Source organism: Scardinius erythrophthalmus, assembly GCF_964197995.2.
Source record: "Scardinius erythrophthalmus genome assembly, chromosome: 20".
In the NCBI taxonomy this organism is placed as follows: domain Eukaryota; kingdom Metazoa; phylum Chordata; class Actinopteri; order Cypriniformes; family Leuciscidae; genus Scardinius; species Scardinius erythrophthalmus.
This window is the reverse complement of record NC_138240.1, coordinates 32,318,890-32,429,932: the sequence shown is the minus strand read 5'-3', so window position 1 is coordinate 32,429,932 and position 111,043 is coordinate 32,318,890. Positions and strand designations below refer to the sequence as shown.

The following is a 111,043-nucleotide window of genomic DNA, read 5'->3' as shown; positions in this document are numbered from 1 at the left end:
CGTGGCACCGAGGATGAAGAAATTTTTATGGTATGTTGGTCTACTAGACTTTTACGGAAAAATTTCGTTTGGTCCCCGGGGGCCACTCCCCCCCCCCCCCGCGCTGGGGCCCCCGTAAATTTTTCGTCAACGATACCAGGGACACCGAAGCACCGGGGAACATGAAATTTGGTGGGCATGTAGCCCCACTAGACTTCTAAGGAAAAATTTCGTTTGGTCCCCGGGGGCCACTCCCCCCCCGCGCTGGGCCCCCCCAAACCCCAAAAAATGCAGTTTTTCCTAAATAACTACCTGAACCGTGGCACCGAGGATGAAGAAATTTTTATGGTATGTTGGTCTACTAGACTTTTAGGGAAAAATTTCGTTTGGTCCCCGGGGGCCACTCCCCCCCCCCCCCCCCCCCGCGCTGGGGCCCCCGTAAATTTTTCGTCAACGATACCAGGGACACCGAAGCACCGGGGAACATGAAATTTGGTGGGCATGTAGCCCCACTAGACTTCTAAGGAAAAATTTCGTTTGGTCCCCGGGGGCCACTCCCCCCCCGCGCTGGGCCCCCCCAAACCCCCAAAAATGCAGTTTTTCCTAAATAACTACCTGAACCGTGGCACCGAGGATGAAGAAATTTTTATGGTATGTTGGTCTACTAGACTTTTACGGAAAAATTTCGTTTGGTCCCTGGGGGCCACTTCCCCCCCCGCGCTGGGGCCCCCGTAAATTTTTCGTCAACGATACCAGGGACACCGAAGCACCGGGGAACATGAAATTTGGTGGGCATGTAGCCCCACTAGACTTCTAAGGAAAAATTTCGTTTGGTCCCCGGGGGCCACTTCCCCCCCCCGCGCTGGGCCCCCCCAAACCCAAAAAAATGCAGTTTTTCCTAAATAACTACCTGAACCGTGGCACCGAGGATGAAGAAATTTTTATGGTATGTTGGTCTACTAGACTTTTACAGAAAAATTTCGTTTGGTCCCCGGGGGCCACTCCCCCCCCCCCCCCCCCCCCCCGCGCTGGGGCCCCCGTAAATTTTTCGTCAACGATACCAGGGACACCGAAGCACCGGGGAACATGAAATTTGGTGGGCATGTAGCCCCACTAGACTTCTAAGGAAAATTTAGTTTGGTCCCCGGGGGCCACTCCCCCCCCCCGCGCTGGGCCCCCCCAAACCCCCAAAAATGCAGTTTTTCTTAAATAACTACCTGAACCGTGGCACCGAGGATGAAGAAATTTTTATGGTATGTTGGTCTACTAGACTTTTACGGAAAAATTTCATTTGGTCCCCGGGGGCCACTTCCCCCCCCCGCGCTGGGGCCCCCGTAAATTTTTCGTCAACGATACCAGGGACACCGAAGCACCGGGGAACATGAAATTTGGTGGGCATGTAGCCCCACTAGACTTCTAAGGAAAAATTTCGTTTGGTCCCCGGGGGCCACTCCCCCCCCCCCGCGCTGGGCCCCCCCAAACCCAAAACAATGCAGTTTTTCCTAAATAACTACCTGAACCGTGGCACCGAGGATGAAGAAATTTTTATGGTATGTTGGTCTACTAGACTTTTAGGGAAAAATTTCGTTTGGTCCCCGGGGGCCACTTCCCCCCCCGCGCTGGGGCCCCCGTAAATGTTTCGTCAACGATACCAGGGACACCGAAGAACCGGGGAACATGAAATTTGGTGGGCATGTAGCCCCACTAGACTTCTAAGGAAAAATTTCGTTTGGTCCCTGGGGGCCACTCCCCCCCCCGCGCTGGGCCCCCCCAAACCCAAAAAAAATGCAGTTTTTCCTAAATAACTACCTGAACCGTGGCACCGAGGATGAAGAAATTTTTATGGTATGTTGGTCTACTAGACTTTTAGGGAAAAATTTCGTTTGGTCCCCGGGGGCCACTCCCCCCCCCCCCCCCCCCCCGCGCTGGGGCCCCCGTAAATTTTTCGCCAACGATACCAGGGACACCGAAGCACCGGGGAACATGAAATTTGGTGGGCATGTAGCCCCACTAGACTTCTAAGGAAAAATTTCGTTTGGTCCCCGGGGGCCACTCCCCCCCCGCGCTGGGCCCCCCCAAACCCCAAAAAATGCAGTTTTTCCTAAATAACTACCTGAACCGTGGCACCGAGGATGAAGAAATTTTTATGGTATGTTGGTCTACTAGACTTTTACGGAAAAATTTCGTTTGGTCCCTGGGGGCCACTTCCCCCCCCGCGCTGGGGCCCCCGTAAATTTTTCGTCAACGATACCAGGGACACCGAAGCACCGGGGAACATGAAATTTGGTGGGCATTTAGCCCCACTAGACTTCTAAGGAAAAATTTCGTTTGGTACCCGGGGGCCACTCCCCCCCCGGGCTGGGCCCCCCAAACCCAGAAAAATGCAGTTTTTCCTAAATAACTACCTGAACCGTGGCACCGAGGATGAAGAAATTTTTATGGTATGTTGGTCTACTAGACTTTTAGGGAAAAATTTCGTTTGGTCCCCGGGGCCACTACCCCCCCCCCCCCCCCCCGCGCTGGGGCCCCCGTAAATTTTTTGTCAACGATACCAGGGACACTGAAGCACCGGGGAACATGAAATTTGGTGGGCATGTAGCCCCACTAGACTTCTAAGGAAAATTTAGTTTGGTCCCCGGGGGCCACTCCCCCCCCCGCGCTGGGCCCCCCCAAACCCCCAAAAATGCAGTTTTTCCTAAATAACTACCTGAACCGTGGCACCGAGGATGAAGAAATTTTTATGGTATGTTGGTCTACTAGACTTTTACGGAAAAATTTCGTTTGGTCCCCGGGGGCCACTCCCCCCCTGAGCTGGGGCCCCCGTAAATTTTTCGTCAACGATACCAGGGACACCGAAGCACCGGGGAACATGAAATTTGGTGGGCATGTAGCCCCACTAGACTTCTACGGAAAAATTTCGTTTGGTCCCCGGGGGCCACTCCCCCCCCCGCGCTGGGCCCCCCCAAACCCAAAAAAATGCAGTTTTTCCTAAATAACTACCTGAACCGTGGCAACACGGATGAAGAAATTTTTAAGGTATGTTGCTCTTAAGGGCCCACATCAACCTAGCCCATAATCACTCATTTGTGATTTGCGCCCCTCCCATAAAAAATGAAAATGCAATATTATTCTGCTTTAATCGCCCCTATCTTCATTGGAGATGTTCAGAACTGCACCATATTTCATGTGTATGATTAACTTGACATCCTCTGGGGGTATCCTCTGCTAAGTTTTGTAGAATTTCATCCATGGGGGGGTATAAAATAAATTCATTTATGTGCACATTTAGTGACTGTACACTCATCGGCCTGTAGATGGTGCTGTTGAGCGAAGGGTTGCTGGTTTAGGATGATACTGTCACACACACACATGCAGGAATACAAAGAAACGCAAGCATGCACACACACTGACATCCACACGCACAGACACACACCCATACACACACATACAAATCCACATGCACAGACACACACACACAAACACACACACACGTGCACACCAGTGGCGTAGCCACGAGGGGGCCTGGGTGGGCCTAGGCCCCCTCATTTATATGTCCGGCCCCCTCAGATTTCTGATGGCTTAAAATAAATTAATAAAAATAAGAAATTATTGAACTAACTAATAGATTGACCAATCAAAATACTGCGCGGTAAAATGCGGCTGTTTTCAAACTTGATTTGACTTGTTGTGCATAACCTACGCTGTCATCTTCGCGTGAGAGTTCATGCGGTGAATGGCAGCGTTGTGCAAAGTACAATATTACGCACGAAAAGATGAGCGAGAAGGAGAAAAGCCATCTACATCTGAGTTTGCTTCAGCTTACTACAAGACGACAGCGAGTGAAGCGGCTAGGAGACAGAAACGTATATTTCATCACAGGAATAGCGGTGAGACTTCGACTCAGATCGGCACAATAATGCGCAATGACTTGTTTGCAATTGATGAACCGCCTTCACAACCAGTGATGACCACATTTCCTGTATAGCCTATATCTGTTGTATATGAAGAGTTTGGTTTTAAAACGCGATAAATTCATTATGATTAATTTTGAGTAATAGCCTAATGTGTTTTCTTTACCAAGAGAGTGGAAAGATTAAAACCACTATTTTTTGTTTCAAACTTTCACATAGCATATTTAGGTTATAATAACATAATTTCAAATCCATATTTTGATTTTCAAATATTTATTATAAAAAAGGATTAGTTTCCCCCCAAAATGCAATAAATTCATGACACTTTTTCCCCAAAATGCAATTAATCCATTGAATCAATATAAAAGTTATTTTTCATATTTTAACTGTTGAAATACACAACAAAGTAAGTTGATCCACATATGACAGCCTCTGAACTTGGTCAATACTAATTATATAACTTACAGGCACTGGACTAAAAATAGCCGACATTAAAATCACCATCGCTAAGAAATACCTCCTGAACTTTTTTTTACGGCGATCAGCTGTAAAATGGCTTGGTCCTGCTCGGTTTTCGTTGACTTTGAGTAAAACAATTGAAAGTTTTTCAAAAGATCCCCTGGGGTTAAAGTGTCAGCGTGACAGAAGTTTGACGCTGTCGTGTGAGAACAAGCAACAGTCGAGATTTTTCCTCCTCCCTCAGTCATCTTCTTAATCTCCTCAAATAGCCTAAATGATTAGATTTCAATGGCTCACGTTTCTTCCCCACCACAGGGTCACCAATGCCGTCAAAATGATTATTATTAATATTTTTAATTTTTTTTTGTGGATCACAAAGTAGAAGGAAAACTAGGATGCCGGGTTTATTCAAAGCGCCGCCGTTGCGGTTTACAAAGCGTGGAATGGTGCGCTGACTGCGCGGATATCGCATTTTACGTAAAATTAAAAATGGACTTTTCAACACCGACCAGATAGCCTACAATACAGATTTTTGGGGGAACTAAAAAAAATATATATAGCCTACATATTTAACGTTTATCGCGTTTTGGAACCAAACTCTTATTTGCGGAGTAAGATGACATCATTGACACTTTTTATAATCGCCCTTGTAGGCCTACTTCATGTAAAAGATAATAATCGCCGAGCTATGTCGTAGGCTGCTATAGCCTAGGCTATATATATATATATATAGGCTATAATGTGTATATATATAGCCTACTGTAGGCTATATTAGTTGCCCCCTCATTTTAAGTTGGGCCCCCCCAAAAATAAAATTCTGGCTACGCCCCTGGTGCACACATGTACGCACACATACATACACGCACAGACACACACACACACACACACACACACACAGACACACACATACACAAACACACACACACACACACACACACACACACACACACACACACACAGACACACAGACAGACATGCACATACTATTACTTTTTTTAGGTATATACATAAACACGCAATACAGCCAAAGTTTTAATATCAGTTTTGACAACCAGACAAGTCTTCTGCTCAGACCACTATGGCCAGCTTCATCTCCTCCTCCCACCAAATGCTGGCATTATATATCCCGATCTTCAAGCAGAAAGTGCTGGATGAAATATTTTGAATGAAATAAATCCACAAACTAACTAAACACATCATGTTGGTTCGTTTGGCCTGAGGAGAACTGGCCCCCGACTGAGCCTGGATTCTCCCAAGTTTTTTTTTCTGCATTTCTGTCACCTGATGGAGTTTGGGTTCCTTGCCACTGTTGCGTCTGGCTTGCTTAGTCGGGGACACTTAGGGCCTTTCCAAATACCCACACTTCCGTTCTTGGCCACTTGAGGAGGTAAAGAAGCAACGGGAAGTAAGTCCGCAAAACTGTCCCATGTCTAAAAATGGCAAAGCGAAAAGCTAAATCACGAGATAGCGAGAAAAACATTCCACTGCAAGTTAAATTAATTAGATATTACATATAATTTGGTAGTATAACAAGGACTTCAGGTTATGGTGACGCGTTGACGAGACGCACAAGTTGACTCCGCTGTAATTTGTAAAGATATTTCCTAAATTTTACCCCTGCTTTCTTCAAACTTCGACCACGATTTGTTTTCCAAGTGAATGCTGTCTGAGATGACGCCTAAACCAGAAAAACAGAAGCCGGAAAAAGTAAAAGTAAGATATTGCCTCCGACTCCGAGGGCCTGGAAGAATTGTCGCGTGTTGCTTATGGCGAAGAAAATTCACCACCGAGTTTTGGAGACCATGCTAGCGGCTTCCACTATGGCACAAGTGACATCCTTCAAGCAATACAATCAGTTAGAGTCAATATGGCTTCTCAGTTTGAGACTGTACTTTCAGCTGTACAAGATGTTAAATATCAAGTTGCAGAGTGTTTCAGAAGATTGACGCAGACGGAGGAACGCATCTCACAGACCGAAGATTCGATTTCTACACTTCAATCGACGACCAGTGCTCTCGAAAAGAAATTTGCCACACTTACCTGGAAAATAGATGACCTGGAGAATCAAAGTTGATGCTCCAACCTGAGACTCTTAGGTTTACCAGAAAAATCAGAGGGCAGTGACGCATGTGCGTTCCTAGAAAGTTGGCTACCTGAGGCGCTGGACATGGAGCCACTGCAAAAACCTCTGCCATAGAGAGGGCGCACAGGATTGGCAGTACTCGAAGGTCTGATACGGACACAAATTCACCGAGAGTGATGATCCTGAAGTTCCTGGATTACAGAGACAAGGAGCGCGTAATGCATGCGGCTAGACTGAAGAAGGGCGTGTTGTTCCAAAATCATCGAGTCATGTTCTTTCCAGACCTTTCTGCTGAAGTAAACAAGCAAAAGAGACAATTCGACGAAGTCAAGAGAAAGCTACGAGCCTACTGTATGGATTCATCTTCCCAGCATGTCTTCAGGTGACTGTTAATAGCCAATCTCACCTCTTTCAAACACCATCCGAAGTTGATGACTTCCTAACGAATTTAATTTGGTGACATTATTTCAACAACTTGTTCACACTTGGGAATATGTGAATAACGGACGATCAATCAAGAGGACATTCTTTATAAGGGGACAAGGTTAAATCAGCGGAGCTCAGGTGGGAAGCGACTCATCGCACAGGTGCTTTCTTTGTTTTTTTTTGGTAGACTCAGTTAGATGGGGGAAGTAAGAAGCAAAGTAGTGTGTGGTTTTGCTGGTGGTTCTCGGCAATGCACAGTTGTGGCGTTAAAGTGTTTCTATTTGATGTTTCGAATTGTGTTGGTTTTTAATTTTATTTTTTATTGCTGTAAGGTACAGGTGATTTTCTGTTTCAAAACGAGGGAGAGTATTGGATTATCTCATAATGTAAGATATGGCAGAGATTAGAGTGGTGAAGTTTATTTAATGGAACTGTAGGGGGCTGCATACTCTTACTAAAATCAAAAAAGTGATGACTAGGATAAAGCAGCTACAGTCTAAAATAATTTTTCTTCAGGAAACACATTTAATGTCAAAAGATGTATGTTGAATACATAATAGATGGCCTGGTCAAGTGTTTTCAGCTTCATTTAGCTCTCAAGTAAAAGGGGTTATTACAATGATCCATAAATCAATTCCTTTTCACACAGCTAAGACAATACAGGATCTTTCAAGTAGATATTTAATTGTTCAAGGGACTTTACTATCTAAAACATTTATTCTTGTCAATATCTATGGCCCAAATGAAGACATCCCAAAATTCTATAGTAAACTCTTTCTGACTTTATCCAGCCTTTCTGGCTCTTATGTAATTGGTGGGGATTTCAATTGTACACTGGATCCAATTAGAGATCGCTCCTCTGGCTGTGATCAGTCACATATACAGACTAGAAAGACCCTTCATTATTTTATAAAGGACTTAATCTATCAGAAATTTGGAGACAATTACATCCTAAGGATATTCAGTATTCTTGCTTCTCTAGAACACATCAGTCCTATTCCAGAATGGACTATTTTTCTAATTTCAGCAACACTTATGTCATATATTACTGATTGCTTTTATGATTCAATAGTAATTTCAGACCACGCCCCTATAATATTGACTTACTCTGACCCTAGGCTATTAAGTAACCGTCCAAAATGGAGATTTCACCCTAAATGGCTCCTAGATGAAAAACTTTGTGACTATATCACACGACAGATAGAAATGTATTTTGATATTAATACAACACAAACCTCAGCTTGTATCAGATGGGAAGCTTTTAAAGTTTTCATTAGAGGTGTTCTTTTAAGCGTCACAAGCAATAAATCAAAAAACTACAAAAAAGAATTGACTTTACTTGACACAAAAATTAAACTTCTTGAAAAAAAATCCATCATATACAGACGATTTAAACATTCATCAAGAATTGTTAACTCTCAGAACTAGTATATGCCAAAAAAGCTGCTGCCAGTCTTATAATGTTAAGGCAAAATTATAATGACCAAGGTAAAAAAGCTGGAAAATTGCTAGCTTGGAGAATTAAACAAAATCAATCTGAAAGAACAATAAATTCTATTGAAGATAATAAATGGCAATATCACAAGTGACTCGGTTAAAATAAACAATGCTTTTGCGAGACTTTTTACACCTCTGAATATTCAAACAATGGTGCACAAACAGCCTTTCTGGATAGTTTATCCATACCTATCCTTCATGAAGAGGCAAGAATGTCTCTGGACAAGGATATAACGGAAGAAGAAATTATGGAGGCCATTGATAGTTTAACAGCGGGTCGATCGCCGGGGCCAGACGGTCTTAATGTAGATTTTTACAAAAAAATTAACGAAAATTGGTTCCACCAATTTTAGACACATTTAAAGAATCTTTTGAAAATGGTGTGCTCCCAGACTTCTTAAGAAATGCTCTCATTATGTTATTTCCTAAACCGAATAAAATAAATACAAAATGCGAATCATTCCGGCCGATTTCATTGCTTAATACAGATGTTAAGATATTGAGTAAAATTCTGGCACTTTTACCCGATATAATATATCGAGACCAAAATGGATTTATTAAGGGTAGGCAAGGTCTTCACAATGTTAGAACTTTGTTTAACATTTTAATATCTTAAAAAGGGAGCTTCTGATACGGCCATTCTATCCCTGGATGCTGAAAAGGCCTTCGATAGGGTGGAATGGCCCTGTAAATTTGAGGTCCTGAAAAGATTTGGAAAATATTGTTTTTGTAAATGGATTGAGATACTTTACATGCATCCTATGGCTGAAGTACTTACTAATAGTCCAGGACATTTAATATTCAAAGGGGCACTCGTCAAGGGTGCCCCCTATCACTACCCCCTACCCCTATCTTCTTTTTGTCTTAGCAATCGAGCCACTTGCCATAGCAGTAAGGTCTCATGGTAACATACGGGGCATCAGATTAAATACCACAGATATAAGTATTTCTTTATATGCAGACGATGTCATATTATACCTAACAGATTTGGCTCACTCCATCCCCTCCCTAATAAAATTTCTTTCAACTTTTGGTATCTTCTCTGGCTATAAAGTCAATCAATCTAAAGCTTGTATTCTTTTATCGAATAAGGTTGATAGTCAACTGTCAGCTCTTGCTCATTTTAATGTCGTAGACTCCTTCACTTATTCAGGAATTAAAATCACAGCTAATATGGATATTAACCTTCTGTAAATTACCAACCCCTTTTAAACAACATCTCCAAATTCATAGACAGATGGAGAAGTCTACCCATATCGTTAATTGGACGCATTAATGCAATAAAAATGACCGTATTACCTACAATACTGTACCTCTTTCAAAATATTCCTCTGTGTCCTCCATCCTTCTTTTTTACGTCACTTCGGAAACTATTCACTGATTTCATCTGGAATAATAAACGAGCGCGTGTTCGTCTGTCATTGTTATATTTACCATACAATAAAATGTGGTCTCCAATTTCCTAACTTAGAGTGGTATTATTGGGCAGCACAATTGTGTTCTACTTCATACTATTTTTCTTCTGAAGCCATATATGGTATGTATCCTGTTGTGACATTGTTGGTCCTGGTTTGCGGGCAGTTGTGACAGCATTCAGCAGAGAGAGTGAGAATCCAAACGCAGTTTATTGACAATCATAACCTAAGGTCATAATCCATACCAGGCAGAGGGTCAAGCACAAGTAATCAGTCTGAACACACATACGATGCCACACAACAAAAATCAACATTCATCAAAAATACTAGTTATTCACCACTAAAAGTCTCTAAATCTATTTTATATTCTGTATAAAATCATCTTACTGACTACAACAATCCTGAGGGCCAATGAAAGGTTACTTTTTGGTTTGTTCTACTCCAGTTAATTTTTTAGGCCAAGGAGGTCCAGATCCAAAAGCTTTGCCAGAATACGCCACTCTGCATCTTTAGTGGAAACCATTTCACAAATGAAAATTGTCATGATTAACTTACCCTAATTCCTCCCATGGATCACAGAAGAGAAATGTTGCAGAATGTACCAAGATCTCAGGGTTACACTGAACTGGTGTATTTCCCTTTGTTAGGTATGGACACTTTCCTAACATTATCTCTGTATTCATCGTTTTGCTTTCATATATTGAGCATTAAAAATACTAACTTGGACTGGCTTGGTTGGGCAAGCTTGTGTTTAAGGTCATAATGTTGGCTATTGAATATGCAAAGGGCAAAACAAGTTCAGCATAAAATACACAGTGAGGAAATCACATGGGGTTGATACAATCATAATACAATTGAGAAATATGTAAGAAGTACTAAGTTAACATCTGGTGTTGTGAAAGAGATTGTGAAACTGCTTATGATAAGTTACTGTTGATACAATGAAAACGATTTCACAATGAACTACAAATTCAGCAACCAATAACCATACCATACAATAACACTACAAATATTCACAAAAATACATTTCACATACTCTGTAGCCAATCCGTAAAGCAACTTAGAGGCCCATCACGCTTATATTGAAGACTTGAAACATATTATGCTGCATTAAAGTGGTCTTTTTAAAGTCGATAATCATAGAAGCTGATCATCAGTGATCATGTGATTTGGCCAGATGCTCCGCCCCTCTTCTGCTTTGTTTAAAAAGGCCCAATGTGCTACGACTGCATTTCATCAGACCATCATCTGCTAAACTTGCAAAAATGGTGAGTTTAATGCTACTGAATTTCAATATAGTAAAAATCAATATACCTATATCTATATTTCAAGTACTGATATGAAAATCGATATAGAATTTCAATCTACACATAAACATTTACCGTTGTATACCATTGTTTTTATAATAAGTTCCTAGTTTTCTCTTTACAGGCATATTTGGCTCTGGTTTTGGTATTTTGTGCCTTTGTCTCTTTAAGCGAACCTGCCTGTTTCCAAGAACTTCTAAAACCTGGTAAATGAAAATACACATACTGTAATACCATATTTTGCCCTCACATTTTGGGAAAAAATAATAATTGCACTACTGAGACTTTTAAAAGTCTTTTAATATCAACACGAAGTTAACATTTTTAATACAAGTGCATGATTCATTAGAGCATCATGAGTTACTCATCACTCTGTTGTTTTGCAGCAAAACAAATATTTAGGTAAAATATCAAAATTGATAAATGTTTAAAGGGAAATATATCTATAATGTCCTAACTATTAACACAATTTCTTTCATTTTTTTTTTTTTTTTTTTTTACAATTTTAATAATCTTTTTGGTTCCCCTATTTTATTTTTCAGTCTTGTCCTGTAACAAATCAGTATTCTGATTTGTATTTGTATTCAGTATTCTAATGTGCACTGGCTCGTTTAGTTTCACTCGAAGTAGGTTGGCCTCTCTAGCGAGATTCCTATTCGTCGGCCCCCGACGTGGCGTCGAGAGACCGACTGAAGAGGAGCTATGGTTATAAAAGTTTCATATGAAGTATACCATGTCACACTGCAGGACATATCAGCTCCCCAAAGAATATTTCATGTAAACTAGCCAACACTTGCATCTATATAAAAAAAACACTCTTTTAGAATAACTTTTAGAATTTTGTCAAATAGAATTGGACAAATAAATTAGATAAACACAGTAAATGAGGTTTATTACAGAAGTTTCTTTATTATTCAGCTGATTACAATTAAAAAGATTTACAGTGAAGAATAGAAAATATTCAGCTATAACAAGGTTGTAATAAACAATGTTTGTAATTCACTCACCTACAGCTACTTAACATTTAAATGATGGTGTATGTACACTATTAGGTAAATAAACACTGTATTTCTTATTAACAGCTCTTAATTTGTTTGAATTCATATAGGGGCAACATACTGTGTGGATAGCTATGATAAATCCGAGTATGCACTTGGAAGTACTTGGACAAACGACAGATGTCTCAGATGCGTGTGCAACTCCAATGCAATGAGCTGCTGTGACATGTAAAATATTTAACATGTTAATTATTGTGAAAACTTAACAAAACCAAATATGTTGTTCTTTAAAACTAAATAAAATTTAGACATGTCCCTCAGTTTCAGCCACAGAGGAAACTTTAGACTGTAACAAAAAACAATAATAATAACAATACAATTCATGAAAGTTATCTATCTCAAACATTAATTAAAAAAATCCAAGGTTTAATTCATTAACATAAGGTAATGCATTTGGTATCACAATCTAACAGCATTTAGTAGTCATGGATATGTTAATGTATTAATTTAATATACTAATATTTATTGTTTATTCATAATTGTTCATATTACATTATCTGGTAATTTATAAATAACTTGAAATGTTTAAAATATGTTAGTATATGTAAAAAAGTAACAATAGCCAAGATTAAAAAATGCGGCAGAGTATTTTTTTTTGTTGAATATAAGTGTGCTTAAGTATATTGAATGTGCACTTGTAGTTTACATCAAACCTGAAAAGTATATTGTTACAAATCTGTACTGTACTAAATCTGTATATACTGTATATAATATTAATGAAATAATAGACAACTTAAGTGTTGTCTTAAGTACACACTTAAGTAAACTTTTAAAAAGTGCACTTTGTAATAATGTCATATTAGAATCTTTCCTTAAAGTACATTTTAAAACAATCTTTCAATAATCTTTTGATATGTAGAAGTACACTTTGATGTACTAACATACTAAAACAAATGTAAAGTACTTGATTATAATATTTATTGTAGTGTGCTATTTGATATTACATTTAAAGTTAATATAAATTGCAACTTCATCATTACAAATGTGGAATTACAAATATCATTGATATTTGATATTTGATACAAAGATCATGTTGCATTCACCTTTTTGTATTTAAAACAGCTTCATATCACAGTTTTCAGGTGCTGAATTTGAACATAATTTTCATTTATGTGTTTGCAAACTGAGGGATGGGCTTAAATTTCATTTCTGTGATTATGGATAGTATTTTGAATGTTTTATATGCCAAGAAATTTCCCATACAGTAATATGTGCTTTTTGTTACAGGATGTTCAGAGCGATTATCAAGACTGAAGGCTGCGTTGTGAAGTATGATTACAGCACATGCACTTTTAAAGTGTTTCATCCAAAGGATCCCAATATTCAGTGTGACTATGGTGCTGTTGGAAAATAATTTCCAATGATTGAAAATTCTAATCAGTGATGTGTACTTATTTAGACTAATATGAACATCAACTGCTTTTGGATCCAACCCGGTTTACGCTGCCAACTGAAATTAATAAACAACTAAAAAAGGTTAAATCTTGATAACCAAAAGGTCTGGCATTCAAGGCTTTCCTTCATATTTTTATCGCTTAAAAGTTTAGTAAAGCTAATAAGAGAACATCTTATATCTGTAGAAATAGTTTATAGCATTTGTCCATAGAGGCCAATGCATGCTGGAAAACAATTTTACTGTAAAATTTATGATTTAATTGTATTGTTTATTAACTAGCTGTTAATAAAAGAGTTGTTCAATTGCTTTTTTTCTAATGATTAAATAAAATTTTCTTATTACACATCACAATAAATTTGAGTGAAAGGAATATTTATAACCCGACTTTTGAAAAACAAAAAGAAATTTGAAAAAAATACGTACTTTAAAGGGGTCATATAATGCCATTTTTGTACAAGCTAATATGATTCTTTAGGGTCTAAATTAAAAGTTTGTAATATACTTTAATTAAAAATTCTCATTAGTATTGTAAGAAAACACTAATTTTACCTGGTCAAAAACAGCTCTGTTTTCAGCACGCCGTTTCAGTGCATGTCTTTAAATGATAATGAGCTTTGCTCAACCCGCCCCTCTGTTCTGTGGGTACACCGTATTAGACATTCTCTGACCGTATCTAACACAATAACCACGTGTTATTCGTTATAAACGTGGGATTATGAATTATATTGAGAACGTCGTACATAGAAAACATGCCGTAATGTACCCTGAGTGTAAACCTTAGACGCATTCATCATGAAGCCTGCAGCAAGGTTTGCAAATTTCGCAAAGATTAATATAAATACTAATATAAAGGTTAATAAAACATTACACTCACATCTTCTGGAGGTTCAGCAGGAACACGTTGGTACCGATCCGTTTTTTCTCGTTTGTGAAGCTGTCTGGTGTGAAATGATTCGCGCAAACATGAAAGCACAGACGATCGTGGGGAATCCCCGTGAGGGAATCCCCGCGTCAATCCTTTGGGCATATCGCTTCAAAAACAAAACTCAGCCACTGCTTCTTCAACGGCTCGGATTTAGGAACATCCAAATGACTGATGTGTTCCTTATTACATCTAAGAACAGAACACCACAATCGCTTAGACGCCATTCTACTCCAGCATATCAACAATGGCGGACTGCTATGACGACGGCTGTCACAGCTTGCTCAGGGCGGGTCTTGTGTTGAAACACGGCTGTCAATCACAATAGCGGGAGTGGCGTACGATCTTATGACGTCACAATATCGAACGGCTTGATTTCAGAGAGGGTCAAACATATAAGGAGATTAAAACAAAACCACTGGATGGATTTTTATCATGATAGGATGGTTGTGTACAGGCACTGCCAACAGACATTTCAGTGCAATCAACTTGTAAAAGTGCATGTACCATTATATGACCCCTTTAAGAAATGAAGTACAATTAGATATTTTACATGCTTGTAATGGAAACTTACACACACATGCACAGATATATTAATTTATGAATGAGAACAGAAGCAAACACAAAGTTTGTGAATTGCATTTTGAAAGAAAGTTACTTTATATGAATAGTACAGTATGTGAACTAGATTAGGTGTGAAGTTACTATGGTAATTTTATGAACATTTGCAATCAAAATTATTCAACTGTATATTGGGATAGTTGGATGGGGATTGTAATGATTTACAAATGTATACGTTTTCCTAAAGATACAGTTTAAAAAAAATGTTTGCATCTATAATAGTTTATTGTCAAATTAAAAGTGATAATGTCAATATATAATGTAATGCTTTTGGATTTGTTTTGTAATACAGCTATATGTCATAATTATTCAGCCCTGCTGATTTTAAGTCACTTACTTGTATGGTATAGCACAAAATTGAGTTAAAATACAATTAAGCCTTTGTAAACTATATAACAAAACTGTATGTTCTGTCACACATACTGTACATACATTTAGCCCATGGCATGCATGTGCTAAAGTTGAGTAGCAAAAATATGGCCAAGTCAAAAGAGCTCTCACTAATTGTTTTATTACATTAGTAAGTCTATGGCTACAAGAAGATTTCCAAAACACTAAAAGGCTGCATTATTCACAAGTTTAAAATGTTTTGACTGTATGAAGGACAACATGAATTCTTTTGAAGGATCAAGCCATTTTGCAAAGATGGTTATGCCTTCAGTGCATATTATACAGTAGGTAAGTCAGTAGAAAAAAATACTAAACAACTTGGTGATCTGTTTGGAAGAATTTTTTCTTCTTAGTACTTATAGTGAAATTGTGAAAATAGCACCAAAACGTACGTACTTAAAGTCCCCGTTAATAATTTTATTCCTTAAAACTTATCTTTGATCACCAAAATGACATATTTAAATGTTTTTTCTTGAATAAAAGATGTCTTCAAGCCTTCAAATAGCTTGATTGTAACTACACCATTGTAGATTTGTACATCATTTAGTATACGCAGATCTCTAAATATGCATATTAGCCCCGCCTCCACTCACTCACACCAGCTCAGAGATCCACTGGTTGACAATCACACGTTGACCTGATTGGTTACAAGGTAGTTTGTGATGTCAGAAACACCAGCGATTTCAAACCATGTTTTTGAGACCGTCTTTGGTGTTGACTTACTTTGCTTATAGCTTGTCTTAAAGCACATTAAAAACACCACATAGACATATAAACAACATAAAAAGCTTGATTTTCACCACAGGGGGACTTTAACTTACAGTTTTCTAAATGCAAATCCTATTCATTTATTTTTTTCATAAATCTTAGTGATTTAAATTAGGCATGTAGAAAACATGTGAGGTTGTGTTGTTTCATGTAAAACATTAACCTCCAAAACAGTGATGCTGGTTTTAGCAAACACAAAATATTTACTTAAGCCCTCACCTTCAGGTCTGGTCAAAGGGACTTCAAACATGTTAACACATATTGGCTACACTGTAATAAAAAAATATGTATGCATTTCTTTGGATTAAATAAAAATATTGACAGTCACATACTAGGCTCTGGTGGTCCCCATTACCAGTAACTGGTTCATTAATAATAATGAATCAAATCACACTGAACAGAATGAAACAATTCTAATGTCAAATTAAGAAAATATATGAACTATGTTACTTTATCTGTATGTAACTGATAATAATAATAATATATTTATATGTGTCAGGGATCAGGCGCCATCACCACTCAATCACAAAGATCGTTGTCACCTGAGTATTAATCACCCGTACCTGCAACTCATCTGCACATCATCACAGACACATATAAGCACACACTTCACTCTGGCACTTTATCTGGTCTTGTTCATGAGTAAGGACTCACTTACCCGTCTGCACTTCTCTCTTATGGCGTGTATGCTATGTCTGTTCGTCTCCCGTCCTGTTTCTAGTCTCCATCGTCTTCCTGGTTTCCTTCGTCTGTTTCCTCGTCCAGCTACTAGTCACCTACAAGAACTTTCAGTATCTCCATCTACAATTTCTCAAACACATTCTCATTTATCTGCACCCGCTTATGCTTGCAACCATCTGACAATAATAAATCTGTTTCTCACCTTAACCCATCTTATTGTGAGTCTCTGTTCTGTAACAATATGATTATATAATCTAATAAGTTAACTTTAATTTTTACTATGTGGGCTAAAATTGTATGTGTTTGTGTCTCTGTGTGTACTTTGGCATTCAAGGCAACTGAACCACACTAATCTAAAACATTATGATGCACTTTCCTTACTTAGATATGGGGTTTTGATTTTGGCTTGATAATGCCATTCAAATTTGTTAAATGAAAAAGTATCCTTTTACCATTTCCTATTATAATTCAATTGAATTATTGTAACTTATAATAAAGCTATTTCGTTGGTTCTGTTTATTTATCTGCAAGTATTTGTTCACCTTGGAGAGGTCTGTGGTTTTGTCAGGACGTTTTTATTTTTTTATTTTTATTGAACTCTCATGTGGTGTTTGGGGATCAGTCTGACCCCAGTTGACTTTTCCTTGGATAATCAGTTGCTCATTTTTTTTTTACATTTTCTACACACACACACACACACACACACACACACACACACACACACACACACACACACACACACACACACACACACACACACACACACACACACAAAACCTGGGCTTGTTTCAGTTGGTCTAAAGGTATGTAAAAAAAAAATTAACATTGAAAAAGAATGGGATAAGCGAAGAAAAAAAGAGTTTATTTTTCATTTGTCAAAAAAATGACAAATGCTTCAGCACCAAGGAGAGCAGGGGCCCGTTCTTTGTACGTCGCTAACTCATTTAGCTGGATTTGATTGTTGGCGATTTGGCATGATCTTGGATTGTTTGGTTCTTCAACGCTAATCCTGGACTTGCTGTCATAGCAACATGTGCACAAACTTATACCTGCTCGTGAGCAGGCTTATTTCATGTTAACAGGATTAGATCCCGGCTTCATAAGCGGAGCTGATACGGGAAGTCCAGCGCAGCGCAATAGTGCACTTTCTGAGATAGGCCTATATATTTTTTTTCTTGTGATTCGTGAGATTGTCTGTTTTTGTTGCTTTTAGGTTTAAAAAAACAGTTTTAGTTTTTTTTGTGGCATTTCCAAGCAATTTTTATTTTATTTTTTTTAGGCTATCATAATTTTTTATGAAGATCATGCAATCATGACCATGCCGATTACAGATATGTCACTCAGGCTTCACTAACGTGATTGGTACCATAGAATAGACTGCCATCAAGGCCTCAATGAAGGGGATTATGTGAACAGAAAGGGGGTTCACAATGTAAATGTGCAGCCCAGTTACTATTGTGATTCTTAATATTCCAGATTATATCAAATAAAAAAAAGGCAGTTGACTAAAATCTTCCATATCACAAATGTGAAAGCAAAATGGCCAGGATCTGTGCATGACTTAAGCATTTTCAGAGATTCACATTTATGCACATTATTTGAAAGTGGTAAGGAAAGTTCCACAATTAAATATCAAGCTCACTGTATTACATACACTTATGCTGATCCCAACAGAACTGCATTTTTTCATAGGTGATTATGACATGTTCCTGCCTGCAGACAGGTGTTTTATGACCCCATTCCCTGACCCAAACCAGTTACAGTGCAGCTCTAGCCAGGACAAGGGCACACAATGAAATGAACTTTGGCTAACTAAAGGGAAGATTTCAGTGTCTGAAAAGTATGAGGGTTGCACACCTTACAGGGCCTGTGACATTGTTGCATGTGCCATATTACACAACATTGCCAAAAAAAAAAAAAAAAAAAAAAAACACTTTTCATTAAATGTTTAATAAAAGACAAATATGCTTAGTTCCTTGAGTTTTATTTCAATTGTTCTTTGTAAAGAAAAGCCAGTGGTCAAGTGCCTGCATCAAGAGGAAAAGTTGGCTATACACTGCCCAACTGTAGGCCTATGTCTCCTCTGTCTGTGCAGACTCTTCTGTAGGCCTTTCTGTAGATGTGGAATCCTGCAACTTATATTGCAGCCATAAAGCATACAAGTATAAATTAAGTAAAGTTATTTATGCACTTGCTGGTAGGCTAGTTCCTCCATATGACAGTTATCTGAGAGGCTTTATTCACTGTCCAGTGCAATGGAAACAAATGGACATTACAAAGTCTTATACTTTCTTTCCTTTGGAAAGTTAGAAAATGTCCACTTACTGCACATATTTCAGCCACCACTTTCTTGGGAACAGATACAAGTGTTGGTGTATTGTGTAAAAGTGCACAAAAGAGGAAAACACAATGTCATTACAATGAACTACACTGGGGAAAAATCTGATCAATAACTCATGGCAAAATATTTTTACATTAACATAAGTTTATCAGTTTTCACTTTCACGAGTCAAAGCAATTCATCATTACTCAAGATTTAACAGTTGAAATGACTATACGGCCTTAATTTAATGCAGCAACAATTATTTTACAGTGTAGGCTACTAAGATCTTTTCTATTTTTTTCTCAGCCTTTTTCTTGGTTGCTTTTATAAACAGAACACCATTTATTTAACAGTGCCTTTTATAAAAGAGACGATAATATAACAAAAAATTACCATTATGTAGAATATTTTTGTACTTCACTTTTATTTGTTCCCATGTTGTGGTGACTGACATTACAATGAACAAAGTAATTATGCAATTATTAAAATACAAAAATATAGGCTAATAAGTGATAAAAACATCTAACATGGCCACTTCTAACGGATTTAAATTGTCTGCTACTTTTTGCCAGCCCTCTCTCCTGGCTTTTGCAGACTTTGAGGTGTTCCCTGGCGTTTTAATTGAACATTAAAATTCTGAATAAAATTCGACTATTAGTTCTTGCTCTGCTGAAGAGAAAAACTGTGCGCGCTCTTTGGCCACGCTGAGCAGCCAATAGCAGCGTTGCTGATCAATGTTTCTACTATCGATACATATCCCCTTTTAACCAGCGCATGAACGCGCAATTATCTCAGATAACTCAATCCAGCGATACTAATCATATCCGGCAAGTGTGTTCGAAGAACCGAGTTAGCCAGATCATGATTCGCACGATGATATCATCTTGGATGTGTCACTTGATCTCGGATGTAATAAGCAACGTACGAAGAACGGACCCCAGTTCACTGAAAGAGCATACACAAGTAATGCTGCGTCTTTTTAAAGATGTCATTCTACTTGTGTGTTTCTGGATGGTGTCACCTGGGATTGCGTGTTGGTCACAATCGCTGCCTCACGTGTCTGGGCATTGAACACACTAAGGCTGAGTTTGTGGATGAGTCATGTACTCATTGTGGGAGGATGACCATCTTGGAGCTACGCTTGAGACTCTCGTTCCTGCAAAGGGGCGGAGTCCCTGCGCCTCTGCCGTGATCTAACCCTCCACAGAGGGTTACTTTAGGCAGTAGAGCGGGTGACCTGAGGATCACGATGAGTGTGCTTCCTTCAGGGAACCAACCTCCTTGGAACCCTCATCCCTCCAGCGCTCCACAGCCAGCTGAGCTGCTGAGAGAGCATGCTGGATCATCCACATCCAGGTGTGTACCAGCCGTATCTTTCGGCACTCCCCCCCGATGACCGGATGTCGATCGCTGTATTGGTGGGTGAATCAGACTTCTCCAGGGATGATGATTCGGCTGCATTGCCTCCTTCAGGAACGACAGGTTCTCAGACACCCACCCCGGTTCCTTTCTTCCCGGAGGTGCAGGAGGAGCTCACTGGTTCATGGACGGCACCTTTCACTGACAAAAACTAATCCATAGTTGCTATGCAACTGTGCCCTAACTCCAACTGGCTGGGGGGCTTTGTCTCTCTTCCCAGGCCTGTGAGCACTCGTCAGACTTAACCGGCAAGGCGTACCAGGCCTGTGGGGAAGCCGCCTCTTCCTTACACACCATGGCATTGTTGCAGGTCCATCAGGCCAAGCCACTGAAGGACCTGCATGAGGGTGGTCATGATCCCCAAGTTCTCCAAGAACTTTGTGCCGCGACGGACCACGCACTTTGAGCAACGAAGGTGACCGCACGGTCGGTGGGGCATGCAATCTGCACGATGGTGGTCCAGGAACACCATCTCTGGCTGTGTTTGTGGACATGAGGGAGACTGACAAAGTCAGGTTCCTTAACTCCCCTGTGTCCCAGACCGGCCTCTTGGCGACACGGTCGAGAACTTTGCCCAGCAGTTATCGGCTGTACAGAAGCAGACTGAGGCCATCAAACACATCCTCCCTCTATGGTCAGCTGCTGCCTCCACCCATCCGCTGCCCGCAGCACCTCAGTCTGCTAGTCGCCAAGGGTGTCCTCCTGCATCTGCCCTTACTCCCGCGCCACAGCAGCAGCCTCCACCCAAGCGGCACCAAGGAGCCAGCCGAAGGCAGGCTGCCCAACCTGTCCAGGCCCCCGCCAAAAGGGGGGGGCAAAGGCAAGAGCAAAAGGTGTGCCCTGCCCGCTCAGGTTGCGTGCTCACTCTATGAAAGGCATTGCATCTTCCTGGGCATTGGCACATGGCACCTCGCTTACAGATATCTGTAGAGCTGCGGGCTGGGCTAGCCTATAGGTTCTATAGCCTATAACGTGTAGAGCCGTGTTCCCACCTTAAACAGGTAGAAGCAATGGGAGGCCCGGCTCTGTCGGCTTGCTGCACCCTACTGTGTGCTTTTATTGCTTCAGAGTGAAAAACCTGTCGAGTTCTCCACCACCCTCGGAGCCGGACGTGGCAGAGCGTCCGGCGCCAAGCCTTTATCTGTTGAATCCTTGAGAACCAGGTCTAGGCTGGGTTCCATATGTGCAACCCTGCAGGTATCCCATATGTGTATTCTTCCATGGTTGCTCCTAAATGGAAGCCTGTGTCTTTCCTAAGTCACCCAGTATATCATATGCAGTACAACCTTCGGGTTAGTCCATATGTATATCTCCATATAATTCCTTTGGGGAAGAATGTGGCTTCTGCAGTGTTCTCTTAATGGAAAGGGCACGCATTCCCAGTGTTATCCAAATAGTCTCGCTGTATGGGTTACCACAGAACAGCAGTGACAGACACTCTCTGTGTAAGCCCTTGTGGTAGATTTTTCCCTAAACCTAACTATCTGGGGCGTCTCCAATCGACACCCAATTGATCTCACCTGGGGCATCTAAAAATCGACACCCAATACCTTTATCTGGGGTGTCTAAAAATCGACACCCAATACCTTTATACTCTAGCTCTTGCGTCTTCAGTCGACAACTGGCCGAGTGTTCTTACGCTAACTAAATTGCTTCCCTAAACTAGCTCACTTCCTGCGCAGGAATAATCGACAAACAGACTTCAGCAAATGTCCTTCAAATGCTTTAATCACGGCCAGAGGATCTCTCGAGCAGTTCTCAGAGAATCTCCCCCAAGAAGAAGCAAGGCCGGAGGATCTCAGACAAATTCCATTGAGAATCCCACCAGCTAACACGAATACAACAGTTTTATAGAATAAGGAGGTATGGCAAAAATGTCATGCTTCATTACATAATTTCCCCACAATTTGATTGGTTTTCATAGTCAAAACCTTCTGTTACCAGGTAAAGCAAACTTTGCTTTAATGATTACTTCATTGTTAATCACAAGGTTCAAATTTAGTCATCTGTCTAGTTTCAATTCCCATATTTGTTATTTTTACACTCAAACAACTAAAGTCAAAGGGGTATGGCAACACAACATACAACATTCAAAAACACAGGACAGAACGTTTTAGTACATTGTATTTCAAAGTGTTATCATGTTAGGCCTGAAAAAGGAAGTAAGGTCAGATGTTAGAGACATGGTTAGTTTAATATACAGTTTACTATTTTATCTATTAAAAATCCACCACACCCTCTACTATCGTCCTTCCAGGCAAGAAGGGGTAGGAGGCTTGCATAGGGCACTGGAAGTTGGCAGCAGCTGTGGCACTTTGGCAGGGACTCTGGCGTTGCGTTGAACGTGACCGACTGAAAGGGAACTTCTCGATTATGAATGGTAACGCTGGTTTCCTGAAGGAGGGAACGGAGATGCCACGATTCGTAGCCACAGCTCCTGTACCCCGCTGTTGGCCGGGCCAACTGCTCGGCTCTTCAGCGAAAAACTGAAGTGCAACCACACCTGCTGCTCATTATATACCCACGCTGCATGGCGGAGCAGCTGCTTCAAATGATTGCACACCAATGTGCATTGGCTCGTTTATTTACACTCGAAGTAGATTTGCTCTCTAGCGAGATTCCTATCAGCCGGATCACTCTGACGTGGCGTCTCTGTTCTCTACGCAAGGGAACGAGGGTTACCATACCAAGACGTTTTCCTCAGGCCCAAATAGAATTATTTTAATTTTATTTTCATTTAAAAAAAATTACTTGAAAGCCAAAGCTTGAGTTCTTTTAAACAGACCAACAGTAGTTGTAAAGCAATTTTATCGTTATGTTTTTAAGGAAAAATAGACACCACAATCAAGAGGTATACTAGAGGAGAACTGATGACCAATACGAACACTGGACCAACTGTTGGTCAGATAAGAACGGAACCACTGTAAGACTTCGCCACAGAGGCCCAAAGATATCTCCAGGCATCTCAACAGGACCTCATGGTCGACCAAATCAAATGCAGCACTCAGATCTAATAAAACTAAAGCTATGGATTTTCCAGATACAGTTTCTGTAAAAAATTTCGAAACTCTTAAAAGAGCAGATTCACTACTGTGAAAAACATTAAAACCAGATCGAAACGTTTGAGGAGAATTTATAGCCAAATAAGACTGTAATTGAGTCAGTACAACCCTCTCAATGATCTTTTAGATAAAAGGTAGATTATAATTAGAATGAAAGTTAGAAAGAGAGGGAAGATCCAGGTTTTGTTTTTTAAGATATGGCATGATCACAGCCAATTTAAGACTGTTAGGGAGCAGTAGACAAGCATTTGTTAATAATCAATAACAGGCCAGAGCCAACTGTGTCCATGATTTCTCTCAGGAAAAGAGGTAAAATAATATCCTGAGGACAAATAGTAGGTTTTAGGTGACCAACCATTTCATTACATGAAACCAGGAGGTTTCCATGATGGTAGTTGAACAAACTCAGGGTTACAGGATTTCGAGGTTTCGAGTTCATAAAACCAAACCGATGCAATCGGTTGTTGGCACCATGAAGCTGATCATCAGCTTTCTCTGTCAACTCAGGCTTTGATCCTGAGTTTAGGTGTGATATCAGTGCCGAACAGCCAATCACATGCTGTGGAGCAGGGATACTGCGATTCAATTCTCGCAAGAGAAGCGCGTTGCGGATTTTAAATACGTAGCAGGGCCGATCTGACAGCGATACCCCCGCACTTGCAGTGCCTTCTCCGGCGAGGTAAATCCACTTGAAACCGACACAGGTATGTGGGGGGAAGAGATGAACAAGATGAACAAGATGGAAGCCTGAGACGCTGTCCACAATCATCGCAAGCACCTAAGCTGGGTAGTGACCGCACTACGAATGTTAAGTAGTGTTAAACGGTCATACACCAATGTAGCGTTGCAATTTAAAACTAAATGAGACATATATAAAAGCATAGCAAGTGCGTGAGATAACAACTGGGAAGACCACAGACGGCATGCCACAGACATCGGCACCATCTTCAAATCATACATCTAGATGTCTCTAACTGGCAGATGGCACAATTCTGCCTCTAACACCTAGATCAATATCCAGAAACATTTGTTCATTAAATATTTTTAATTTGGAGTGTTTTCTGCTTGACTGTATGTGACGTGTGTCGATATTCAGCAGCCGGAAAATCTCATAAAGATAATCTGCGGGAAGAGGACCATTTACATCCAAATGATATTTAATTTACACAGAACAAAACAGATTTTAAAACGGATTAATCTGTCATTTTCAGTCAAATTTATTCAAAATGAAGTGTTTGTGTGCCTGCTATTATGCGATTAACTTTAATCATGCCCAAAAGATATCTGTTTTAAAGGAGTAGGTGAGTTATTCACTCCTTGATTTACTTAATAAAAGCCTACTTTGAGATTCTGTTGTCATCTCGGGATGCTAGTCCCGAGGTAAATAGAGTTCGTAAGCTCCAGTTTGGTGGACCAGAGGTGGTTGATCATTTTAAATATTTGGGTGTGTACCTCGATAACAGACTGGATTGGAAACGCAACTCTGAGGCCATCTTCAAGAAGGGCCAGAGCAGACTCTATTTCTTGAGGAAGCTCAAGTCTTTTAATGTATGCAACAAGATGTTGTATATGTTTTATCAGTCTGTCGTCGAAAATGCAATATTCTTTGCAGTCATCTGCTGGGGCAGCTGCATCAGAGGCAGTGACAGTAAGAGACTAAATAAACTAATAAAGAAGGCTGGCTCTGTGCTGGTGTTTGCTCTGGAACCTATGGAGTTGGTTGTGGAGGAAAAGATGTTGAAGAAACTATTTAACATCATGGACAACACATCACATCCGCTGCACAACTTGGTGGTTGGGCAGAAGAGTGTTTTCAGCTGGAGACTACGGCAACTCTGCTGTAGCAAGGACCGGTACAGAAAGTCATTCCTACCCACTGCAATAACAATATATAACAGATCTTCTCTGGGTAGATAAGAGATTATGGACATTAATGACAGAATAGAGAATAAAACATGAATATATGGTATATGATATTTAAACTGCACATCTTGTGTAACTATTTTATTTTATTTATTTATTATTATTCTTAAGGATTTTTATACAGTATAGGTCAATGTATGTTATGTAATATGTCTGGTATGTATTGTAATTTGCTGCTGTGACATCACAATTTCCCCTTGGGGATTATTAAAGTCTTTCTATTCTATTCTATTCTATTGTATCCAGCCTCTCATGGAGACTTCAGATGCCCCAACACCCGTGAAGAGACGACTCGACGCCAGTGATGGTATGCCCTAAATTAATACATGATTAACTAACTTTATTTTTATATGTACATTTCTCAAAATGCACTTTCTGTAAAGCTGCTTTGAAACAATATGTATTGTGAAAAAAGCTATACAAATAAATTTGAATTGAAATGTGTTTTTAGTGCATTATTTTCAACATTTATTGCTAGGCCTGCAAAAATAGAAGTTAGCAGCTTGCTGCTGCTCTATACAGAAACTAATACCTCCATCCTTCTTGGGCACTAGCACTACTGGAGCCTGCCTATGGGGATGTAGTATACCTTTATTCAGCATGGTCAATGAAGTTTTGCTTATTGACTGGAATAAGCAGTGTACAGTGTATGTTGACTGAGGGTGGTTGGTCATAGCAAGAAAAAGGGTGAAAGGTTTCCTTTTCAATGTGTCCGATTCAACGTTTTTCAAAAAATGCTTACTGCACCTTTAATTGATATACAGAGATTTTATTAAGGTAGCATAGCTATTCATTGTTGTGACATTACAAAGCCACTGAATATTTTTTAGAGTGTAATACTGTAATATTATTACAATTTTAAATAACTGCTTTTTGTTTTAATATATTTAAAAATTTCATTTATTCCTGTGATCAAAGCTGAATTTTCAGCAGCCATTTCTCCAGTCTTCAGTATCAATCTTTCAGAAATCATTCTAATATGCTGATTTGGTGCTCAAAATACATTTCTGAAAGTTAATTTATTTGAAATAGAAATCTTATTTATTTTCTTAATTTTTAAGAAAAATTAAGTATTATTGAAAAAAAAAAAAAAAAATGAATAAAAACTTACTGACCCAACATTTTTTTGAACAGTAGTGTATATTGGGAACACTGTAATGCTGCTGAGCTGTTGTTTGTTTCAAACAGGACTTTATTTGGCAGATAAGTCTGTTTTTCTACTCGAGAATAATGAGTACATCTTTTCAATAAAACATGGCGATTAGCTATTTGCTATTTGTGTAAAGTTTCCTTAATGCAATAGCAATATGAAAGATATCTTTGTGAACATGTCATAATTTACTGTAATTAAAAATGATTATTACCAAAGCATAAAAATTAGTACTTATTTATATTAATAATAATAATGTAATGAAACAATTCCCTGGTTTCACAGACAATGCTTAAACTAGTCCCAGACTAAAATGCATGTTTGAGTTGTTTTAACTGAAAGCAACTTGCACTGACAATCTTAAAATATGTCAGTGGCAATGTTTTGTCTCAAGATGCACACCAGTAATGCCTTTTTTTATGGCACTTTTATAAAAGCTATTTAAATGCCCTAATTGAACTAAGGCCTAATCCTGGGTTAATCTAACCCATCTATGAAACCAGGCCTATATGTATTTGTATCAGTTTTTCAAAATAATTTGTGAAATGAATCATTAACATATTGCTCCACCCTCCTCTGTTCACTTAAATACATGCAGCCATAGTGATTTTGGTCTCATATAATCGGATCGCTGTCTGAAGAAACATGGTAAACTCCCATTATAATATTGCTTATGTTTATAGTTTAATAAATAGATTTTAGGATTTTCAATAGATATTTTTCACAATTAATTACAGGATTCATTAAATGTGTCAGTTGCATGTGATATTTTATACTTTTTTATACCTGTCGATGATAAATTTCACCATACAATTCCTAAATTACTTAACTTTTGTAAAGCAAACATGCTTTTATTATACTTTGTTGTAAAATTAAATTCAACCCAATCCTGCAGCTTCAGTTAAAACTATTAAAAGTTTAACATTGGATCAATTGCTTTATTTGCTTGTGTTTGTTGACTGTGAAGAGGTCTGTGGTTTTGGGTTTGTTTCTGTGCACTGTCCTTCCTCTGGTCAATGCTCAATGCTTCAACATGGAACACAAAACACCAGGTACACATAAACTTTCCTTTGCTTTTAATGCATAACTAAAGAGTATGACACAATTCTCTTATCCTTTATAGTTAAGTTTTGCCAGGACTCAACAGATAAGACATGGCATCCTATTGGATCCACTTGGAGAAACAGTAAATGTATGGACTGTGATTGTTCTGCTAAATCCATGAGTTGCTGTAATCAGTAAGTATATTAAATTTAGTAACTAGTGACATTACCTATTGATTTCCTCCATCAGTACAACAGAATTGAGTTACTAAGGCCCTGTCCACACGAACACGGGTATTTTCAAAACCAGTTAGGCAGTTCGTCCACACGCAAACGCAGTATTCGGTCACTGAAACCAAACTTTTTTGAAAACTCCTGCCAGGGTGAAGATTATTAGAAATTCTGGTTGCAGTGTTGTCATGTAGACGGTGAAACCGGAGATTTTGGCTTGTGACATTGGAGTGTGTGCAATCTCCTTTGTTTGACGTCAGATTGTGCGCCGCTATCTCCTTTGTTTACATGAGGCGAGTCTGTGCTAACAGGGCTTATAACATGTACTGCATACAAATACATGCACAGTTCTCCCATTATATTGTGGAACAGAGGCTTCAGAATGCAATACTATGCAGGTCTCTGCTTATGGCAACATGTTGTTAACTACCCGAACCAGTAATAACCTTTTTTTCTGGCTTCTGATTGGCCAACATGGCTTTACGGTTAGGGTTATATCGCCATCTGTTGGTTTTGCATGCTCTTGACAGCGCTTCATAACTTGTTTTTGTGTTTTCATGTAGACAGAGATTTTTTTTAAACTGTGCTTGAGTGGACATGTTTTTTTTTTTTTTACGAAGGTTTATAAAAATACCCATGTACGTGTGGACTAGGACTAAAGTAAATGAGACCATTTTAGAAAGCTTGAAGCTTGTTTTTATAAAAAAGCACTTATAACAAATTTGTTAAAATTGTGTATTACTTTAGCTGTAAAGTTCATGGTTCAGTTTACGGATGATTTTGAGTTTTAGGTGTTACATTGTCATGGCAAGAAATATATATTTTTTTAATCCATGTGCAGAAATTTTATTGAAAAACACTTTAAGACCCAAAGCCACAGTGGGGGATCACTGTTGCCCTCTATTATAAAAGCATTAGGTTAACTAATTCATTTTGGTTCCCTTTTGAGGAAACGTTGCGTCTGTTGCTGACACTATGGGAATGCCTTCAGTGTGTGTCACACGTGTCTGAAGCACGTGTGTAATCACGTCAATTCTATTGCCAGAGGAAATCATGACGTCTCTCAACGCGCTGGCATGCCACCTCCTGAGCTTTCTGTTTCTTCCTAATCTCCATGACGATTTGTCGCCTCGCATAGTCACTGGTTCACCATTGAATTATTCTAATGTGCAAGGGCTACGCAAGCACAGATATATGAAGATGCCTCAAATAGAAGAGCTTGTGAGCTACCTCTCACCTAGTGTGGCATCTTTCGCTGAAAGCTCCAATCTTGCCACCCAAGCCGTGTCAGACCACCTTGCGGCTGGTGGGCAAGGCCTACGCAGCGGTGGGTAAGGCTGGTGCAGCCCTAAACACCATGGCACTGTTGCAGGCATACTAGGCCAACCTTCTCAAAGACCTGGGGCCTCATTTATAACCGTTGCGTACGCACAAAACAGGCCTTGAAAGAGGCGTACGCCACTTCCGACGCATAAGTTGTGATTTATAAAAACAAACTTGACGGGAAAATTTGCGCACCTGCTCGCAAACTCTGACCCATGCATACAAACGTTTTGGAGATGGAGCAGTTTGGCAAAACCGATGGTGAGCTGGAGTTAAGTGTCTTTTTGGTCACTTTTAGACAGAAAATTAAGAAAATTAAACATATACAGAAAGATAATACAAATATACTTTTACTCACCAAGCCTATCACTTGAAGCAAATATCCATCCCATCTTAAATGTCCGCGCCAGCGAGCGCGTTGGCCGTTTAGTGAAACTGACGCAAATACCAGTTTAAATAAATAAAATAATGATTTAAACTATGTTTTACTTCTGATATAAACATTTAGATTAAATATGCCATTCAAATAAATGGAGTTAAACACTTAAACATGAAATCATTACTGAGAAGTTACAACATTTTTTATATTCAAATTCAATCAATAGAAATATTTGTTGTGGATGCAATGTTTTTGAACACTTTTCCTGTGGCGTGCTGTGTTTTAATGTTTTAACCACAGAGATAATTGCTTATCATGATAATACCAGATTGTCTGAGAAAATAGTTTCGTGTAAATAATGCCCAAGGCCTATCTTGCTTCAATTAAAAATACAATTCGGCCAGTTGGAAAGGACGGTGACCGGGAGGGGACATGTTCGGTTCTCTTATTTTTGTCGTGGCCACAACATATAAACTCGTGGGAACGTGATATTAAGTCGTGGGAACGTCATAATATCTCGTGGGAACATCATATTAAGTCGTGGCCATGAGATCATTTTGTTGAGGTAACGACATCATGTCGTGGCCACGCGATGCAAAGTCGTAGCCTCGAGATCATATGTTGAGGGAACGATATATTTTTCTCGTGGCCACGACTTCACATTTTGAGAGAACGACATCTATTTGTCGTGGCCACGAGTTGAGGGAGCCACAGCGGCCAATACTGTAACCATACCATAGCATAGACTGGGCTACAGCAGAGATGGAGATGACAGAAGAAATAACATTTTACTTTAAATTAGGAATGTCATATAGCCTAAAGATATAGTGCGGTCTTTGGCATTCTTAAATTGGATGGGCTTTTTTGTCGCAGTTTTGCACTGGCATGAAGTTGGTTTGACGTTGGACGTTCGATAGTCGCATATTTAGGGACCGTCTCAAAATTACATGCGAAGTTGGCATAAATGTTTCTAACTTCAATATATTTGAAGACAATGATTTACAGTCATAAAACCAACTGTACATTGTTCACCCAGGTCTCATGTATGATGCACACCTTTTAGTTCTCTTACGAGAGTCCTCTCGTACTGCGTTTTATCAAAACGCTACGGGAAAAGTCTCTTTTCACAAAACACTGAAGCAAAAAATTATCCTTTAATTTTCATATATGTAAAACGCGTTGCGGCAGCAGCAGACAGCTATGGCGAGACGGCTTGCTCGCTCATTGGCTGCTCTGCGGCAACTGCTTAAGCCTATCGAGCGAGGCCTGAGATGACATCAGGCCAATGAGGGCGCTTCGCGCCCTCCTCGCCACTTCCCGCCGAAACGGGCGTGGCTTACCTCTATAAAAGGAGCTCGAGAAGGCTGACTCACTTGATTTTAATCTCTTCAGCGAAGCGCACGCATCGCTGGATCACGGAAGCAGCGTCGTTTGAAGCAAGCACCTCAGCGGGACGAGCCCTCGAAGCCGCTGGCCAACGCCGCCTTCTATAGCCGTACCTGCTGCGCTTTCCGACGCCTATATCCTTTTACTACTATTGCTTTTCTGTGTGTGTGTGTGTGTTCGCTGCAACACTCACCCCTAAAAGAGCTGCGTCTTTTTAAAGATGCCTTCCTGCGGCTCGTGCCGAGCCCCACTCACCGAGGGAGACAAGCACGTCATCTGTGTTTCCTGCCTGGGTGAGGACCATGCAGCGCTCGCGCTCGCTGACGGCGGCTGCCCTCACTGCGAGCTTTTGCCGATGGTGACTCTGAGGACTCGCCTGGCATCCTTCTCCAAGCCTGCATTCACCGCCGCGATGCCGCGCCGTAAGAAGCGCCGCTCGCAGCGGGTCCCGGAACCCGCTCCAGCCCGACCAAGCTCGCCGGTTCGCCCGCCAGCTTCACCGGCCTCTCTCGAATCACTTCCTGATGCTCAGCGCCCGCAGTCTGCCGCCGCTTCATCAGAGGAAGTCGGTTCAGAGGCCGCGTCGGGGGAGAAGGATTCCTGCTCTCTGCTAGCTTCAGGCAGCGAGGATTGGGCGAGCTCTGAGGATCTCGCGCCTCCTGCCCGCAAGCCCTCAACGAGAGCCAACATCGAGACGGAGCTCATGCGAGTACTCGCGCTGGCCGCGGCGAGCCTCGGCCTCGAGTGGTCTGCACCGGAGCCCCCCTCTCGAACCCGGCTGGATGGTAGCTTCCTCCCTGGTGAGCGCACTTCTCCGGAATCTAAGCCCGCTCCTTTTCTTCCTGAGTTACATGAAGAAGTTGCGAAGAATTGGAACGCGCCCTACTCTGCGCGGACGCGCTCATCTGTGTCACCTGCATTTTCCTCTCTGGATAATGCCAAAGACCGAGGCTACCTCTCTCTTCCGCCGGTGGAACAGGCGATAGCGACCCACCTTTGCCCGCCCTCTGCTGGACGGCGGACTAAACCGGTGTTCCCTTCTAAAGCCTGCTGCATGACGTCGACGCTGCTCGCGCGAATCTTCTCCGCCGCTGGGCAGGCCGCGTCATCGCTACACACCATGGCTACGCTGCAGATTTACCAGGGTGATCTCCTCCGTAAGCTGGACGAGAAGGGACCTGACGCTATCTGCATCGCGGATTTAAGGAGCGCTTCAGATCTCACGCTCCGAGCTACTAAAGCCGCCGCACAAGCCATGGGACGGTGTATGGCTTCCACCACTGTCGCTGAGAGGCACTTATGGCTGACGCTCACGGAGATGGCCGATTCCGAGCGCACTGCGTTTCTCGATGCCCCGCTGTCTTCCACCGGCCTTTTTGGTTCTTCTCTCTCCGAGTTCGTGGAGAGATTTACCGAGGCCCAGAAAGCGTCTCAAGCCTTCAAGCACTTCCTGCCGAAGCGCTCCGGTTCTGCAGCGGTTCGTGACAAACGGACTCCGCGGAGCTCTCAGCCTCAGCCCCCGCCTTCGGCCGCCTCTTCGCAGCAGCCACAACAGCGCAGCTCGAGGCCCCGTTCTCGGTCCAGCGCCCGGCGCCCCTCTTCGCGCGGGCCGCGATCGAGGATTGTGGTAAAACTGGAAGTGCCGAAGAAGTCCTAGCAAGCCTAGGAAAGCGCAGGTGTGTGAGTCCCGTTGCGGCCGGCCTCTCACCCAAGCGCCCCGCTGTTTCAGTCCCAAGATCTGCGACTGTTCCAGCGTTTTCTGCAGAGAGCAAGTCCGCACTGCTGCCCGCTTGCCTGCACACAAAAGCCGTTCTCACGGCTACTTAGAGAAATCTCAAAAAGAGTGTATTTTCTGGTGTCCCGGCCACGGCCGATGGTGCTATAAATGTAGTCTCGATGCCCACTCCTCAGTGCCCATCACTACACATAAGCACAGCCCTACACTTAGGGCCCGCGCACATAAAATCGACTCAGGTCGGTTGCGCTTCCAGCATAGTGAGAGTGCCCACTTCCCAGTGCCCACGAACACTATGTCTAACACATCACAGGCTCTCTGTAAAAACGAGAACTGTGAGCGCGCGCTCTGCTCAGGCAGACGCCGCGCCCAATGCAGTAAATGTGCCCGCTCCCAGCCCACATCTACTCGCTCACACGGGTCCTATGAGACTTTCTCAGTCCTCCCTCACTCAGCTAAGCACTGTAGTAAGGTCGAGGACGAGCGTTTCGCCCGCTGTATTGAGCGCGCGCCCCGCCTCAAATGCCACAGGCATAACGCCTATGTTTGTATCCCCCGAAGCGCCTCTGTCGCACGGCGATCAGAGCGCGCTCCGTATCCAGCCCCAAGCCAGGCATGCAGAAGCATGGGCAGCGCTCCCAGGGGTTTCGGACTGGGTGCTAGGCATTATAAAGAGAGGCTTCTCGCTACAGTTTTGTCGACGCCCTCCCCGCTTCATAGCGCGCGTCGAAACTACGGTTTCGTTGGAAGTAGCTCACCTACTTCGAGCCGAAATATCAAAACTGATAAGCAAAGGGGCGATAGAGCGCGTTCCCCCAGCTCTAAGCGAAGGGGGACTATACAGCAGATACTTTCTAGTCCCCAAAAAGGACGGCGGTATCAGACCCATACTGGATCTAAGACGGCTGAACAGAGTATTAGTGAAACGCAGTTTCAAAATGCTCACAACCAGCAAAATTCTCGCGCATGTTCGCCGAGAAGACTGGTTCATGTCGATAGATCTGAAGGACGCGTATTTTCAAATACAGATAGCGTCACACCACAGGCGATACTTGAGATTCGCCTTCGAGGGTCAGACATACCAGTATACAGACCTGCCATTCGGCTTGTCCCTAGCACCTCGTACATTTACGAAATGCATGGACGCAGCGCTCGCTCCTCTCAGACTCAGAGGCATGCGAGTGCTGAACTATTTGGACGACTGGTTGATCCTAGCTCAATCACGATCACAGCTCGTGGAGCACAGAACCATTTTACTCGATCACCTCGAGAATCTTGGTATCACAGTCAACTGGACAAAGAGTTCATTGAACCCCAGTCAAACGATTTTGTTTCTGGGCGTCGTTCTGGACTCACAGTCTATGACAGCGCGGCTGTCACCACAGCGCGTGTTGATCATTCAGCGCGCGGCGAGGTCTTTCCGCCGCGACGCTGTCACCCCGCTCAGGAAGTTTCAAAAGATGCTGGGTCTCATGGCTTCAGCATCGTCAGTTCTCCGGCTGGGCTTGCTCCGCATGCGCCCGCTGCAGTTCTGGTTGAAAGCGCGGGTACCGCGCGGAGCGTGGACGACCGGTCGATTACGCCTCAAGGTCGATCAGAGCTGTGTTTCAGCCCTGGCACCTTGGACGGCGGACGACTGGTACCAATCAGGTGTAAGCCTGGGGACTTCCTCGAGAGTGAGGATGGTGTCGACAGACGCATCCACCTCGGGATGGGGAGCTCTGCTCGAGGGCAGACCGTTCTTCGGCCTGTGGTCGGAACGAGAAAGGCTCCAACACATAAACTGCCTAGAAATGCTGGCAGTGCACAACGCGATGGCGCGTTTTTGTCCCCACATCAAGGACGAACACGTCATAGTCCGTTCGGACAACATGGCTGTGGTGTCCTACATAAATCGCCAGGGCGGTCTGAAATCCATATCCCTGTACAGGCTGGCGAAACGCCTCCTATTATGGGCTCAGCACAACTTACGCTCGCTGAGAGCAGTGCATGTACCTGGGCTTCAGAATGTGGGCCCAGACAGACTGTCCAGGAACAATGTTCCCCCGGGCGAATGGTCTCTACACCCACAAACAGTCCGGCTGTTGTGGGAGAGATTCGGCAGAGCGGAGGTGGACCTTTTCGCGTCCCGCGAAAACGCGCACTGCCCCGCGAAAACGCGCACTGCCCCGCGTTCTTTTCAAAGACCGACAGCGCGTTGTCCCGAAGGTGGCCGCGCTGCCCGTTATATGCTTTTCCCCCCGTCTCCCTCCTGCCACAGGTGTTGGAACGGGTCAGGAAAACGAAATGCCCAGTCCTGCTTGTAGCTCCGTTCTGGGAGAACCAGATATGGTTCCCAGTTCTGATGCAGTTGGCAGATATCGCTCCATGGCCACTGCCGTTGAGGAGAGATCTCCTCTCGCAGGCCGGGGGCTCGATTTGGCACCCACACCCGGAACTGTGGTCCCTTCATGTGTGGGCGCTCAACGGATACCCGTTGGTCTCGCAGAGGGAGTCGTGAATACCATCACTCAGGCTAGAGCGCCGTCGACTCGGCGGCTTTATGCTTCGAAGTGGTCGGTTTTCTCCGGCTGGTGTACAGCTCGGAGCATTTCACCCCTCGAATGTGAGGTAACGGAGGTTCTCTCCTTCCTACAAGAGCTGTTGGATAAGGGCAGATCCCCTTCCACGCTCAAAGTGTATGTGGCGGCTATTTCAGCGTTCTTTGGTTCAACGCTGGGTCAGTCGTTGGGAAGGAATGATTTAGTCACCCGCTTCCTCAGGGGAGCTAGGAGACTGAATCCGCCCAGACCTCCTTCAGTCCCTTTGTGGGACCTTTCTACGGTCCTGGCGGCCATGAAAGGTCCCCCTTTCGAGCCTATCCAGTCTATTAGCCTCAAACATTTGTCTTTCAAAACAGTGTTTTTGATGGCTCTTGCTTCAGTGAAGCGCATAGGCGACCTGCACGCGCTCTCTGTGAGCCCGGCGTGCTTGGAGTTTGGTCCTAATGACTCTAAAGTCATACTCAAACCTAAGCACGGCTATGTGCCGAAATCCCTCAACACGCCTTTTCGGGCTCAGGTCATTTCCCTGGCTGCCCTGCCGGCATCGAGTGAGGAAGGGGACTCGAGTTTTCTTTGCCCTGTTAGGGCTTTAAGAGCTTATATGTCCCGCTCTGCTGTCTTCAGACAGACAGAGCAGCTCTTTGTATCGTTCAGCGGACGTTCCAAAGGAATGGCTGTTTCGAAACAAAGTCTATCCAGATGGATAGTTGACGCCATAGCGCTGGCTTATACTGCCAAGGGCATTCCATGCCCGTTGGGAGTCAGAGCGCACTCTACGAGAAGCGTTGCTTCTTCGTGGGCTTGGTCCAGCGGGATTTCCCTACAGGATATATGTACGGCGGCAGGCTGGGCCTCGCCGTCTACATTTATCAGGTTTTATAACCTAGAGGTTCCCGCCTTGCAGGCTAAGCTTTTGTCGGTGTAATCTGTTCAGCCGTCTAGTCAGACCGCTGAAACTCATGCGCAATGCGCTACCGACTATCTTGGGCAGAACTGTGTAAGACCCACATTTTCCGCATTAGTTCAGGTTCCCTACCCTGTCTATGTGATGTTATACTTGCGTCTGTGGACATGTCTATTCTACGACGCTACAGTTTAGGGAATTAAGGCTCCCACCCTTATTCCCTGACTCTGTGTGAGTCAATCTGGTGATTATGCACTGTATGCCTGAAATAGCTTCCGGTGATCAGTGTTTTTATCCCAGCACGCACGGCGTTTTGCAAGGGGTTCCCGTAGCGTTTTGATAAAACGCAGTACGAGAGGACTCTCGTAAGAGAACGTACTCGGTTACTAACGTAACCTTGGTTCTCTCTAGAAGAGGGAACGAGTACTGCGTTCTCTGCCGTGCGTACGGTTCACTCTGGTTCGCTTCGGCGATCAAAATCAAGTGAGTCAGCCTTCTCGAGCTTCTTTTATAGAGGTAAGCCACGCCCGTTTCGGCGGGAAGTGGCGAGGAGGGTGCGAAGCGCCCTCGTTGGCCTGATGTCATCTCAGGCCTCGCTCGATAGGCTTAAGCAGTTGCCGCAGAGCAGCCAATGAGCGAGCAAGCCGTCTCGCCATAGCTGTCTGCTGCTGCCGCAACGCGTTTTACATATATGAAAATTAAAGGATAATTTTTTGCTTCAGTGTTTCGTGAAAAGAGACTTTTCCCGTAGCGTTTTGATAAAACGCAGTACTCGTTCCCTCTTCTAGAGAGAACCGAGGTTACGTTAGTAACCGAGTACGATTTTTGACAAGGTGTTTCTAACACCTAGATGAACAATGTACAGTTGGTTTTATCACTGTAAGTCATTGTCTTCAAATGCTATTGAGCTTTAAATATTGTCATATTTTGTATATGATCCCACACAGTAGTGAAATACATAGCATTATTTGCATATGATTTAGCAGTTTATTGTCATAAATATAAAAAATCTAAAAGGTGTGCATCATACTTGACACCTAGATGAACAATGTACAGTTGGTTTTATGACTGTAAGTCACTGTCTTCAAATGCTATTGAGCTTTAAATATTGTCATATTTTGTATATGATCCCACACAGTAGTGAAATACATAGCATTATTTGCATATGATTTAGCAGTTTACTGTCATAAATATCACAAATATTAAAGGTGTGCATCATACATGAGACCTATATGAACAATGTACAGTTGGTTTTATGACTGTAAGTCATTGTCTTCAAATGCTTTTGAAGTTAGAAACGTTTATGCCAATGTCGCATGTAATTTTGAGAAGGTACCTAAATATGGGTGCGACAAAAAATGCGCTTCATGTGTCTTTCACTTATAACGTACCCATGTCTTAATGCCAAAGACCGCACTATATCTTTATATGACATTCCTAATTTAAAGTAAAATGTTATTTCTTCTGTCATCTCCATCTCTGCTGTAGCCCAGTCTATGCTATGGTACGGTTACAGTATTGGCCGCTGTGGCTCCCTCAACTCGTGGCCACGACAAATAGATGTCGTTCTCTCAAAATATGAAGTCGTGGCCACGAGAAAAATGTATCGTTCCCTCAACATATGATCTCGAGGCTACGACTTTGCATCGCGTGGCCACGACATGATGTCGTTACCTCAACAAAATGATCTCGTGGCCACGACTTAATATGACGTTCCCACGAGATATTATGACGTTCCCACGACTTAATATCACGTTCCCACGAGTTTATATGTTGTGGCCACGACAAAAATAAGTGAACCGAACATGTCCCCTCCCGGTCACCGTAGGAAAGAGTAAGAAAAACTTTCTCTGAAATGTATTTTATACACTATTTGATTTATGTATTCAAAAACAAGGCAAGGATAGGCAAATACATGATTTTTATTAATGTAATGTGTCTTGTACCGTTAAACGTTATCACGTGGATGAATAATCATATGCAAATGATATGCAGATGAGGATCTGCATAGTAAAACTAGGCGTTGTAAGCTCCATATATGGTTATTTCGGGGAGGAGACGCATGTGCGCACAATCTTCCGCTGACTGGGATTTACAAAGTGAATTCTGTGCAGGTTCTGGCGTACGAACGGTTTTATAAGTCTCAATATTTTTTTTACGTACGCCTTTTTTGGCTTTCGGGCGCACGTACACTTTTAGTAAGGTTCCTACGCACAGTTTTATAAATGAGACCCCTGGATCAGGTGAGGGATTGGCACCTGAAGCAGTCCTGGAACTCTGTGTCACGAAGAAGATGGCCCATGCAATCACCATATCCAGGGTCCATCTGCCCCCGTAGCTCCCTCTTTCCTGCTACCTGAGACTAATGGCCGTGGCTGATGCTATGTCTACAGCTTTCCTTGCTACCTCTGTTCCCATGGGTTCTAGAAGTTCTATTAGAAGGGACATTGAGTAGAGGTGAGTGGTCTTGCCTCTGATATCTGTGCTGCAGACACCAGAGCATGCTAAAGCCGTTCCCATAGCATCAGCAACTGACACAACGTCTTGTTCCCTTTCCAGGGAACCGGGTTACATGCGTAATCCAGAGACATTTTAACATAACACACATACATTTTGTGGCACAGTGTTGTACTAATATGATACATAATAATTTCTTTTATTTTGTTTAATTTCTGTAGAATGGCGAGGCCCACTGGTTATGCTGACAAGTGCACAGTGGAGTACGATTACACTACATGCACATTTGAAGTTTTTGAGAAAGTTCCATGTGCTCATGGTGCTGTTGGTAAATGACGGCCATGAATTAGGGAAAGAAATCAATCATCATTTTTCAGTTTTATCTGCTGATTTAAAGTGCAATTACAGAAATGTCCAAATGAACATGAAATTTGTATTACCGGTCAAAGGTTTGGAATATTTTAGATTTAATGTTTTTGAAAGAAGTCTCTTGCTCACGAAGTGCATCTATATAAAATGTATAATAATTGAGGATTAAATCCGCATGTTTGAATGATTTCTGAAGGATCGTGTGACACTGAAGACTGGAGTAAGGATGCTGAAAATTTAGCTTTGCCTTCAAAGTAATAGATTTCATTTAAAAATATATTCAGATAGAAAACAGTAATTTTAAATTGAAATAATATTTCACAATATTGCTGTTTTCACTGTATTTTGGGCTGGTAGTGTAAGTTAACATGATTTGAGGTATTTAGGCAACCTTATTAACTGCATTTAACAATAAAACTGTAACTGAAATTAAAGGCGTACAGACACAGAAATTTAAATAATGAATGATATAAATTAAAAGATGTAAATTCTAGTTTACATTTTTAAATGTACACCTGTGTTTATATAAATAAAGCTGAATCAATACAATGTGTTTGTTAGCATTCTTTTTTTTTTTTTTTTTTTTTTTACAGCAGCACAGACCAGTCGGCCTACTATTTTGACACTTTTTCAACTCCATGCCTAAACTGTTAAGGGTTTAAATTTGGTGGATAATATGGTTAATGTAATGCGCTCAATGAACATCAACATTTTCACTAACATTTCTTACCACTAGATGGCAAAATAACAACCTTAATCACGCCTTGGCTTTCTTTATTGCTTTAAAAAAAAGGATGGAAAGTTGTTTTGGAGTCAAGGGGCTGAGAGAGACAATGATTTTGCACTGTCTGGCAAAATAACGCTCACACACACACGCACGCACGCACGCACGCACGCACGCACGCACGCACGCACACACACACACACACACACACACACACAAATTCTCAAACATAAACACACAACCACACTCCCTCCCTCACTCCATCAATCTAGCAGCAACTGGGGCAGCGAGCAGAAGTGTGTCAGACTTTTGGGTACATGTACACATTTACATGTGTGCATTTGGGCTCTAGAAACTTTTTTCTATCCAGAGACATTTTCTTATTTTTTCTGTAAAACATTCACACTGCCACCACAGGACCCTAGAAGAACAAAGAAGACAAATTCAGTCTTTTGGAGAATGCTTTCTCCAAATTAGGTCTCCACATAAGGATTACGGATTGTTAAGGACCCTGTGAAACCTTATTTTTCGCTCATGGTCACTTTTATATTTTTCCAGTAGTCCTGACATTTCCTTGACTCAAACAGTGCCTTACAACATGTGCAGACTTTGGAGGATAGCAGTTTTGCTCTGTGTCAAATTGGTGGGCACTGCGAATGGAAATACAGGACTTGTGCCGGAAAGAGGGACTGCAGCTTCCTCCTGCTATGGGGGTTTTGACCTCTATTTTGTTCTTGACAAGTAAGTTATCCTGTTATTTACCACATCTCCTTACCATGCATGGTTAAGCATGACAACACTCCATAAATGCGGTGTTGGCGTCTGCATACCATTTAAGACTTACGATGAGTGAACCGATTAACCTGACAGTGGAATACATATAAATTTTAAATGCACATGTAGAATAAGGCTTATTTAAATGCAATGCATATCTTCAAGCTCTTCAGGTTCTGTTACAGTGAGGAATGCTAAATTAAGTGATGCTTTCATGTTGTAACCCATTGTTTTAATGGAAACTACTCCAAGAGTCACGTCCGTCTCTTTAGGATACTTTGAAGATCATTTTAACTGACTGACTGAACTTCATTACATTAGATGCAAAATAAGTGGCATCTGCTGACAAATGCTGCACATTCTTTTCTGAGAAATACTTCACTTTTCCTCATAATTTTTGCTAAGTGACTTTTATTAAAGTCAGTTCTCCTCAAGTTCACACAGGTGTCCTATCAGAGGATCCACAGATGTAGATCATCAATATTATCCACTAACGTTCAGCAACAGCAAAGTGCCAAAATAGCCTATATTTTGTCTTCACTATATCTATTGTTTTATACTTATTATATTGTTGATTTTTTTTTGTGAAATATTTTGCTTTATTTTTATATTTTATAAGTTAGTGCAGAATGGCATTGATAAGAGTTAATGAGAGAGAGAGAGAGAGAGAGAGAGAGAGAGAGAGAGAGAGAGAGAGAGAGAGAGAGAGAGAGAGAGAGAGAGAGAGAGAGAGAGAGAGAGAGAGAGAGAGAGAGAGAGAGAGAATGATGATAAAGATAATTGTTTTCCTCTGTAACATATGTCTCATCTAACATGAGGTGAGAAAATTGCATGTTTGGGGTCAATGCGGACACATTGGCTGGATGCAAGTAGTGCCCTCTGAGGGCAGTTTACAAATATGCAGCTCTGAGCCAAAAGCCTGCAAGGGAATGATAGATTAAACAGCTGGTTTAAGAGGCTATTTGCCATATTAGTTCCACATAGGCAGTTGAATAGAAAAGTAATGTTCTTTTATGCATTTTGACTACAAATTAAGGTTGTTTTAGTTTTGTTTGAATGTATGCATGGCAAACCACAAGCTATCTTGACCTAATTTTGGCATGTATTGTGGCGAAAGCCCTAGGACCTATAAGAACACATGGAAAATCAATTACATACGGCTCTGAACTCAATCATCATGTTTGCCTGCGTGCTGTACACAATATAAATACACACACATGGACATACATTAGATTGGATGTGGGTCACAGTTTCCAACTATTTTGATTCTACCAGTCTAAACTTTGGCTCTACTTGGCAACTTTTCCCCAGAGTGTTATGTTCATGTTCGACGAATGTGTTTTAAGTAAAAAATAACACAGCTGTGTTTCCTAATACGTGTAAATCATTCGTCATGGATAGCCTGGCAGTTCAGCTGTGAATGTGATGTATTTGTTGGACAGATTCATATTGTTTTACAGTGACATACAGCTGTATCTCAACTCATTTCCCCTTTACACCACTGCCTTGGATCCTGTGTGTAAATCGAATTGTGTCGGATCTAATTCATTTTCGCTTCGTTCGTTTACTTTTTTCTATTCAGAAATAACATTTTCATGAATATAACAATGTTTATTGATGATTATGGCATTGCATATTGGTGCAAAGAACATGTCGTCATTTTCAGCACCCAATGGCCAAGACGCTCACTCTGTCTTTCATCATCTACAAGACTTGTGAAGTCAAAATATTATTGTTCTATTACAGACACAAAATTAATTCTAGAAATGCTATGAGAGAATAAGTTAATGAATGCAATGATGACAGAACATGCCACCAAAGCAAACAGCTAATTTACATTCATTTCAGGATTTGATTTGCTATGTATACTTTCACTTTAATAACAGCAGCACTCAAGGTGACTTAAAAGAAAAACGGATGTTCTTCAGAATGATTTGAAATGTGCATCTTGTGCTTCATTTGAATCAAGGACATCTGTAACTAATTTATTTAACATCATAACTTTTCTTTGAAATAAATTGTTCAAAATTTCTAAACGTTTCTATTTATTTCATAATAATGTTAATAACACCCCCCTTTTATTATGGCATTAAAGGTAGGGTAGGCATTAGCAATCTGAGTGGCTAACATTAGCAAGCTAGCTTTGAAAGCATGCTCTCAAAAGCCACGCCTCCTACAAAACACATGAACGCAGTCTGCAAAGTGTAATGAGAGATGGCGTTAAATTACCACATAACATTCCAATCGTAATGAACGTAAACAACTTACAGAGCTCTAGTTGCACCACCTGACTGCTGCAGATTCATTCGTCTGCGTGAGGAGGTATGGAAAATGCTGACAGGCAGGTAGGACATTCTATTGGAGCGAATGCAATTGATTGGACGAAAATATTTGGTCCTGTGACTTCCACAGAAGATATTTCTTTAATATATAGACCACTCCTGTTGATTGCTATCAGGATGTGTAGAGTTTTTAACAGTAGCCTATAACAAAAAGTGTTTATAAAAAAAAGATTGCACAAAATTCAGTGTAAAGATGCAATTACACATAAAAGCCAGACTAAATCATGCATGATCTGACCCACTTCAGCCCCAGTATCAAAATAGACAGTTGTAATTTGATTGTAAATACATGTAGCCTACTGTATGCCACCTCTGAGCAGCATTAAATGGTCGATGTAAAGACACCTGTGGCACTTTTGTAGTATAAATTTGGCAAGATACAATCAAATCTGACTATTGCAATAGTTTCAGCATTATTTTGTAAATCAGATTCATGTATTTTAAATATACATTACAAACACAACTTGTCATTATCAGTCATGCGGTGTTACAGTCTATTTATAATGCAATGGAATTAATTTAGCATATAAAACATGAGCCTTGAAGCTATCATGGGACAATGCCTACCATTAAGTTCTGGTTATGTTTACACGGGTTAATTTATCAACACAAATCAATCAGCTTTGCCTTGTATCTGAGTTATGGGAAAGTCAGGGTTTGGTTGTTCTACTTATGGGCCATCTCTGTGGCTCCACTTTATAGCTGTGGGCTTGATGGTTTGGCTCCTGTGCTCAGGAGGGTCTGTGAAGGACATTTACTGTTCTCCTCCTTTCATTCAGCTCAATCACTTCTGCAGAGAGTGCAACAAGAGAACAGTTTAGAAGCAGTGTTGGGAATAAAGGCGCATGTGTTATGAAACTAATAATATAACTCATAACACTAATGAGTAGGAAGGACTGTTATTGTCTTTGGAATAGTTCTGGAACTTCTGGTCAGTCACATCATTCTTTCAACTAAATATTTGTCCACTGTCCCAAATTTTCAGCATACCGGTCCTTTTTTGTGTCTCCACGGACAAGTTATTATAACTAATTGATACCGTTTTGGTACATGTGACACCTGTGAACTCTGACCTGTGAATTGGATCATTGAGGGTCACCAGCAAAGGCATTGGTTAATAAAGTGAGATTAAATGCATAAAGTAGGCTGTATTGGTGTAATTTAATATATTTAATAATTGCAGGTTTGTGTTATATACTGAATTTGCATTTTATTGTTTTATTCATTTTGCAGAATACTGAATCTGTTTTTGTGCAAGTAAATGCCTGCTCACATTTAGTCTAGATAGAACTACAATAACCATCATTCACACAGCACACACACAACGCCTCTGCACTTACTCCTGATTTTTCTCAACATGAATGAAAATGGGTCAGTCGATAAGTGTCATTCGGTAAGTGGGAAAACAGTAAATTGTGTTACTTATTTAAAGATATCTTGTTGTAAATTTAAAAGTAATGCATTACTTTACTAGTTACTTGAAAAAAGTAATCTGATTACGTAACTTGCGTTACTTGATTTGCGTTACCCTCACAACTGGCCATGACACAACAAAAGTATTTCTTGTGTTTGTGACAATTATATTGCAAACAATTATAAAATAATAGAATAAAATGGCATTCAATTTGAAAATAGGTGACGTGATGCAAAAATTAAGGTATCATTATATAAACTTAATGTTTAATGTTAAAGTTTGGTTTTACGTTTGATAGCTCCATGCTATGCTCGTTGGAAGCAGGACTTGCCTCTATATTGGAACTGACGTCAAATGACGCGTCTCGCTGATGTTGGGGTTGATAGATCTACCTCGAGTTCTCAGGTCGGATGTCCGACTTTGAGCGGCGTTCCAGATGTTATTTCCTAGTAGAGGGTTGAGTGATCTGGAACGCAAAATTCTTCGCACAAGCTTGCTTTTGTAAAGAAAAGTTTAGTAAACATCCGAGCTTCCTCGCGAGAAATGTTTCTGCAATCCATTTTTAATCTTCACTCGACTGTCAAAGTTGGGTGAGTGTTTAGCAGGGGGCACCCTAGATCATTTCCAAAAAAAGATGCACCTACACTCTTTACACTTCAGATTTTACATGTCTCATATGACAAAGTACCAAAATGTACCACAGTTTTACCATGGTGTTTTGGACATGATCCAGAGGACCATTTTTGTAAGAGGTATTATATTCATTATGTAATTGTATGTAATGTGTGTTTTTCTTTGATTTAGTGCATTTGTGTGATGCCAAAGCTCTATATATCTTCAGAGACATGATCATGAAGTGAATAATCATTATTCTGGCCGTGGACTGAATTTTGTCATAAGCTGATTATTATTATTATGGTAGGCATTGTCCCATAATTATTAGTTACTCTAGTAATAATATTATACTTTTACTTTCTCATGCAAAGAATGCATTTTACGTTAAAGCTACACTGTGTAATTTTTTAAGTTGATTCTTAGCAAAAAACACTTGGGACATACCTGGAAATTCAAGCTTCGCCTTTCGCGTTTTTACACTCAGTGGCACCGTGACGAATGCAAGGGGGAGATTACTCACGACTGCCGGCAGATTTGAAATAATACGGCCACCGTAGGAGTTAAAACGCCCTCGGAATGGGAGGGGCTAGAAAGTAATATTCAGTTGGTAGTCATAAACAATTTCACCGCTAGATGGGAGAAAATCCTACACAGTGTAGCTTTAATAAAAGACACATTAATTTATGTTTAATATCAGTATTGTAGATTAGGAGTTTATGACTGTATGAATACTTTTAACTCTTATGTATCCTATAATAGGCATGATTAATACCATGCCATAGATATTTATAAACATTTAATGTACTTTTTTGATACTTCAGTATTTTTTTATATAATTTACTTTAGTATTTTAATATTCTAATAAAATTAAGGATCTTTTTAATTAGCTACTTTAACATTATTTGAGTCAGTTTATGGTGTTTTTAATTAAACAAGTATTGGATACTTTATGATTTTTTGTGACTGGCTGCCTATACATTATCCATGGCTTACTTTTGCAGTAAGACCTTTAATACTTCTATTACAGTTTATGACCAAGAATTAATCTAATGATATCTGAGCACATTTACTGATTTTGAAATAATATTCTATGTTTTCTTTTCTAGTTATCTGGCTCTGAACACCAAATTATTCTTGAGCAAAGGTTAAACATAATACAAAACATAATTTACCTAATGGTTGCTAGGCTAACTGCTATTGTTTTGAGCCAATAGAAGTGAATTGTCCTCGTTGACCTGTTCTAGGACTGAAATAAAAGCTCAGAGATGTGGTTTGGGGTGGGTTTTGCGCTCTCATCCATTCCCAGAGATTATCTAAACCTTTGTGTTAGGGAGGAACTGAATAATGTGACAATCCAGTCCAATTTCAGTGAAAATGAATAGGCAATATTGGGCCGCTGTAGAAGGCTAGTTCATTAGGAGTTATAGCTATTTAAATAAATCCTTCTCTTTTACACACTCACACACACATACCATTTGCCTCTTGTTAAACCATTTCACCATCAGCTCCAGATGTTCCGAACCCTGCCTGCTTTGGCTGCTTTAGAGCCCTGGATCCCACTAACAATGGAAAAATAATGAGAGAGGGATAAAGACAAGCATAGAGGAGAGCGAGAGGAGGACAGAGGCAGTGCCTAATATCTCACATCATTTCACTGCAATTAATAATTCTAAACATATACAGTAATGAGGTACAGTAGTTGGAGTTGCACCTTTAAAGGGATAGTTCAACCAAAAATGAAAATTTTGTCATCATTTACTCACCCTTCTGTTGCTCCAAACTTGTATGAGTTTCTTTCAACACAAAAGAAGATATTTTGAATAATGTTGGTAACCAAACATCTCGGTCACATATGGTAACCCTCGTTCCCTGAAGAAGGGAACGGGGACGCCACATCGAGACAGACGAATAGGAATCTCACTAGAGAGGCCAATCTACTTCGAGTGAAACTAAAACAAGCCAATACACATGGGCGTGCAGTAGGGCTGAACGATATGGACAAAATTTCATATCTCGATTTTCATGCCAGATATCTCGATATCGATACAATACGATATGACTACGTAAGTACTAAAAAAACAATACATTTAGAGTTTGTAAAATACACACTGATTTCTATGGAAGAGGTAATAATCCTTTCCATTATAACTCGACACGTTTTATTCATATCAGATACACATTGTGTAAGTAACTTCAATGTTTACTCTATTCTATTCCCAGTTCACCAGCCACTTACTTTTCAGTATTTCGGGAGAAGTGGATGAATTCACGTGTTGTAAACATAGAGGTTGTAAATCCAACAGATCCGATTCTCTGAACTGCGTCTGCGGCACAAACTAACACGGCGGCGCCCATCGCGCATACAGCTCAACTAACGCGATCGTTATAAAGGTGTTTAAACAACAATATACTTCCCCTTGCATGTATTTGACAATCGGAATATCAGATATTTCATGCCATAGCTAACACATTTGTGAATATTCTGAATAAAAAAGGAAAAATGACATAAAAGCAGATCATCATTCATTCAGCGCTGTTGCTGCTGCGGTGTGTCACGTGACAAGCAATGACGCGTCACCATGGAAACGCCGCCCTCCCTCTCACAATATAGTTCCCACGTCCCTGGTAGTGTGCGCGCGCTGGCTTTAGCGGTGCATTCAAGGGCACTCGTAAAACTGATGTTTGTTGTGACTGCCAGAGTTGTATGCAGGGCGAGCGCGGAGAGGGAAAATCTATATCGTCTATATCGTTGCTTTTTTCGATATTAATATCTTGAAAGTTCATATCTCGATATAGATACGATAACGATATATCGTTCAGCCCTAGCGTGCAGTCATTTGCATCAGCTGTTTAGCCTCGCAGCGCGAGTATATAATGAGCAGAATTTGCGATTGCACTTCAGTTTTTTGCTGAGGAGCCAAGCCTGAAAAGCTGGCCGCACCGGCAGGCAGCAGCATATGTGGCGACGGGACGTGGCGTCTCCGTTCCCTCCTTTAGGGAACGAGGGTTACCATATGTCACCGAGACGTTCCTCCTCAGTCGGTCAGTCGACGCCACATCGAGACAGTGACGCTATTGGATAACTCTGGGAAAGCGTGTCCTTTCCTTTCTGGAAGGAGAACGCTGCGGAAGCCACTTCTTCAAAGAGTTGTGTGGGAAATACATATGGACTAGCCTGAAGGTTGTACTACATATGAATAGTGGGTGACTTAGCCCAAGGGAAAGACACGGGCTTCCGTTAAGAGCAGCCGTGGAGAATATACACATATGGAATCCCCGTGGGGTCACACATATGGGACCCAGCCTAGATTCGGCTCTCAAGGAATCAGCAGATAAAGGCCTGGCTCCAGACGCTCTGTCATGTCCGGGCCGAGGGTGTTGGAGGTTTTTCACTCTGGAGCAATAAGGGTGCACAGTAGGGTGCAGCAAGCCGACAGAGTCGGGCCTCTCAGTGCTTCTAACCGTTTAGGGTGAGAACACGGGAGGCGACCGGCTCTACACGTAGGCTATAGTATCTAGCGAACGTGTTAGGTGTTGCCTAGCCCGCAGCTCTACAGATATCTGTTAGCGAGGAGCCACATGCCAATGCCCAGGAGGATGCAACGCCTCTCGTGGAGTGTGCATGCAACCTGAGCGGGCAGGGCACGCCTTGTGCTTGGTAAGCCAAGGCGATGGCATCCACTTTCCAGTGGGCCATATTTTGCTTGGAGACAGCCTTTCCCTTCTTCTGGCCTTCGTAACAGACAAAGAGCTGGTCTGTGGTCCTGAGACTTTGAGTTCTGTCCACGTACAAACGCAGAGCGCGAACGGGACTGAGCAAAGCCTGGGCTGGGTCTGCCTCCTCCAGGGGCAGCGCTTGCAGGTTCACTCCTGGTCCCTGAAGGGAGTGGTAGGAACCTTGGGCACATAGCCAGGCCGGGGTCTCAGTAAAATTTGGTTGTCACCCGGCATGAACCCTAGGCATGATTCGTCGACCGAAAATGCGTGCAGGTCCCCTACCCTCTTGACAGAGGCCAGTGCAACCAGCAGCAAAGTCTTCATGGAAAGAAGCTTTAAGCCTGCTGATTGCAAAGGCTCAAAGGGAGCATCCTAAAGTGCTCGAGGCACCAGGGGAAGGTCCCAAGAGGGTATGGAGGGGGGACCAAGAGGATTTAATCGTCTCGCCCCCCTAAGGAACCTGACAACCAGGTCCTGCTTTCCTACTGTTTTGCCATCTATGTGGTCGTGATAAGCTGAAATAGAAGCAGCATGTACTTTGAGGGTGGAGGGAGACAGTCTACGCTCCAACCCTTGCTGCAAGAAGGAAAGTATGGACCCTATCGAACATCTTCGGGGGTCTTCTCGGCGAGAAGAACACCACTCGATGAACAGGTTCCACTTCAGGGCGTACACATGTCTCTTGGACGGCGCCCGTGCAGAAGTGATGGTGTTAAGTACCAGACATGGAGTTTCCAGAGGTCCGGACACCGGTGCCATAGGGTGCCCCTCTCTGAGTCAGAAGGTCATTCCTCAGAGGAATGGGCCAGGGAGGGACTGTCACGAGGAGCATGAGTTCTGGGAACCAAGTCCAGGTGGGCCAATAGGGAGTCACCAGAAGGTCCTGCTCTTCGTCCTCCCTGACTTTTTTTGGGGGGAAATGCATATTTGCGGAGGCCCTGGGGCCAGCTGTGTGCCAGTGCGTCCGTGCCGAGTGTTCCCTCGGTCAGGGAGTGAAACAGCTGGCAGTGGGAGGTCTCTGAGGAGGCAAACATGTCTACCAGGTCTACCAGGTACCAGGACTCTCTCCAGGTCAGCTGAACCGCCTGGGGGTGGAGTCGCCATTCTCCCGGGAGCACAGCTCGTGACAGCTCATGGGCCACACAGTTGGGCACCCCGCGGACATACATGGCTCGAAGCGACCTCAGACTGCTAGCAACTCGAAGCAGTTGATGTGCCAATGCAGTTGGGGACCTGTCCACACCCCTCACACTACATGCCCGTTGTACATGGCACCCCAGCCGGTGGCAGAGGCATCTGTGAATACCACAACATGCCTGGACACCTGTTCCAAGGGGACACCTGCCCACAGGAACGAGGGGTCTGACCACGGACTGAAGGTCTGGCGGCACGCCGGTGTGATTGCCACCCGGTGAGTGTCATGATGCCACGCCCATCTCAGGACTTGGCCGTGAAGCCAGTGCTGAAGCAGTCTCATATGGAGCAGTCCAAGCGGGTTAACCGCTGCTGCCATTGCCATATGCTTCAGGAGCCGCTGAAAGAATTTCCTTTAAACGTGTTCAAGCAGTTCAGCACCAACTGAGCGCGCTCCTCTGTGAGGTGGACTGTCTGTGCGACCGAATCCAACTCCATACCGAGAAAAGAGATCCTCTGCACGGGGGTGAGTTTGCTCTTTTCCTAGTTGACCTGAATGCCCAGCTGGCTGAGGTGCCTGAGCACAAGGTCCCTGTGTTCGCATAACTGATCTCGAGAGTGTGCTAGTATGAGCCAGTCGTCGAGATAGTTGAGGATGCGAACGCCCTGTTCTCTCATGGGAACAAGTCTTGACTTTTGTGAAGACATGGGGAGACAGGGACAGCCCGAAGGGCTCGACCCTCGAATGCAAAGCGCAGAAATGGCCTGTGTCGAGGAAGAATCAAGACATGAAAGTACGCGTCCTTCACCAATCTCCGGGACGGATGCATTCGAAAATGCGTTTCTGCGTGAGCATTTTGAACGGTAGCTTCTGAAGGCTTCGATTCAAAACTCGCAGGTCCAAGGTCGGTCGTAACCCACCACCTTTCTTGGGTACAATGAAGTAGGGACTGTAGTGCCCTGACCTCATATCGGCTCTATCGCGTCCTTCGCCAGTAGGGGCCGTAGGCATACCCCGAGTGGGGCAGCGAGGTGCAGCACAGGGACTCGGCTCAGGAGGCTCTCTCTGGAAGGTGGCCCGTAGCGGAGTCTGAGTGTGCTGTGTAACACTTACCTGGTTCCACGGGGCAGGAGGCGGCTTGTTTGCATTCTCGAACCGCACACTTCTGCCCACTGGCGATAGAAGAGGCGGATGAGAGTGGTGAGGATTCTCTTCCCCCACTGCTCTCTGGGCCCTCTTTGGACCCAGAGATGAAGTAACTGCTCTTTTATTGAAAATTTGGGTACACAAATAAAAGGGAACAGAAGATTTTCCACCGGCCCTCTTCCGGGGGAGGGAGCGGTGCAGTCTCCTGGAGAACAGTCCCATTCATCTCTGGGTCGCCCGTCCTAGGGCCGCTTACACCCGTGCACACCTACCAGCTGTGAAAACAGCTTTTGTTTGCTCTTAGACAAAACAAAAAATACAGAAAACAAAGATAGACAAAAAAGCTGCTGTCCTGTAATGCCCGCACCAAAATGGAGAGGTCCTGAAGAGGCTTGAAGTTTCACAAAGCTGATTTGTCAGGTTTGAAGAGAGCATCGAAGTGCTTGGCTCCAAAGCAAAAAGCTGAAGTGCAATCGCACCTTCTGCTCATTATATACCCGTGCTGCGAGGCTGAACAGCTGACATCAAACTGTGTTGAAAAAATGTACTGTACTATCCCATCACCAATTATTTTGTTGCTTTTCAAATGCCTTTTATGTGTAGATGTATTATTTTACACTTGTTCCAAAGCAATACCTAGTCAGTAGAAAGACACAGTGCTATAACAAAATATTGCTATGCAACAATAATATCCATATGCTATGAGTACTACTGTGTAAGTGTTCCCTTTCAGTCGAGAACGTCAGACATAGTCGACGTCGACTGAATGGGATCACGCTAGGGAGTCTGTCATCTTCGAGCATGTTAGAACGAGCCAATGCAATTCCGCGGCGCGGGTATAAATACGGAAGTGGATGCACGCACTAGTTGCTTTACGCTGAGGAGCCGAGAGTAACTCGGAGTCAGCGGTGGTCCAGCTATAGTGGCTAAGGGACTACGTCCTCCGTTCCCTGTGGGTTGCATTCGCAACTAGGACGTTTTACACTGTGAATATATTGTGGATTTTATAGCACAAATAAAAATTAAAATAATATAATAATAATACAGTTACAAAATGTAACAAAGTTAATTTGGTTTTAAATAGTACAAAAATCTTATACACTTCATACATTTACTAAAATCCCATTGCAGATGCTACTTAATTTGATATTTTATTATCCATGAAATTTACACATTTCAAACACTTTTAAAGTGTAGCAAAACACATTTCTCCAATGTACTTGACATACATGTACTCTAACAAATAAGTAAAACATGGCAACAATGATGACGTCTATTTAATAACTAATATAATGTGCACATCTGAGTAAACCACTATCACTTTGAGATAGGTTTGTGGGCAGGGCCTGGATTTTTAAACATCATTACTATGCAAAAACATGATCATCTGGAAGCAATTTAATCTTTGGCAGAGTTACACATTATAACAACATGTACATCATTTGAATGAATCAATGGTCGTAGCTCTGCACTAGACATGGCATCATTGAAATAACATCTGGCACATTGACAATCTGGGGTCTGAGCTGTTTTCTGGGCCCTGGAGGTGTTCTGACATGCTCTGACATTTGTGGTTATTTCTGTTACTTGTGACATTTTCATGGCTAAAGTCTAATTACACTGTATTCAGCACAAACTCTGCTACAATAATATATCAGCAGCATGTATGTAAAAGTTTGTAGTTTTGAGATAATGACATTTATGCGTGGTTTGTGAAAATACAAAAATAAATTCTCACTGAAATAAGGTCATGAAACCCATACTGATTATTTCTTCACAAGACTTTTGAAAATTGTATCACGTAGCCTAGAATATTTGCTCTAAAACTATGTGAGAATCACCCTGACTGCTCATTCAGAGAAGACAATATATTGATTTAAAAATTTTACGACGTGTTTTGTGTTAGAAAGCAATATGCGAAGGGGCGGATCACCTCATTAATATGAAAGCTTTCCACACCTGAGAAAGACAAAGAACCTCCCTAATGGCCCTATTAGGAGCTTATCAGGGCCCATCATTCTGACCAACCTTGCACAAAGAATGAGGAGATTTAAAAAATGAATGGCTTTTAAAATTGTTTGGATTTATTTACAACACAACATAATCCAAAGATACGCAACAAAAAAGCACTTATTGAAGAAAGAGACCTTTGTGCCATTCCTAAAAACATTGTACATACCTTTCATTTTCTAAGGTGTTTGATTTTCACTTTACCATGTTCATGTACAGAGACATGTACTGTGAATGTTGAAGTCAGAAGGACTCAGTGGCATCTGGGCCCTAAAAAAAAAAAAAAAAAAGTGCACATACTGATATCAATAGAAAGGCACGATTTTGCACGATTTTGGGAATACATTTTAGATTTTTCTTGTTAAAATTGCTTTTTAAAATTCACAGAATACACACACACACTCACACAAATGTTTCCAACAATATATAATGAACACCAGGTTTGTTGTGCCTTGTAGGTATAGGCTATGCGCAGTGCTGCATAAAATAATAACAATATAGCAGCCTATATATATTTTCAAAAAGATTTCAGTAACAACTAAGCTAGAGAAAAATATATTGATTATCATGTTACTTCAAATGTTTCCATTCGTTATGATGATATGAAATGAGATAATAGTAAAAACATGAAGCCGTTTGGAGCGTTTTGCTTTTCCAAAATATGATACATTCAAACGCGATCGCGATCAACAATATGATACATTAAAACGCGATCGCGATCAAAAATATGATACATTAAAACGCGATCGCGATCAAATATAAAACATTATGGTTAGGCCTACCATATACATATCTACGTATGAGCAGATATCCACAAACACAGTAACAGTAAACACGGGTCTAAATATTATAATATTCACCATATATCTAGCAACAGTTCAACTGCATTGTGAAATTTATGCAACAATAGCAAACTAATATGTAAGAATTTCTTACCTTATCTTTCTTGTCTTCAAATATCTTTCTTCTTCTTCTGATGTAAATCCAATGTAAGCTCAGGCAAGTCTTTCAAACTCGACGAAAAGTGAAGTGAAGTGTTTTGTTGTTGAGGTAATGAGCGTGATCGCGTTCCATGTGGAGATTTGCATGTGAATATCTTTTGCGCGAGTGGGCGTGGCCGAATTAAAAATAATTAGGAAGCGTTTGAGAAGCTGGACATCTTGTTGGTTTTATACAAATTACTTAAACAGAGAATATTTGTTTTCGTTTTGAATCCGATCATTTAAAAGTACACACTTAAATGTTTATAAAGGTGTATGGCTCATAAATGTGTGACAAGTATTCGCTGAGTTTTGTTTCAGTTTATAGACGTGCTCAAGAAAAAAAAGTTCACCGCGACGGAGAGGCAGAACGCACACCCTGTTTATTTTCTTTATTTTACAAAAGCACAATGTTTTGATTTGATTGGAAGTGGACACATACAAAAGTAGAAATACCACAGATTCTTTTTTTATATTTCGTTTTTCTGTATGACCATAAATGACGGAGAAATTTAAGTTTATAGTGCTACAATGTGGAGAAAATCCAGCAAAACGCGCCGGCGCGTTTGTCGACCTCAGAGGGTTAAGCAGAATGCCTTCATGAGGTAGTTATACTGGAACTAAAACATTAAATGGCATCTATTATGCTTTTATTTTATTTTTAACCTTTCATTTAGTGTGTAATATAGCTATTTATGTATATAAACGTTCTAAACGTATGGAAACATGGAACAGCAACTTCAATACATGACAAGACAAGGCAAACATGAGAGCTTAAATCCATGCCCATTCATGTATTGAAGCCCTCATGTTTGCCTTGTCTTGAGTAAAATGACAAAAACAACCAATGAACAGACAGGACTAATGAAGCAAGAACCAATGAGAACACGACACATGAATCTAAGTAAACAATTAAAACAAGACACATGTGCAAAGGAACCAAATGACAAGGGGCCTGTCCAAATACACACACTTGCAGCCTTTGCACTTGACCACTTGTCTACTTACATGACATATTTGCTATATTTGGCCCAAGAGTTCAAGTGAGCGTGAAGATCGCAAGTGTGTTGAGAACTTTTGATTATCCAATGGGACACACTTTAACACAAGTTTAGTCCCAGACTAAAATGCATGTTTCAGCTGTTTTAACTGAAAACAATTTGCACTGAAATATCTTAAAATATGTCAGTGCCATTGATGTGTCTCAATATGCACACCAGTAATGTTTTTTTCTAAGACACATTAATAAAAGCTACTGAAATGCCCTAGTTGAACCAAGGCTTAATCCTGACTTAAGCTAAGCCCTGTCTGTGAAGCCGGGCTAAAGTGTTGTAAAAATGCAAGTGTTTACAGAGCTTTATTTTGATTTTCAATACTTTGCATTTTAAAATGAACCACTAAATGTCCGTTCAGTACTTCCCATGTAACACACAACAATTTAGTAATTGTGGTGCTTCTAATTAAGTGATAAAAAGCAGTTGCAAATGCACCAATAAAATGTGCAACATTTTTCTGTTTTGCTACCAAATTATATGTAATATCTAATTAATGTAACTTATTTGTAAATAGATTGGTGCACGTATGACATCACTTTGAAGGCCATCCGGCAGTTCGCATCTGGTTCCCTCGACAAAAACCCAATAGGATTTTTCCATTGGCTTTTGGATTATCACAAAAAACTAATTCTGTGATCAACACAAGTTTATGATACTTACACATTTTGTCCATCAAGATAATTTTCACATATGAACACAACTTTTACAACTATAAACGAACTACACCACAGTGCCACAACTTCAACGTCACCGTCACTAAGCTTCTGACAACTCTTTAAGTTTTCATCTAAAAACATTTTCCCAGAACGTTTGAGTTATAGACTAGTTTATAAGAGCTAAATAAATAAATAAACAAATACAAAAATGAAAGTAAAGACGGCAGCTTCTTGCGGTCGACTGCCGCCACACATAATACAACAAAACAGCAAATAAAATAGTCAGGCCTGGTCCTATCTCGTCCTTCACGATCGTCGCTCCTCCTTTTATGCTTCCGCTCCTCCGTGAGAGATACAATGCAATAAAAAAAGTGTGTTTTGCTAGTTTCAGCCCAACGCAGTTATCTTTTTCTCGTTGTTTAAATAGCAGATGCATTTGCACCCATTTGTGCGCCCATGGGCGCTGGTCTGAAAATGAGGTGTGTTCAGGCGCATTGTTGGCGTGTTGCTATTTTGAGGCAAACAAATAGAATGCACAGTATCAATGGCGCAGTATTTTTTTGTTATTTAAAGAGCGCGTCAGTGATATGCGCGTTTAGGCGGGTCCAAAACGCGCGTACACTTACAGATCCATTTCCTCGCTAGAGAAGCGTTCAGTCCTTCCGCTTGCAAATACCGCCATGTAAAATAGCGAATCCGCCATGGCACGAGCACAACTGGCTTTTGAAGGGAATGGGAGATGAAACTCTGATTGGTTTATTGCACGTTACGCCCAAAACACACCCATTACTCATTAAGATAGGGACAACCCTTTTAGACCATGCGCCGGGTGCGCCGACCATTTTCCCCGTCATTAAACTAGTGCGCTTGCACTGTGCGCTTTAGACTATGCGCTTCAATCCTTAAAATAGTGTCCATGGTCTTGTGGACATACAATGGGTGCCACGTGCGCCTGTCCGTTAAGTCCATGAGACCATAGGGCGTATCATTTGTCACTTTAGGTCTCAGTAGGGTGCTCGCGAGCGCCCCTTTTCACGGTCGGTATGCACCCTCGATGCACACTTTTGCCGAGCCCGCACTGAAGCGAGCTCCACAGCAGTCAAAGCGCCATTACGTCACGAAAGTGCACATTCGTAGGAAGACCGTGAGTGTTTAGGGTGTCATTTGGGACAGGGCATGAACAGACCCAAGATCACATGAGGGGAACAGGGAATCACATGACATGAGCAAGAAACATGACTATGAAAATTTCAAAATAAAAGACAAGAAAACTTGAACATAAAATCAAACCCAAACACAGACTTGACACTCTTTTGAAAGGATTCTGCTTTGTCTGTCACCGGTTGTTCAATTATTCAACTAAAATATCAAAAGACAATTTTAAATAGAATATTTGATGTAGTATTATAGTTACATTAATGACATATATTAATAAGAATGATATTAAAAGTAATGTATACATTTTGTAAAATTTCTGCCTGTTGGGGGCTTCTTGACCCAGGTAGGAAGTCATCTTACCCTAGTAGCAAATGTTTCGATTTCCATTAATAACACATTAGCTGATGCATCATCATCCTGTACATTCCTTAATTTATATATAAATATGTCACAATTTAAAAGTAAATGCACATTGTTCTTAAAGGGGGCATCCTCCCCTATCTTACCCTACTTCATTTCATTTAATTTAATGTCAAAGTCAGATTCCAATGTGAGGTTTCAGTGCATTACTACTGTAATATTTAAGGATCACAATGGTTGATCTTTGGCTTAATTCAAAGTCAATGGAATATCAGCAGCTGGCATCACATCATTCAGACAGCTGCTCTGGGAGGATGCTGGATACTTGAACCATTTCCCTCTGAGGAGGATAAAAATGTGTCGATGTAGTTTTTGAACTGCTGCTTTTAGGGAAAAAAAACTGTCTTATTCACACAGCTGTAAATCTCAAACTTTGGCTATTCTTCTCAGCTTGTGAATCTTTATTGCCCCCTTGGTGTTCAACTGTAAGTGTCCAATTTGTCTGTTTCACCCTGCAGATCAGGAAGTGTGCAGCATCACTGGAATGAAATATATAACTTTGTGGAACATCTGGCCCATAAGTTCATAAGGTAGGCAAAGACAGAGTCTTACAAAAATGTGTGTGTACGTCATTTTATGTAATCTTTTCTGCTATACTGTATGTGGATGAAAAATTCCACGCACAAACACCACCTCTCTAAAACATGTTTAACTGAAAATATTTATTGACTAGTTGCATCTTTAATTTCTAATTGGCTTAATAAACGTTCTGTAAATAAATTGATTATGTTTCACTATTGTTTCAATGGTCCACTTTAGACATTCGAGTATGTTTACATCTACATGTCAACTAACTCTCATTAGACTATTAGTAGACTGTTAGTTCAGGGTTTATAGAATTTAGTCAGTTGGGGTTTCATCAAAATAAAGTGTTAGCAGACAGTCTACCAGTCGACTGGTAGTTTGCATGTAGTTGAATTTTTAAGTGTTACCAAATAATGATTTTAAAACTATAATACACCATTTCAGTTAATTCAGTCAAACTACAGTGCACCTGAAATTTACATTGAAATAATAATTTAAGTCAAATATACATGATTATACATTATAATTTGTTATTGCATATAGCCCACAGTTGCGGATGTCCTTCATTGTATTCTCCGATCAGGGCAAGATTTTGATGCAGCTTACAGAAGACAGGTGAGTAAATTTTATCTTCATTATTTACCTGATAAACAAATGCATTGTGATAACTTTTGCAGTCTTCAAGTGTTTTGACCATAGTATGAGTTTGTGCCAACAGAAGTTTTACACTTTTCTTACCAAGAAAAAAGAAAAAAAGAAAGAAAAAAGATTATGTGACAGTTAATGACCCATAAAGAACGACACATCTGCTGTGAACATTCCCTGGTCTTGGCGATTGTCTCCCATCTTTAAAACAGCACTTCTATGACTTCAGCATGTGGCTTACAATTTCTAAATAAAAGTCACTTTTGTGGGCTGCCAATGCCAAAATTCATTGTGACTAAGGCTTTTCCATGTGTCCAGAGAAGTGCTGATTTGTCAATGATTGATTTTCAGTGGCAATGAATATTATTCATGGTATCATTTGTGGTCGGTGTACGTTTGACCATTTCATTTTCTATTTGAACAGGAATAATGATAAATTGAAAGAGGTTCATCTTTTATTTTTATTAATAACAAACGGAATACCTTTTTTGTTTGTAGTTTACAAATCAGTTTATGGCTTGAGTATTTCAATCAACAAGTGGGCGGAATAAAGTGTGCACTGATGCTGCTTTCATTTGATTAGTCAAAATGCCCCCATCTTCTGTACTTCATTAATTCAAAGAGTTGGAATGGTTTAAACTTTAAAAAAATATTTTGCAAGCCATCACACTACGCATACCATTATAAGCAGAAATATGCTTGTAACGTACCATGCGCAGCTATTTTGAATTTTGTCGGAAAATGCTATATATTTTACGAATGCATTGGTGTATTGTTAAGCGCCACCTTGTGGTCAAAAGTTATGAGGATATAAAAAAAAAAAATGCAAATAACTTTTGATTAGATTTGCCTATCATAAGGAAACTGGTCTTAATTAGATCCATTGGATCATGCTGAGAACATGGATACCAATTTTGCCATAGTTTGCCATCATTTTACCAAACTTCTTGTCCACCATTTTGATTTTCTTTCAAAACCTACTTTTTCTAACTCCTCCTTGACCATTTGTCCGATTTTCACCAAAATCTAATTGTATAATTTTCAGACCATGCTGACAAAAAGTTTTGGATTTTGTGTCGATAGACAAAAAGTTAGATAGACAAAGTTTTCGTATGATAAGTTGATGGCATGATGCCAAAACAACTCTGAGGCTGTATCTCTGCAATGCTTTGTCATATTGACACCAAACTTTGTACATGCCATTATCACCTTCCTCTGACCACTCTAGATCAATTTTGTAACAGCGCCACCTATTGGTCAAAGGAGATAAACCATTTAATCATATTACTAGTGGTTGTATTTATGATTTTTCAGCCATTTTGCCTGAAATAATATGTCTTTAATTGCTTGTTGTTGCAGTTGGTCTGATGTTCCCAGCCTATGGTGGCATGACTTATTGTGCCTTCTTTGTGCTTGGCCCCAATCATTTCTGCTTGCAGCTATAGTTATGAATTATTATTGTTGTTCTAATAATGGTTCTTATTATTATCAATGATGAAAACAGTTTTTGCTGCTTAATATTTTTGTGGAAACTGTAAGAATTTTTTCAGGATTCTTTGATAAATAGAAAGTTCAATGAACAGCATTTATTTGAAATAGAGATCTTTTGCAACATTATAAATGTATACTGTCACATTAGAGCAATTTAATGTATCCTTGTTGAATGAAAGTATTAAGGAATGAATGAATTAAAAAAAATTCTCACCACAAACTTTTGAATGGTAGTGCATCACGATTTCCACAAAAATATTTAGCAGCAAAAACTGTTTTGATTTCAACATTGATAATAATAAATAAATAAAAAATCTTGAACAGTGAATCAGCATATTAGAATGATTTCTGAAGGATCATGTGACACTGAAGTCACATGATCCTGGAGTAATAATGCATAAAGTTTAGCTTTGATCACAATTTAAAAATGAAAAAAATGTTTTTTACAATATTACTATCTTCATTATTACTATACATTATTACAAACATTATTACAAAACAATTTTATTATTATTATTATTGGTCATGATGTATTTTTCTCTCTTTTTCATTGTGTGCAAATGTCAGGGACCAAATTCGTAAAGGTTTGGAGGAACTCAAGAATGTCCGGCCAGGTGGAGACACTTTTATGCATGAAGGCATTCAGAGGGTGAGTGAGCCAGTAGTAATCATTTTGGCTCAGCTGTACTTCCCACAGAGCTATGACATAGAGCTCTAAATAGTCTTCAACAAGGTAATGTTTGGCCTCTACTCAGACTGATGGACCTAAAAAATAAATAAATTAAACTGTTCAGTGAAATAACCAGTCACGTTGAATGCTTTTTGATCTGCTTGAGATTACAATATTTATGATGTTTTTCTTTGTTTGTTTCTGTTTTGTTTTTTTACTACTAGGCAAGCGAACAAATTTACTATGGTAACTCTGAGGGTAGGTCAATTTAACCACTATTTTGCTTAAAGAAAAAAACTGTTCAGACCAGTTTAAACAATCTTAATTTTTTTCTAATTGGTTTTATATTACTGACAGAAGATAAACTGGCTATAAACTAGTTAACCATTAACCCCTAACAGGTAGACCAGATTTACCAGTGTTGCTTTCCATGCTAAAATCAGTGGAAGTACCCAAAACACACCTTGTACTGGTAACCAGCAACAAGATGGTCTTAATTGGTTGTTTAAGATGGTCATCAGCTTAACCAATTTAGCTGCTTTAGGCTGTTTTGATTTAGTATAATTACTGTTTATTCCCCTCATATTGTTCGTTTAGATATCAAAATTACTTGCTTGCTAGTTTCAGCATGTTGCATGTTTCTCTTAAAAAAAATTATATAAAAAAATCTATCAAAATCTGTAATCAAGTTACAAACGTGTTACAAATGTTGTGTCTCTGTGAAGGATACCGCACAGCCAGTGTCATCATCGGCCTCACAGACGGGGAGCTGCATGAAGATCTCTTCTATTACGCTGAGAGAGAGGTAACAATGATGAAAGACAGGAGAAGGGAAAGATATACAGTATATATATATATATATATATATATATATATATATATATATATATATATATATATATATATATATATATATATATATATATATATATATATATATATATATATATATATATATATATATATATATATATACAGTGCTATGCATAAGTTTAGACACCCATACTAAAGTTGACTAAATAGAGGAATAAAAAAATCATCTTTTGGAAACTGAACTTAATGCCTTAATTTAAAAAAATAGGAAAAATCCAACCTTTAAGGACACCAATTTTCTTTATGAATGAATAATGTATCGTAAATAAATAAATGTTCTTCCTTAAAATACAGGGTGCATAAGTCTGGACACCCCTATGTTAAATTCCCATAGAGGCAGGCAGATTTGTATTTTTAAGTATTTATTTATTTTATTTTTTTAGGATATGCATCCTGATAAAGTTCCCTTGGCCTTTGGAATTAAAATAGCCCCACATCATCACATAGCCTTCACCATACCTAGAGATTGGCATGGTTTTATTTCAGTTAGCCTAATGGCTAGTTTGATTTGCATTGAGGGATGATCTTATGGAAAGTTCCCCATGCCAATCTCTTGGTATGGTGAAGTTAGATCACACATTTCTTGTTTGTTCATCATCCTATAACAATAGGGTAACAATATTACAACCTATTAACCAATTTTAACCATATATTTGGGTAAACAAATGAATAAGAAGTAACATCAATTTGAATTAGCATAAATCATCAACATACAATTTTTACATACAAAATGTCAGTCACACTCACTGAAATAAGCGTACTACATCAGTTTTTCCCATACCGTGTTTTTGGCCCAATTTTCCTCTCAGCTTCAACCAACAAAGACATTATTCAGCATCTCTAATGATTAGAATTACCCAGTGTCCTCTTCATTGATGTTCAGCCAGTGCCAAAAGCATGAGCTCTGGATAAGGCAGTTTATGGCTAATAGGTTACAGGTGTCTGAAGTGTTCCTGTTCTTGTGTTTCCCTTAGGCCAATCGCTCTCGCAGCCTGGGTGCCACTGTGTACTGCGTAGGGGTAAAAGATTTCAATGAGACTCAGGTGTGTGTGTGTGCTGTGCACAAAAATAGATCTTGGCACTTATGCCATTTAAGTGTTTACAAGGTTTCTGTAAATGATGCTTGGGTGTTTTTGAATTTGCACTTGTTTAAGTAAATACTGTATATATTTTTTGCATTTTATTTGTACAATTTTCATAGCTGGCCAAGATTGCTGACAGCAAAGATCATGTCTTCCCTGTAAATGACGGCTTTGAAGCTTTACAAGGTGTCATTGATTCGGTGAGTTTTTATGTATGTGGTTTAATACAGTAAATTGTATTCTTCATTAAATATTTAAGTAATTTGAGAAAAGTCACAATGTATTTTTTATGATTATATGAACTAAAAAAAATATTATTATGCTAAAATATAGCCTTTTATAATAACATCTTTGTTTCCATCCATTTAAAGCTGCAGTCCGTAACTTTTGGTGCTCATAAACAGAACTGCATTTGTCTTGCAGAAGGACACTGTAGCCGGAGCTCCTTCTCTGTGTTTATGTCTTTGACGAGTCACGCAGGTACTGGGATACTCCACAGTGGTTTGACCCGTACCAGTCTAAAATAGTCAGAATATAAACACTTATTATAGGTGTACCGTAGTGATTCAGGATAAGACAAAAACACAGTTTAGTTTAGATTCATGAGGTACTCGCTTATTATATACATTTTGTACATTTTGAACACAAAAAAAGTCATGGACTGCAGCTTTAACTTGATTTTATTATTTGTCAGAATTTCAGCTTTAAAAAAAATCCAGCATTAATTCAAAAATTACTCCTCACTGAAGTTTGTAATTTTGGTAACCACTTAAATATTTTAGTATTTTTACCAAATATATATATATATATCATATTATTTATAGTCATTTTATTTAAGCAATTCAATTTAAGTTTAAAATTTTAATGAGGTGATTTTTTTTTTCATTAATGCACTTTCTATGAATTACTTTTTGCCGAATTCAGTCAATACTAATTGGACTATTTTCATAAATATCTGCCAAAACCTTTGGTAGTATGTGATTAAAAATATATTTAAAGGCAGGGGAGGTGATTTGTTCCAGAAACATTTTTTGTTATGCTGGTTGAAAGTCTCTTCACATCCTGATAGCAATCACTAAGTTAAGCGGTCATAATGTAATTATATGTATGTATATATATATATATATATATCGTCTGTTAAAGGCGTAGGACCATAAAATGTTTGTCCAATCATTGCATTCAGTCAGAACACATCTCTCGTGACTCTTTTGTCATGCGTTTTGAAGGAGGCATGGCTTTGTAGACGTTCTGAAGGGATGGTGGGATCTTATACTTCCAAAGCTAACTCGCTGTTGCTAGCCTTTCGGAAAATTACCTACCCTATCTTTCATGGCCATCACTAGAGAAAGATGTTTTTCAGATGATTTAGTTACAGCATTTACCAGCAGGGGCTAACAGGGCCATGCCAACAAGCCAATCCTTGACCCCTTGGATAAAATTACCATAAGAAACAGCCTCTTGATGAAAAAACAACAAAAGAAATAAAGAAAAACCAAAGAATAACAAACAAGAATAATCATTGAGTCCCGTCTGAAGATGACGGATTGTCTACAGTATCCGAATTGTAACAAAGACCTGCCATGCCCTGCCTGGACCGCTTTGATCCCACGGTCCGCTGGAGTCTGCCCAAACACGATCAAAGCCATGTCCTTTCTTTTTGCAATGAAAGCTAATGATTTATATTTCTTAAGTTCTGAAGGTGGAAGAAAAGAGGAGATATTTGGGTAAAGACTCGTCTCGCCCATGCAGAGGTTGTCTGTTTCATGAGCTGAGACTGGGGTCAGTCCAGCTGGCCTCCATCTGCTCTCAATTAGCTGCATGTTGAAAGCTCTTGGCTGCGGCTCAGGAGAAGAGTGTCGTAAATCAGCAGGGACCTTGGGATCTGAAGGCATACTTCCATAGATGACAGAGGAAGGCGGCAGTCATGTAGATCAAAACAATCTCGCCACACATAGGTGCTGGTATGGCTGATGAAGGCTATTTCCAGGACGAGAGGAAAGAGACGGAGAAAGCAGATGTACATTTCAAAACACAAGCGCCACATGAGGATTGTCCTGTTGAGGCACTCGCAGGAGAGGTGTTGCTTCATTTGATTGGTGGACCCTTCAAGATAAAATAAACTTATTCTGAAAAAAAAAAGTGGAAGGTCTTCTTTACTAACTGTTTGTTTTATGAATTTAAGGGAATGGAAGTGAGTTAGTTTTGCTAGGTCAGCTAACCCAGTTGTTTACCTGCTAAATATTTTTGTCCCCACCAGATCTTGAAGAAATCATGCATTGAGATTCTTGCTGCAGAACCTTCCAGTATCTGTGCTGGAGGTGAGTACAATTCTGTTCTGCTCAATAGACAAAATGTTTTTTTTTGCAACAGTAGCGAACAATCCTCCAGACTAGTAGGTTTGATTTAGTTTGATCAAAAGCCTAGAAGTGAGGTTGTTTGTGTTTTTAACATCTAACAAAAAATTACACACCTCACATAATTACACATAATTAACAAAGTGGATTTATATACTTTGTTTTGATAGTCCAACATTCTACTTAGTGCAAGTAACTTTGGAACTACGTCAGCTAACTCTCTTTAGAGTATTAGTAGACTGTCTGCTTAATATCTGCTAAAACTTTACTTTGCTGCTCCCCAACAGACATTCTACTGAATTTGCAAGTACTTACATAACACCATTTTCATCTAAAAATGTTAAACTTTTAATGCACTTTTTATTTACACAACAGTTTCAATTTGTGAAAACCATATCGCATGTTCAGTTTTATTGGTGCGTAGTGTTTTTGTACAAGGTGACATCGCCAACTACTGGCCTGGCAGCAGAATACAGCGATTTAAGTGGTTTTCCCAGAACCCTGTGAATGGGGATCGTTTTAACAACAATGTTGTCTGTATGTGAAAAGCGCAAAGGAAAACCTTCCATTTTTAGTGCATCTTTCTAGTTGAAAAGTTACTTATCATCAGTAGAATGTCTGTTGGGGAGCATCAAAATAAAGTAGAATGACTATCGAAATAAATTGTAAACCATTACTTAAATATGCTCATAAGGAGGCTGAAAAGGCACTTAAATTCAATTAAAAACAAAATGTAATAATATTTAAATGCATAATATTTAGTAGTAAGAACAAAGAATTTCCCCACACAGATTTTGCAACAACAGACCTTTTTTGCTTGTGAAATTTTGCTAATGTGACCACACCTTAAAGCAAAATATTGATGATGTTCTCATATATAATGCTTTGCACCATAACATTTCTTCCTCCTTTAGAAAATAAATCTTAAAATAAAACTTGTATTGATGGCTCTGAAAAGTGCTTTTCAAAATGTGCTACATGATTTAACATTGTTATATGTTACCTTCCTGTTTTAAAGAGGCATTCCAAGTTGTTGTTAGAGGAAATGGATTTCTTCATGCCAGAAATGTGGACAAGGTTCTTTGCAGCTTCCGAATAAATGACACCCTTACCAGAAGTAAGTACAAATAAAATTCAAGCAATTATTTAATCACCCTCACATCGTTTTAAACCTGTATGCTGTTATTTTTTTCCATGGAACACAATTTTATTTTATTTTTTTCATATAAGTACAGTTCATAGTGACCACAGACTGTCAATCTACTAAAATACACCAAATAAGCACTGTGAAGTGTACCATAGTGCCTCATAGTGTAAAAAATGTGACTTGTGTGCTCAAGTCTTCTGCAGGCATGCAGTAGCTTTGTGCGGTGAACAGACCTGAAACAGACCTTCTGAAGCTCTCAAATAAAATGTGGACTTGGTTTTCGATGGTCTTGTAACTTGTGGCATATCTGAGTAGAATTGAGTTGTTGATGAAGACTAATAGGGATTTAAGTTTCAGTCTGTTCCTCACTTTGGTAGTTTTGGACTTTGAACTGGAAAAAATGTTTTGTTTTCCACAGAAAAAAGAAAGTCATACAGGTATGTAACAACGTGATTTTTCAGTTTTGGATGAACTATCCCTTTAAGCCCACAATGCTGAATCGGTTGCTTGGTTACAAGATGTATTACAAAGATCGTGTATGCTGAACACATCACTGGCTAGAAAAAGTCTACTTAAAAGGGGGTTAAATGTTATGTGGGATGACAGCAGTCTTATATAAGACATTTCCGTGACTTGCTTGCGTAATTACCATATGGTTGGAATGATTTGAGTCAGAATCTATAAACCCTTCTGATTAGCTATCATTTTTCCACCGAATATCCCAGCAGACTCGTTTTCATAGAAACCCTGGAACGACCGACCATGCCAAGACAAATGCCAGTCCCATTTGTTTTTTTGCTAATAGCAGTTTTTAAAGGCTACATTAGGAGTTTTACAGGATGGATTCCTGCCAAATGAAGGAGATATAAGAAAGATTCACTGCCACACAAGAGGCTAAGTTTGCAAAGCCCGTCAGGCAAATGTCAGCTCAACCCCTTGCAGTTTTTACTGTAGGTCTCGTCTTCAAACAGGATATGCATCCTTTCCTGTACACTATAGTGTTGCAGAGCTTGGCAGACGAGCCATAGGCACGATGAAGTTAACTCTTCGTGCCGGCATTTTTTAAAAAAGTTGCCAGTCAGCGCCAGCATTTTTTATGAATTTCACAAAAGTTTCCCCCCTGAATATGTTGTTGTATGAATATCTGAACATGCAATATATCAAAAGAAAGAAAATACCCTCTGCTTTTATTCTAGCTTCATGCTTTCTTTTTTATCAACACTTGAATGAGGGTAAGATTCATAAAAAAAGCAACACTTGGAGCAAAAAGCTGAGAAAATCACGTTTTTGTCAAATACTACATCTGGATAGGATTCAGAACAATGATCAAAACACAGATGGAGTGGATCGAGTCCTCGCAGTCCTGTAGCTCATTCTGTGTCGACATTTCATTCAGTATCATTAGGCAGTTTTGAATTATATGCTGTTTAATGTTGATGATCACATCATTTTACATATGCATATGCTATTGCTTGTTTCTGTTTCTTCTTCACATGTCTTTTGATCCAGAGGGCCCTATCATACACCCAGCGCAATGCAGCACCAAGCGTGATGCAAGTGTGTTTTGCTAGTTTCAGTCCGACGCAGTTATCATTTTCACGTCATGCGCCACGGTTTTTAAATGGCAAATGTATTTGCGCCCATTTGTGCGTCCATGGGCTGCTGGTCTGAAAACGAGGTGTGTTCGGGCATATTGTTGGCGCGTTGCTATTTGAGAGGCAACTGAAACCTGGTCTAAAGTCAATGGTGCAATTTTTTAAATATTTAAAGAACGTGTTAGTAATGTGCGCCTACAGGCGGGTCCACAACGTGCGTACACTCTGCTTATTACACACACAAGGAAGCAGCAACACACAAACATGCCAAATATTAAAAATAAAAGGATTACAATGTAAAAGATTAATATTTTGTACATAAAGATCCGGCTTGTCCCATAGATGGTCTGCTTGAGCTATGAAATCGCGCACAAGCGCTCTAGAGAAGCGTTCAGGAGAAGCGTTCAGTCTTTCCGCTTGCAAATTCCATCACGTAAATAGCGAATCCACCATGGCGTGAGGGCAACTGTCTTTTAAAGGGAATGGGAGATGAGACTCTGATTGGTCTATTGCACGTAACGCCCAAAACACACCCATTACTCGTTAAGAGAATAGGGACAACCCGTTTAGACCATGCGCCATGTGCGGCGACCATTTTTCCCGTCGTTAAACTAGCAAAAGTGGATTCAGACACGCCCTAAGTGCACTGACGCCCTGCGCTTTATACCATGCGCTTAGATCGTTAAAATAGGGCCCAGAGATTCAGTACTTTTTCAGAAGATGCCTAATAGCGCCCCCTACCGTATAATAGTGAAAACATGGAAAGCCAGAAAATTCCGGTGGGGAAAGAGTTAAACTAGAACACTAGCAGAACAGACCTGTGACACATCTTGGTGTCACTACTTGAGAACCTTTACAATAAGCTTTGCCTTTACAAAAACAAAGAGATGTTTTCTGCCCATCAATGATGGCACAAATTAATTACTAAGGCAGTTATGCAAAAGATGTGCAAGCATTGTATTTTTAACAAAATCTGCTGTTAATTGCCTGGCAACTTTCCTTTTGAAGTTAAACTATTGAAGTGCAAGTGAGTCAAATGTTGGCATTTCAAATGCTGCGATTGTGTAATGTTATTAAGCCTTCAGGGAGTGTCTTATTTGATCCAAACAATCGTAATTTCATTAAAATTGGCATTGGATGTGAGATCAAAGCCCAGTCATCTGCTTGCAATCCTATTTTACAGTATCAGTAATAGGTACCAGCTTTGGTGCTTCACTTCTTGCCTATCTTTGCTTTGATTAAAGCTGGACATTTCAAACTAGCACCATGCTAATTGTTTGTGTCCGATTAAGATCAGAACATCCGGTTGATGAGTGTAGCTGTGTGATGGAAGTAATTAAAAAAAAAACCAACCAACAGTAATTCTGGATTGCGTCCACCAACAAGTAAATAGGAAATAAGCGAATCAGAACACTGCGCGCCAAACCAGCAGTATGTGCGCAAGCGTGAACCACTAGTGTTTCTGTCTCACTCTGGATCTGCCACTGCATCACATTTCTCCCTGCGTGGCGTGGAGTGTCCGTTTTTATGTCGGCTCTCATGTTAACTGGTTAGAGCTTGTGTTAGAGCACAATGCCTGCGTGACACACACACTTCTCGAGTGCCGAAACCGCGTGCTAGAAATAGAACCGCAACCAACGCCTATTTTTCACGCGACACGCAAGAGTGTTGGAAGTTTTCAGACAAAATAGAAGGCGCAAATACATAATAATAAATAACATTTTGATGCTTGAAAGTGTCTCGGTTTTGACAAATGCATATATAATTGTAATTAAAAAAATAGGCCTAATTATCGATTTTCAAATATTGCCCCTGTCAATAGGCCTACAGAACGAAATATTCTGTAGCCTATTTTGCCGTCAATACTGCCGACGTTGTCTTTGCTGTATCAGGCTATATTATGTTGAACATCCAAATATAGATGGTCTGTCGGCGCACAGAGCCGTACGCAATCGCAGACAGCACGTGAAGTTCGTGAACACCGAATTCCCTTTTCTTATCTATTTGTGTTTGAACAGACATGTGCACGAAAAAATAAGCCAGTGTCCGTCTCAACGAGTTTCCCCGTAAACGCAGTCAAAATAAAACGGATGTGCATTCGTCTTAAAGGGACAGCACCCAATATACCTGCAGGCTGCAGCTGTTTGTGTCACCAAAGTTAATCAAACAACAAAAGAGAAAGAGAAAAATCACGTTTTGTCAAACGATAAACTGTATTAATACTTAATACAGTTAATTTACCTGAAAAACATAAAGCACTGCTTTATTTCTTGTGTATTTGTGTTTTTATTGTATTTATATTTGTATTTTGTTTATTAGTTTCTATTCAGATGCTAGGCCTACCCTACACAATTACCCCAATCATCCTAGAATTATTAATTCTTTACAAAAAGAGCTATTCAAATCATCAGGTGAAATTGTTTTCAGGAAGTAGCAGTAAAGCAAGAAGAAGAAGTGCAAGATAGTTTTTCTAAATTTCATTTGACTCTATGTGCCTACAGGGGTGGGTTGGGGATGGTGGCAATGTAGTATCTGGATATTTGCCGCGGGACGAGGGCTTCGATTACCTCTCTCTTTTTTGACCATACATGTGTTTGCACCCCTGAATTAGAATAGAAGATTAGTATTAATGCATAAAATTGTTAAATTGCTAAAATTATAGGTATTTTAACTAGAGTGGTATGTACCTCTGAACCCCCTCACCCAAGTGTTTGTCAATGTTGGTATCTGTTGTTGTTGTATCTCCAGTAGTCTTTTGTTGTTGTTCTGTCTTATGCGTCTCTTTTATGGCTGTGAAATGGGCCAAGACAGTGTTGCCACCTTCTGGACAAATGAACTACATGTAGTGCAAAAAAAAAATTAAGGTGCATGTGCGAGCTGAGCATATAGACTATGCATGGTTATAAAAAAAATGTTTTATGTGTGTCTACCGTACACATGTACTATGAAGATGTTGATGAAATTTACACAACGTGCACCCTAGCGCACACATAAAAACCGAAGTATACTCTACTCTGCAGTTTATTCTGGCCATATAAGAGACTGTCTTACCAACATTTAAAGTCATCAACCACAATACACAAAACACAGGATCACAGACTGTGATGATGCATTTTCAGTAATTAACATTGTAAATCTTATTTCATTTTTAAAATATCTAATGACCATTTTTAACACTTCTGCTTGTATTGTATTACCTTGGCATTAAATTACAGTAAACTGGTTAACGGCCGGTTCACACAGGTTGAACTTCTTTTAACTTGAACGCTGCATTTTCCGAATGCCATGTCATGCACCAGACGCTGCAAAAGACGTGAGACGCGAGTGCAATGGTTAAAGACGTCCGTCTAGCACGTGTTTACATTGGAAAACAATGGAAAAGTATCGCAATGGAATGGAAAAAATGTGTTTCGTGTGAACAGCCCCTTACACTGCTGTGTTTCAAAAAGCACCCACACACTACAAGATAATCGGCCCTAATTCTACCCTTCCCACAATCCTAGGCAAAGTCCCGATTATCTTCATAGTTCTACAGATTATCTTATCTGATTTTCCTGTGGTCTAAAGCCCAGGACACACCAAGACGCTGTCAAAGAACTAGCAGCGACGAAAGCTGACTTTGTTGTCGCCTCTCGTCGACATGCTGAATTGGCCCGATAACCCAAACGGCGTCTGACATGAGCCAACAGTGAAAGTGACGTGAAGGCCAAGCATGGTAACCCATATTCGGAATTTGTCCTCTGCATGCAACCCATCCAAGTTAGTGCACACACATTAAGAGTAGTGAGTAGTGTGTCTCGGCCTTAAGAGTAATTGAATCTGCTTGGGGGCGCACCGATCTCAAATCAGAAATCTTAATGTGTGGGGGGAACCCCAAGGACAAACGCCCATGCACACTGTACTTTGTCACGTGGAACGAAAACGATTCCCCAATCAGAAAGCGAGCTAACGGAAGCATAACACGACTCCATGCAAACCTTTTTTTCCACCCCAAATTTTCTGAAAAAAGCAGTCCAAACACTATTATCGCCATTATTCTTGTCCGTCATCCGCCATGTTTATTTAAGAGATTTTCCATGTTCACAGTCGGGACTCTGATTGTTTGTGAATGGAATCTGTGAGTGTGTGGTGTCTTGTTCAGATTGCAGCACGACACAGACTACAGGAGAAATATATGATTTTTTTTATCCTCTATGGTCTCACATTTCGATAATCTTATAAGATTTTAAAAATCTTTTAGTGTCTTAAGACAACAGCTGAGAGAGTCACAGCAAATTTGACATCTTTCTCTCTTCTGACCAATGTAATCAGTCTCTCAATATTCTCAATAATTCTAAAATGTGAAAAGGGTCCATTATGTGCCATTTAGCAGTGAATAAATCTTAATTAGCTTAAATCACATACATAGAACAGTGTGGAAAAAAGTGAACAGATGCACAAAAAATGAACAAAAATGTATATGAACAATTAGGATGGACTTTATAGGAGTTACAGGCCAGTTCACTAAATTTCCGGTCAATGCTGCTCATACATCCATTTTTATGCACCGAAATCTGAACATCTTTTGAAGATTTGATACCACTTACTTTGCAAACTTGCCAAATCCAGAAACGGTTCTTCTTCAAAGGTTTTTGCTTGTGTGTAGCATGAAACGGACGGTCAGTGAATGGACTGGGGGAGGTTTGCGGGTGTCTAGTGTAGCTGTCCTTGACTTGCATTTCCTTTCTTTAACCTCAAGAAAATTCTCAAGCAATTAGATATTTGTGGAATAAGCACATGAGCTGTTGAATTCACCCCTTAGGCTTGAGCCCAATGCAGCCCATTTCCCTCTCTAAAGGCTCAGATGCAATTTGGTACCAACAATAATTCTTATTGATTTATCACGCAAGTGGAAACCATGTGCACATGTCTTTACTTAGTAGTAAAACATGACTTTCCCTCATGTGCTATGGGTAAACAGCCCATTAAAGCTCTCTGCCAGAATTCGAATTCTTTGGGATTTGAGCCAACGGCCTACACCAACAAACAGCTTCCTACAGGATAAAGGGAAAAGCAGTAGTGCCATATTTGTCTCTTGCTTTGGCTGTGTCAGGTGCTAAAGCACCAATCGACCTTCTGTCCATTTGATTTCTTGCAGTGTAGCAATGGCAAGATACAAAATCACAAAGTTGCAATTACAAGAATGTACCTTTACATCTTCAATCATTCATTGTTTTTGGCCTCCACTGGATTCTCAGTTGGAGGCCTTTGACAGTCAGAGGCTCCGGAGCTCTGATCCCATTTCTCTTGTTTTGTAATCCGTGGCCCACTTCCACTCTTCCATTCGGATACTTTAGGGTCACTAGTCTGCATTTCTGTCAGGACCACTATCGTCAAATATGATTGACAAATAGCATACAGTTAGGATTGGCGGTATGTTTCTGTTCTGGGCAAGAATTCCCTGCATGGATAAGAGCAGGGAGAGCAGCAATAACCCCCCTTAGGGGAAACAGAACAAAACCAACATGAATATATTGCAGATATCCATAATTCAAGATTTTAAAATACAACATAATTCGAGAATTTATTCTGATTCAAGGGGAATCAGAATGCCATACTGACTGATGACAGGAGGAGCTGGGGATGAAGGAGGGAATTAGCTCCTGAGAAACGCAATAGCTGCTGATAATACTGAAGGGGCTTATATACGTATACAGTGATAGGCGTCGTTTTCCTATATGTAGACGTGTATCAGCTGAGAATCATGCGAGCTTGACTAACGTGACCTGCCTGAACTGACGCTATTTTCCTTTTTTATTAGTGGTGAAGCCATTGATAGTGGAGGACACGTATCTACTGTGCCCAGCTCCTGTTCTTCGAGAGGAGGGAACGTAAGTGTCCCAGATACATCTTTTTGCATTCTTTCTAGTTGCAGAATTTTAACTTTGGCTTCACTCATGACGGAACGTAATATACTGTTTTCAAAAGACTTAAGTAATTATTTCCATGTGAATTGCAGGGCAGCCTCCCTTTACGTTAGCATGAACGAAGGCCTGAGTTTTATCTCTAGTTCTGTTACTATCACCACTGTAAGCTGTGTAAGTATTATTCTAAATTATCTTTCTTTATTTTTTGTGTTTTTGTGTTGCATTGTTTGACAACCAATGTTGGTACAGCTGCACTAACTATTGAAAGGTTTGTAGCCATTTTTATTTTATTTTTTGAAAGAAGAGTCTTATGGTCAACAAGGCTGCATTTATTTAATAGAAATTAAAGTAAAAACAGTAATATTGTGAAATATTATTACAGTTTAAAATGACTATTTTTATTCTATTTTAAAATATCATTTATTTCTTTGATGCCAAGCTTAATTTTCAGCATCATTACTCCAGTCTTCAGTGTCACAAGATTATTCAGAAATTATTCTAATTTGCTGATTTGCTGCTCAAGAAACATTTCGGATTATTGTTATTTGAAAATGGTTATGCTGCTTGAAGTGTGGAGGTGCAACAGGTTTTTTTTTTTTTTTTTTTTTTTTTTTTTTTGGGTTACATTATATTTTAAGGTGTCCATAGAGTGTAATTATACATAAGTACTGAGTAATATTAATTAACCACATGTACTTACTATATGGTTAAGAATAGGGTTGGTTTAGTGTTAGTTGTATGTAATGCATAATTTATAGTTATTAATACAGTAACTATCTGTAATGTGTAACAAGGACACTGTAAAATAAAGAAAGTTTGGAGAACAGCATTTATTTGAAATAGAAATGTTATGTAACATTATAAATGTCTTCACTGTCATTTTTGATCATTTAATGCGCCCTTGTTGTATAAAAGTAGCACTTTCTTAAAAAAAAAAAAGTAGCTAACAACATCAAAACTGTTTTAACGTGACAATATATTTTAAAATATAATTTTCAGATTATATAAAACAGTTTAGGAAAGTGTATTTTACATAATATGTCAATGTGACTGTACCGATACATGTTGGAAGAAGTTTTAGTTGTCTTAGTTACTCCGCACCACTGGTAATCACAATGGATTCTCTAGCTTTCAGTCATTATTGCAGCATTTTAGCTTTTGAAAATGCAGCCAGATTGCTCAGTAAAATATGTGTAAAAGGAAAATAACAGGGTCCAACTACAGTCTGCAGGCTGGGAACTTTTGTGCAAACAAAGAAAAAAAAAAATCATTAAGAGGATTGCTGGAATGTCTGATGCCTGTAAAGTGGTGCCAGTTAAAGCTTTTAAGAAGTGCACTATATACATTTCCCACCAGCCAAAGAGGCAATGGGTTATGAGATCTCCCAGTGAGATCACTTGTAGCGTGGTTCAATCCCCTCGTTTATTAACCATCTCTGTCGTCATGCATCATCTGTTATTTTCACAGCTAGCATCCTTATATGGAGCCATTGTTTGAACTGGAGGTTGAAGGACTGACTTCATCGTTTTGTTTCATTGCATTTTCCAAATGTTTTTCTGCATGTCATTTGGATCTGATGTGATAACAAAAAACGGTCCCAGTCATAGTGGTGTTCATCTGCTCCTCCCCACAGTCTGATGGTACGATCCTGGCCATAGCGCTACTGATAGTGATGCTACTGCTGATTCTGGCTCTCCTGTGGTGGTTCTGGCCTCTCTGCTGCACTGTGGTGAGTCCTCTGCATGAAACAGCTCAACTTCTGTGCTAGTTTACTCAGATAGAAGTGCTGCTACAAATTAGGACTTTCACCCACGTCTGCATCTGCAGAATTACACAGAAAACTCATGAAAACTTAAATAGATGAATGTGCATGTGCTCAAGTCCGCAGGGGAAGTTTGAAGGAGTATAACGTAAGAGAGAACCCACGATGGAATCAAACATCTGGAAATAAAAAAAACAATGGAGAACAAAAATTGCGAAGTATTCCTCAGATGCCATGTTTGTTATTTACAGAGATAATCTCGAAATGATTAACTAGTAGAATTATTACTCCAAAACCTGCCTGGCGTCATTAACGACAGTTCTATATTGTTGAACCAAAAGAATTTCGACAAATTTTCTAAGGTTTCGGGAAACAATTGCGATTAGCTAGCTAATTTCTCCAATGATGTACATTTCTATGGTAGTTGTATAGGAAATGCACCCCTGGTCTCATGGGACATGACTACACACATTTTTGCTAAATCTGAGAAAGGTTATTATGGATAAAAATCACTCCAGTTTCCAGGTGAAATGGAACCAACCAATAGTCTAAGTTAACCAATAAACACAGTCTCAAATCAGTAATAATAAGCTATTCATCAACTTGTTTTTCCCATCAGTTTTATTCACATTCCTCTCCATTTGTTTGCTAAGTTACTAAATATTTTGAGTATTTGTTAATAATAAACAATAATCAGCTAGCAATAGGGGGCCGGTCACATAGAATGCATTTTTGCATTTAATGTGAGATGCAGGACAGTGGAATGAAAAAAATACACGTTTTTTTTTTTTAAATTCTAAGTTCTTTTAACTTGAACGTCATGTTTTTTTAGGATGCTGTGTCATGCGCAAGAGACGGTGCAAAAGATGCGATATGTGAGTGTACTCATCCATCTAGCCAGTTTACATAGAAAAACAATGAAAAGTAGCATATTGGACTGCTATTCTGTGAACAGGACTAAGTGTTTAGTACTTAGAGTTTAGTACCTACTAAGAGTTTAGTACTCTCAATTGTGTCTTTTACCATATTTACAACCATTTCTTAGATTCTCACAGATTTCCCCCCACAATCTGTGGTGGGGATGGGGCAGATTCTGTGTGGGCCTATTTATTGATTGGAACTTTAAATCTCATTATTTTGCACATACGTGTACAGCCATGGTTCTTATGTTATGAGGTGACTGAGAATTTGAGAAGATTTAATTGAAGATTTGGTAATTTCATTAAATGTTGAGAGGACTACTCGTCTTTCAAAAATAAATATCTATTACAAAGATGAATTACACAGAAATTTGCCCAATTATAGAAAACCACCCAATGCTTGGAACATATATGTCCCCCTATATGTCCAGATGATTTGCTTACATTGGGGTAACTTTGGTTGTTGCCATCCTTCAGATTTGTTTGTTTTGACCATGTAATGAGCCTTTCTGTTGCTAACCTCAATTCCAGTGGTGTCCAGGCACTATGTGCAGGTTGTGTTAAGTCAGTTTTCATGCCTTATTTGTTCTGTAATGACTTGTTAAGCCCTGACTGAGTATATTAGACCCACACAGGGTCAAGGCCACCTGGGATTTATGAACAGATTGGCCCGACAACTCTTGGATCTAATTTCACCTTTGAACTCTCAAGGTCAAATGTCAAAAGTGACTTTCCTCATTATGGTTCCAGTAGAGGTGCAGATGTAGAACCTTTTTTTCTAAATTTTTTCATCATTTCTAACCTTTTTTTTTCTTTTTATACAGAAAGTTTCAATATAAGAATTTAGAGAATAGAGGAAAAAAATGGTTGATTATGTGGCTAGACATCCAAAAACCAATCATTGTTGATTAGTGAGATTTTTTTTTATTGTGACCAGACCGAGATCAGAAGAGGCTTGAGTTTGAGTCAAGACCGAGTCCACATGCACCCAAGTCCATGTGCCAGCAATTGCTGGCATTATCTTGATCTTGTCATGGAACCAGGAGCGTGTGGACTCGGTCCTGACTCAGACTTGATGCTTTTCTGGTCTTGGTTTTGACTCTAATTCAAATGAGCTGGTCTCAACTACTGGGTAATGCTACTCTTCTACTAGTGTAACTGGTCCTATCACTCAGGGGTGTGTTTCCAATACAGCGACATAACTCGCTGCTTTACTACTATAGTACGAGCTAGTCACGACTGTTTCTCAAAACCGTATTGTCGCAAATTGGTCGTTCAACGTTGGTTAATGATGTCACGCAGCTGGTGGAGTAATAACTACTTTTAATGAATCTGTTAGAGATCTAATTAATGCTAGATGTTTTGCTATAAATTACGGACATGGCATCTGAGGACTATTTCTCAGTTATTTTAATTTATTTCCAGATTCAATCATAGGCTCGTCCTTACGTACTAGAGCATGTATGCACATGCACACTCTTCAAAAACGGTGCTTTAAATCTCTTGACAAACTAATCGACATAAATGACATTTGTATGTATTCCAAATAAAAGATACAGATTGTACTGATTGTCAGCTTGCTTATTTTGCTCAAAATAAGGATTTATCAAGTCCACATGTCATGCAAACAAGAAACTATGCTTCTAACCACAGGTCGAGAGCTGTCGTCCCAACCACACAACTTTGCAATGCTGTTTGTGGATGTTCGTTAAAACTATGGTTTCGGGAAACACAGACTCATTGAACTATGCTGATAACGACAGAACTTGCGACCATAGTTGGCTAACGATGCTTTTGGGAAACGCACCCTAGAGCGGGAATCAAACCAGCGTTAACCGGTATGGGAGGTGGGTGCACTAACAAGGGTGCAGCCTCTAGTGTCAGTTGCTAGCGTGCCTCTTAAGTTTGCCTGCACAGCTTTTACCAGCTGGCCTTCGTTGCACTCACACTTTTTACAACAGATGTGAGCGGCGCAAAGTAACAAAAAAAAAAAAACCTATAGAACCCATTATAGTAAGTGATGCTGTCAACACTGGACAGAGCACCATGCAACATGACAAATCCTGACTGTGAACTGATGCTCCATTATATTTCTAACATACTCAAAGCATTTGCAGTACTTGTGATACAAAGGACAAATTAATTTGCAATGGTTGCTTTGTTGCGTCCAGCAAAGACACAGTGTCAGCCTCTTAAACCTCACTCCCATCCGTGTCACAGTGCCATTGCATCTGGTCAAAGGCAGACGCACTGACAATGGCGCTAAAAAGCTTACCTGTATACTAGTTGGCCTTTTTTTTAGAAGGTCATTCTTGCAGGTAAACTAGTTTGACCAATGTAGCCATAATGGTGACAAGTCAAAACCAGCATGAAAGTGCCCAAAATATACCTTATACTGGTCAATAAAATGGTTTTGACTGGTAATTTAAGATAATCAACAGCAGAACCTACGATGGTCTACGAAGGTGTCAAATTCTGCTCCTTGAAGGCCACCTTTCTGCAGAGTTTAGCTCCAACCCTAATTAAACACACTTGAACCAGAAAATAAAGGTGTTGGCTTAATTAGAACCTTCACAGACAGGTGTGTTGATATTCTGCAGGATAGCATCAGACACCCCTGGTCTAGGCAGGTTTTCCGCAGGGTACAATTTGACCTATATATCTTACAGAGATTGAACATTTTCCACAGGACATTGTGCTTCCACTGCTTGAGACCCTAGCCTGGCCTTTTTCTTGATTTCTGAGGGACATATAATAATTCAGACTGTCAGTGAGATCCAACTGAGGAATATCAGAAGAACTAGACATGTCTGGAATTTGTCTGGAAAGTCACAACAGGAAAAGAGAACAAATGAGTCATTGCCATGTTAGAAGAGTGTGGAGCTCTGGAGTGAAGTTCATGGAAGGTTGAACCAGCTAAACCAACTAAAATCCTGCTCAGCCACTATCAGTTTCCATGGAGACCAACTGTTGGCTATCATGGACCAAATTAACATTAGCTTATTGCTATGTTTAAATAGCTTGGCTTTATTTATTAACACAAGTCTTTTAGATTTTAAAAACCATGTGTGTTAGTCAAGTTCAAACCTGCTCGGCAAAATGCCTTATGAAATGAATATTTTTACAAGTCTTGACCAAAAAAACGGAAAAAGACTTGTCTGTCTGCCACCTGAAATCTCTCCGGGAACTTCCAGGGGGCACGGCTCTGTTTGGGAAATGTTATCCTGTGTTTCCATGGGAAATAAAATTATAATTTGCCCTTTGAAATAACAAGGAGGAATAGTGCTCATTCTCAATTGCATTAAGATCTATCGATTGCCAAGTAGCCTAATGCTAGCATTTTACTGGAGGTACAGAACTATATTTGCAATGCGACAAAACTGGAATGCCTCCTCTTTAATAAATAAAGCTGTTTTCACTGTAGGATAGCCAGTATATGAAACACACTCTATATGCCAATGCTGTGTTCAAGTCTTTCTGCGCAGTTTCAACCAATAAATTCGAAATTTTCGAAAAGTGAATTTGCATGTAATAAAATGAATGTGTTGGTTAATTTAGTTTTTCTTTAATATCTCAACAAAGACATGAAACTGTGTAGCAGTACAAAATGAAGAGTATCTTTTACTTTATCTGTATTTAATCCTTCTCAGCCAACAACAATTTTGGGCAGATTTGTTGCACAAGCTTGTCTTAAACCACTATAGCTAAATGAGCAGTATTAAAATAAGCTTTATAGCTGATCATCATCAGCAGAATATATGTGTATAAAACTAAATGGTACATCAACATTCATGACAACATTTTCAATAACAGTTTCCTTCTACCGTTAATTCTTTAATTGACACCCTATACCCTAACTCTAAAAAACGGCTTAAAAAACGTTTCTCACTGGTAATTACAACTTTATGAACAATAAACAAATCAAACAGGGGAGGGAAAGAGGGGGCTTAGGAGGTGGGCGCAGGCACAAGGTACAAGCACAGGGGCCATGGTGAAGCAAACAACAGGAGGAACCAGGGTAGAGATCATGGTTGGAGAAAATAGGGTGGAATCCCTAGCAGGTACCCCAGGACTAAAGCCCAAGGCAGAGTCGAGGGAGTGAGGAGTCATGGTGGAGACTTGGCAGACGGAACCAGGTGGACTACCGACCAAGATGAAGCCGATGATGATGGAGACTCAGGCAGAACCAAAAGGGTCCGGTCGACACTGAAGGTCCTGGAGACCCAGTCGAAGCCGGGGGGACGAGAAGCCAAGGTGAAGCCAGGGTGCCGGAGGACTGAGGCGGTGCTGGTGTACCCAAGGGCTGAGGTGGTGCCGGAGGGAAGATGGAGCCAAAGGGGTGGAGGGACGAATCGCAGCTGAAGGCCTGGAAGTCCATGGTGACGGCAGAGCGACGACTGACCAAGGTGAGGCCGTAGGGACGAGGAAGTCCCGTGGAGCCGTAGGGACGACGGTCCCTGGTGGAGCTGAGGGAGCGAGGAGCCACAGTGGAGCCAACAGATCAACGGCCCGAGGTAGATTGACAGGTACGGAGTTTCTAGGCGGAACAAACAGGTCGACAGTCCAAGGCTGAGCTGGCAAACTATCAGCACAAGGCAGATCCACGAAGCACCGAGCTGGAAACATAGGACCAGCCGAAGGGCTGATGAGAGGCAGTGCAGGCAGGGCTGAAGGATTGGGCAGTGCAGGCAGGGGTTTCACAAACAGTTTTCCTGACTAATGCGGGACAGACAGAAATCTCAGGAACGACCCTCTTGGTGGACGAGGAACAGGCAGACATTTCAGGAACGGCTCTCTTGGCCGACTCGGAACAGGCAGAGGAGGTTGGAGTGGGAGGTGGGGCAGTAACACTGACATCAATAACTCAGTACTGGGTGAGGAAACAGGCTCAGTGCTATTATCCTCCATATCCTCAAACACACTCTGGGGCTCAGAGTTCAGGTCATCCACACTCGCCTTAGCTAATGGGATGTATTTCCCCAGTATTTCCTCAATGACGGACAATGTGGTGGCAGGTGGCACAAAGTGCACAGCGTGGGCTGTAGAGTGGCGATCCTCCTCCATCTCACCCATGGTAAAGAGGGACCCACATTACAAAGCTTCCTGGAGGAAATAAAAATACAGACTGTCGTCGTCATAGTGGACAAGGTGGCATAAATCCAGGAAGGCCTGCGTGTTTCTCTCGAGGGTGCTGGCCCCCTGGGAGAGGAGGAGGATACGAACTGCCGCTAGATGGTCTGTTCTTCTGTCTACTATGGTTGCAAAATAAATATGAATGAACGGATCTAATAGCAGCAGTTTTAATTTTATCAAAGAACTCAGGACTAGAAACATGAACAGAACAACCATGTAAAAAGAGACGAGAACTGAAAGAAACACACACAACACTAAATCACAGAAAGAGACCACAAACACTCAATTAATCAAATAATTTTCCCTTCAGTCCAAAGAGAAAGCAAAGAGCTGGAATTATTACTACACTCTGGAATTTTTAATGTCTCTATCCTTGAAATGTTTTTCACATGATTCCCAGAATTCCAGATGAGTTTCAAAACAATAACAACATGTGCTCTTTTGCATGTGGATAAATACTAGATGTGTAGCACTATTAATATTAGTTTTCCAAAGATCTTCTTTTGGTTACTTGTCTTAAACTTCAATTCATGTCTTTTAAATTATATTGCATGTCACGTCATATAACCAAAGCTGTAAATGGTCGATCTTTTTTGTGTGTTTTCAGTTTTCCAATTAGCTGATAGCTTAGAATACACTAACCGGTTAGTTTGCTAACCTCATACTACACAAAGTTTTGCAAAAAGAAAACAAGTAATGTCATAATGCAACAAGCTATTTAATTTTCAGAATTTACAAACTTTTTTTTTTCAGAATTTCTTGAGGTCTAAGGATTTCTGACAAACTGTTTATCTTATTTATTACTAAATTAATATAACAGTATAATAACATAATTATTATAATTATATTATAAAACTATTATTATTACTATTATTTTTATTAATTATAATGATCAGTGATCCGTACCCAGAGGAACACTAATTTGGGCTGGAAAACATAACTTTTTTTTCACATGGCAATACTGAATGGTCATCTGAATTATGCATAATTAACAGATTATATGGTTGACTTGATATTCCTGGTGGTATTTTTGTACTGTATTGTTAAGATGTTGTTGTAGAAGTGACTTCTGGACAAGTAAATAATCAGTTTTACTACTCTGAAAGACACGTACCTGGAAAAGCTTAATGTTGAGCTCTGCCTTTAAGCATTTAGATATGGGCTCCAGATTTTTAGGTCATTTAAACTTGCTTGTAAACACACTGAAAACGAGGAGGGGAGGGGTGCAATTCCTTAGCCATGTGTTTTTGCGTAACCTGATTTTCTGGCACACATTGAACACATTACTTGGTTCCTTTGACTTGTCAGTGGAAGAAAAAAGGTTTTTGTTTTGTTTTTGTTTTTTACTTTGGAGAGCATGTGGTCTGACATGCCAGCATGCGTGGGCTCATGTGAGATTGTTTATCTTTTCATCCTCTGTCCTCTCTCTCTTTCTCTCTGCAGATTATCCATGAACCTCCACCACCAATAGTGGAAGATAGTACGGTAAGAACTTTTGTTTTTTGGTTATTGCCACACAATTGTCACAATCTAATTAAGCAGCATCTTATTCTAAACTGGCTAGTTAGGTCATTTATTTCTTCCCCGCCAACAAAAAATAATGCCAGAAGAAGCCAAAACATCAAGGTTTGTCTTCCACAAAGCAGCACACAGAATGAAAGCTGGTCTGGAACAGAATACCAGTGGACCGGCATGAAAGAGATTTCCCCTTTCTGCTCAAAGCATGCCACCACTCAAATACTCTGGTCTGGAATGCAATAAGCACAGTCAAGTGGTGTGATAAAAATGAAACTCTAGTGCTGTTGTACTAAATATCAGCACTTTATCATGGCATTCTGGAATACTTGATAAAGTAAAGTCATTGGTCAATTATAGAACTGAGCAGTCAAGTATTTTTGTTTATTTACAAAAAAAAAAGGAACTTAGAATGGTTCTAATAGAATCTCTAATAGAAATTGCCTCAAAGGACTGTATACTGTATATCAAACTTTAATATACTTTAATATACAATTTTAATATACTATATACGGTCAGCATAAAAAAAAATGAAAATTTTGTCTGACCAACAAGGTCCCGATTAGTTGCAGTGTTCATGCCATGTAATTACGAGTTTTGTAAGGAAATGAATGCTTTTTACAAGTCGGAATCTCGTAATTATGGTATTTCTGTCATAGAGACACAAAGAGCTGGAAAAGAGAGGACTTAAAACAGAGAAAGACAAGTACCTTGGATTGCAGATTACTATTAATACATTATTACTGAGAAAATGTGTCTGTAGGTTATCTGCAATTAAGATGACAAGTATCCTGGTAAGTAGCTGTGTAATAACTGGGATAACGCATAGCCAGCTGGTCGTTATCGTTTAAATAAACTCAGACCAGACCATGAAGTAAACGGAGGGGCGTTATATCACCCTAAACTGCAGAGTTTATGGTGATTGTCTTATTTAACTCTTATTTTTCTTGGATTATATGATTAATCCCTAGGGGTCTCAATGTACAAATCCACACATGAAAATTGTGTATTAAGACCATAAAAAGAGTCTAATTTTGATGTTATTTTGTAACAGTGTTATTTTGACAAACTCTTTCTGAAGGCCAGAATGATTCAGCTATTTAACAGGAACTTTGGGAGAGACTTTCGACTCTATAAAACTATCCAGATCTTTGTAGACTGTTGTTTAACCATGCTGGCTCTGCTGTGCTAAAATAAATTAGTTCAGTCTGTCCTTATTAAAGACCTGTAATATGATAGCTTTTTTTTTTTTTTTTTTTTTTTTTTTTTAATCTTTCATTAGTGATGTCACTTTTGTAAGACCGTAGGAATGTTAAATGTGGAATGGCTGTGGGTTGGGGAATTTTCCCCAAAGGTTTCTTTAAGTTACACTAAACTTTCAGGATATAAAATGTTATGGGGAATCAAGTGGGTGGTCGGAAATATGAAGGGAGGGGACGGCTGTTAAACTTTTTGATTAAGTATAGAGGCATTGATAAAAGATGGCTGTTCAAATCCCGCGGACTGATTGTTAAACAGGGTTAAATTTCTTCAGAGCTGGAAAAATAAAGTCATAACTTGAGTGAGCCAAGTTGAACTTATTTTACTGGATCAGGAAGAGCTAGGGAGGGCGTAAGGCATTGCTCGTGCCTTTCTGAGAGGCAATAAATGAAAAAGTCATGTTTTAAAAGAGTGAGTCACACCTCATTTAGGAAAATGCTGTGCCATTTGAATAAGACTACAAAAATATGTTCGTGGAACAAACAAAAAAATCTTTACAATAGTGTTTTTGTTTCATTCAACAAGATGTGTATATCAGTTCTCAATGTAGAGAGAACTGAGAACCAGATTTAGTATGAAACCTGTAACCCCTGCGTAATATATGGTCTGGGTTGTATTTTATTTTTACCTTGTGTAATTTTGTTCTTGTTTTCAAAGATGAGGATTTTGGCATCTTCTTAATTTGTCTACCTTAGTAATTTGCACCAAAAAAACAATTCTTTACCTGTTGTCCTTGACTAGAATAGCTTTGCAGTCTGCCGGTTGAGAACCATTGAGCTCTATTTTTGTTCATTGTCTCGTTTGCTGTGTAAGGACGATGAAGAGGATGGAACTCCGAAGAAGAAGTGGCCCACAGTCGACGCGTCCTACTATGGAGGAAGAGGAGTTGGTGGCATTAAAAGAATGGAGGTAAACAACAGTTTTATTACTCACTAGAGGACACCAGCCACTAAATTAGTGCACACTCAGTCACTTAACAGATGCTTTTCATCCAGATGAAGAAGGTCATGTCTCTTGAGGAACCTAGGGTTAAGTATCTTTCTTAACGGTGATAGATTCTGTCTGTAAATCTCCAGTTGACAGTTTGCCTCTACTTGGAATGAAACCACTGTTGTTTACATTACTTGCCAAGAGACTTCACCACGTCATAATTGAAGTCAGCAATGCTGCCGAAAGTGAATATAAAAGCCTACAACTGTGGAGAAAAACAGGAAATACAGAAGGGAAAGAAAAATGTTTGTCAGATGCATTCACAAAAAGTAAGCTTGAAATAAACAATGTAGCCTACTATGCAAACCTCATTAACAACACCTTACAAATGCCATGATAAAAACAAGGGAAAACAGTTTAATCCAGCCTACTGTTAGGTGGTTTCTTGGTCTTAGCTGTCTGCTAAGGCTGGTCTAGTTTGCTGGTTTTAGATGGGTTTTGAACACTGGAGCTAAACTTAATCATCTGAACACCAGCTTAACTGAGCTGGGAGACCAGCTAAACCACCTTAAGCCCGGGACACACCAAGCGGACGTCAAAGAACTAGCGTCGCCTCTCGTCAGCTGCGTCTCTGCAAAAAACTGTGCTTGAACACACTGTTAACTAGCACATGTGTTCTGCGCCTGCATGTAATAAATATCTGTCTATATCAGCAGGTATCAGTAGTCCGTTTTAATCGTTCAAAAAGGGAAACCGAAACTAGGGCTGCAGATATAAAAACCTTAAAAAAAGAAGCGCTTGCTTACCATTTTGAATATCAATCACGCTGATCACTTTCTTCATTCCAGTCGGCTCATGTTATAATGAAAATATATGTGGATTTGAGTGCTCAGGTAAGATGACATAAAATTATTTAATATTATAAAATTATAATTAAAAAATTATACTTCTGTCTGTACTGTCTTGACTTCTTTACTCGCTTTCATCACTTTCGCTTTTATTCTCTTGCACTGACTCGTTAGCTAAACAGCCAATCAGAGTTCTCTCTCTTACCGACGGCCCAATGCTGATTCAACATGCTGAATCGGCCCAAAAAAACATTAAAAATTGGTGTGTCCCGGCCAACATCCCGGTCCCGGTGTGTTTTTTCCAACAAATCGCTGCCGGTAAAGTATCAGAGTTTACAATCACAGCAGGACTTAAAGCTACACTGTGTAATTTTTTTAGTTTATTCTTAGCAAAAAACACTTTGTTCTTTCAAAATCATATGTGCTCATTCATGTATAATTACTTCCACCAACTAATCAAGTATTCTCGTAAGCGTAGAATCTGGCATTCAGAATACATACGAGCAGGTCGCTCGAATGGCGGCAGCCATGTTGCGCCTCCATCTTGAGAATACATCAGGCAAAGAGGAACATACCTGGAAATTCAAGCTTCGCTTGCTGTTTGGAATCCTTCCTTCCGTCAAACATTCTCCCTAAATTACCAACACTGCAGAGTAGGCGATGTAAAGGAGCAGTATCCGATTTCTGGTTCACTGTTGTTGTCACCAAAACAAAAACGCCCCTAACCAAAAGGATCACACCCCTATTTTGATGCCACAGGCAACGACTATGTTGAACCTGCTGTGCCAGCTGCTATGATGTCATCAATAATTAAAAGCAATCAAGGTTGGAGAGTAACGGAATCCATGCAACGGTGTTACGTAATCAGGATAAGGAAATGTGGTAACTGTAAAACAAAAACAAAAAACAAAGTAATCAGATTATAGTTACATTTTGTAAAAAACAAAACAAAAAAAAACAAATGGGAATACTATCAGGATTACAATGGTTTCACTTAAAACTAAATAAATTAGTATTTTGACATAATAACGCTATATTGGCAGTAGTGATGAGCAGATTGAATTATATCCGTGGAGACAACAGATAATCCGGGTGGGTGGGCCAAGTAATAAAAGTAATAAAAAAGACATGGAACTCTCATTTCACAGTAAAACACAATGCGACGACCGGAGATATGCAGATATCTAAATCAGAGAAAATCATAGGTTCGAGTGGGCGGCGGGTGGATGATTTATATTTACAGTGAATACGGTTGACGTTAGAACTGATCCACATATCTCTAATTGACAGCTGGTTCTGTTGCCAGTCATGACTCATGTTTGCATGTGCAATCATTCTCCTGACTATTGCTTTTTACTTAACATTTTTTATGTACGAAGGAATTACAATATGTATTGAAGGAATCCAAAAGTAATCAGATTACATTACTTTCATATTGTGGTGCTGAATGTTACTGAATAACTTTTTTATGAAGTAAGTTGTAACTATAACGGAATACATTTTAAAGGTATCCCTTCCAACTCTAAAAGCAATTTGTGTTGTTATTATTATAAATCAGGTTCAATGTCTAATTGATATGTAGCTCCTCTTCTCCTTCGATGGCAAAGTCATCTGTTCCATCCCAAAAAACAAACACAGCTTTCATGAACAGCTCCCTACATAACACGATAGTTAAAGTAACTAATATAATACAAATAAAATAAAATAAAATAAGAATAAAATAAAATTTGTCATGTGAACTCCTCTTTGGAGAAGGTCAGATGTTCTTGCTCTTCAGATCATTGTCATATCATGGTGGATAACATGATCATCACCATCCTTTCAGGTTCGCTGGGGTGAGAAAGGTTCGACCGAAGAGGGTGCTAAACTGGAAAAGGCGAAGAACGCAAGGGTAAAGATGCCTGAACAAGAGTTTGAAGCTCCTCCTTCTCGCATCCTAAATAATGGCATGCGGAAACCACCAGGCCCTCGCAAATGGTACTCCCCTATAAAGGTGAGAACAATTACATGTTCTCAGGGTACACATGATAACTTAAAAGCATTTTGTGTTGAGAAATGGCGTTGAGAAAAAAAAAAGTTTTATAGGTGCTTTAAAGGGACATTTGGATAGTCAATATGAAAAACTCAAGGGAAGTTAACATGTTGTGCGGTGTTACATGCTAAACTCATTCAATTATTATTTTTTTATATATATATATATATATATATAATTATTGTGCATGCTGCTTTTATGAGATCATATTAATTGGAATATTTGTATCTTAAAAAAATACATTTGTCATACTGCAAAATTAACTAATGAAGGTAAAAGGGTGATAAAAACTGTTTAAAAAATCAAGAAATGTTGACCACTTTTGCCCAAAAATTTACATGAATTTCAACCTTCAAAGTCCCCCTGTGGTGAAAATCAAGTTTTTAATGTTGTTTATATGTCTGTGTGATGTTTTTAATATGCTTTAAGACAAACCATGTGCAAATTCATAAGTCAGCACCAATGCTGAGTATTTTCTCTTTAAAACTGCAGTGAACTAAAGACGCAGTTTGAAAAACGCGGTTTGATATCGCTGGCGTTTCTGACGTCACAAACTGCCTTGTAACCAATCAGGTCAACATGTGGGCGGGCTTTAGCATATCATTACTAGGACAGCCCTGAAGCAGTGGAGTCTCAAGAGAAGCCAGGTTATCCCAGTATATATTTTTTGTTGATATAAAAAAAATCGGGTACACTTAGCAATATAGCGAGTGAATTATGTATGATGTAAATTACGATGTAATGATGACCTATGCCTTTCTCCACTGACGTTCTGAGTTGTTCAAAGTGTTTCTAAGGATGCTGATTGTTAGAAGGCAGCTGTCTGACTCTGAGATGGCGAACGGGAACATGGTTTGTGTAACATTAGCAGCACATTATTAGCTTATTTAAACGTAGACAAGCAAAAGGCTAATCATATTAATTACCGTTTTGTGTCCGACGTTGTAAAGAGCGAAACCATTTTCCATTTATAATAGTCCTTTACGGTTGTTCCTTGTCGGACTGTACGAACATGATCCTCGATGTAATACGTCACACTGTAAGATCTCAGTTGTCATTAATGTCAGACTGTAGACAATCAAGATGCGTTAAAAACGGACACACTCAATTTACATCATCAATCAATGATACGTTCGGTGACAGTGAGCTGCATTACACGCAGAATTGAAATGGTGGCTACAACGAAATCTCTAACGTTAATTTTGGTCATGATTTTTCTTGAAAAACAAAGACCATATGACGGTCGTCGTCGGAGACGTTACACTGCAGGATTGTGAGAGTCAAATCTTCTGACGCTGCCAGAATTTCATCTGAGGTAAAATTTGATCGCAACGGTCATTTATCGGCTGTTGGTGAGCATGTCAAACTAACGGTCGAAGGCTTCAGATTTTAGCCTAGGATCAGAGGAATTTTGCATACAGTATGTAAATGACCTTTGTTATGACTTGCTGATCTCTGTATTCTACTGTAGCTCAGTGTTGTTCATTTGTATGGGCCCTGTTGCTGAGTACTGAATAAGGTGCAAGACATATTCTACATAAGTATGTGACTGCAGATGCATCTAGCTACACATTTAAATTTGTGCATTGCCGTGTTTTGTGTCAGACTTAAATTTATAATACTGCTGTATGTAGTCTTAGCTTTGCCACAAGGTGTGCTATAGTCTCTTTCTATGAGTTTTCTATGGTTTTCTACGTATGTTATAGGCATGTAGCTAATCTATTGATTTCTTCTTTAAAGCACAAAAGAAGATATTTTGAAGAACAACAAAATTGGCCCAAATCACTTTCAATGAATGGACAAAAAAACTGAATGTTTGTAAAAATAGTTTATTTGTGTTCCATTGAACATTAAGACTATAGATGAGACTCACTCTGCTGACAGCTATACATGAGCAGCCCCCCACCATGCAGCTCTCCTGCTGAATTAATGTCTAAAATCATGACTTGAGATGTCAATGCTTATAATAAAGCGTCTATGAATCATAGCTTGGGGATTTGTAATACAGACCAGAAACTGTGATGACCTCCAAGAAACTGGGCCTGCGGAGTCAGCATTTCATTACACTCAAAACCAGGTTTCCCTCATTTCACCTCTCTCAGTTCCCTCACTCTCATAGACCCTGCCGTCCAAGAGCACTGAGCATTGCCAAAGTGCCCCCCCCCCCTCATTCCTTTGGTCTGTTCTTTTTTTTTTTTTTTTTTTTTTGAATTATCCCCTTTTTATTTGTTCATCTCTATCTCATGTGTCTGCCTGTAATTTGTTTATTTGGAGAGAGGCAATGTGATCAGATTTTTGTGACCAAACTTTACATTTAAATATTCCTAGACTCTTTCCTTCACCCATTAATTTTCTCTGTTACATCTTCCCCCCCCTTTTTTTGATGAAGACAGCAGCTCTTGTGCAATGAGAGTTGGCTGACTTTATTAGGAAGTTGGGTCAAGGCTGAGGGACATTAGAATGTGGTTTCATTTTAATAACCCTGGGGCAGATAGTGAAGCATTGATTCAGTCTAAACTATGGCTTTGAGCTTTATCCGTCTCATTTCATAGTGAGCCAGAGAGTCCACATGTGGGGTGTTAAGTTCAGGAAATCTCTTTGTTAATAAAACCCATTTCCCAGAGTTTAGTGACTGATCAATGTGAGCAACAAGTTATTAAACACCTGAGGGTCAAAAAGACCTGAATCGCACAGCAGAAGCACACTTGCTTTTTCGAACTTAACTTTCTATGTCTTTGATGTGTGTGTGTATGTGTGCTAATGTGCAGGGAAAACTGGATGCATTGTGGGTACTTCTGAAGAAAGGGTATGATCGAGTGTCCATCATGCGACCACAACCAGGAGACAAGGTAAGACACTTAGTTCATTGTTTATTGTATCACAGAACAATTTGTTTCTTTATCAGGTTATCAGAGACCATTTTTTTGCGAGTATTTTATTTTACACAGTACCTAAAATACGAAAATTAAAAAATTCTGTTATTAGAAGCCAAGAATTACTGTTGTTTTCCCGTTCCCATGGCTCAGCTGGTAAAGCATAGTATTATAATTGACAAGGTCATGGGTTCATTTCCCTATTAACATATATATCTTGAATGTACTGTATGTAACTTTTGGGAAAAAAATATTGGTCAAATGCATTATTGGTTTTTGTTTGCACAAATTAGCCTTTGCCCAAGGATCAACATTAGAAGGGTGTGAGAACATCGTTTCCTTTGTGAACAGGAATGGAATGATACAAGGTTTTAAGCAGTTGGGATTAGACATGATTTAGATACACAGATATACAGTACTGTATACGCTTTATGAGTTGTTGGTAATATGAATGAGTAGGATGCGGTTGTTGGGAATATGTGTGAAAAGTGGATGGAAGTTGGGGAGTTTAGAGCTGAACAGGGTAATTATCTGCAAAGAGTTTGCTGTTTACACTTTATTTCTTTTTAAACATGAACACACACTCAATGACTCCGAAGTTTAAAAAAAAGATCTTTACTGACTTTTCTTAATTCATTTTTCACAGTCCAACAGAGCAATCTGTTAAATCGCTATTATAACTGTCAGTTAATTCAATATGACTTGGCTTTACTTAGGTGATGAAAAGCAGAAATAAAAAGATGAATATGGCTTTATTCTACAGCTTGATAGGAAATGAAAACCAGGCTCACACTGACAGAGCTTTACACAGCATGGATAGACATCCTAGATCTTTGTTCAGTTCGGTTTCAAAGAGCTTTTTTTGTAATTTTTGGAGCTTGTGCTCACTATCCATTTTTGTTTATTAAAAAATCTCCTTTTGTGTCATATGTAGAAATAAAAACAGACGGTTTGGAACAGCTTGAGGGTTCAATAAATTATGATAATGTTTGAATAAACTATCCATATAAGTGTGCATATTTTCATTTAGTAATGTTTAGTAAAACAAAAGTCAGCTTTGCTAAAACATTTATCATGAACGTTAATGACAAATGTTGCAGTTAGACTTGGCTTCGTCTCTATAGCATGTATTTGCTTTCACTCCGTGCTTCTTTCAAACATTCTTCTATCCTCGTCTGGACGGAGAACAACTACAGGCCGAGTCAAAGCCCACCTGTTGCATGCTGGGTCTCCTGGGCTAAGCAAATAAACAGAGTAAATGCATATCTTATATCCAAGTTGGGGATGTGCATGAAATGAAATATGAAGTTCTTTAGGGTGGACTTGTATGTTATTATGCTACTTATGCAGAGGATGATTTGACTATACAGTTGACTGCAGGTCAAATCCACAGAGAAAAAGAGTTAATCTAAGAACATGATCCCATACACAATGCTGTTCATAGACTTTTAAATACGGTTTGGACCGTTGGAGATGTAATGAACTTTTTCAGGGCACAGTCAGGTCTCGTTGTTCAGAAAATATACAATACACTGGTTACTGATACTACTATTTTTTTAAACTGATACTAAGAATTTGTTTTAAAGGAATAAATCCAGCAAGGATGCATTACATTAATCAAAATTAATGTTGTTATATTGAAATTTTTTCACTTCAATTCAAAGTTCCTCTTCAGTCGGTCAGTCGACGCTACGTTGAGACGGATAAATAGGAATCTCGCTAGAGAGGCCAATATACTTCGAGTGAAACTAAAACAAGCCAATACACATTGGCGTGCAATCATTTGCATCAGCTGTTCAGCCTCGCAGCACGGGTATATAATGAGCAGAAGGTGCGATTGCACTTCAGCTTTTTGCTTCGGAGCAAGCACTTCGATGCTCTCTTCAAACCTGACAAATCAGCTTTGTGAAACTTCAAGCCTCTTCAGGACCTCTCCATTTTGGTGCGGGTGTTACAGCACAGCAGCGCGTGCAGTCTTTTCCCTCTCTCTTTGTTTTCTGTTTTTTGTTTTGTCTAAGAGCAAACAAGCTGTTTCCACAGCTGGTAGGTGTGCAGGTGTGAGCGCTCAAAGGCTGTTTTCACAGCTGGTACCAGCGAGAAAGAGACAGACAGGTGCACATTCCTGACTGTGTTCGTGGTGACCATTCCCCTGCGTGCTTCAGCACCAGCGAGAGCAGTCCCTAAAAGAGCTTACACAGATAGAACGCGTCTTTTTAAAGATGACTTTCTAACTGTGTGTTTCTGGATATGGTCGTTACCTGGGGTCACGGGATAGTCACGATCGCTGCCTCGTGTGTCTGGCCCTCGAACACGCTGAGGCAGCTTTTGTGGATGAGTCATGTACCCATTGTGGAAAGTTGACCATCGCGTAGCTGCGGTCGAGACTCTCATTTCTGCAAAGGGGCGGAGTCCCTGCACCTCTGCCTCGATCCAACCCTCCCCAGAGGGTTGCTTCGGACAGTAGCGCCTCCACAAGCTACCGTTCAAAATGCTCACGCAGAAACGCATTTTCGAATGCATCCGTCCCCAAGATTGGTTTGCAGCGATCAACCTGAAGGACGCGTACTTTCATGTCTCGAACAGGCACAGGCCGTTTCTGCGCTTTGCGTTCGAGGGTCGAGCACATCAGTACAAGGTCCTGCCCTTCGGGCTGTCCCTGTCTCCCTGTGTCTTCACAAAAGTCACGGAGGGGGCCCTTGTTCCCATGAGAGAACAGGGCGTTCGTATCCTCAACTATCTTGACAACTGGCTCATACTAGCACACTCTCGAGATCAGTTATGTGAACAAAGGGACCTCGTGCTCAGGCACCTCAGCCAGTTGGGTCTTCAGGTCAACTGGGAGAAGAGCAAACTCGCCCCCGTGCAGAGGATCTCTTTTCTTGGTATGGAGTTAGATTCGGTCGCACAGACAGCGCACCTCACAGAGGAGCGTGCTCAGTCGGTGCTGAACTGCTTGAACACATTCAAAGGTAGGACGGCGTTCCCACTAAAAAATTCTTTCGGAGTCTCCTGGGGCATATGGCAATGGCAGCAGCGTTTACCCCGCTTGGACTGCTCCATATGAGACCGCTTCAGCACTGGCTTCACGGCTGAGTCCCGAGATGGGCGTGGCATCACGGCACTCACCGGGTGGCAATAACACCGGGTGCCTCCAGACCTTCAGCCCGTTGTCAGACCCCTCGTTCCTGTGGGCAGGTGTCCCCTTGGAACAGGTGTCCAGGCATGTTGTGGTATTCACAGATGCCTCTGCCACCGGCTGGGGTGCCACGTACAACGGGCATGTAGTGTCAGGGGTGTGGACGGGCCCCCAACTGCACTGGCACATCAACTGCCTCGCAAATATGCGTTCCCCCCCAGTGAGCCTACTTGCACAGACCCTCTGCAAAGTCAGGGAGGACGAAGAGCAGGTCCTCCTGGTGGCTCCCTATTGCCCCACCCAGACTTGGTTCCCAGAACTCATGCTCCTCGTGACAGTCCCTCCCTGGCCCATTCCTCTGTGGAAGGACCTTCTGACTCAGAGACCGGGCACCCTATGGCACCCGCGTCCGGACCTCTGGAAACTCCATGTCTAGTCCCTGGATGGGACGTGGAGGTTCTAGGTGACTTACCCCCAGAGGTACTTAACACCATCACTTCTGCACAGGCGCCGTCCACGAGACGTGTGTACACCCTGAAGTGGAACCTGTTCATCGAGTGGTGTTCTTCTCACTGACGTGTATATTCTCCATGGCTGCTCCTAATGGAAGCCTGTATCTTTCCTTTGGGCTAAGTCACCCACTATTCATATGTAGTACAACCTTCAGGCTAGTCCATATGTATTTCCCACATAACTCTTTGAAAAAGTGGCTTCCGCAGCGTTCTCCTTCCTAAACAGAAAGGGCACGCTTTCCCAGAGTTATCCAATAGCCTCACTGTATGGGTTATCACGGAACAACAGTGACAGATACACTCTGTGTAAGCTTCCTCCTATCGTCCTTCCAGGCAAGAAGGGGTAGAGGCTTGCACAGTGCGCTGGATGGGGTGCAGCAGCTGTGGCCCTTTGGTAGGGATTCCTATATTCCTATTCACTCGAAGTAGATTGGCCTGTCTAGCGAGATTCCTATTCGTCGGTCTCGACAAGGCGTCTCCGTTCCCTCCTTCAGGGATCGAGAGTTACCATATGTAACCGAGACGTTTCCAACAAAAAAAAATAATCAATCAGCAAAACTATTGTTAACTTTTATAAAAAATATAAAATTTATTTCAAATCAGCCTATTAGAATGATTTCTGAAGGATCATGTGATCATAAAAATTGTATTACCGACCCCAAACCTTTGAATGGAATGGAACCACATTGCAACAGCCTAGCAGCCCAGCAACCTTGGCAGCAACTTTTGCATATGCAACCATGACTCACAATTTCTTCACAAAGTTAGAAAATCCAAGTACATCAAATCTAGATTGTATGAAAAAGATAAATCACATTGAACAGTGCACTACCAATAACTTGACGGCTCCTGCAAGCCTGTAATATGTGCTGCTAAACCAGGCTTTCATTTTCTCTGCTACGAAACATGTGCAACTTTATTTTACCAAAGTAAAAAGATGGGGTCCAATGTCAACAGAACCGTTTGGACTTAACAGCATGTGCAGAGGGTGTTGTCATTTATAAATGTGAAGCACAGTGCAAAACTCAACACCCACACCCTAATTATCTCTGAGGAGCTTGCTTAGTAGCTCTACATGCCATATCCCCACTGTGAGTCACATTTGACTTCAACTTTGGACCTAATCCTCTTAAAGAGATGTTTCACAAAATCACCAACAAATCACTTCCTCACTGTCTATTGCTATGTATCTGTATCTGTATCTGTATCTGTATCTGTATCCATGTATCTGTATCTGCAGGAAAGATGGAGTTGATCAGATGTTTGCTGAGCGATGTCGAGAATTTGTGCTTGCATCATAGAATGATTTTTATTAAAAGGACATGCACAGTGATACTCAACACAACTGACTACTCAACAAAGCAATCAGATTTCAAGAAGGAAGCTTAAAAGAGATATGGGCCTAAAAGATCCAACAGAACACCAGAATGAATAGAGTCTAGACTTGTATATCATGAAAATTGTACAACTGCTTTACAAGAGGACAGCCAAACATAGTACTGTGATTAACACCATCAGGGAGGTGACACCCTCAGAGATTATAGAGTGTGATGACATCACAGTATGAGGTTGAAAACATCACCATTTCACCACAATGGATGAAGCCACTTGGACGCATGCCGATACCTAATGGAAAAACACATCCAGATGCTCCAAAACGAAACAGTAAAAGATATTCAGTGATGATCTGGATGACTGAGTGTTCACAAGTCTAGCATATGTAAAATTACGTGATCATCAAAATTAAACAGCATATAATTCAAAACTGCCAAATGTCGACCCAGGACGAGCTGTAGAAGCTTAAGTGAAGCTTAAGGAGTGTTGATGGACTCGATGTACTCCATCTTTGTTTTGATCATCATTCTGAATCCCATCCAGATGTAGTCTTTGACAAAAATGAGATTTTCTCAGCTTTTTTCTAAAAATGTTGCTTTTTTAAAAATAAAACTTACCCACATTCAAGTGTTGATAAAAAAAAGTAATGCATAAGGCATGCATGCATTTTAAATCAGAGGCTCTGTTCTTTCTATTGATATATTGCATATTCAGATATTCATACAACAAATTAATCTGGGGGCCATAAAACTTTTGTGAAAATGCTGGTGGTGACTGGCAACTCTTTTCAAAAACACTGGCGGGGAAAGAGTTAATTACCTAGACTCTGGCGGCCTGTCACAGTCTAATCCAGGGGTGTCCAGTCCAATCCACGTGTACCAGATGTGGGCCGGATCTGGGCCGACACTGTGTTGCTGTCTGGGTGTACACTTCTCATAATAACATTATTGAAACATGTTTGTAAACCTGTTTTCACAGAAACTTCAGTTTTTCACCAAAATAAAAGATTGAGGAAGCAACTGCAAGTGAAGAAATTAAGACCAAAGTGTTGTAATATACTGTAGTGTAAAGTATTATGAAACATTCATTTTTCATTTACAGTTATTTTACAGTTCAGTTCTATTAAAATAGTAGGCCTACTAAAGCACAAAAAAAAGTGTTTGCAGAGATTTAGGAAACATGCTAAGTTCACATACTTGTTTCTCTAAATACCAATGCTACAGCCAGTTATTCTACTTTGAAATGCGCGTTCCGTGTCGGAATGTCTGTTTTAGTTTTGATCTGTGTGATCCCACTCACTGCCAATTTAACCAATCGTATTTTGACACCTCAGGGTTGGCAGTTGGCACAATTAAAAACACAGCGTTTTGTAGCTATGGAATCATAAATCAACTCATCAATTTACAATATAAGCCTTCCATTGTCAATTGCGCTCGTTCTTGTTGCGTGTCCTCAATCTGGCAACCGTGTGAGTGTCGAGTCTGAGGAGGAGGGAAGGGGGAAACAACTCCAATATTTTGAATTTGGACTTCAGTACCCATTTCAACCACTAGCTGTCAATATTACATACTGCACCTTTAAAATCCAGGTACAAGTCAATGCAAAGGCTTTTTACTCTGTTCAATTTGGACACTGAAAACAATTTGGAGCTCTTAGTTTTCAACTCTCAAAGTTCACCAGACTGATGCATTTAACTTTAAAATATACAAAAAATTTCCCCTCTAGAGGGACCAATGTCCAACCCCCATAGTCTCGCAAAATCCTGTGGGAAGCACTGCTTTGATACCATAGTACTGTATGATTACCATAATATTTAGAATATGCTATTTGAATATGAAAGAATATGGCATAACTTCAAAGAAGACCTTGGTGTTACTATTGGTACATATCTCCAAAAAACAATAACTGTCTGAACACTTGGTGTTCCCATGGCATTATGTCCAAAAAATGAATAATATGTAGCTTAAATCCCTAAAATGCTAAATGTTGTTAGAGTTGCAATTATGTGTTTGATAAATGATATTTGCTAGGTTTGTGTTTTTGGTGCAGTGGTAGTTAAATTGATGCTAAAAGCGCATATGCAGAACATTACACCGCATAAACAGCTGTGAGCTGTTAAGCAAACACAGACAGTTATGGTGCCGGATAGGGATGTTGTTGTCTGGCAAACTCATCGGAAGATTTCAGTATCTGAAGCCAGCTTTAAAATATGCTGCTTATATAATGGGGCACAGGAGACAGAGGGATTCTGAGCTAACTTTTTAATGGGCTTTGCAAGCTATTGTAATCTTTCATTTAAGTAAGCATTCACTTCACCCACCTCACCTAAACACTTGTTTTCGCATCATGACTGATTCCTTTAAAAACCATATGTTCTTTTATCATATATCCATATTAACAAAATTACTGATGAAAATGTTTGGTTGATGACGATTAGCGAAGACATAATGAAAAATATGCATCATGAAGTGAGAGATCAAAATTACAATTTCAGTCAATGACTGAATTGATAGTGATGTTAATTTGCATGCAATGTCTGCATTTTTAGCACCCAATATCTAAAACAATTATGCAAATTGAGTAACATCGCAAACGCACCCACAAAACCTGTACTGAACACAATTTGTAAGGTGCAGTTTCCCAGCATGCAGTGCTAGAATTCGGCAGCAATCTGACACACTCCAGAAGCACGATTTGATATACTTGTATATGCACACAGGTTTTTTATGCAGAAAATATTGTATGTAAAAGTTGCACGCTATATGCTTTAGCTAACATTAACAATAAGCAATGTTACGGTATTTTTTAATATTTGTTAACGTTAGTTAATAAAAATATTTAATTGTTAGTTAATGGTAGCTCAGTTCCATTAAATAATATTAACAGATACTATTGTTTATTTGAATAATGTATTAGTAAATGTTGAAATTAACATGGATGAAGCTAAGATTAATAAATGCGAATACACTATTTTAAGGTGTCCTTGTTTCAGTCTAATTATGCATTTAGAGAGCATTTAGTTTAATATTAACAACGTACTTTCTATAGGGTTAGGATTAGGGTTTGGTTTAGTTGCATGTAATTATACATAATTTACTGTTATTACTACAGTAACATGTAACGCGCAACAAAGACACTGTAAAATCGAGTGTTATCATGAATGCTTTAGAAGTATTTTTAATTGTTAGTTCATGTTAACATATGTACCCAGTAAATTTAGCCACTTACCAAAAAAATGCATAGTCAGCACTCTAGGGGATGTGTGTCAGTTGATGGATATGCATTGGGATTTTTTGCAGTGGTGGGTCTGATTCAGATACTTGACATTATCATGATGTGAGTTCAGTGGTTGTGTCTTTTGGGTAACATAGCAACTGTGGTCATACATGTCTGCTGAGCTTTGATTGGATCAAGACATCTGTCATTTTCAAAAAAGAAAACAAAAACAAAATGGAAAATTAACCCGTTTTAATGTAAGTTGCAGCCAAATGCTTCTGTCCAGTGGTCAAGTTGATGCTATATACAAAATCATCGAACAACATGGATCTGTTGCTAATTAGAAGCAGACGATATTTTATTGAGCCGTCCAATGATTCATGATATCTTCTATATAATGTTCTCTGAGGTCTACTTATAATGTTATCAAGACTGTTATCAAAACATCCTAATTTAGAAGCTATTTTCTATCCTATTTTTGACCCTCTCTTTTGATCAATCTCTTTTGATGGGTGTGTCTCATTCAAGACTAAACGTCCACTGCTATGATTGGGTAACAGTTTTGCATATTAAAATAATTTTCAATGTAGTTGAAACATTTGCCAACAATGTGAAACATTTATGCATTACATGTAGTCATTACTGCATCATTCTTTTATTTTCTCTCCGGCATCAAACTTTGTCTTGTTTAAAATGAATTCGCAGTAAAATGTAGCGAACAAATGAACAGGATCCTACTGATGTGATCTGTTAAATTCTTATGTCAGATGTTGTCTTGTACAAAATAAAAATATGCAAGTTCTGCTTACTTAAACTTAAAAAAAATTGATGAACAACTCAATTTTTTTTGAGTTTTGCCAACTTATTTGGTGGAAATGCGACTTGGTGGCTTTGTTTGGAACTATTTTCATTGGCGAAATAGAGCAAAAATTAGACAAGGGTCTTAAAAATATAAATCACTTAATATGAACTTGTTTATTGAATTGTTGTATAAATCAGCATCACATCTGCAATTGTTCTGATATTGAGGAATATCAGCCATGCTCATAGTCATTTTTGCTTCAGGTCCCCGCTAATTTATGATCCTGTTTTTGATAATCCAAATGTAATATTTTCAGTTAATTTACCGGCAAAGAAACAATAGCAGCCCAACACACAACTTTTTCACAGTTGCTCTGTTGACTGAAGGCAGGAAAACCATCCGATTGCAGTAAACTACTGCACTGTATAGATGCATTATGGAAGTTGTGTTTTTATATTCTGATTGTATTATACTACTATTAATGAGATTTGACCGGGTAACTCCCATCAGTCGCACACAGTCATTTTCAGTCGCAAGCGGTCGCAATGTAGAGCCCTTTCTTTCATAGCTACTTATTTAATTGATTAGTCCCATCTTCCCCTTGTTTTATCCCTCATTTATCCTATGTATTTAAATTTTGTTTGGTTCTGTTCTTTATTTGTTCTCTATGGAAGCTTGTTTCCTCCACAGAATAAAACTTTTTAAAAGATAATTGCGACTTTTCATCTCACAATTGCGAGTTTACATTGAAATAAAGTCAGAATTGCGAGATATAAAGTCAGAATTGCGTGTTATAAAGTCAGAGTTGCGAGATAAAAACTCGCAATTGTGAGTTATTAAGTCCAAATATAAGGGAAAAAACACTGAAAAAAGTCAGAATTGCAAGATATAGCCTAAACATGCAATTCAGAGAAAAGTCAGAATTGCGAGTTTATTTCTCACAATTGCGAGTTTATATCTCACAATTCTGACTTTTTAACACGCAATTGCGAAGATCTACTCGTAAACTTTTGTGGCGGAAACAAGCTTCTATGGTGCTGGTTTGCATACCCTTTCGTGTTTCATGATTTTTTGTTCTGTTTCATAAAGTACGAATAGATTCCCGCCTCATCTCTCCTCGGTCCAACCAGCCCTGACGATAATATGAAGTGTGACAGTTGTATTAACATAGTGAACATACATCATAAAGTGTTCCAAACATATTATACATGGTTTGAAAGTGTGGCTCAAGAGATTAATTCAATCAGACCATCCAGCATTAACTGAAAATACAATAACACAATTTAAGTTTTGTTCTTTGTAAACTCTTTGATGAAAGTAGTCTGAAAGTTAACGATACAATCTTGCTTCAGTCTGTTAATGCACCATGGTATACTGTACTGTACTGTATGTCATTTCAGATGTGGCATCTGCGCCACCATTGCAGTGTAAAGATGTATGCATATAATAACATAAAATGTAATTATCCTGTTGGCTGCACATATGCCTAACATGTGCACTGGTTAAATAACATCAGTACTTCCTTTTCAACAGGAAGGTCTCGTTATGTTTTTGATTTGTTGAGTGATCATTTTTCTATTCACTCAAATGGTGTCAGTAAGGGCAGTTTAAGCAGAGCAGATGACAAAAGTCTGGGAAGGAAGACCTGACATTAACAGAGGAAGGCATGTAGGCATGTTGTTATTTAGCAAAAAACTAGGGTCTGGCGACTGTAAAATTAAAAAGAAACTACAGCTGGCTGCTGTCCCGCGCTACTTCTGAGAGAGACAGCGTGGAGACAGAGAGAAACTCTGCAGATGAACGTTCTGAAATGAAGGCAACAGTGTTCAGATGGAGTATAGAGGGCTGCTTCTCATCTGGTTTTGCTTCAGGACCTAGATTTCAGAGTGCAATGCCAATGTGCAATGCCAAAACTGGTTTGCATACAAAAGTAATCAAAAATCTCCTTAAAAGTCTAAACTACAATCTACTAAAATCATAAAGGACTGCGAAAGCAAAACAATATGCAAAATTTTAATAAAAAGACTATTTTGGTCTATAAATGTGTGTTAAATTTCAATTCAGTGCACAAAACACAATTCTTGAAAATACTGATAATTGAACAGAACCATAAAAAAAGATATACTTTTTTAAGAGTTGACAAGTTGCCAATTTATTATAACTATGACACTTATATTGTTTTAATAAGTGTGCTGAAAGTTTGTCTGGTTGTCTACTTACTGGGGGCAAACTCCTCAAGATGGGTGGTGCCCATGACATATACTAATGTGCCACAAACAGGACTTTAATATCACCAACCATTCCCATGTTATTAAGGTGTATCCATATAAATGGCCCACCCTGTATATACAGGCAAGCAAATGAGCCCACAATATAAAGGCATCACACTAAATTGCACAGAATATGAACGTAACTCACAAAGTTTCACGTTAAGCGTTTTCCCATAGAAACCCATTATAAAGAAAACACTTAAATGGTTATTTCACCCAAAATTGGAAATTATGACATTGATTTCTCATCCTCATGTTGTTCCAAACCTGTAAGACCTTCGTTCATCTTCGGAACACAAATGAAGATATTTTTGATGTAAACCGAGAGATTTCTGAACCAGCCATAGGCAGCAACTTTCAAGGCCCAGAAAGGTATAAGACATCGTTAAAATAGTCTGTGTCTCCAGTGGTTCAACCTTAATGTTATGACGCGACAAAAATAAGAAGTAAGAAGTGAGGCGGCGTTCTTACGTAGAACCCAGAAGCGCTGCACTGTTTACACTAAAGTCAACAGCGTAGGAGAATGACTGAAGAGAAGAAATTGTTGAATCAAGTCCTTATTTTTGCGGGTTTTTTGTGCACAAAAATTATTTTTGTCGCTTCATAACATTAAGGTTGAACCACTGGAGAGACAGACTATTTTAACGATGTTGTTACGACCTTTCTGGGCCTTGAAAGTTCACTATAACTTTCAATGACGCTGCTGCCTATGGCTGGTTCAGAAACCTCTCGGATTTCATCGAAAATTGTGTTCTGAAGATGAATGAAAGTCTTTTGGAACGACGTGAGGGTGAGTAATTAATGACAGAACTTTCATTTTTGGGTGAGCTAATCCATTAATGTGAAACTTTGTGAGTTATGTTCATATTCTGCTTCATCTGCTTGCCTATATTAGGTTTTATTAATAAGGTGTATACTGAATTTGGTCTTTTAATATATCAATGTCTTGTTACATTAGAACTTAGTACAAACCTGGTAAAAATAACTGGCAGGCAGCAGAAGAAAGCTTTGTTTTGTCCTCTAAGTGGGCGTTCATAGAGGATTTATGGCACGTGAAAACTAGTGCTATACATACCAAATGCTTTCAGTCTTTGATGTGCTTAATTACAGTATATAGTACATACCATAAGCTCTTAACTGCATGAACAGTGTGTGTGTGTGTTTATGTGTGTGTGCCTTTATGGGGCCAGCGGGGGACTTCTTCATTAGTTGACAGGAAATTGGGACAGAGTGCACTAATTTTCCATAAGCGTTTCTAGTAAACCATCAACAACTAGCTTTTTCCTCTGTTTATCATTAAAACTGGTCTGGCATTTATAACTTCCCTACAGCAGACAAAAAAAAGAGGAGAAAGACGCTTCTCACCACTTTACTCTACCTCAGAGTGTGTGTGTTAGTCATGTTGACGGTAAAGTCCATCATTGCAGACATGCATTTGGAGACTTGAGATGAATGTCCCTGGCTTATTCACTTCATCTGAAGTGAAATCAAATAATGTAATACATTTCTCTTTTGCCACGTTGTCCTACACGATGGCATCAAAACAAGCTTTTTACGATCGTCTTCTGAGGCTGCAAAATGACAAATTCAATGGAAGGCGTTTTGCCAGTCAGTGCTATGGTTATTTTGAGATCTCTGACGTTCAACAACACAAAGCCGTAGTGTTTTCAGCATGAGGGAAGCAACATGCCTGTTTATTATTTGTGCCACATTTTGTAATGAAATATCAATGACCTGATTTACTAATTCCCAGCAAAATTTTACTCAAATCGGTTTAGTTTTTTGCAACACTTTAGTTTAGGATCCAATCTCACTATTAACTAGTTGCTTATTAGCATGCATATCACTAGGATATTGGCTTTTTATTAATACTTATAAAGCACATATTAATGCCTTATTCTGCATGATCATATATCCCTTATTCCAACCAATACCTGAACTTAACAATTACCTTACTTATTATTAATAAACAGTAATTAGGAGTTTATTGAGGCAAAAGTCGAAGTTAATAGTTATTTGATAGTGAGAATTGGACCCTAAAGTGTGACTTTTTTACAAACCCATCTAAGGGTTTACAGCCATAATTGGCCTGAAATCCAAGTAAACAGAATTTGTTTTGGAATGTGTCTCGGTCTAAATAGTCATATTGGATCTCAAGCTTGAGATACGTCATGATACGCAAAATCTAATTTGCCAATGTTCTGTCCTCTCTATCCACATGCTACTTTGTGTATTGTATGGAAAAATCTCTTTGCATTGTGCTGATGCTTACACACTGTTACTATAGCAACCCATGCAGATCACTTCATATTGACAACACTGTCTGAAGAAACAGATCCAGTTTCATTACTTTCAAAATGACGGTGAGGCAGTGAGTCCTTAAAACCAAATTGGAAAACTGCTTCGTGCAGGGTGGACAAAGCCATAGAGAATCCAAAAATAATTTCCACCACATAGCAATGCCCTGGAAACTTCCCAGAGCACCGTAGCAACTGCATGTTCTAAAACCCCACAAGAACATGTGAACCCCACTTAGCAACGCCCTGGCAACTACTCAGAGCACCCTAGCAACTGCATATGCTAAAACCCCACAAGAATATGTTAACCCTGCTTAGCAATGCCCTGGCAACTACCCAGAGCACCCTAGCAACTGCAAATGCTAAAACCCCACAAGAACATGTGAACCCAGCTTAGCAACGCCCTGGCAACTACTCAGAGCACCCTGGCAACTGCATATGCTAAAACCCCACAATAGCATGTTAACCCCGCTTAGCAACGCCCTGGCAACTACCGAGAGATCCATAGCAACTTCATATGCTAAAACCCCATAAAAACATGTTAACCCTGCTTAGCAACACCCTAGCAACTACCTAAAGATCCCTAGCAAACTGCATATGCAAACAAAAAACAAGAACATGTTAACACTGCATTGCAATGCCCTGGCAACCACATAGCAACCGCATAGCAAGTACTAAAAACTGTTTAGAACATTTTAGTACCGAATAGCAATGCCCTGGTAAGCACTGACAACACCTTAACAACACTCAAAACATGTTATTCACTGTATAACTACGCTTTGACAACCACTCAGAACACCCAAGCAACCGCATAACAAAATATGTGCCGCATATTAATGCCCTGGCAACCTCCATGAACATCGTAACATCCTCTACATAGCAACACCCTGACAATCACCCAAAACATGTAAGCTGCTTCATAGCAACACCCTGACAACAGGAAAAACCAAACCACAACACATTTTCTTCAGAAAAATGTTACGTTTAAATTCTAAAAGACTTTTTTTTTTCTCCTATCTTTCTCTCTCAGGGTCGCTGTATGAACTTCACCCGCGTCAAGTCTAATCCTCCTCCACGGTATCCATCCTACAACCACCATTCTTCACCCATCTACACCCCCACACGGACCCTCAACCCACCCCCTCCTCAGGGCCAGCTGCCCCCTCCTCCATGCAGTCCACCGGACTCCCTATCCTCCAGTTTTCCTCCGGTGCCTTCCACCCCTCCTCCTCACACCATCAACCCATCTCCACCCATTACTCCTCCTCCATCCTATTCTCCACCCCCCGTCTGGTCTTCATTCCCTACCACAATTTTCTTTTCTCCACCCAACTCTCTGCCCTCTCTTCCGCCATCACCTACTTCTTCCCTGCCCCCACCCCCTCAAGCCCCGCCTCTAGGCAGAGCTCCTCCTCCAGATCGTCCACCTCCACGGCCCTGTGTTTAATGTGAGTGGACTACTATGAGGGCCAAAAGATGAAGACTGGAAGCAAACAGGAAATATACATTTTCCACACACTCCTCAAGATTCCGTTGCTGTGTGGCCTAACACAATAAAATATGGCTCACCTGTGGCATCAAGGGCATTTGCTCCTGTGAAAAGAACAATGAAATGGAGCACAATCCTACATGAAACTCTAAAGGGAGCAACACAAAGAATCACACACTAGGCATTGCCAAGAAACAGAAAATTCACGTACGAAGCTCCTGTTTCTCAGCAAGAGTGATTTGTGAGTTTAACCAAACTTTGAGAATGGAAGTGGCTGGTTCCATTAATGGATTCATGGATGTTTCACAATTGCATGCACATGAGATCATCTCATAAAGGAGGTTTCCACAAATGAGGAAAGCTGAAACAAAGTAACCTTTCAGGAGCTTTCTTGTTCAGAACAGTTGAGAAAATATATGCACGTTTTTAACTAGTGTCACTATATACAGGTCGACTCATTCGCTAAAAATTACGAGGATTATGTGTACTTTAACACACAGGACAACTTTGCACAAAAACATAAGCCAGATTCACAATAGGTGCGATACTATGCACACGGATTGTTTTTTAAACTTCCAATGTTAATGATTTGAAGTTTTCTAAATGAAAGACTGCATGCCCCAACTGTAATTTGCATAGACACGCCCATCTCCTTATAAGGGTTTTATGTACGATGTACAGTACCAGTCAAAAGTTTGGAAACATTACTATTTTTAATGTTTTTGAAAGAAGTCTCTTATGCTCATCTAGCCTGCAGTAAAAAAAAAAAACAGTAATATTATGAAATATTATTACAATTTAAAATAATGGTTCTCTTTTTTAATATATTTTAAAATGTAATTTTTTTTTTGTGATGCAAAGCTGAATTTTAATCAGCAAGTACTCCTGTCTTTGGTGTCTTATGATCCTTCAGAAATCATTTCAGTACTTTCTGATGAAAATTCAGCTTTGCATCACAAAAATAAATTACATTTTAAAGTATATTAAAAAAGAGAACCATTATTTTAAATTGTAATAATATTTCATAATATTACTGTTTTTTTTGTGTTTTTTTTTTAACTGCAGGCTTGATGAGCATAAGCGAATTCTTTCAAAAACATTAAAAAAAGTAACGTTTCCAAACTTTTGACTGTAAGTGTACTGTAAGTGTGCAGCGTACATGTGACTTTAGTTGGTAAATGTAGAATCATTTTTAATGCCAACATATTCCTGATTTCTATGTGAAAATTTCCGTACACTGATTTTATATGCAATTATGCACATATCTAGATATGACCCATTGTGGCTGAATCATTCTTGATGTGTTTTTGTTCTAGCGATGGTGGGAATTATTTTTTTTTTTAAACGATTTCTTTCATACTAAATGCAGTTGCAAAATTCAACCATTTAAACATTTTTTTTTTGATGAAATGCTTTACCATAGGAAGGCAAAAAACTGTTGCTCATTCAGGTAATTGACATTTATTATTTTGTGCAATAGTGTTTTTAGTGGCTTTGATTGGGTTGGGGGTTGGGGGTTGGGGGTTGGGGGTTGGGGGTTGGGGGGGGGGCATGTTGCTTTTTGGTCTTTGAATTTATTAACAAAGTACCAGACCATGATGAATTAAAGGGATAGTTTACTCAAAAATGTCAATTCTGTCATAATTTTTGGGTGAACTATTGCCTTTAGGATGGTGTTGAAGAGAGTAAGACGTTTATGGGGACGGACTTGAAACATCGAAGAAAAATCTGAAATGTATGTAAACTATAAACAACATCACCTTACTTTTTGCACATGTCACAGTTGTAATGGTGTATGGGTACATCATTTAAAAAATAGTTCAAATTATCATACTTTACACATGCTGTATGTATAAATCTCTGTAGCCCTGTGTAGATTTTTTTTATACAAGGTTTTCTTTTTTTTGTGATTAATTTTTTATTTTTTAGTTGTTATTATTATTGTGGCATGATCGCAATTTTAAATAATGTAGAAGCAAAACATAAACATAAATATGACACATTTTCCCAGTAAGAGTTCTAAAGCCTCTGCGTTTTATCCACCATGAATAACCACAGGGGAAGATTAGCTTTTCGCATTGGAAATTATTTTTGCCAAAGAAACTATTTAGAACCCAGAGCCCAATGCATTTGATATATGAGTTTGTTTTTGTTTCATAATTACATGCTGTATATATTATTGTCATAATGCATCCCAGTGTCATTTTTCACAATCATTTGCTTCTGAAGAGTTCTTGTCATTTTCCGTTGTACTCCGAGTCTAAGTTATTGCGGTCCCACTATGATGCCAGTGTTGTTTATATAACTCCAAAACCCTGTTATGATGATGGTTTTATGAGTAATTAACATAAAAGAAATCACATATGTCCATGTTAAATCATATATGCTTTTCAAAGAAATCATGTAAATGAATCTTTCTCCAAACGACTTGGATCATGACTACATTATTTTTTTTTTTTTGTATTTTTTTTTTTTTTAGTTCTATTGTTTTGAAATAAAATGTTGTCATAAAAGTCACATACTGGTCCTCCTGTTTGCATGTGTTTCATGGATGGTGTGGCTGGAGTTTTCATCAAGAGAAGAATCGTTGCCTTAAAATCTTTTTGTTCAGTCCGGTTCTACAGTGACCTTTAAAAATAATGGCTTGATCATTCTGAAGTCATATTTAAGGGAGTGACATCATAAAAATGGTTTTACCACATGGTTAAATAGTGGTAAGAGGTATGTTTAATACTATAATGTGAAGAGTTCAACTCTGCTATAGGAAAAATACATCACATTTACAAAAAAAAAAAAGAAAAAGTTCTTGGCATAAAGCACCAGAAGCTGACTATAAATCGTGGTCATTGAATTATGTTTTAAAAGGACATTGGTTGCACTTTATTTTACAGTACATGCACTTTCAATGTATTTACAGTTTACTTACCCACAAAAATACTGTCATTACTACAATAAATACATAGTATGTACAAGCGAAACAGGACTGTAAAATAAAGCGCTACTAGGAAATTCTTGGACTGATTTTCAACATGGTTGACAAGAGTCATAGGTTACTTGGATTTCTGCATAATTTGGTTATAAAATATAATCCGATCTTTAGGTGATCTTAAGTCTGCTCAAAGAAATAAACAAAAAATGATACAAATGATTTCTTCCTTTTCCTGTGTTGTTTTGAATCGGACATTTCCGGCAGCTCGGCCCTTCTCTCCTGAACTGGTTCCCTTTAGACCAGGTATAATTGAGTCCAGAGTCCGCACTGTCAACATTTGCACAGAGAGCTGGCGTCTCATGAGACAGAGACTATAAACCACTCTCGCCATCATGGATGTGTCCAATTTCAAAAGCCAGTTTTATTCAGTGAAATAAGCACAAGCCCAGCAAGGTTTGGCATGACATGTTTCAAGAGCAGCCAAAGATAAGCAAATGAAATTATTCTGGAAAAATAAATTGGGATTAGTATGCGTTTTCTCCAGCAGTGCAGTGGGACCTGTGTAACCTGTTTTGTTCAGATCTATTACAAAAATAATAATGTGATGTTCTGTATAGATGGTGTAAATTCACGTCTTTGACCCTGATATCTGTTTAACTTTTTTTTTTTTTTTTGCCATTTTACCATCGTTCCCTCTCCCTGGAAATCAAGTATGAGTCATGGATATAATTGTCATATTTTATTGCATTCATTTTTATCCCATAATTTATTGAACAAAATGAACATGTCAAAATGACACACCTAGTTTATTGTAGGCCTGATTGCGATAGTTGCAATAGTCTTTTCGAGTGAAACGGCTTCTTGAACAAGAAATGTACAGTAGGGTGGGACTTGATTTTAAAATGATGTGCACAGATAAATCGTTTAAATAAACGTTCCATAAATATAAGAACTGTTATATTTTGATCAATATGAACAGGCAGGCCACATCTGAATTGTTGCTTAATGCCATAGTAGGCAGAAAACAGTAGGCCTATGTGAAAATAGTATCTGAATTCTTAATATTTTTGTAACAGTAAATGAAGTGTCTGGATCACCTACTATTTCTGATGAGATTCTGAAGTGTGCATTCAATAGACACTTTACTCTCCATGAGGCCACGGGAGTGGATTTGTGAATGGCAGTGAAGTGTGACTATTCAAGTCACATGACAATGCCAACATGGTGAATGTAGTATGCCCAGATTACATTCATACTACACACATTCATACTACTGAGAACATCCCTTTTTAATTGTCGCGAAGTATTTAATTAAAAGAGAGTCCAACTCAGGAATTATATGACTTTGGACACAGCCCTGTAAAACAGCTGGTATTAAGATGTGTTTTGGTCGATCAGATCACTAGTAGACAAGGGAGCCACATTCCTGTTCACACCTGGTGTTTTAATCCGTCTCGTTTCTCCACTTTCAACCACTTCTGTTCTATGGGTGGGTAAATGTATGGTTTTTTTTTTCAGATCTTTCGATCTAATGGACAAAACAAGCTCACGCAATTTACATATGAGCACACCCGGAGACGACGGAAAAACGTAAAGCAGCTTTTGTTTCTGCTCTGGAATAATTCATTTCTGCATCTTTTGCAGCTGTTCGAACACATTCGATCACATGAGCGTTTACACTCAGAAAGCAATACGTTTTCGACTACCTCTGGAAGTGGTCAAAAGTGGCATTTTAGACCCATTTACACCTGTATTTAGTGTCATCCACTTGTGATCCAATCGACTAAAATAAATCTTAATTCCAGGTGTAAACAGGGCCATATACATATAGGGCCCTATTTTAACGATCTAAGCGCATGGTCTAAAGCGCAAGGCACAAGTTCACTTAGGGCGTGTCTGAATCCACTTTTGCTAGTTTAACGACGGTAAAAATGGTTGGCGCGCGGCGCATGGTCTAAAAGGGTTGTCTCTATTATCTTAATGAGTAATGGGTGTGTTTTGGGTGTAACGTGCAAAAATCCAATCAGTCTCTCATCTCCCATTCCATTTAAAACATTAACAATAATCCAGAACGGCTTTCAGTCAGTAGTCTGCTTAATCACACACAAAGATTGGTGATTTGGCTTGTTTTGGAACTATTGGCAGAGAAAAAAAATATACAAACTAACTGGCCAAATATGGTCTGAATCT

General features: G+C 39.8%; 1 protein-coding gene and 1 long non-coding RNA gene across 2 annotated transcripts; both read left to right on the top strand.

Moving 5' to 3' along the window:
• Positions 1-27,405: 27,405 nt before the first annotated feature.
• On the top strand, positions 27,406-39,707 carry LOC308680496. Its single transcript, XR_014028921.1, has 4 exons — positions 27,406-27,438; positions 27,758-27,842; positions 27,914-28,028; positions 39,013-39,707. It is a non-coding gene; the product is annotated as an uncharacterized lncRNA (long non-coding RNA).
• Positions 39,708-40,091: 384 nt separating this feature from the next.
• antxr1a (ANTXR cell adhesion molecule 1a) lies at positions 40,092-106,021 on the top strand. Its single transcript, XM_081348252.1, has 18 exons — positions 40,092-40,625; positions 57,765-57,836; positions 58,375-58,446; positions 60,535-60,616; positions 60,862-60,895; positions 61,363-61,442; positions 62,485-62,553; positions 62,712-62,792; positions 64,850-64,910; positions 65,965-66,063; positions 73,489-73,558; positions 73,687-73,765; positions 75,228-75,323; positions 82,853-82,894; positions 84,998-85,093; positions 87,788-87,955; positions 90,763-90,843; positions 105,466-106,021. The coding sequence occupies exons 1-18, from the start codon at positions 40,483-40,485 to the stop codon at positions 105,880-105,882; spliced, it is 1,842 nt and encodes a 613-aa protein (XP_081204378.1). The 5' UTR covers positions 40,092-40,482; the 3' UTR covers positions 105,883-106,021.
• The last annotated feature ends 5,022 nt before the right edge of the window (positions 106,022-111,043 follow it).

What these genes read in the sequence shown, in the direction of transcription:
- antxr1a (XM_081348252.1), top strand. Translation starts at nt 40,483, where the DNA reads ATGTGCAGACTTTGGAGGATAGCAGTTTTGCTCTGTGTCAAATTGGTG. An exon ending in CTCTATTTTGTTCTTGACAA is followed by an intron (nt 40,626 to 57,764) that starts GTAAGTTATCCT and finishes TTCACCCTGCAG; the next exon opens with ATCAGGAAGTGTGCAGCATC. An exon ending in CAATAGTGGAAGATAGTACG is followed by an intron (nt 82,895 to 84,997) that starts GTAAGAACTTTT and finishes TTGCTGTGTAAG; the next exon opens with GACGATGAAGAGGATGGAAC.